Source organism: Trichosurus vulpecula, chromosome 7, assembly GCF_011100635.1.
Source record: "Trichosurus vulpecula isolate mTriVul1 chromosome 7, mTriVul1.pri, whole genome shotgun sequence".
NCBI lineage: Eukaryota > Metazoa > Chordata > Mammalia > Diprotodontia > Phalangeridae > Trichosurus > Trichosurus vulpecula.
The window spans coordinates 170,287,214-170,404,604 of record NC_050579.1 but is presented as its reverse complement, the minus strand read 5'-3'; the positions used below and the strand labels follow the sequence as shown (position 1 = coordinate 170,404,604).

The following is a 117,391-nucleotide window of genomic DNA, read 5'->3' as shown; positions in this document are numbered from 1 at the left end:
CGCCTAGCGAGAGGTCCCCTTAAGAAAGGAGGGAGCATCTTGCCGGGTCAATCGGGCTGCTGCTGCAGCGCCTACCACCAGCTCCGGGCTGGGCTCGGACGCTTTACACGAAATGGGCTTTGTAATTAATAAATAAAAATGGCTTGACTACCCGGTGCTTTAATTTGAGCAACCCAGCTTGCTGTGCAGCGCTCAGTTTGGGAAACTTCTTGTTCTGCCCCTCTTAGCAGAGGCAGTCTGCAACAGTGGAAAAAACTGGATCTGGAATTAGAGAACTTGGGTGTGAATTCCAACTCTGTGACTGTGAGCAAGTCGCTTAACCTCTCTGAACCTCAGCTGCTTTTTTTGTAAAATGAGAGGGGCACTAGGTGGCCTTTAAGAACCTGTCTTTAAATCTGCAATCCCAGGTCTAGTTCGGTTCACTGAAAAAAGAAGCTGCCTCTAGTATATTTTGGATTCGCTGAATATCTGGAATCCAAAAGAAAAAAACTTTGGAGAACCACAAGTATCTGAAGGGAAATTCATTATTCCATTTGGAGATTGCTTATATTCATTGGCAAGAATATCTATTTTAATCTTTACATTATAATATACTGCACTCTGAAAAGTGAAATCCATCGAAATAGTGAAAACAAATTCATTATTCCATTTGGAGATTGCTTATATTCATTGGCAAGAATATCTATTTTAATCTTTACATTATAATATACTGCACTCTGAAAAGTGAAATCCATCGAAATAGTGAAAACAAATTCATTATTCCATTTGGAGATTGCTTATATTCATTGGCAAGAATATCTATTTTAATCTTTACATTATAATATACTGCACTCTGAAAAGTGAAATCCGTCGAAATAGTGAAAACAAACATGAAATGAACTACGTCCAAAACATCCAAACCTGCTTGAGTAGTGCACCTGCTCCTAAAAATGTCTTTTTCAGTTCCTTCTTCTTGTACCAAAGATATTCTAATCTATAATGTAAGGTTTTTTTAATTATGTGACACAAAGAAGAAAATAATAATCTCGACGTGAAATGAGGCATGAATTATATTTTCGGATATTCTCCCAGAGCATTAGGTAGAAACAAAGTTATAAGCCAATGGGGAGAAGGGGGAGAGGTGGTGGCACCTGGTGGTAAAAACCTGTAAGTCCTGTTAACAAAGAATCTGAAGCTAGTGGATTGCATAAGCTTGGGCGTTCTAAACTATATTAGGACTAAAATAATCCCGATCTGCACCAAATCCAGAATGATTATAGTAAGCTCCCAGGAGCAAGGGGCCACCAAGCTCCTTAAGAAGGGGCAAACTGGCCCAGGTCAGAAACAGGGCAATCAGAACATCTGTACTGATCATTAGTGGGATTGGACTTGTGAGTTCCCACTTCACTTACAGCAAGATATGGAGACAATCTCAAAAAAGAATTATGATATAAATGGTTTTGCACATTTTGAACTGAGCTGAGAAGAACCTGGGCCAAAGAGTAGAGACAAGTGTTTGCTCCTATTATGACAATTTCCTAAACTATCTATAGTAATAGCAGCCATTACCTATGGTGATTAGGCTAACCCTTATAGCATCTCTCCTACTTTACTTTATTCTACTACAGAGTACAAATGTGAAATTCAAAACCAGGCAAGTTAAGTGATTTTCCCCAAGCCACAAAAAAAATGGTAAGTGTTAAATATAGTTTTTGAGCACAGGTCCTTTTCTTTCTCAACCAGTACTCTTACTACTATACTCCTTACTTTCCACATAAGAAAATTGAAGCCCAGAAAGGTTGTGACTTGCCCAAGTCACTATATAAGTAGCAAGTAATAGAAATGGGATTTTTAACCCAGGTGCTCTGATTTTGAAATCAGTGCCCTTTTCCATTGAACCACATTGCCTCTGCTACCATATTCCCTCTTGCCAAGTCATATAGGCTTGGAGAGCTAGAATGTGTGCAGGCATACTTCCTTTAAAGGGACCTCTGCTTTTGACTTTGGCATGAAGAGAGAGAGAGAAGGGAAAGCCTTCCTGGTGCTTTCATGCTTGTCACACCATGTGGTAAAGGAGCAGCAGTACAGGGAGTATTTTGCTCTGCTAGCTTCTCTCTAGGTTTTTGGGACACCAGTTACTCCTAGTTATTGTATCTTTCTGACTGCTTCTCAGTTTCCTTCACTGGATCTTCATGAAGACCATGCCTTTCAACCATAGGTGTCCCAGTGGGTGCTGTCCTGGACCTACTTTTCCCTCTATATTACTTCTCTTGGTGATCTCGTCAGCTATCATGGATTTAATTGTGATTTCCACGCTAATGATTCTTGACTCTACCTATCCTACCCTAATCTTTCTGCTGAGTTCCAATCCCATATCTCCATCTGCCTTTCAGACATCTCAAACTGAATGTCCAGTAGACATCTTAAACTCAACATGTCCAAAACTGAATTCATGATCTTTTCCCCTAAACCCTCTCCTCTCCTACCTTCTGTATTACTGTGGAGGGCAACACCATCCTCCCAGTCCCTAAGGCTAGCAACATAGATGTTATCCTTGACACCTCACTATCTCTCACCCCTGTATCCAAACTTTTGTTAAGCCCTGTCAATTTCACCTTCACATCTCTCGAATCCACCCCCTTCTCTCCTCTGACACTGCTGCCACTCTGGGGAAGGCCCTCGTTACTTCATGCTATAATCTTAGATACCCTGCTTCAAGCCTCTCCGTACTCCAGTCCATCCTCCATTCAACAAAAAAAATGAACTTTTCTTAAATTGAAGATCCAACCATGTCACCCTCTACCGAATAGACTCCACTGGTTCCCTATCTCCTCCAAGAGCAAATACAAAACCCTGCATTTGGCTTTCAAAAACCTTTATAACTGGGGGCAGCTAGGTAGCGCAGTGAGTAGAGCACTGGCCCTGGAGTAAGGAGGACCTGAGTTCAAATCTAGCCTCAGATACTTGACACACTTCCTGGCTGTGTGACCTTGGGCAAGTCACTGAACCCCAATTGCCCTGCCTTCCCTCCTCAAAAAACAAACAAAAACCTTTATAACCTAGCCCCTAGTCTTCTTCCCACCAAATACTCTTCAGTCCAGTTACACTGACATCCTTGCTGTTTCATGAACAAGATACTCCATCTCTCTGCTCCAGGCACTTTCTTTACTTGTCTTCCAGTTCCTGGAACCTCCCTATTTCCACCTCCTAGAGGGACTATATAGCACTCCATTAAGCCTGAGGGAAAGAGCTCAAGATCTTGCTGGGGCCAGTTCTGTCCCCTCAAAAGTCACTTACAGTTGCAACCTAGGCTACTGAACTGTGAATTGCCCTGTGTGTGAGGACGTTGAGATACTTTGAAATCCAGCTCCCCAGGAGGGGAGGGGAGGGAGTCAGACAATGAAAAATAGGAGGAAAGAAGGGAGAAAGAAACTGAAATTACCAAAGATTTCAAGAGGAAAACTCAAAGTCCTTGAATATAAGCAGAAAAATCAACAGGGAAAACATTAACAGCAGAAAGATCCAGAACTAGTAAATAAGTCTAAGTATCTTTGAATAAATACTGTAAAACAAAAGAAAATGATCCAATACTTGATGAGACAGAGAACCTTGTGGAATTTGAAAACGTGGAACCACAATAGGCATTTCTGAGGGTTTAAAAGAGAAATGAGAATTATAACAACAGCATTTGTATATAGTAATATATATTATATATATATTATAATATACAACAGTATCAGAGTATTATGAGAGAGACCAGTTAAGAGACTTCTTTTATTATTTGTACAAAGTGGGTGGAAGGTAGAAGTCAGGTGGGGGTAACAGTATAGAGGCAGGTCTGGGGTGCCATGGACAGAACCTGGTGATACCCCAAGTACAGGTGAATCCATATTTATTTTGTGGGGAACTATATTACAAAGTGGGAGGGTGAATGAAAGTGGGGAAAAGTGAGGGAGTTATCTTGTCTAGTTTCCTTTCTGTTCAATTGTGTGTCTAGTCCAATTTCTGTCTTATAAGGAAACTTTATTCAATTATGAGAATTGTGAGAAAACCTTGTTGCATTGTTTGACCCCAGTTCTTTGTGGCTGGGAAGCTGAACCATCTCTACCTGTTCCTTAGAGACCCTTAGAACCTAGGTTATGTTGACCAGCAACCCAGTCAGATCCAAAGATTGATGCAAGGAGTTTTCTCACAGTTATACTCTCAAGCAACCCATATATTTTATCTGAAAACTGGCCCCATACTGATCAATCAATTAATGTTTTCTTGTTCTTTTGATTGAATACAGATACTTGCAGGAAAATGGAACACCTCTTCTTCTGATTTCAGGGAATTATACCTGTTCACTCATCCCCCTCCCAACTTGGAAAGTCCTAATCTTTCCTCCAATTAGAAATCAGATTACCCTGCTCTCATTAGATTTGACTTAAGAAGGAAATAACATGCACACTCAATTGTGTATCTTACCCTACAGGAAAGTAGGGGGGAAGGGTATAAGAGAGAAGGGATGATAGAAGAGAGGGCAGTGGGGGAGGAGGTAATCATAAGCAAACACTTTTGAAAAGGGCCAGGATCAAGGGGATAAAATTTAATAAAGGGGGGACAGGATAGGACGGAGGGAAATACAGTTAGTCTTTCACAATATGACTGTTATGGAAGTGTTTTGCATAATGATACATGTGTGGCCTATGTTGAATTGCTTGCCTTCTCAAGGAGGGTGGGTGGGGAAAGAAGAAGGGAGAAAATTTGGAACTCGAAAGTTCTAAAGACAAATGCTCAAAAAAAAAAGTTGTTACCTTCTTTACTTTGGTAGTGGAAGAGGGTTCCACTGATGAATGTTCCTACAGGTGAATAGAGATGGTATGTGAAGGGAAATGGAAACCCTGTGTTAAATGTGGTCAGGAGGATTTGGTGCTTGATAAGACCACTTGACCTAGTTGAGAGGGAGGGAGCTGGAACTTCTGGGGTCTACTAGCACCTGGGAGGGGGATAGTATTTATCCAGAGAAGAGAGTTTGATGAAAATATAAAAAAGAAGGTAACCAGATATATACAAATATAAATCAGTAGTAGATATGAATCAGTATATATAAATCAGTAGTAGACTACATGGAGGAAGGGGGTGGGGAAGAGTTGTGTCCTCCAATGGGGCAGTGTCCTCTCTGACATCTGCAATAATTGGCACTGTTCTGGGAGTAAAGCTTAATAAAAGGGAAATCCTAAGGGAAAGCTCTACAAGGTAGCAGCAGAGACTGTCTAAAGGGGATGTCTAGAATGGATACCTTGGAAATTTTGATACCAATCCAAGCACTGTGCTAAGTGCTGGGGATACAAAGAGGCAAAAGAGTCCCTGACCTCAAAGAGTTTACAATCTAACAAGGGAGACAAAATGCAAATATATACAAAGCAACCTATATACAGGATAAATAGGAAATAATTAGCAAATGGAAGGCACTGGGATTAAGAGGAGTTGGAAAAGACTTCTTGTAGAATGTGAGATTTTAGTTGGGAATTAAAGGAAGCCAAGGAATTCAGTAATTAGAGCAGAGGAGGGAGAGCATTCCCCGCATGGGGGACAACTAGAGAAAATACCTGGAGCTGAGAAATGGAGTGTCTTGTTGGTGGGACAACCAGGAAGCTAGTGTCACTAGATTGTATAGTACATGCCAGGGAGTGAGGTGTAAGAAGACTAAAGAGGTAGGAGGAGGCTAGGTTATGAAGGGATTTGACTACCAAACAACATTTTGTATTTGCTCCTGGAGGCAATAGGAAGCCACTGGAGTTTATTGAGTTGGGAAGCTGACATGATCAGATCTGAGCTTTAGATGGATTAGAGTAGGGAGAGACTTGAGACAGGCAGAACCACTAGCAAGCTATTGCAATAATCCAGGGATGAGGTGGTAGAGGGCCTTCACCAGTGTGGTGGCAGTATCAGAGAAGAGAGCACAATTGAGAGATGTTACAAAGGTGAAACTGAAATGCCTTGACCACAGACTGGATAGAAGGGTTAGAGATAATGAGATGAGGATGACTATTGGGTTGTGAGTCTGGGGGAATGGAAGGAAAATGTTGCCCTCTACATTTATAGGGGGAAACATAATGAGTATTATTTTGGACATATTAAGTTTAAGATATCTACTGGACCTCCAGTTCAAGATGTTAAAAACAGTTACAGATTGGAGATTGAAGGTCAGCAGAAAGATTTGAGATGCATCAGCAATGGTAATTAAATCCATGGGAGCTGATGAGATCACCATGTGAAGTGGAATAGAGGGAGAAGAGAAGAGGGTCCAGAACAGAACTCTGAGGGACCCTTAGATAATCATAGAGATCAGGAACCAGAGGATGAAAGTGTAGAGTAGGAGAAAGAAAAGATGAATAATGAAGAAATTGAGAGAAATTCTCTCTGAAAAGGGGTGCAAAATGAATTTTAAACAACTAGGACTAGTTGAAGGGGAAAACAGGATAAAAAGGGGAAATCTACTTTAATGAGAAGGGAAAAAAGGGGAGAAGAATCAAGTAACCTGATAAAAGATGGAAAGAAAAAGGAATTAATAAACACAACCCTAAAGGGAAAGTGGTAACTAATGGGAGGATGGGATCTGGGTGATGGAAAGAGAGTCATTGAGAAAAGAGCTTTTAAGGAGGAAGGAAGGGAGGAAGGAAAGAAAGACAGACAGAAAGAAAGAAAGAAAGAAAGAAAGAAAGAAAGAAAGAAAGAAAGAAAGAAAGAAAGAAAGAAAGAGAAAGAAAGAAAGGAAGGAAGGAAGAAAGGAAGGAAGATAAAGTAATAGAAGGAACATGATTACAGGAAAAGAGGGATAAAAATCATAACCTGAAAAAAATATTAGAGATAAATTGAGGAGAATATGAACATAATTCTTGTAACTTTAAATGTGAGTGAATTAAACAATAAAATAAAATAAAAAATAGTGATGGAATAGATTCAAAAAACCCTATAATTTGTTGCTTACAAGAAACATTTATAAAATAAAACTGGGAGGATGGAGAAAAAAAATGTACTATGCATCAGGTGATTCCAAAAAGCAGGAGTTGCAATCATACTACTTGACAAAGCAAAAACAATTTTGAAAAATATAAAAATTTAAATGAAGAAACTACATTATTGTGAAAGGAACCACAGATAATAAACTAATATCAGTAATAAACACACACTCTAAATGCCTTAGCATCCAAATTCATTAAGGATATATTATTGAGCTACAGGAAGACATAAATAGTAACACAATAGTGATAGGAGACTCTAATATCCTTTTAGTTTTAGATAACTCTAAGAGAAAGATAAACAAAAGGGAAAATATTGATTTGAAGAAAGTGATATAGAAACTAGAGTTAAAGGCTTATGGCATCTTCGAAATGGGCTGACAAAGTAATACAGGTATTTTTGTTGTTGCTCAGTTGTTTTCAGTCATGTCTGACTCTTTGTGGTGCCATTTGAGGTTTTCTGGGCAAAGATACTGGAGTGGGTTCCCTCTCCAGCTTATTTTACAGATGTGGAAACTGAGGCAAACAGGTTTAAGTGATTTGCTCAGAGTCACACAGCTCATAAATGTCTGAGCCAGATTTGAACTCAGGAAGATAACTCCAGGCCTAGTGCTCTGTTGCACGTTGCTTTATTGAACTTCACAGATATTACATTTTTTTTTTACCAATTGGAAGTTTGTAGCAAACTCATATTGAGGCAAATCTATCAGTGCTATTTTTCCAATAGCATGTGCTCACATTGTTCTGCGTCACATTTTTGTAATTCTCACAATATTTCAAATTTTTTCATTGTTATTATATCTGTTATGGTGATCTGTGATCTTTGATATTACTACTGTAGTTGTTTTGGGGCACCACAACCCTCACCTGTATAAGACAGTGAACTTAATTGATAAATATTATAAATATCATATAATGACTGCTCCACCAACTGGCAGTTCCTCTCTCTTTCCCTCTCCTCTGGCCTCTTTGTTCCCTGAGATACAATAATACTGAAATTAGGCCAATTAATAACCCTACAGTGGCCTTTAAGTATTCAAGTGAAAGGAAGAGTCAATTGATACAGCAAACTTCATTGTTCTCTTATTTTAAGAAATTGCCACCCCAACCTTCAGCACCCATCAATCAGCAACCATCAACATCAAGGCAAGACTCTCCAGCAGCCAAAAGATTACAACTAGCTGAACATTCAAAGGATGATTAGCATTTTTCAGCAATAAAGGATATTTTAATTAAGGTATGTACATTGATTTTATTAGACACAATACTATCGCACACTTAATAGACTATGGCATAGTGTAAACATAACTTTTATGTGCACTGGGAAACCAAAATATTTGTGTGACTTGCTTTATTGCAATATTCACTTTATTATAGTGGTCTGAAACAGAACCTGCCATATTTCCAAGGTATGCTTGTATACATTGTTTTCAGTACCATATGGAACTTTTACAAAAATTGACCATATATTAGGGCACAGAAATATTGCAAACAAATGTAAAAAGTCGAAAATAGTTAACATACTACTTATAAACAATAATGAAATAAAAATAATTATTGAGTTAAAGACCATAAAGAAAAGACAGAGACCCAAATGGAAACTTAACAATGAAATCTTACATAGTGAATGGATCAAAAACAAATCATAGACACCATAATTATGTGAAAAAATGATGATGAAAAATACACCAAAATTTCTGGAGTATAGCTAAAGCAATGCCCAGGGAGAAAATCATATATCTACATTAACAAAATAGAAAAATAGAGGACTAATGAACTGACTATGCACTTTAAAAATTAGAAAGCCAACAATAAACAAGTAAAAAATAAGCACGAAAAAGGGGAATTTAAAATTAGAGGTGAAATTGATAAATTGGAAACAAAAAACCCCCATTGAAATGAAAAATAAAACTAAAAAACTAGTTCTTTTAAAAAACTAATAAAATTGATAAACTTTAGTTAATTTGATTAAAAGAGGATATAAAATCAAATCAATAAAACAGAAAATGATCAAGATGAAATCACAAAGAAACCCAAAAGAAATAAAAAGAATAATCAGAATATTTATACATAGTTATATGGTAACAAAACTGAGACTACCAAAGAAATAGGGAAATAACTTCAAAAATATATAATACCCATCAGAAGGCCAGATAGAGATCTTAAATAACCTGATTTCAGGAAAGAAAATGGGTCTAGCTATAAAGGAACTACCAAAGAAAAACCTCCTGATCCTCAGGAATTCTATCAAACTTTAAAAATTCGATCACAGGAGAATTCTATCAAACTTTTAAAGAACAATTAGTATCAATACTTCACAAATCATTCTGAAAACCTGAGAAAACACCTTACCAGAGTCTTTTCATGAAATATAGTCCCAACACCTAAAATAGGGAGGGAGAATAGAATTTCTAGATCTCAAACTGTATTATAAAGCAGTAGTCATGTCCATGCCCTTTGAATCAGACCCCATTGCTGGGCTTATACCCCAAGGAATCTATGAATAAGAAAAAAAGTCTGCCTATACACCAAAATATTTGTAACAGTACTTTTTTGTGATAGCAAAGAATTGGAAACAAAGTAGATGCCCATCAACTGGGGAATGGATAAACAAATCACAGTACTTGAATGTAATAGAATATTACTGTGCTGCAGGGAATGACGTATATGATAAATATAGAGAAGCATGGAAAGACCTACATGAACTGATGCAGAGTAAAGTAAGCAGAGCCAAGAAAACAATACACACAATAACTGTAACAGCGTAAGTGGAAAGAACAGCCTCACACCAAAAATATCAGTGGGGAGCAAGGAGCAGGCCAATTCCTCAACTTTGACTAGTGAGAAAGGTTGGAGGAACAGGAGAATGAATAAAGTGCAACTAATGATGAAAAGGGTGGCTAGGGAGGCTGTGTCATTAGGAGGGAGCCAAGTCTCAGTGAGAGTCAGAAGATGGAGGAAGTATGAAAGGAAAAGATTTAAGATGAAAGCAAGTTTATTCCCTATGGAGCAGGTATTTCAGAGAGCAAGGGGGATGGTAATATTAGAATGGGACATTAGAGTGAGTTGGGCTGAGGTGGGGTGGGAATAACATAGTAGGCTGTGGGGATAGAGAATAAGTTTTGAGTACGAATACCTGAGTTGGGGAGGGTATTACCAAATGGGAGTTTATTAATCATTGAGGAATGAATTCAGGTAGGTTATTAACATCCCAGGGTTTTGTTCTCAAAATGATGACCTCCCAGGGTATTAGCTCAAGAAATAAGACCGGTGCAGGAGCAGATGGAATGGCATTTCTCTCCTTTCCCCTGACAAGAGTCCAGGTCAGGCCAGGCCAGGCCAGAAGACTGGCAGAGGAGGCAGGATATAATGGTGTCTCTCTCCTTACACCACAATCAGAAAGCGAGGCCAGAAAGATACGAAACCTTACTTACTAGAAAGAGACCAGGTGAGAAGTCCAGCACACAATGGAATGGTGTGTGGTGTGTGTGTGTGTGTGTGTGTGTGTGCTTGGACATGTGCGTGCAGGACTGCATGCACGCCTAGGTGTGTGTAACCCTCCCCTGCAAAAAGGAAGAAGCCTATTGTCTTATACTCTATCCTTCCTTTGCCCTACCCTCACCCACTCTTTACAAAGATGAAGGTGATGACAGGAGTATGCTCAGCACTGGTGATCTGTAGTCTCCTAGTCTACACCTACACCCCTCACCTAGACTCTAAAATCCTTTTAACTATTTCCTACCACCACCTTCCTCCCAAAACCCTACCCCATTATCCATCATTCAAGACTGGAGTTTTTTTGTGTGTGTGGTTTTTTGTTTTTGTTTTTGTCTTTGCTTTTTGCTAAATCTCCATTCCCTGCTGTTTCCCTATTGAGTTGAATGTATTTCGACATCAAACTGTGTGTCCTTTAATCTGTTTAGTTGAAAATGAGGTTCAAGTGTTCTCTGGCCCCATTCCTTCCTTAACATTTTACTTGTGCACCCAGATTTCTTGAGCTAGTGCGTTTCTCCTCTCCTTTTCGTCTCTATTTTATTTTCCTTCTTGTCTTTCAAGACCATCAGAAACATAATAAAACCCACTTTGACCCTTTGTCTTTATTTTTTTAAACTTTGTTTTAATACTTTTTATTGTTTCATGGGATCATTAACTTCTGTTTGGCCCATTCTAATTTTCAGGCGTTCTATTACTAGAATAAGGTTTTGTATCTTTTATACTAAGCTGTTAATTCCCTTTCCAAGTCTTTCCTCTAGTACTTTTATTTATTTTTAAATTCTTTCCTCTAGTGTTCCTATTTCACATTTATAATATGATTTTTTAAACTTATACTTAATTTTGCTCAAGAATTCTATTTGACCTTGTGGCCAATCTCAAAGACTCTTTAAATCTTTGCTTATAGAAGCTGTGGAGTTATTCTCTTCTGGGTTTTTATCTTGGGTACCATGTTCCCTTATGTCCCTTTATTGTGAATGTCTTTCATTGTTAACTCATTCTTCCAGTCTTATTTCCAGAACTGAGATTTGTGTTCACTTTGGACACATCCAGGCATTGTTTGGTTCTGGTCTATATTCTCTGGGATCCAGCTGCTGCTTTCTCTGGGTATTAAGTACTTTGTTTTTGAAGGATCTCAGTGGTGGCTCAGGCCACAGAGAATACCCCAAGTGGTCTGATCTAGGCCAAAGTCTGATCACTGATCTGGTTTGAATTCTGCAGGCTGCCAAATCTAGTTTGGGTCTGGGCAACAAAACTATAGTTTTGTTTAGAGCTCCTGTAGACAGCTGCTTACCTCAGCTCCTGTGAATTATCCAGAAGGCTCTGCAGGTTCAGATTAGGTTCAGTTAGAAATGCAGGATGCCTTTGGTCCAAGTTCCCTGACCTCTTTCCTTAGCCATTATCCCTAGTTTGGATCTATGGGTTGAATATGAGATCCTGCTATGGAGTCAGTGTGATAGAGCTCTAGGTTTTCTAGTGTTTCTATTGCCTGCCCAGTATACAGCCTTAGGCCTAGCTTTGCTGGATCCTGACCCCCTCTGTTTGCCCTTTTATACACCTCTAAGCTCAATCCACACTGGATCCTTGACCTGTTTCTGGAATCAGAATGGCACAGATGCAGGCTGGCTTCTGTTCCTGCTCCTTGTGTGGCACATAGCCTCAGTCCCTATCCAGTCTGGAATTGTGAGCCTACTCCTTGCCCTAGAACTAGGCCCTAGTCATAGTCCCAGCTAGATCCCTGATCCTACTCTAAGGTCAGAAGGTCACAACTGCCAGCTCTTTTCTGTCCCTGCACCTTTCTGGATACACAGCCTCAGGCCCTAGGACAATCTGTGTAATGAAAAGCTCTGAGTGAACCATCTTGGCTGAACCTCTTTCCTCTCCTCCTGGTGCCTGAAGGTCTCTTTCTGTCTCCCTGTACTAACCTGACTGGAAAAAAAAAACAAAAAAACTCATTATGGTTTTTTCCTTGGGTTTCCCAATCACTGCTCTGTCTAGTCTTCTTTGTTGATTTTAGTTGGAAAAGTGGGAGAAAGCTGGGCTGTACATTTTCTTATACCCTGTGATCTTTCACAGTCTTCCTTTTTTTTTTGTAATTCAATTTTATTTTCTGTTCTGAATTCTCTACCTTCTAACTTTCCTCCCCCACTGGATGAGAAAAGCAAAGAAACCAAAACCTCACAGTCCTATAATTTCAATACCTTTTAAGGAAAAGAACCAGCCTGGCCCACGTGGCAGAGGATACTGGCAGATATCTTCTAAGACGCTATACCCCTTAGTGACAAAGTCCTAAACATAGTCAAGAGCACAGGTGTTACATATGAGGCCTCCCCAGTGCCCCAATCAGAATAAAATATAATTTGGAAATATTTTAACAAAATAAATAAAAATACAATAAAATCTAGATAACATTACATTTTGAAATAAGTCAATATGCAGCCAGCAGAGAAACAGAGCTCAGACTCCAATAGCGTCAGTGCCTCTTGCAGCCCTCCTGCCCTCAGCATTGCTCAGGCATTGGCAAAAGAAGGTGGTGTCATAGGGAATCAATGTTCAGCTTACAACAGAGGAGAATGGATTTCAGGCTACAACAGTGGTAATGTCTGCAGCAGCGCTCCTGCCTGAGGCCAGGGGCTAGTGAAAATGTTCTCAGGCCCCAGAATGGGGGAAGGAGAGCAGTGCATAGGCCCTGGCATAGCCGGGCAATGTTAGTCCTGACACCAGGGAAAGCTAGAATCCTCCATCCTGGGTCCTAGAGACTAACCTTTCTGACTCCACCATCCCCTCCCCCATCCTTCACCTTCAGAGCCTAAATGCTGCTTCCTATTTACCAGGGTTGTGCTGCCTTTTGCTAGTGACATCCACCAGAGCATTCAAAAAAATTTGTGCTCTGCCCAAAGAAATACAAATTTTGATCACTGAAACCTAGCAAGGTATCTTGGAGTTCACGGGGCTAGATTTTTTTCTCCTTCCTGCTTATTTGTTTTTTCATTTTAAAAAAAAATGATCTTGGACAATTAACTCCTTTGCCCCATGTAGTTTCACTTATGATTTCTTGAAATACAGAAATGGAAAAAATCAGTCTTTGGTAAAGTGCATTGGGATTCAAATGGAGCTACTAGACCATGTCTTAAACCCACATCACCCTGGCTCTCACTGATTGACCAGTAATAGGTCCCAGCCCAAGCCTCACTTGGTCACTTTGAAGGCTCAGAGTGAGTGTAAATAGCAATTGTTTCTGTTCTTGCCAGAAACTCTGAGGGTCTTCGTCTCCCAGATTGATTTTTTTTTAGTAGGTAAAAAAGGCTATTTTTTGTCTCATTCTTTACCTAGCCTTAATCATAGATTGGATGTTGCCTCAGCCAAACTGAGACCCAGGAAACACCTTAACTTAAAAAGGCCAAGGTCTCCCACTGCATTCAGGGCCATCTCCGGTCATTCTGATCTATATCTTGCCCCTGGACCCAGATGGCTCTGGAGGAGAGAGTGAGGCTGGTGACTTGGCACAGCCCTACCTCACTTAAATCCAATTCACTTGCAAGTCAAGACATCACCTTCCTGATATTATTGGTCCTCTTCGAGAATGAAGGACAAACAACAAACTAAAGGGACAACATACTGATCTCTCACTTTCTTATTAAATGGCTGAAAGTTAGGCAAGGACAGCTATGAAATGTAGAGGGTAGGGAACCCACTGTGTGCACTTGGCACCTCTGTTTCTTTTGTGTTTATTCTTTCCTGATCTATGTGAATACATATTCTGAGGAGGGAAGTCCTAAGTGACTGTGTAAGTTAAGGTGATCTATCAGAACCATCAGAAATCTCAATACACAAAAATATCAGAGTCTACCAGAGGTGGTATCAACAGCTAACAAGAAAGTGCCTGCCGATGTAGACAGTCACCCACGGATGGCAGCATTTCATGGATTCCGGCCTTTAGTGATGTAGAGAAGTGTTAGCTATGGACTCCAGAAAGACATCTGTCCCCTGAGTCTAGCGGAGAGACACTCCAAAAGGGAACCCCTCTACAAAGGGAAAACTGCTAGAAACCATGAACAGTGAGCGACCAGTCTGCCACATGTTCTCTACAAGTGTATCTTACTATTTTGTATTTTGAGCCCACTCTCCATAGCAACCTTATGTGGGGTAGAGGTGGGGAGCGATGAGGAGGAGGAGGAGAGCGTGCTCTTGGTTTTAGGAAGAATGTTTTTGTAACTGTTCTTGGCATACTTTCTCAATAAAAGCTGTACAAAGTACGAAGCTGTGAATTAGCTTTGTAAAAGCTAATAGGCGAACTGATTCTGACTGATAGTGAGTACGTTAGTGGGGGGTCAGGAGCTATAATACGAGAAATTTCAGCTATTTAAGGTTATCTCTAGAGGGAGAAGCAGCCATCCGCTGAATTGGTGAGTTCAAGTTGGGAGAGAACCCAGAAGCATGAATCATTGCTAATTATTTTCCATTTTCTTTTAAAGTTGTTGCCTTTGTTTCCCTTCTGCAAGATTTTCTTCCATTTCTGTATTTTTCTATCCCAAATTTTTTGTTTTCCCGCCGTCTCTCTACTTTTTGAGAGATTCTCCATCAAGAAGTACTAAGTAATGTAGTTGTTGTTTGGATGTTTCAGTCATGTCCAACTCTTCATGATCCCGTTTGGGGTTTTCTTGGAAAAGATACTGGAGTGGCTTCCCATTTCCTTCTCCAGCTCATTTTACTGATGAAGTGAGGCAAACAGGGTTAAGTGACCTACCCAGGGTCAACAGCTAGTGAGGCTGGATTTAAACTCAGGAAGATGGGACTTCTTGACTCCAGGCCCAGGATAGGTGTGCTACCTAGCTGCCCCTAAATTATGTACACTGTTATTTATATTTCTTAATTCTGTATTGAGAGATCTGATTTCCAACCCAATTTCTTCTGTTAAATATTTTCTCTTTCAAATCATTGTTTTTGTCATTGTGCATGATCTTGAGGTAGAAAGGCATAACTTTTTTTGTTTGGAAAATGTTGGTTCATTTTTGTTCATAATATAATTTTTTGTGTGTATTTTAGGCATTTACTCATTTCTTTGTTATAGGTTTTTCTGCTTTCAGCCACGGCATTTACTTTTTTCCCTTGGATTTTTTGTCTTTTAGCTTTTCTCATACTGCCAGTCATTCTTTTTTGGTTTACACTGCTTCCCCTCTGGTGAGGGGATTATCACCCCATGTCTAGATTATTGCAATAGCCTGCTGATGAGTCTGTCTGCCTCGAGTCTCTCCCCATTTCAATCCATCCTCTATTCAGCCACTAAAGGCATTTTCCAAAAATGCAGGTCTTACCATATCATTCCTTCCCCCTCACCCATAAACTGCAGTGACTCTTATCACCTCCAAGATCAAAAAGCATTCAAAGCCCTTTATAACCTAACCCCCTGTAGTAGCAATTTAGATTTGAAGATCTTTCCCACCCACTAATAGGCCATGTGACCTGCTTACCTCGAAGCTTAAGCTACATGTGGTGGGAGGAGCTTCCTGACAGAAAAAGGAAGTTATGTCACAGGAAATGCACAGAGAGAGAGAGAGAGAGAGAGAGAGAGAGAGAGAGAGAGAGAGAGAGAGTGTAAGTTGTAAGTTATGGCTACTAAAACTGAGTGTCTTCGGGGAAACCCCAGCAGGAGATTGGAGAGGTTTTGGGATGGCCAGGCTCCAGGCTGTTACATGGTGTTTTAAGTTCCTTCCTGTTATGATAAAGTGGGCTGACTGGCTGTGGGAGCCGAACATTTGGTTATGCAATATGGTTTTCTGGTGTCTGAATGTTATACTTTTACCTTCTTTATGGAGTTGCTCATACTTTGCGATACAGAACTACACAGGTATATTCATGATTATTGTTGATGTTGTGTTTATTGCCTTATTGTTACACCTCCTCCTACCTTCAGAGTCTTTTTACACTTTACTCACTGCCATATATTCTTCTACCCAGACACCAGCCTCTTTACTGTTCCATGTATAAAACACTCCGTTTCTCAGTTTTGGACATTTTCTTTGGCTGTCTCATGTCTGGAATGCTCTCCCTCAATTCCACCTACTGGCTTTCTTGAAATCCCAACCAAAATCCCATCTTGTACAGGACGCCTTTCCTAGTCCCTCTTAATTCTAGTATCTTCTGTTAATTATTTCTTATTTATCCTGTATATAGCTTGTTTGTATAGATTTGTTTGCATGCTGTCCACCCCATTACACTGTGAGCTCCTTATGGGTGGGGGATTGTCTTTTGCCTCTTTTTGCATCCCTAATGCTTAGCATGGTTCCTGGTACGTAATAGGTGCTTAATGTTGATTTCTCTTTTCCATTGATACTTTCTTCTTCCATTTTGGGGGAACACAAGAATGTGACCAATGTCCCCAGAGTAATGCAGGGGGCAAGAATTGGCTGATCTGGTTTCTGGTCTTTTATTTGGACAGATAAGCCTTTTCTCCTGCCCTGTTGGGAACTGATTCTTTCTTTGGTCAGAATCTGTCTTCTATCCCTTGGAGGGAGAAGGGAAACGGGAGGTTCAGTCTATTACTGCTAGGAAGTGATCAAGAAACCCCACAATTTGTCCCTGAAGCATTAGCTTGTGAGATGTTATTTATGCTTGGCTTATGGAGAGGATTGGAGGGTGTTGATGCCGAGTAGAATCTCTTAAACATTTAAGTCCTCTGATGTTATTTCACAAGGTTTTCATCATTTATAAGAGTCCTTAACCTTGTGGATTCAGTTATAGTTACTCTATATCTAGTGCATTTCTTTAAGATTGGAAGAAAACAATTACTCCACCATTTTGTCAATCATGAGATTCCATAACAGATTCCAATTTGGGCTCCCTGCTGCTAGTCTCTCCCATCTCCAACATATCCTCCACATAGCTCCTGTAGAAATGGACAAAATATTGATCTCATTTGCTATCACGCCACCTGGACCAGAAGTCAAGCCTTGGAAGACTTAACCCTTTTATCCATGAAATTCCTATTGTGGAAATCTGATATCCTGACTGTAAGTTGCCTTAGTCACCCACATCTAGGCCTTCTTCACTCCCCAGCCATCTCCTTGCCAGCTGCCATGCTGATACCCTCTGCTTTCTCCCTGACTCTCCCCATTTATTCTTGAAGCATAAGCAACCGAAACCCATCATTGCCTCTGCTAAGGGAATGTCAGGTCTCCTGCTCTAAGTCTCCATTCACCATCTCTAAAACTTTCTAAAACAAAATATGGCTCCTTGACTATTTCTCCCCTTTATTTGTCTCCTATTAGAGTGCAAGATCCTTGAAGGTAGGGACTTTCCCTTTTTTTGTGCCCCATAGTTCTTAAAACAGTGGTTGGTACTTAGTGCTTTTTTTCCTTTTTATTCATCTGGCTATTTAAAGCCTTTCATCATCCAACCTATTTTCTAGGCTTACTACACAATACTCTCCTTCACACTTGTGTTCAAGGTGAATTGGCCTGTTGTTCTTATGATACTCTATCTCTTTTATTAATGCTTTTCTCTAGGCCATGTGTCTGCAATGCACTCCCTCCTAATATGCCTCCCAACATCCCTAGTTTTCAAATCTCAGGTCAAGTGCCACCCAGCTGCTAGTGTCCTCCTATTGGAAATTACATTTCCCCCAATTGAATGTACCACCCCCCAGTCCCACAAGGACTGCTTTGGTTTTGCTTTCCAAGCGCTTACCAATATCCCTCTTTTCACCTGCTTAATAATGCTTATTCAGTGAATCCAGATTCAAAAGGATCTTACATAATCCAAGAATTTGTTGGCAACTGACACCCTCTAGCCTCGTGGAGAGTATTAGAAATGGATTCACCTCCACCTACAGCCTATTAATACAGTAATGTTTCTCAATGGGTTATTTCCCGTAAGAGAAAAAGTGTAAGACATCCTTGGAGAGGTGGTTCCTAAACAATCATATGGACTAGACATAGATTCATAAATGAATTCTTCCAAGTAGAGCTTGCCATAGGAAGCTGCTTTGGTAAGAGGGTGAAACTGACGTACAATCTCAGGAAGAGGGGCTTGTTGGATTTTGGTAGGTTTGGTATTTAAATGGAAGCTTTTGGGCTTGTGTCTTCTGCCACTTTCTGAAGGTTTATGAAAGAAACGTTTAAATAAATCAAGACATTTTTCCCTGCAGGGCAGAAAACCCTCCAGTAGATTGCTCTAAAGTTAAATCCTCTTTTACAACTATATTAGTCAATAAATATTTGTTAAGAATCTACTATGTGCCATTACTATGACAAGCACTAGGACTATAAACAAAGATAAAAGACAGTCCTTGCTCTTAAGGACCTTACAGTCTGCTGGAAGAGACAATATGCGAACAACCATGTACAAACAAGATATACCCAAGATAAATTGAAGATAACAAAGGCACTACCATTAGGGAGGATTGTGAAAAGCTTCTTGAAGATTTTAGCCAAGATTTGAAGTCAGGGAAACCAGGAGCCTGAGAAGAGAGTTCTAGGCATAGGGGAGAGCCAGCAAAAATGTCCAGCGTCTGGAGATCAGTGTGAAGAATGTCACTGGATAGCAGAGTATGTGGTGGAAGAGGGGGTGTAAGGACTAAGAAGTCTGAAAAGTTAGAAAGGGGGTCAGCTTATTGAGAACTTTAAAATCCAAACATTGGATTTTATATTTGATCCTGGATACAATAAAAAGCCAATGAAGGTGGTGCAGTGGATAGAGTGCTGGGCCTGGAGTCAGGAAGACATCTTCCTGAGTTCAAATCTGGCTTCAAACACTTACTAGCTGTGTGACCCAGGGCAATTCACTTAACTCAGCTTCCTTATTTGTAAAAATGAGCTGGAGAAGAAAATGGCAAACTACTCCAGTATCTCTGCCAAGAAAACCCCACATGGGGTCACGACATTGAGTAGGGGGATGACAGTTTCCTGAACTTAACTATTTCTACTTCCTATTCACGTGGTCTGTAGGATACTCTAATGATAAAAATGTTATTGGCTCCACTGAACTTTACCTAAAGCTTGCTCCTTTATTTCCTGCACTTTCTCACATGAATGGTAGTAAGGATCTTCTCTCGCCAGGTTACAACGATACCTGCATAAGGTTAAATGTCCTGGTGTTAGGATTACTATTTCTTATTATTTGGTACCCATGTTTTGTGAATTTGTAGACTTCTGAGACTATGGGTTGAGTGATTCCTTTCTTGGATGTTGACTCTGTTAAATTTCTGGGTATTTTAACTGCTATTTCTTCCCACATTGCAGCTACTCCATGTGGTATCTAGTTTAGTGGATGGATATACATAAGGAGTATTCTCCTTTCAGTTTAAAGGCTTTTTGATTACTTTGTAAGACTCCAAGACAAATTCTTAGTAGCCTTTGTTAGGAGTACTCAATTCCTGTCCAGGAGGCTGTCATTTTGAATATTTTAGTCTGTGGTCTAAAAATCAAAATTTTCAAAGTGTTTAACCAAAGGTTCACTTCTCAAATCTACTTTTCTCTTTTGTATTGTCTTTTGATAGGCAGCAGTGATAAATTTATCCCCTCTCTTAAAGTCTAAAATTTTTGCCCAAGACTTCATCTTTGCCAATGATTTCTAGGTTCCTTCTTGAAGTTTCATCTGCATTCATGTGAATCAATAAATGTGGGTAGTAATCATCTATGTCTGACAAATCTTGGGAGGTTTTCTTTTGGGAGGACAAATTTTTTTTTTTTTGGTTCCACGTTTTCAGTGCTCCTTCTCTGTGACATTTTTTCCATTCTTCAGCTTCCTGATATATAACTTGATTCACCTCTACTTCTCTGGCTCCTTTTTCTTGGTTTTCACACCCAAGAGCTTTTATACTTTATTATTCTGGATAACAGAGTCCATACTCCTCAAGCCCATTTACAATCTTTTCTAGGAGGGATACCAGTCTGCACCTTAAACATCAGTAATATTTGATTATGGCAGAAATACAAACATTTTTGCGCAACTTCATATGTATAGTGGTATCATATTGCTTGTTTTCTGCATGGGCGGGGGGGGGGAACCTAGAGTAAGGCAAAGAATTTGGAACTCAAAAACTTTTAAAATGAATGTTAAATTAAAAATCCCCCACAAACATTATACTCAAGATTAGTTATTGCAAAATTCTATATATTCTTATTGCCTACTCAAAATGAGATATCAAGTTCTTTCAATTTTCTTTATCATCTCTACCACCCTAATACATGGCTAGCCTCTTTAGCACCTACAGCTTGAATCCAAGCTCTTTTCCCATTACATTTTCAGTGTAGTCTTTGGGACAGGCTCTCTCTTGCTTTCGACATCACTCCTTATGTCTCTGCAACCCTCTACAACCACTCTTTCTGGAATTTGCTAGGAATGCTTTCCTAGAAACTCCCACTTCTTGTGAAACTTCACCAACTGTAGCCTCGCCGGCTACAATACGAGGTGGAAAAACCAATTAGCTGTGTCTTGTTGAAACTGTGCCCCTTGCTATAAAATGCCTACCATGGGACTGACAATCACATTTGGGGAAGAAAATTGAGCTTATTATAAATTAGGTGTCATGTAAGAAAGGTGCCTTTCAAAGGATCACTGATTGCTTTTTCCCTTTCTTCCATGGTCTCCAGATCACTGTAGTCAAGGCTCCAGACTATCTATCCCAGCTCCCTCTGGATTCTGTGTATATCTTCATCTCACTGGTGACCAGGATCTTGCCCCCTTTTCAAATTTCAAACATGCTGAAGGGCTCAGCCATTCCCACCAACTGCCAACTAACTGCTACTCACAGGGCAATCGAAATAGTCAGCTAAGGAAGAAGTGAGGCACCTTGAGGGAGTGAGAGGAGGCAGCATAAACCAGACAAGTTAAACTACCATCACCCCTCAGATCTTGATAGAGACAGCTCAGGATTCTGAACCCAAAAGCCTTGAGAAAAGCAAAGCTTCCAGTATTGAGGCCTCAGCCATCACTCTGGGAAGCAAACCCTGTGCAGATAGAGTCTAGCAACTTTGCTACTGTAGGTGCCACAGTCTCATCTATTGAAGACCCAGAAAAGAAAGTTCTTGCCATCAAAGTCCTTGGAACTGTTAAATGATTCAACATCAGAAATTGCTATCATTTTATCAGTGCAAATGGCATTAAATAAGCATTACCATCTGCTTTACTGCTGCACCCTAAAGACCATGGGACCTTTCCATCTCACATGCGGGTGATACATTTGCCCTCTCACTAGAATGTGAGCTCCTTGAGAATGGGGGCTGTCTTTTACATTTATATCTCCAGTACTTTGCACATATTAAGTGCTTAATAAAGCTTCATTCACTTACTCAATCTTCATAGCCTTTGTTGTCTCATTTTAAGCCACATGCCTTCTCTTGTATATTAAAATGCACCCATATTAAAGGTCTGTTCCTTTGCATAAATGGATTATTTTTATTCTTCTGCTCAAATCCCTTTAAGTCTCAGTCATAGACTTGAGTTGTTCATGAGTCCTCCATCTGCTGAAGACCTTCTGCTCTTCTCCTCAGGTTCTTCTTCAGGCTGTCTATTTTTTCAGCTCTAGCCTTTTACCCTTTCTCAGGTTTCTCTCCTTGAATTCTTTCTGTATTAGACATTTTCTCTTTAATTTCTCAGGTCCTCCTGAACTTCTTTTCTCACATCCAGTCTCTGGCTTTCTTTACAATTTCAAAACCCTCCAAATCACTCTGGATTAGTGGCCTTTCTTCTACGTAATCATTGCTAAAACGAAGTACAATGAATGGAATATATAGCAATGATGGGCTGAAAGTAAGATAATGAAATCTAATATGGATAAAAATGAAATAGTGAATTTAGGTTTAAAAAAATTCATTGCACCAATATAGGATGGGGAGGACCTGGATTAACAATTTATGTGTGAAGGACCTGATAATTTTAACTGATGACAAACATGAAAAATTCATGTATTTTTATATAGCAATATCAGAAGCATAATGTCAAGCTGAAAGGAAGTAACAGTTACCTTGAACTCATCAAACCATATCTAGGTGATGAGAGCCACATCTCAGTACCACATTTTTGGAAAGACATTGGCAAACCTGGAAACCACTGTATGGGTAAAGGAACTGAGAATGGGTAATCCTGAAAAGAGAAGATTTAGGAGTTTTTCTAACAATTACAGCTATTAAAAATGGAACTGGCTATCGGGGTTGAATGCTTTATCATTATAAAGACTTCAACATTAGATGATCATTAGTTAGGGCTGTAGTAGGGGGGCACTTGTACCAAAAGGGAAATTGAACTAAATAACCTCTAAGGTTTCTTCTAGCTCCAAGATTTTATGAAACAATCAAACACTTTGTGAAAATCCGAAAATGGACATTATTTCGAGCGTAGTCTAACTATTCCCATAGTATTTCCAGAATTACACATAATGAGTAGATATGAGGGTTTGTGATCATAGTAGAGAGGAAAATATCCATAGTGATGAAATCAGAGATCCTCCAAAGTAGTAAAAGCATACTTAATAACAAATATTTAACACTGATAGTCAAAAATGTTGCCAACAATCTTCTTTGCAAAGCCAATTATGTTACATCAGTCTTAACACACACATCAAATAAACTAATATTTATTAAGCATTAACATGTTTCCCCCAACAAAATCAACATGTTAAACCAGATGCATGATTATCTTTTATAAAACATTGTAGAATGTTTTAAATTACAGGTGTAATGAAACATATGGATTTATGACCAATCTAAAATATTTTTGAAAATTAAAAATATATTCTCATCTCATCTGTCTGTTGTATTATAAATACATTTCCTCTTGGTAACTTTACATTAACAATAAACATTTCAAATAACTAAAAATACAATCAACTTGATAATGCACTAAATATTAAACTGAAGGCTCAGTTTTATTGCACATAAAATATAAATTTTTCTAAGGTTATTCTATAAGAGATCATGCAGAAAAAATAATTTGCGTGAAAGAGGACTTAGAAATAGGCAGAACACTTTTAATGATACTAAAATAAACCCAGACATTAGCTAAATTTTTACTTTTCACATTAAGCTACATTTACTTCTTCAGGAAGCTATATTCAGCATGTATGTATTTGAGTCCTGATGTCCATAATCACAGGTAGGATGCAAGCTATTAAATATACAACCAAACAGTTGTTTGCAAATCCAAATTCATTGAAAACTAACCCTTTCTGCAGATGGTTTATCATTACTCATCTCCTAACTCACCACCACCCCTTCTAATCATCTAAAAAATAAAAAGTCTAAAGAAAGCATCTCTTAAGCGTTATTTTACATGGTAAAAACTTGAGTACAGTAAGCAAAACCATTTTCTCTAGCAAACACATGTAACTGACAGTCATAATTTTACCACTGAAATGTAAAAAAAATTAGGGAGAAAAGTATAGTTAAGCATATGTTATAAACTAATTTCCAACCACAATTACTGAGGCTTTCATTCAGCTAAGGGAAGAATTCTAGACCATGGCAATTAAGTTGGGTATCTATAAAATTTTCAATTACTTGTTCTACCTTTTTTTAAAAAAAAATCCTTATCATAATGGCTGCTCACTTAAGTATCCCTGAAGGTATGTATCTTTCCATTAATAAGACCGCATTGAATAAACTTTGGCAATAGTCAAAACAAAAGTTATATTTAAAAATGTACTATGTATAAGTAGAATAAATACATGCTTTCTCTACAGCAAAAACCAATACCAGCATATTATACTCTTAGTCAAATAGTATCTTTTCTATTCAGAAGATGAACATTCTGGACTGTGCATAATAAGAGAGCTCCTAAACTCAAGGTCATATGAGACTAAAGATTTCATAATTAGTATAAAAGCTAAGGAAATTAAAAGTGAACCACAATTCTTCCACGTTATTTCTGGAATAATAAATAAACCCAATCTGGCTTTTGCATACTAAAACATCAACTTAAGTGAACTATAAAAAAAAGCTAGTGCAGCTTTCAGAACACTGAGGTAAAATGTCAAACCCAGAATACACTGATAAACATGCAGCAGGGCTAAATGGAAAGATCACTGGGAATTCAAGTCATGAGAATTAGGTTCTGGTTCCAGCTCCACCACTATGAGAACAGTAACCCAGAACCAATCAATTAAAATCAGTTAATCTCTTCATCTTAACTTCCTTATCTGTAAAATAAGTAGACTAGACTACACCAGAAATCAATAACCTTTTAAGGGAAAAGAGCCATTTTTGTTATTTTTTAGAAAATAACTTCATGTACAGTTTTAAAACATTTTAAAATAAAAGATGGGCACCAGAAAACTCCTAAAACTTCTTTCTCTTAGCATATTTGTATAAATTTCTTAAAGTAGCTGTCAAAGGCAGAGAGAACCTGGCTCTGAGGAGATGAGGTATAAGACAGGAGGAAGTACAGGCAGTAGGCAAAAAACAAGCTCTACTACCCCGCTCCTACGCTGAATGAGAGCCTAAATGAGGAGAATAGCTCCAAATGGGGTAACCCCTCCTTTTAGGACACTATGCTTCCATCCTTGGAATATGAAATCTCTGACGGTTTTGGATCAGCAATCCATTGTTCTAATAATTAAGGCTTTTGCCTGTTAATGAGAGGATTCAAGACACTAAAAGCTGCATAAAAGTAAAGATCTACGGTGGGCTCTTGGCAACCCCTGGATCAGATCACTAAAGCTTCCTTTAGCTCTAAAATTCTAAGACTATAAAACTTATTCAATAGTAATCAAATCAATGCTTGAGAAGCTGTTTGATGAATTAATCACTAGTGCTAAGTAGGAGCTGAAAATTTTCTATTCTCTGTACTTACTTTGCTTCATCTGGCTGGGAAGAATTCTTCACTTCCCTTAATTTTTGACCTTCCTGAGATAATCCAGTACTATCTCAAGCTTCATTTGTGTAAGTAAGCAGATAAAAAGTAAGGAAAGGCTGGCTCTGGTTTCCTTTAAAAACTCAACCTATCTAACAACCTACCTTTTCAACAGAAATTCTTTAGTCCTTTGCCTCTGAGAAATGTGCAACTGCTATGGCCTGGTAGGTTTAGAAACAGAGATAACTGATACTTAGCATCATCAAAAAGAAATAGCTAGATTAGTACACAAGTAGTGTACTGAAAATAATTAAGCTAAAAAAAAACTACACACTTCCTTAGCATCTCGTTGGATTAGGATGTATCCTATTAGATCATAGTTTTGATAATTATACACGCAGACTCCCCACCCCAAATCTTAGCATGAGTATTGTATATCTCTCAAATGACTAAAAATTCAGAATATAAAGATGCAATTGAAATGTGAATGTCAATGCTTTACAAGAAAAAAATAAACAAATTGCTAGAAGTGTGTACTATTCAAGCCCCATATTTTGTATTCTATCAAAAGCTTAAAAACTAATCACAAACGTTAGTAGTCAATAAGTTACTAAAAGGTCCACTTCATATTTTTATGTCAGAGGGTCATGGTTTAAGGAGGTAGCAACATTCAACCAATGCACTGCCACTTTTTTACTCCTATTTCCAAACATTTCCTAGCTTTCTTCTCAAAAAGAGAATGTACTGGAAGACAAACATTTACCAGATTCCCTGGATAGCAACAGCTATTAATTCCTATGCATTTGATCAGGGTACTCTGAACCTATATAACTGGGGTCAATGACATACCATTAAAGTGGTGGTATGCAATGGGAACTTAGAAAATCACTTTAGCTTACTTCTATTAGCCAATGTAAAGTTTTGAGTTGTCATGTGCTATGTATTTTTTTGTGACAAACTATTTTCTTGGATAGTAATGCCTTCTATTCATTGAATTTTTCAAAGTGATATTGTGAAATCAAACTTTTATAGTTAACTGCTGATTATAGGCTCATTTGTAATAAATAAAATTGTATGCAATATTACTATGGCTAGAAAAAAAGTATCCTGAGTACCTTTGGAAAAAAAAAAACCTAACTCTGAGAAGTAATTTTAATACTTTTCAGGTCAAGAATACAATTTAGTTTTACTTGTACTTTCATTTTTTGACAAAGCCACTATTTATATTTATTAAAAAAAAGCACTATTTTCATGGTAGTCACAAGGTCAAAGAAAAAACTATTCCCAAAATACTTGTATATAAGAAACAAACAGAAAAGCTAACATCATATTTAAATTAAAATTAACCGAACCTGAATGTATATGATATGCTGAATACAGAAAGGAATTAAGACCTCAGAACTCCTCTCCCAAAAGCTAAAGTCAATATTTACTAAAATATAAGACTATAAAACTTTATAATTTCTTGTAAGAGAATGTTATAAAGAATACAATCCTGATAACTTTAAAATGTAATCTAGCAATTTTCCCATGGTACTAAATGAACTGACATCTACTGGGAACCCGTTACAAGTTGCCTTACATAAATTTTACTTGGTGATCCATGTGTAGGATGTTTTTCAAACTCTATTACATGTTGGCTGAGAACATAAACTTGGACAATTTTCCCCTATACTTCCAGTTTTCAAAATACACCAAAACAGTAAGCTAATTACTTTTTAATAAACCTACTAAAAAAAGTTGAAACTACATACAAGATTTGGCAAAAAGGAATGCGTCTAACTTCATGTCATATCGTGTTATGTTAGGTTTTACTGTTAGTAGTTATGTTTTAGGGGATAGTAACTTGAAAAAAAAATCTAAATCTATATAATAATGAGACAAATTCTAATACCATTTAATTATACCACCCAGAACTCAAGGGCTGCAGTTCCCAAGATATAAATGACATTTTTTTGACATAACCTTAGGAAAAACAAGTATTATGCATTTGATTTAAGGAGATGGAACATTACAAGTTTTGAGGAAATAAAACTTGTTTTAAAAGGGAATAACCAAAAAACTCTTTTAAAGTTCAGGACTATCTAAGGGATGCAATAGATTATATGAAAGAAAAAACATAATAAAGGCACACTACATATTCAGTTTGTCCCTGCAGCATTTAAATAAAGGTGGTCTAAATAATCATTAACTTTTAGAAACAATAATCACTATAATATCCTTTCATAAAAAAGAAGGTAAGCCTGTGCATTAAGTGCTCTGGATTCTGGAACCATTTGCACATGAGTATCACTAACATGCACCCATTGTCCTGCTGATGCTCCCGTTGTTTCTTTTAAACCTATAATACAAAAATAAGTAACATTAAAAATTTTTAAATTTTTTTTTCTAATTGTGGCATTTAGTTCAAAGAATAGTTCTAATTTTGAAATAAGACATCTATAAAGGGGTTTAGAGTCTGTTTTTTATATATATATGTAGAAGAGGCAAAGAGGATATGTTGTCTTGATAGTTTTGGTAAAAACACAAAACCTTAAGAAAAACACATGATTTTAAAGTGCACTAAACAACATTTTAAACTACCTCTACTCTAATATCTGAAGCCTTCTTGTTTATAATTAAAAAAAACTGTAAAGTTTACAATAGGAATCCACCATTGTAAGGAGTAACTTCTGGTGTATAAGCTACTGTCCTATATTCTGAAAATTATGACTGGATATTATATTATTTTACACATTTGCTAAAGCTTTTAAAATTCAAAGCTGACCAAATTTGGAGTATGACACAATGTTTCAGGGATATAATAATTTAAGTTCCTTCTGTTCCTAATCCAACAGGCCATAGTCTAAAACCATTAGTTGGGAAATATCCCTTTACTTTCAGTTGTGTCATGCCTAGACTGTTATTGAAATAGAAGTCTATCTTCTCTTTCTTAAAATTTCTTAAGGTACTACTACAATTTCCCTTACCAAGTCAAGAAACTTTTCCTAATATTTAACTTTGTCTCTTTTTTGTTCCTGCCAAAAGTGTTTTATTTTGATTACTGTAATAGCACTAGATAACAGCCCAGTGCACCTATCTCTATATCTCTATATACTGTTAGATGTTGCTACATATAAACAAGTTCCTTCCTGGGTAAAGCACCTTCCAAGTTGCACTCTTTTAAGACATTATGATAAAAATAATAAGATGGTTATTTATGTAACAAGATAGACATATTACATACTCCTAAAAGATTTGTATCATCAAGTCCAGTATTATTTTAGACCAAGAAATATTCCTCTAATTGCCAAGAAAATTCAAGTAGAAGGGTACTGTTCATTATTTCTAATGAAGACCATTTAGGTTAAAAATTTACCTCTTTAGAAAAGTAATTTTTACTTGGTAGTTAAATGAAGAAATTAAATTTCAATTTATTTGATACACATATGAAGCAGTAATTTTAATATCTGAAGGATCTAACAAGCAATTAAGTATGACATACCATGGATATTTTTATTTGCAACAATGTGGTCCAATGGTTTCTTGGAAGTTGTTCTGACTTTCACATAGGCTGTATAATGGCCTCCTCTCATTGAGCCACTATGTTCCACTATTCCATAAAGACCATAGAGAACTCTCTCTCCACTGGTTACATTCTTTTTTTCAAAGAAACAACAAAAAAATTACAAATTAGTATTTTGTAGGAGTAAAGGATCCTGAGGGAAATTCTAAAGGATAATTAGTTAAATTCATATTAAGTCACTAAATATAATTATAAAATTTGGCCATTGCAGAACTTTAACACATGGAAAACGGGGATCAAATCTACTTAACAGAACTAGCAAGAAACCTAAGATTAGCACGTAAAATTTATTGTCTGGAAAATCCCGAGTCTTTAGGCTATTTTATCATCTAATAGCTTTGCCCTTTTAGGAAGTACAAGGAACATACTAAGATCAGACCAACAGTCTTAAGAGTATTTCACTCAATAGACAATCCTATCTTCCTTCAATAATTCCTACTTCCTGTCTGTGGAAACTTTATAGGCAATCATTAATGCACCCAAGTATCAAAGATTCATCAATCACCTTAGAGGACAAGATCATTAAATTCAAGTCCATTCTTTAATACACCTTTTTTGTGGACTTCTGACACTGAAAGTTTTAAGATCATCATATGATACAAAGGAAAGAAGGTCAAAAACTTATTTCGACAACAATTGGGTGGCTTGATTGCTCATGGACCTTCATTAATGTCCTTTGCTTTCAGAGATGCTTTGAATATTTATGTATTACAGATAATAATTACTCAAGGACAAAAGGAGGGAGGACAGCAAATACAATATTCCTGATATGTTGATTTAATTAAGTAGCTGTGTATTTGTTTCAGAGAATGAATACTTTAAAAAAAAAGTATATAAATATACAGTATAGAGTGTACTTGATAGTTATTGTAAATAAAAACAGTTCATCATATACTATACCTTGCAGGTAACAGAACAAAAGGGTGCTAAATCTAGCACAAGTGGAAAATCCACGTGTCTGTTTACTTTTCGTAGACTCAAACCAGCCTTCAAGAAAAAAAAAAGTGTAAAAAATGTTGAAGTCCATAGAATTCATTTGATTTTGCAGACTTTGCCACCTCAACTCAGTTGCTTTCTTACCATATAACTTCCCTCAGCATCTGGGGTCTTCTCACCTTGGACCATTCCTCTGACAGGCTGGCCCCCTTCTCCCACTGGTGAGTTCCTTTTAGATACCATTCTGGAGATAAGCCCAAGCCAGGCATGTTTCATTACCCTCTTAAGTGTTCTAATTCTGTCTCTTCTATTCTCCTACATTGGTAACTACCTCTACTGCCCCACTTTTCAGCCCCCTTTTATGTACGGTCATCCCCACTAGAATTGAAAGCTCCTTGAGGGCACCTTCTGTCTTTTTTCTAGTATTTGTATTCCCCCAGCTAAATACAGTGCCTGGCCCATAGTAAGGGCTTAATAAATGCTTGTTGCAGACGTTAAGCATAGTACTTTATAACATAAAACCCAAAAGGTGAAAAGAAGTAAAATTATACAAAACTTAATTTCTAAAGATTTTGAAAAATATATAAAAGGTGACATGGAGAAGTGGATAAAGGCCTGATCTCAATGTCAGAAAGATTGGTTCCAGTTACAACTCTGACAACTGGCTCAGTGACCATGAGCAAGTCTTTAATGTCTGTTTCCCAGGCAATTCTCAAGACTAAGAGGTGTGCAATTGTTATATATTAGCATAGGGAGCTTCCTCACTGGGAGGCTCCCTTCAAGGAAATCACAGAGCCAGACCAAAAACTAGAAAAGTAAAAAATTAAAGGTGACTAATAAACATTCAGAAACGGCATTTGACTAACTTAATGCCTATATTCAAAGGTGCTACGGCAAAGATAATTATGTAGATTAGTGGCAGTTTTTTTAAAAAATGAGTATTAATAAACATGTAATTTCACCACTTCTAAAAAAATTTAAATACATAGTATTATGGAGTAAAAACAACATTGGAATTTTAATCAGGAGACCCAGGGTTCTAGTTTACACATGTGACCTTGGGCAAGTTTATAAACGCCTAAGTTTCCTCTTCTGTAAAGTAGTTGGAATACTTCACAAGATGATTTATTAAGCCCCCTTTTTAGATGCAAAATTCTCTAATTATTTAATGTTTGCTTACTATAAATACGGAAAAAGACTCTAAAGTTACGTGCCCACTATAATCAGGACCTGAAAGAAATAAGAATGGGCCTACATAATGACCTCTACCTCTTATTTTCATATTAGGCTTCCATAGGAAGGCCCTAGGGGGAAAAACAACTATATTGGGACCCAGAATTTGCCTCCAGGTGGTGGTGGTGGTGTTTTCTTAAACAGAAAAGCACTAACAATAACCAGACCTTAAGACAGATGTTTATTTTTGACTTATGTTTTCAAAGACAGCTTTTGTCCTCAGCTACTCCTGTTAACCATTTCTCATAATTATAGGGAACTTCAATTTTTTGGGTTTGTACTTGGGAGTTTCTGGGGGGAAGCGAAAGAGGCTTTTACATGTGAATTTTAAAATGTACACTATTTTTAATGAAAAATTTTATTTAAAATATTTTAAAACAAATTTTTGTTATAAAAAAGATAAACATTCTCTGTCACTCAAGTATATGATTCCATTGGTTTTATTGTAGAATCTCTGGTACTATCCCACAGGATTTGAGGTTCCACTAAAAAATGCTGAACATTCACTATTTCACTCATCCAATTGCAAATATTTATTTTTCAAAGCACTGTGCTAGGTATTATGGGAAAGATAATAAGAATGAGCTGCCTTTATGGAATTTACAATCTGTAGGATGCACAAGGCAAATGACACTATTAAAGTTCAATACAGAAGACATGAAATGGTTGGTGATGTTACAAAGTCTAGATTATGACCATACGCTACTTATCAGTTTAATGTTTATATCTGTAGTAGAACTAATTGCAGTGATGTGGACTTTTACCTGATGGAATCTTTTAAGATGGAGAATAAGAATTGCTGGAACAGCAGAAATGAGCAACTGTTTCCTGGCATTGGTATACACGCCTTCTGGTTTCTTTTCTGCACAAAAGATAATTTTAAAAATATATCTGTAAAATTGTATTAAACCATATAACATATAATTACCCACTACTGCACTGGTTGTATAGTTTGATAAATTATCAAAAACTTTAAATATGAACTGGAAAGATCTATAAAAATACAACTGTAAGAACCAAAAGAGGTAAGACTCATAATGACCAAAATGTAAATTAAGAAAACAATGAAAGACAACTGAATTCAGGTCAAATACAATAGCCTGTCTTAGTCCCAGATTAACTGGGTTAAAACACACTTCCTTTCTTTTTAAGAAATGATGAACTCTAAGAAAAGAAAGTAAAATGCTGTCAACAAAAATTGCTGTATTAGATAACTTCACTTAACTTCTTTACAGAAGGAAACTATGGGAGTATTGTTGCTTTTGAAATGAGTGATATCAAAATAAAATGTATAAGTTAGAAAAAAATGTCAGTGCAAGAAAAGAATTAAGTAGCATGAGCAACAAACACTTAAAAATCAAGTTCTACAAACTTCCACAAAGTTTCACTGTGACTCAAGTGAAAACTTTCCTTATATAACATTTTATGAACATGACATACGTTGACCTTTAAATTTCTCTTAAAACATCTAGAAATAACAAAAGTATCACTCATGTAACACATTTTCAGAAATGTAGTATTTGTTATTGAACAAATACCCTGAACTCCATTGTCTCTTGAAAATTCCACCTTTTCTGTGCTATTCAGTATGAAATTAAATACATCTGCACAAAACTTCAAATCAATCTATCAGTTAATTGTAGTACCCAAAAAGGTCGGGGAAAATTTTACCATGCCTACAGTCTTAAGGTCCTAGACAACCTCTTAAATAGACCAAGCACAAAGATCAAAGGATCCTGTGCTAGGTTCAAACAACTAGTACCAGGATCATCAAACTATAACTTAAGGTCTTTATTTAATTTAGTCCTTTATTTAAAATCCTTTTATTTTAAAAAACAAAGTTTCATTGTATTTGGAGGGAGAGGTGGGAGCAGCAATCAGGGTTAAGTGACTTGCCCAGGGTCACATAGCTTGTCAAGTGTCTGAGGCCATATTTAAACTCGGTCCTCCTGACTCCATGGCCCTGTTCTTTCCACTCCGCCACCTAGCTACCCCCATTGTAGTTAAAATATATGATACATTCTGAGACCTTGAACATTCAACTGTGACCCATATAGCTTGATTTATCACAAACTATCTAAATGTTAATGGTATGCTACCCAGAATTCTCTGTCTTCAAAACACTTGTATATCCTAGCACTTAGCACAGTACCTGGCACATATTTGGTACTTTAAAAATACATGTTTACAAAAAATATTAAGAAGCACATTTTGCTTTCAGAAAAACCTGTAAAGACTTACATGCGCTGATGCAAAATGAAGTGGGCAGAACCAGGAGACTATTGTACACAATATTATAGGATGATCAACTGTGAATGATTTAGCTATTCTCAGCAATTCAATGATCCAAGACAATTTCAAAGGACTCATGAAAAAAATGCTACCACCCACCTCTAGAGAAAGAGGCAGATCAAAGCATACTTTTTCTTTGCTTTCTTTTTCTTTTGTTCTGTTTTCTTTTACAACACAACTCATATGGTAATGTTTTGCATGACCACACATGTATAACCTATATCAAATTGCTTGCTTTCTCACTGGGGGAAAGGGAAGGGAGGGAGAGATGGAATTCAGAACTCAAAATTTAAAAAAAAATTAATGTTAAAAAATTTTACATGTAAGTGGGAAAAAAATTGAAAATTAAAAAAATTTGAACTGAAAATGTTTCTTGTTGAGATTTCCGCGTTATTACACAGTAGGGATCATGGCTGAACAGAACCTGATAAGGTTTGTCAACAGAGAAATTATAAGGAAGTTATAGTGGAAACTTATTTTTGTGTTCAGGTTTTATAAGCACAATTTTTTTTTGTTTTGTTTTTTAGGAAGGGGGAAGGCAGAGCAATTGAGGTTAAGTGACTTGCCCAAGGTCACACAGCTAGTAAGTGTATCAAGTGTCTGAGGCTGGAATTGAACTCAGGTCCTCCTGACTCCAGGGCCGGTGCTCTACTCACTGTGCCACCTAGCTGCCCCATAAACACAAATGTTTAAAGGATGTTTTGGTATATGAGTTAATGCGGTGTACATTTCAACCTAGATTTCACTAGAGCAGCTACACATTGGGGTCTGATACTGAATAATCCAAGTTTATAAATTTTTTTTTTTATCAATTCAGACATATATGCTTAGACTCTACAAAGATTGATTCATGTTAACTAAACTCCTAAGAGATTTATTTAGAAGAATGACCAATTCCAGTTATCCTATTCTGCCATATCCTCTTATCAATAATATACTGCCATGTGCATGGGGCATCTCCAAATTCTTGGTGAGCTGATCCAACCAGGAAATTAGTAGGGTCATCCAATCAGAAAATTTAGACAGTTATTTCTAAAAATATAATTAGTGATGGCTATATAGAATCATAATACTGTCTCTTTTGTTCAGGGATGAAAGCACACTATTTTTAATTTTCAAATCCTCTTATTCAATCTTTGCTCAATGATTACTAAAGTATCTGGTTACTACTTAATTTGACTTGTACTTTTAAGATTTGTTGTGATTTATGAATTTAAAACTTATCATACATTGGTTTATGTCTTCTAGGGTCGTAAGACCATAGGATTTAGAAGTGGAAGATCATCCAGTCCCACATCTTCATTTTGCAGATGAGAACAATGAAGCCCAAAGGCAGAAAATTACTTGTCAACAAGACAGTAAGTGGCTGCGCCAGGATTTAAATCTGGGTCTTCTGACTCCAAATACAGTGTTCTTTCCATTCATTACACCATATTAGTTGCCTTCCTGAGATCTGGGAGGCACCTTAAGGTAAGCATTTATATATTTCATATCTTAACTACACTATAGTTATCTTCCCAGAAGCAGACAACTGACTCTATCAGCTATATATGGATTCTTATCTTTTAATATGTGTTGTATTTTCTGACTTGGTCTACAGGTCTTAGGGTTCATCTTATTTGGGGAAAGTAACTCAGTCAATTCACTTCAAACATTATTAACAATTGCGGCTTCTAATCTAAGGTGCTGGGATGACGAACATAAAAAATTACATAGCTCTTTCCTTCAAGGAGTTTATTATCTAGTACAGGGATGAGACAAAAATGCCAGGAAGTAATCAGATCAAGAGTTTACCTGCAGAACTGATTTTCTTTGGGTACATCTGTTTCTTTTCGGTACAATTCTCACATAAGAGCTTGTTATTTCCCATTAGTAACTCCACAGATGTAAACTGGTAGAGACAGGACTGAATTGAACATTCTTTGGAAGAAGTTGTATAGCTCTGAGAAAGGGTTTGGAAAGCATTTTGGGGGCCACGGGACAACGTATACTTCTCCACTGAACATAGTGAACTGCTTGAAAAATTGAATGGCTGATGTTCATTGTTAAGCTCTGTACCTCTAGTTACAGTGTCACTTAGGCTGAATTTGGCAATGGCTTCAGTGATCATTTTCTTACCACTCTCACTAGCATTTGCAAATGGAAGTTCAGGGACTACTGATGAACGGGGAGGAACACCTTCATGCAAAAAAGATAAACTACTGGGTCTAACAGAAATGGTTTGCTTTGAAGCACTTTCAAATTCTGAAGCCTCACTGTCAGCATCAACGCTGCTTTCAGAATGGCTGACTTCTTTCTCACTTCCATCAGTCTGACTTGCATTTGCTGTAGTCTCAGACACCCTACTTGTGTCTCTTATGGACAAAATTGAAGAATCCCCATTTATTTCAAGGTTTCCATTTTTCTGATGCATGATAACAGGAATTTTCTCTTCTTCCCCAGATGATGATTTTCTTACAAGTCTTCTTTCATAATTTAGCTGATTCTATAAATTGATATGATGTTTTCAGAGAAAGAAAGGAAAAATGGACTTAAAAATTAGGTTCCAGTACTTTCTAAAATTACCTGCTAACATCTTATTATTCTCCAACAAATACCATTTGCAGCAAATGAAATTTCTAAATTGGAATTCCTTGATTTTAGAAGCTCAATATTATTATTTTAAGATAGATAAGAACTTACCAAGCACCAGTCAACAAAATGTTGCTATATAAAGATTAATTCCAATCCAAAATTATAAACAAAAAAGTACATCACAAATCCTGCAATTATGTAAAATGCTGACTACCTGACAGAATTCAGGGAGGAGTCTGTATCTGTTCCAAGTTTTGCTAATGAATTACTAATGTGGCCCCGAATATGAAAAACAATTTTGTTTATTTTGGCAGTTAGTGACAAGGATAAAAGAAGCAAAATCTACCTCAAAATCCAAAATGAGTTTAACCAAAGGCTTAAACTAGTCAAGCTGACTTTTTTCAGGTCTACTCTATGACTATGTATTGTGAGATACAAAAAACAAACAAAAAAATCTTACACTGAAAGAAAAGATGAAAAAAATCTACAAATTGAACAAATCATTTTAACTTGGCTGTTTCAGTGAAGTGCTTTTTCCACTGCAGTGTTGCACTCATAATTGTCTAACTCCTCTTTAAGTTTATGCCTTTTAGTTAGCAGATACATCTAGAAAGACTTTTCAATAGATTAAATATAGTAACAATAAACTGAAGCTAAGGATTACTTTTTTTCATGGAAAAGGGGAAAATAAATTGGGAAGAAACCCAACAGCTGTGGTAAATGTTCAGTCTAGGCCTCAATCTGTTTATTTCTCTATCTGTTGCCCTGTGCTAATAATTTTTTGCTTTACACCATTTTCCAATAATAATTTTGCATTTGTACAGTTTTCCCTTCCTATTTTTACATTTATTTTCCATCATGGCTGTATTTCTTCCTTTCTTTTCATCAGCTGCCTGCTTGCTTTTTCTTCCCTGCCCTCTCCCTCCTCCAGCATTTACATTTTTACTTTGGCCTCTTTTATTCTTGTGTTTAAATTGCAAAAAAACCCAACTAACCAAACAAACAAACAAAAACCTTGGCAAATAACTAAGATGTCTGAAACCAACAAGTATTTGAAATCTATGAACTAAAAAAAAAAAAAGCCAACAAGAAATTTAATTCTTTGCCTATTTTCAGGTGGATTTTTTTTTTAGGCATTCCAGACAAGGTATCATCAACTATCAGTCCAGACATAATAAAAATAAAATATTCTTTCTTAACAGAATTTGTAAATACAGATTTGGAAGAAATAGTTATAGGTCAACTCAAATACTGAGGCATATTTAAATGATTAAATTAAAATAAATTAAATATTCCTTAAAATATTAATGATAGTTTGTAATTATACCAGACATTCTTGCAGAAATACCTTGAGAAAATTAGTGACAGGAAAAAAATCTAAGTGCTCTGAGTCTGCCTTTCTAAAACAGATTCCCCAGAGATTAATGGATATTTCTTCACTATCTTATTTTAAATCTGTTAACGTATACTAGTTAATTTTATGTCAACTATCACCATATGTGATGACAGACTACCAACCACGAGAAGACAAAAATGTGACTTCATAGATTTTCTTTTTCTGGTCTAGACTTGGGATTTCATTAGCACAGGCAATTCCTAGGGAGGAGAGTCTCTCTACCAATGCAAAATGACAACTGATCTTAAACTTAGAGAGTATTAGAGAGTTACCTGTTTGACAAAGAATTTAAGGAACTCACCCTGAGACACAGAGAGAGGAAGTATGTGTTAGAGGTGGGATGTGAATCCAAGCAGTCTATCCACCAGACCATTTTACCTACCTCCTTCGAAATTGACAGAGGCACTGAGGTTCAGAGCACAATCTCTCATGAGAGGCAAGCACTAAAAACTCAGTAAGCCACAGTCAAAAAAGGCAAAACTAATTCTTATGGGATGATGTAATTTAACCAGATTTCTGAGTTTTTGTAGAGAAGATTTTCCATTGGGTTATATATATTTGCTGAGTTCTTCTTTGTTTTACTTCTTCACTACTGGTTAAATTCTAGTCAATTTTCCTAAAAGCTTTGGGTTAAGAGGTAACCATTTAGAAATTAGTCTTTTCTCCTTCTTTTAACTTTGTGAGGTTTTATTAGAATTGCATTTTATCTTTCTTGATTTAACTAAGAATGATCTCTTTGTGTTATTTTATTTGCTTTTTGTTTTTCTATCATACAGTGATGGATCAGGTACTAGAAGGGACCTCATAGGCCACTTAGTCCAACTCTACTCTTTCATTTTACATTCGAAGAAACTGAAGCCTAAGATAGTTAAATGACTTATCCGAGGTCACAAGTAGCAAACAAAAAAGGTTGTATCTAAATCTCAATCCTCTGACTCCAGAGCCAGTGCTCTTTCTACTGTACAACAAGAAACTTTCAAAAAAGAATCTGTTTCTTCTACTTACAGGAACTTCAATTAAATGTGTTAACTTTATACTTTAATCTGGTTAGACATATTTTAAAACCTATGTATACATATACAGATTAAAGGTATGTACACCTACTGAAATTTTACAGTATCAGGCATAGTAGTAACAATATGCCAAAAATATAATCACCTGATCAACATTACAAGATAACATTTATAAATACAAAATGCTAATTAAAATGTTTTGTTCAATTTTTTATTTCATAAAGATAATACTTTAAGAGCTTTATTTTTAGAATTACTAAAAATAATTAAGCGCGTGAGATAACTCAAGGAGGGAAAGGGATATTGAGGATAACAATGATGTTATACAAAAGAAATCAATTAAAACTTATTCAAAGGGAATAAGCAAGAAACTTCAGCTCTTTTTGCTTTGGTGCCTCCAAAAGGCCAATTAATAATGGAATCATTATCTAGAAAAAAACATTTTTTTGATCCTGAGGTAGTTCCCATGTATTACAGAATCAGACTATATTGTGCTAAAATTTATATGAACCATATTAAGAGGTTAGAACTACGCTTTACAAGCTCTTAGGCCACATAAGGCTCAGCAGAACATAGAAGCATGTTTCCTTATATTGGTTTAATTTCTACAAAATTTCATATTCACCAAATAGCACTGCCTATTTTAGCCAACACCACATCACCTGTAATTTAATCATGAATACAACCCGGAGGGCTAAGAAATAGCACTAGTTATCAGGATATTAATTTATATGTAGCAATTATGTAACATATCTAAAAGGCACAGAACTTTCCTAAATTACTATTACATTCATTATATTTCACCTACTACAAAATATCAATGATGATTTTGGTTAGAAGGTGACTTATTAAAAGTTTTTTTTTTTTAATTTAAGAAAAAAAGACAACTTTCAGGTCCATGCAAGTTAGATTCAACAGAAGTGGGGAAGGAGAGGGACGAGAAGGGACCCAAGATTTCATCAGTATAGGGAACTCCTAGGTCTGCAAACTCCTTTCAACGATATGAGCTCATTGGTAACTGCTCATCTTAATGAGATGCTTGAGGAGACTGAGAGGCTAAGTGACTTGCCCAGGGTCATACAGGCAACATGGGACAAAAGCAAGACCCAAGCCTTAACGAAGCCTGCACAGCACAGACAAAGTGCTTTACCAGAAAACTGGCATGAGATACAATGCTGTGTATCCCATCTTTAGTCTTGATGAGTATAGTGCCATGAAATTATGAGTAAATAAATTCAAGTAGTATGCATGCACACTAAAATTAATAAAATAACTAAATATTATGTACCTTATTTGGGCAGATTTTAAATGAACAAAAAATAAATCTACATACTAAATGCACATAATCTTAGCTTACCTTATCTTTAGTTAAGGAGTGTTTCCTAGTACTTTTTAGATGATTATTCATTGTAGTAGCAGAAGTACAATTGTACTGATTAAGGTCTGCCTCTTGTAAACTCTTACATTTATTCATTCTTCCCAATGGAACAGGTTTTGACACCTAGGTAGATCCACATATAAAGAAACTCTATAGCAAATAACTTTTAAAAATACCCATTTTATTCTTATATTCATTTGAAACATAAAATTATCCCTTCTCCTTTATACTAACCCCAACAACTTAAATAACAAGCATAATGGTTATTAGTTATTAGGTATTAGTTATTAGATAAATACTAAATTTTTAAAAAATTCCACTTTATTACTTTCTTTTCAAACTAAAATGTTTCTTAAAAAATCTTTAATAATTTTCTTTTTTCTTACCCTTTCTTCTATTATAGGAAGTGAAAGATCAATGAAAGGCTCTTTCATGGCTGAGATCTTTGAGAAAAGAAAAGCAAGAGAAGACTAAGCAAAGTATAAATATAGTAAAATTCTTTAATAATTATTGTGAAGTTTTTGTTTTTAAAGAAATATAACTTAAAAAATTATGCCATCAAAACTACAGAAACTAATGAAAATTTAAAAAAAATTTCTTTGTATATAATAGTTCAGAATATTGAATCAGCAACAATATAAAAAAACTTTTTCAAATGATGTAAAGAGTTTGAATGTATGGTGCCATAATGTTTTAATAATATCTGAAGTTATCTCAAAGGAAATAACATTTATTAAAAATTGATTATCTGGGAAAATTCAAATCAAATCAAATCAAAATCAAATCAAAAGTGCTGCAAAGAGAGAAATGTTTAGATCAAAGAAAATGTAGCAAAAAAGAGTTATTTAAGAAAAATTGTTTTTTTCTTCAAGAATACTCATAAAATATAGTCTAAAATTTTAGAATGATACCATGATGACAAATAATAGACTTAAATGTAACAGGATAGAATATGATATAACATAATATAATACATAATACTTTTTAAAAAGTGGGTACAGAAAGAACACATTGGAAACATTTTTGGCCTATTCTGCCATTATAAATCTATACCAATTCAACCCTCTAATTTTTCAAAATTCCACAATGACAATAAAATACTTTATCAATAGGTTCAGATATTAAAATAAGAATTATCAGGCAATAGGAAGCCTGTGAAATGATTTAATCAGAATTACCCAGGTTAAAAAACTAAGTATGGCATTTGAAATGAAAATAAATATCAAATCCAGTAACATAATTTAATGGGAAAAAAATCAGTAAGTTGGATCAAAACTTATTTTTGTGTCATTAATAAGTGCTTGTTGGTTAACAGAATTCTATACTTCAATAGAAGGAAAATAACAGCAAATCATATTTTAAAATTAATATTTTGCTGTAATATTAATACTTTAAATTAATATTTTATTTTAGGTTATTACAATTGTACCAGACCTATTTTCATGCAATATTTTTCCCACTCCAGTCTAACAAGTAAGTTAACATGAGTTTCTTACCCTTACAGGCTTGTTTTGAGGATCAAATGGAAATAACATATAAAAGCACAGTGGGGAAAAAGGAAGTGTTTATATGGGTCTAAAATGATTTTTATATTCATGCTCTAGAAAACAAGTATCTAGGAATGGAGAGTACATTTTATTTTTTTCCCACTTAATAATATTTTATTTTTTCCAATTACATGTGAAGGTAGTTTTCAACATTCACTATCAATTCATTTATTTATTTATTTACTTGTTTAGGAGGCAATTTAGGCTAAACTGACTTGCCCAGGGTCACACAACTATTAAGTGTCTGAGGCTGGATTTGAACTCAGGTCCTTCTGACTTCTGGGCCAGTGCTCTATACACTATGCCACCTAGCTGCCCCTGAGTATCACATTTTAGACGGGACTAAGCTATTATGAAATAATTCTTCATTAATACATTCTGTCAAGTTACACTTAAAATAAAACAATCATAAAACCAATATGTAATTGTGATCTATCATTGCACATTGAATTGCATTCCAAAATACCTACATTTTCACATTCCTCACACATGACTGTGCTAGTCAATTCGCCAACAAAGATCCTATCTATGAAGTTCATCTTCACTCCCTCTCTTCCATACGCTGCAAAAATAGTGCTTTTTAAATTTGTAAACATATGTAACATCAATAATAAAAACAAAACATTTGATTTCATTCAAACATAATCAGAACAGTGTATATATTTACTTTATATACTAAACATATGATATCCTTCCTCCTCCCATATTTGCTCCCTCCCCTCAATTTTGAGAGAATCCTAAACCTCTGAAGCGTTAGTTACAACAGATGAAAAGTCATAAACTGTATTTAATTAAACTTGTTTGCTCAAAATAAATAGTAGCATCAATAACAATTCAAATTTAACTGCTATTCCCAAACTTTCTGAATTTCTTCTCTATTTACCAGTTTAAGTATTAAGATGCCCAATACAATTAGTATTTTATTAGGCACTAAAATATGCAATTGACTGTTACTATTTTGTATTTACTTAGCAACAAAGAGAATACACTTAAAAAATTATAATAGGCATACTTCTTTACCTATCTTTCTACTCTTCCAGGACCCGTACCATCACATTTCACATAAACCTTTAAATCAATGTTATATCATGGAAATAAATTTCTTTTAGTATAATTCTTTAAAATCAGGAAGAAACTCTAAGGCGGATGAAGAGAGTTTATGTTTGCTACATGAGAACCTATCCAAAAACAGATGTCCCATGCATGAATGTATTTATGCAGACAGACATACAGAGACATACAAAGAGACAGACACCTAAAGAGATAAACTGACAGAGACAGAGAAAGAGACAATGAGAAACAGACATACAAAGACATACAGGTTGACAGAGAAATAGACTTGGTCTAACTCTGCAATTTCATTACTGTAAGCGACTTCTGGTGTGGAGATTCCTTCCAATAACAGATTAGCAACTTTCTTGAGCTTCTAGTCTTACAAAGCTGTTTGGGACACTGGGAGATCAACTGATAGGCCAAAGAAGTACATAGCCAGGACTTGTCAGAGGCAGAAAGGGAACTCAGGTAGTCCCAACTACAAGGACAGACCTCTCTGTCTACTACACCAGAGGTGTTAAATTGGAAAGGCTACAAGGAAGTGACACACTTCTCCACTGTATCCTGAACCAGATTAAAATGCAATTGGGAAATATTTAATAAAATGAATAAAAATACAATACAATAGAGACAATGTTAATTTGTTGTTTTCTAAGTCAATATGCAACTTGCAGGGATCCCCTTCTATTTGAGTTTGACAGCACTACATTCATTACACTATACTGCCTCTCAAATATATACTAAAGTTAATAAAATTAGGCGTGCTATAATAAATCTTTAATACATGGGAAATGATAATGATCTAAATTGAACCTAAAAAACTTCAAGTCATCTTATTTAGTAAACAAACCAATGCTCAAGAAAGAAGTAATAAATGTTTGGAGAACATCCAAGTTATCAACAGTGGGTGATTCATAAACTACCATCTGAATCAAATTACTTGAGTAATGTCCTCAAAACTTGTTTAATTCATTATCACCAGATTTCAAATGTGAGGAAGATGATATTATAAGTTCGTAAAGGCACAACATGAAAGATTACAGAGAGAAAATTTTGCTTGAGAACACAAAGAACTTTTGGTTAAAACTGGGTTAAGAGAAAAATTAGTCTGAATTATTCTATTCATACACTAGATGGCACTACTTTAACACAACTCAGCTAATACAGTAATTTAGTCTTTACAATAATCATTTTAAAAGAAAATGTAAAAAAAATTCTGAGGAATGCACTGTTTTAAGTTAAAGCTATAGATTATATAAATGTGACAGTAAAAGTCAACATACCTTTGATTTTTTTTCTGGTTTCCTCATCTGCAGTTTTAGTAGTTGGATTATTAAATGCTTTTAGAATGCCAGTTTGTATTCTCTGTAAAATAAATCCAGTAAGTATTTTAAGATGAAAAAATGTAAGCTTTGAATTTCTTGAAACAGACACAATTTAGTTTGTTGTACTACAGAGTTTGTTCTTCTGAATAAAAATATATTTATCCACAGAGGCATCACTGTATGTCAAATCTGTGAAGAGATTTGTAAGCTCTCTAACCTTTCACCCATCTACAGTAAATGGAGACTCAAAAGATAAGTCATAACCTAGAAGGATTAACTTATGATCTCTAAAGTGAATCTTTAGCTCTAAATTCCATGAAGCCCAATTTCTAATGGTGTATTCATTTCTTCATGCCCCCAAAACACCATTTTATAAGTTTGCTTGTAGTTTAAAAATGTCAAGGTAGTTCCAAAAGGCAAGGAGCTCATTCTCTTCTTAATTTAAAAGTTTGGGGCTCATAATTTCAAAGTGATTTATCATTCTTCAACCATGGCTACAAAAAGTAGTATATGTAGATGACGAAAAAAATTTAAACAATTCAATTTGAGACAAGTTATTTTATAATTTTTTCACTTCAATTCCTAGCTATATAAATTCTTCTAAAACAATCTTCACAGTATTATGCTAATTGGCACTAGCAAAGACCAGGATATTAATTGTCTACATCAAGAAAGAACAATTAAAAATTTCACTAATCGGGGTTTAGTGTACACTTAACAATCATGAATAATCATTTGTTGGGGTTGAGATAATACTGTCTACTTAAAGCCACTACTGGCTATCAAATAAACAATAATGTTTACATTTCCATACATCTCATATTTTCCACACTCATATTTCAATTTCAGGTACTAAAAACTGTTCAAGCTATATGTAGAGATGAATTTCTAAAAGGGTTTCTAGGAACTCAGGTGACAGAATAAAGTCCTTATCTCAAGCAGGTGAGTTAGAACATTTGAGCTTCCGGAGAAACTCTCAGGATGAGGCATTTGGCTGGCCTGGGGACAAAGGAGCTCTTAAACTGACCAAGAACTTCCCTAGCTGAATGAGGTCCACAAGACTCTTACATCTCTTCCCATCATCTCCCTCCCAGCGATAGCCTGTCCCCTTAAGCCCTTTGTTAGTCTGTGATTCTTTTCCAAGCTGGCACTTGGGTCAAGGCCCAGCAGCCCCACCAGTTACATAATTACAGCTCTGCTAATTCCTAGAACAGATATTAATGTGAAAGTACTGGCAGGGATTGACTTCGTGTGAAATACAAGATGTGTGAAATTCAAAATTACTTTTATACTTGAAAATCATTTTTACTTAATCTACCTCTATCCTGACACTCCAAGTTACTGCCCCAGAATCCTGGTCTGACTGGTTCATTTCTATTATTTTATCTAGCCTGGCTGGAACCAGACTCATCTTGATATTCCCCAGCCAGCCTCTAGCCTTCACCTATGACAGGCACTCCAACCTCCTTTCCTGGCACCCTGGGCTTTTGATGGATGAGCATTCATCATTTGTAGCTTAGACCTGAGCCACCATGCTTCTCCCCAATCATACTTACGCTTCTATGCTCCTGACCACCACTCTTCTTTATGTATTGTTTTCCCTTCTTTATGTATTGTTTCCCCTATTATAACGTAAGCTCTTTGAAGGAAAGGCTGTTTTGCTTACTTATATTTGTATCCCCTGCATTTAGCAGTAGGTGATCAATAAGTGCTTTTCTAACCCATTTTCCTCCACTAATGAATGCAGTAGCTAGCAATTCACAACTAGTCCTGGGAAATTCAGGTTCATCTTTTCTCATACAGTAGCTATTTAATAGACTGAAGGATTTCTACTTATTGTGAAGCTGAGTTTCATTTATGAATTGCAGTCAATGGCCTACAACAGCAAATCTCACATAAACGTCAGTTACTAGTTTGCTAAGAAGTATTTTGAAGATCATAATATTTTTAGCTTATTTAAACATAATTCTGAATACGTATTATTATACTACCTGGGGAAGTCTTTATGTCACTGAAATTTTCAACATGCTAAAAACCTAACCAATATGGGATGTTTAAATTTGAAATTCACAACAATTTAATTTGGAATACTGCACGTATTAAAAAATAAAAAAATTTGTTTTACATTTTTTTTTGCAGGGGGGAAGGCAGGGCAATTGGGGTTAAGTGACTTGCCCAAGGTCACACAGCTAGTACGTGTGTCAAGTGTCTGAGGGCTGATCTGAACTCAGGTCCTCCTGACTCCAGGGCTGGTGCTCTACTCACTGCACCATCTAGCTGCCCCAGTTAAGAATATTTTTACAATTCAAACTACTCATTAGTTTTTCCACCTGTCCATTATCTAAATTATCTTGAACTAGTTAAGATCTTATAATCTGACCAAGATATTTAGCAATAATAACGAAAGGTTTGAAATAATTTCAAATTAAATAATATGTTCACCTCTTCAGCTTCTGACTTAACTTGCAAACTAATGCTCCCTAGCCTTGATCCTAGGTAATTTGCTAATTTGAATGTTATAAAAATGTTCGTAGGCCTAGAAGCAACCCTCTTTGTTGGGATTTGTGCTTTTGAAAGTTAAAAAAAGACACAAGAGTATTCCTAACAACTGTAACACATTAATCAGTTAGCAGCAGGATCAAACGACTTTAAAGCCCTGCATTTAAACAGTTTCTCAAGCATCAGAATAACTGCTAAGTATAATTTCAATTGAGTAACTGACAGTTCCTGATTTTAAAATATTCCTCATTTGTAGTAATATATTTTCAGAAAATATAGAAATATTGAGAAAATGTTGAAAGCAATGACAGTAAAGAAATTACATCTGTAATCAAAAAACAAAAGAAAATTAGAAATCTTTATTGAAAGAAAATTTTAACTCTAACAATTTCAAATATAAAACATTAAAAATAATTGTAGTAGCTGATATTTTTCAATAAACTTCGATACATTCTAATCTAATTCTAACTTTAACAGAGCCACTTTTAAAGCCATAAATTATTTCTCTCAATTATACGGCTTACATGTCACTGGGGTTTTTAGTATTATTGAGCCAAAGAGAAGGCTCTACATGAACACATGAATTAGACTGTTCCATGCAATTGTTCTTCAAAAAACTGTTCCTACAATGCAGGCGCATTCTCTTTAACTTTGCATTCAACAGGATTGCTCTCCTAAACTTTACATTCACTAGAAAACATTTTATGAAAATAGCCTGAAAGAAGGTCAGTAGCTGTAATTATTTCTAAAGGATTCTGGTGGCAGACATATTGCTGTAGGCTTTCTTCAATCAAAAAACACATGGTAGTGACACTCTACAACAATAGCACGATTAACAGCTGTGGAGTTCCCAGGCTAGACAATGCTGCTACTGCTTGGGTACTCACTGTATTTGACTGGCACAACTGTCATTGCTCACAAGGCTGAATAGGTCCTCAGACTTGACACTCTAATTTTGTCACACTACCTAAATTAGGAAAAAAAAGCTTTTCCTAGTAATCTTGCTGAGCTGTTTGAGATGATAAAGTCATGCACACACCATTCGTATGTTCATCGTTACAACAAAAGCGGAACTGTTTAATTGCAGGAGATAGCACCAAACTTCATTAGCCCAGTAGCACAAATAAGTATCTATATATTTATATTTGTGTTATAGATAGGTATTAAAAATTCAAAGTAAATCAGCTATTATAATTTAAGTTGGATTAAAGTGCCTGGCCACATAAAGTAAATGCGCACTTACAAAACCAAGGACTGCAGTTCCTTCTGTCAGTCTGTCTTAATTAGCTTTATTTTAACTGACAATTTTATTATCTATGGGGAATTAGGCCTCGCATTACTTTGACTATCTAGTATGTGACTTTCACAATTTCTTCTTCCAATGCTACAGTTACAACAATTTCAAAATATAGTACAGTATTATAGTTAATTATTTTACCCTGTGACAGACTTCATGCTTTGTCAGATAATTTTTAAGAATTGCTGTTGCTAACTTCTGTGTAATAAATGTTAAAAATAATAAAGGTCTACACTAACCACAGTACAGTTTAAAAATCTAATACATTCATTAAGATTGTAAGCTGGCTGAGAAAAAAACTATAGTTGCATATTTGGAAAACACAGTGAGAATCAACTTGAAGACCTACTTACTGCTGTACATTTCACTTTGAAATATGTGAATAATGATAGTACTAGATGATGTTTATCTAATGCTTTAAGATTTGCAAAAGCATTTTACGCACATTTCCTCATTTGAGCCTCACAACAACAGACCAGGTAGCTCACTACAGGTGTTATCATCTCCATTTGGTAGAAGAGGTAACTAAGGTTTGGATAAGATGAGATCCTGAGCTTAGATTTGAACCCAGTTCTCCTGGCTTCAAATTTAATACTCTATTACACTATGCTGCCTCTCGATAATGATTCATATTTATGCCACATCTTAAAAGTTTTCAACTTCACATCAACATTATAAGATAAAAATTAAACTTATTTTATAAATATTTTTATTTTATCAAATTTTCCTATTAAAATATCAAATATTTTACCAAATATTCTTATTTTATAAAGAACATGGAGGCTCACAGAGGTTAAGTGACCTGTCCAAGGTCAATCTGTTAGTACTTTGCATGGGTCAGGGCCTTGACTCCAATTCTATTATTTTTCCACTTATTATGTGAATTACCATTTCTAACTATAGTTTAACATGCCAAAGCATATTAAGTAATACAAAACTTAATAAGGATTTTTTTTATGTTGGGAACAGAAAATTCATAGTAAAATCCTACTAAATATCTTAGTTTATCAGAACATTTAAATAAATAGTTAACATCCAACCAACTAGATGAATGTTAACAACCCATTTAAATAAGAGAAATGTATCTAACAATGATAGAATTGTTATAGAATCCCACCAATTCAAATAGGAATCCCACTCTATATCATTCAATTCAACCATAAGCACCTAAACTATGTGCAACTGAGTTAATTAATAGAAATAAAAATATCCAAGTCTACCCTCAAGTAGTTTATGATCTAATGGTGAAAGGTCAAAAAGAGATAAGAAAACACAGGGTGTTCCTAAAGTCGGGACACATGGGCAAAAATGCATATTTTCAAGAAATGAAATGAATGAAGTTTTCAACAACATTTTATTTAATTGGAATATTAACAAACAACATCTTCAATATGATTTCCTTCCATCATTTGTGATGCAAAGGTTGATGCGCTTTGCAAGATTCACGTGAACTCGATGCAATAACTCCACATTGCTGTCAATCTTAGCACATTCACTCTATGCGTTCAATCAAGTGTGTTGCATCCATGATTTTCATTGAGTACACCTTATCCTTTAGCACACCCAAGAAAAAGAAGTCAAGGGGGCTAAGGTCTGTTAATATTCCAAATATTTCAAAATATGTATTTTTGCCTATGTGTCCAGACTTTAGGGACACCCTGTACCGTACAATACAGGAGAGAATGTGATATATACCAAGAAGAAATACAAAACAATGCATATTAAGAATAAGTAGAGAGTACTTTTCACTAAGGTGACATCAGGGCAGGTTTCATGGAGGAACTAGCACCTCTGCTAAGCATTGAAGAAAAGGATTTTAATACGCAGAAAGGTGAAGTGAGTTTGTTTCAGTGTAGTAAGTCCTGTGTAAATGCAGGATGTATTTGGGGGCGGGGTGGGGGAGCTAGTAGTTCAGTATGGCTGGAATGCTAGGGCACTCAAAGTTTTGAGTCTGATTGACCAGGGAGGATATGACACCATCAATGTTGTGTTGTTGTTGTTCAACTGTTTCAGTTTGACTCTTCATGACCCCATCTGGGGTTTTCTTGGAAAAGATATTGGAGTGGTTTGACATTTCCTTCTCCAGCTCATTTTACAAATGAGGAAGCTGAGGCAGAATTAAGCACAGGGTCACACAGGTAGTAAGTGTCTGAAGCCAGATCTGAACTCTAGAAGATGAGTCTTCCTGACTCCAGGACTGGACTCTATCAACTGCACCAGCTAGCTGCCTTGACACCACCAACAGAAACAGGTAAACTAGAAGGACAGGTTGTATTTAGTTACACAGGCAGAATCTTATAACTGGCTAAATGATGTCACAGCAGGATTTTGTAACTTCATGACATGGTTTAGCTAAAATATATTAACAACATATGATATATGATATGATACTATACAATATGATATAACCTAACGCAACGTAACATAATATAATATAAATTAACACTGGTTGGGACAATCTCATGAAGTACGTATGAAAACTGTTAGAAAATTCTAATCCTACTTGGTTTTCCTCTAATGAAAAAATTGGGAGCAATAAAGATAGAGAACTGTACTACTTCAGTTTGCAACAGTAGAAATATAAGAGTGTAAGGTTTAAGGTATATTGATTTTTTTTCTTTGAAAGATGCAGCTATTTCGCAGCATATTACTTTTTAGCTTAAAAAGAGGATTAATTCTTATGGTTATTTTGTAAAAAATTCATTCTATATGAACAAATAGGAAAAAAAATGAAATGTAGGTTCTTTTAATATGCAAGTTATGAGAAATCAATGGACTGCTTATGGCCAAAGTTATATAGTTGTGCTAGAGTGGAAGAAAAATGACCTTGAAGAAGGAAATTAAAAGAACCATTTATAAACTTGAGCTCTTTTGAAATTAAATTCTAGAATGATACTACATCTCTGCACATCACTGTCTACATTATGGAAAATAGGCATATTGATATTTTTAAAATATATATGCATATATGTAACATTTAAAATAATAACCAGAAGAAATTTCACCTTTGTTTCTTCTATCCTCACTGCATCCAGTAAATAATGGAGAAGTTCCTGACTGTCCTGCTGTTGGAAACCTTTAAATCGTGGAGCCCTGTGATTTAAAAAAGAAAAAAAAGAAGGTAGGGAGAAGAGAAAGAACAATGATACACAGAATTTTGTGAGTATTATATATAAACACTTGAAAATAACAATACCACAAAATAAAGGCTTCAAGAAATATAACAATTTTCACATATTGACTCAAACTTTTCCTTGGTGTCACATAAAGTTAGATGTGAGACATACAAATATTGCAATAAATAAGAAACCATAAAGACACATTAACAAAAAATAGATAATGTTCAATTTTATAGTATCTAGAGAGAACTATGATTCTGTGCTTACTATACTACAGACTTCAAAACGGCAAAGCTAGTACTTTATTTAAGCTATGTTTCTTATCCAGCACTTGGTATGGTGCTCTGAACAACAGGTCATAATAGAGGTTTGCAGAATGGAAATAGTTTCCATATTATCTCTAGCATAATGAAAAATATTTTCTTTAAAACTACTAACACAGTGGATGACCTCCCTATAACATTTGTCTAGAAAGGTGCTTTAGCTTACTGAAGTTGACTGAAAGGACCTAAAAAGCAGTCTTAAAGCATAGGCTTCCTCAGAAGACAGTATTTTCAAGAGGCTCCATTGTTAAAATGTGGAAGTTAATTGTTTCCCAAGACAATTCAGGAATTAAACCCACAGATATTCTAAATACAGTTGCAATAATAAAGAATTTGCATAAGTACTTAAAAATAAGATCTTGACAGAATATCTAGAATTATTTGCCCATCTAGACTTAAAAAGGATTATCTAGTTCTAGAGCCTGAAATATAGGAACAACTGGGTTTTTTAAGAAGCTAATTCTTTTTTTTTTTTTAATGCAATCAATGACTTGCCCTGGCTCACAAAGCCAGTAAGTGCCAAGTGTCTGAGGCTGGATTTAAACTCAGATCCTCCTGATTGAAGGGCCAGTACTCTATCCACTGTGCCATCTAGTGCCCTTTAAAAAGCTAATTCTAAAGGTTTCTATTGTTTAAATTTAAAAAGTAAGTAGTCAACAAGCATTTACTATGTGCCAAGCACTATTATAAACACTGGGAATATAAATATAAGCAAAAAGAAGACAGTCCCTGTCCTCAAGGACCTTACATTTTAATGGGGGAAGACAATCAGTTAATCAAACATTTCTTAAGTGTCTACTATATAATACCTGTCACTATGCCAAGTGTTGGGGATACAGAAAAGAGGCAAAAGACGGTCCCTTCTCTCAAGGAGCTTACAGTCTAATGGGGGAATCAACATGCACACAAATGTATACAAAGTGAGCTATATACAGGATAAATAGGAAATAATGGAGGAAAGGCACTGGGGAAGATGTCCTAATGAAGGTGGGATTTTAGTTGGAAGTTAAAGTCAGGGAGGTCAGTAGTCAAGGGTGTAGGAAGAACATTCCAGGTATGGGAGACAGCCAGAGAGAATGCCTGGAGCTTAGAGATGGAGAGGGTCTTGTTCATGGAACAGCCAGGAGGGCAGTCACTGGATTGAAGAGTATGGGGAGTAAGGTGCATGAAAATTAGAAAGACAGGAGGGGGCTAGGTTATGAAGGCCTTTGAATACTAAACATAGTGTTTTATATTTGTTCCTGGAGGCAACAGGAAGCCACTGGAGTTTAGTGAGTGAGGTATGGGGTGGGGTTGGGGGTTGGGCATGTGTGTGACATGGCTCTAATTTTTCTTTTGGAGGGGGGAAGGGCAATTAGGTTTAAGTGACTTGCCCATGGTCACACAGCTAGTAAGTGTCAATCGTCTGAGGCCGGATTTGAACTCAGGTCTTCCTGACTCCAGAGCCGGTACTCTATTCACTGCACCACCTAGCTGCCCCAGGGCGTGTGTGTGACATGAATGGGCCTGCTTTTTAGGAAAATTACATCAGCGGTCAAATAGAGGATGGATTGGGGTGGGGAGAGTTGAGGCAAGCAGATCCCAACAGCAGGCTATTGAAATAATTTAGGTGTGAGTTGATGAGGGCCTGTACCAGAAGGGTGGCAGTGTCAGAGGAGAGAAGATATTGTAAAAGTGAAATCAAAAGGCCTTGACGACAGCTTGGATATGGGGCTGGGCTATGACAGGTAGTGAGGAATCAAGGATGACTCCCAGGTCATAAGCCTGAGGGACTGGAAAGATGGTGTTACCCTCTAAGGCGATAGGGAATGTGGGAGAAGGGTTTGGGGGAAAGAAAATGAGTTCCATTTTGGACATACAGAGAGTTTAAGATGTCTACCAGAGATTATGAGATCACTAAGTGAAGTAGTATAGCAGGAGAAGAGAAGGGAACCTAGGACAGAAGTCTGTGGGATACCCACAGTTAGAGGGTGTGATCTACCAGGATGAGCCAGCAAAGGAGAAAGAGTAGTCAGGCAGTCACACTGGCAGGAGGAAAATCGGGGGGTGGGGGGAGAAGAGAGAGTGAGAGAGAGAGAGAATGAATATGACTCTAGGAGGAAAGAGTGATCAAAGGTGTCAAAGGCTGCAGAGAGGTCAAGGAGAATTAGAAATGAGAAGAGGTCACTGGATTTGGCAAGTAAGAGATCATTGGTAACTTTGGAGAAAGAAGATTCGGTGGAATGGTAAGCTTGGAAGCCAGATTGTAAGGGGTTAAGAGAGTGAGAGGAGAGAAGGTGGGGGCAACTATTGTAGACAACCTTTTCGAGGAGTTTAGCTACAAAATGCAGAAGAGATACAAGATGATACCATGGTTAGAAGGGTCAAGTGAGGGTTTTTTCCAGGATAGGGAAGACATGAGCATATGTGTAGGCAGTAGGAAATGAGCCAGTAGCGAGAAATATTGAAAGTAAACGAAAAAGTGGGGATGACAGAGGGAGCAATCTGCTGGAAGAGATGGGATGGAACATGATCACTTGAACAAGCAGAAAGGTTAGTCTTATTGAGGAGTAAGGCCACTTCATTATGTGCAACAGGGGTTAAGTGGCAGAAGGCACCCACACTGCAGAAGATGAGGAAAAGGGGAAAAGAGGGAGTTCATGGTGAACAGTCTCAATTTTTCTGTAAAATATGAGGCAAGGTTCTTAACCTAGAGAATGGAGGGGAAGGGGAATCGTTGTAGGTTTGAGGAGGGATGAAAAAGTTTGGAAGAGTGGTTGTGGGGAGTAGGATAGTGAATTGATAAAGAAGATATAGTGGGATTGCCTAGCAGCAGTGAGGGCCCAACAGAGGTTATGTAACATAAATTTGTAGTGGATCCAGTACAAATGGTGAGGTGATTTTCTCCACCTTCATTAAATCAAAACAACCCAGGTTTTACCTCAGACTGAGCATACTGGAAAAGATGACAAAACACTTGAAAGGTTAAAAACAGATATAAACTGGTTAACTAGCAATACTGGTTAAGTTGTGAAATGGTCCAGCTATTCTGGAAAGCAATTTGGAATCATTCTTAAAAAGTGACTATAAAATATATATACTTTGACTAAAGATCCCACTCCAATATACATACTCCAGGGAGGTAAACAAACAGAAAAGGTTCCATATGTGTCAAAATCTTCATTGTAACACTTTGTAGTGGTAAAGAATTGGAAACAAAGTAGATACTCATCAAGTGGTAAATGACCAAATAAATTGTGGTGCATGCATATAATGGGATATTACTGCCCTGTTAGAGAAACATGTACAGTGACTGTATACAATGTCAAAGTACTGTCATCCTTCCAGTCTTTCAGGCTCTCAACCTAGATATTATGCTCAACTCCTCATTCTCTCCCCTTTCCCCCAACCAAATGCCATGTCTCACAGTTTCTATCTTTCTAACACTATCTGTTGTGTATGCTCCATTCTCTCCTCTGACAACGCCACCACCCTTGGTGTAGGATACCTGACATATCGAAGTAGGCTGCTCCCTGTTCCTCCTATCTCAAGTCCCTCCCCACTCAGCTATCAAAATGATCTTCTGAAAGTACAGGTCTAACTATGCCATACCATTTAATAAACTCCACTGGCTCCCTTTTGCCTCCAGGGTTAAACATAAAATCCTCTCTTTGGTTTATAAAACCCTTTCTAACCTACCAGTCTTCTTAATAATCCCTAACTCACTCCCACATATTCTGTGATCTAGTGACACTGGCCTCCTTGTTGTTCTTTGCATAGAACACCCCATCTCCTGACTCCAGGCATTTTCACTGGCCGTCTCTCACACTTAGAACTCTCTCCTTCATCCTTACATTGTGGCTGCCTTCAGGTCTTGGATATAGTCGCACCTCCTTTAAAAAGTCATTTCCAATTCTCCTTAATCTTAGTGTCTTCCCTTTGAAATTATCTTTATGTATCTTGTTTCTACATAGGCATTTGTATGTTGTCTCCCCCATTAGCGTGATCCTTGAGAGCAGAGACTGTTTTCTGCCTTTCTTTGTATTCTCAGGGCTTAGTACATAGTAGGAACTTAAAAAATGCCTGTTGACTGACTAAACCATTGCAAAAAGAAAGAGAAGATAACAACAACAACAAATTGAATACTGTAATTATAATGATCCAGAGAGTCGAGGACTAAGGGGATGGATGGCACATAGCAGACTTGGCTGGTGTTTTGTATGGTTTTGCTGCACTGCTTTTTCTGCTTTCTTTTTTTATTCCTTGTCTAGAAAATAAGGTGAAATAAAAATGAAAGGTGACATTAAAAAAAAAGTCAAAGGGACTAGACTATCTTTTTATATCATGATTCGAACAAATTCTTTTAGCTATTATCTTCTTGTGGCCATTACAAAATTCAACCTGCTCTTATACTTTATTGCTGGCACCATACAACAGGTTTCTGTACATTGGGACTAGCTTCCATATGTCATCACATCTGTGAATGGTCACCACAACTTACCATCTTAGAGCCCTCCACTTTTGCCAGAAGCATATTTTAGATAAGACAAGTACATCTTTTGGCTGTCAGATTTGTATGATCAATGTGATCTATTTTTTCTTTATTTATATAATTGTTATTTTTTCCTGATAATACTGCTTTGTTTTCCAAATAAAACTACAGAGTTTGGGGGTGGGGGGCGGTGAGATATGGGGAAAGGGTGAGAGAATATAGCTAGGAATGAAAGCTCACTAGGATTACTTTTATAAATGAGAGCTGCCCTCAATTTTTGGGTAATGGTGCTTTGGTACTGTATGAGAATTTCTCAAAGTATGTGGAATGTCACATTTCAAAAAAAAAAGCTATAATTCACATTTATGTATCATTTTATAGGTGACTGAACGTTATTTTAGAAAGCATTAAGATAATGTAGACAAACTAGTTTTGTATTTAGAAAGTGACATTTCTACCATCACAACATCTCTTGAGTACGTTCCCTTCTCCCCACTTCTGTAACAACCACTGTAGATCAGGCCTTTATCTTCTCCACTACTGTATCAGCTTTCTAACTGGTCTCCCGATCTCGTCTCTTCCTACTCCTAATCCATCCACCCAAACGGCTGCTGAAGTGATTTTCCTAAGACACAGTTCTGACCATGTCACACCACCTACTAATTAAATACCAATGATTCCCTTCAGGATATGCTGATTTTGTTTGGCATTAAACCCCACAACCCAGCCCCTTCCTACATTTTTAATATTCTTATACTTTTCTCCTTTCCATTCACTCTGTGGTCTGATCACTCTGGCCTACTTGCTTTTTCTTTGCACATGAAACTATGTTCTGTCTCCAGTGCCTTTGCACTTGCTGTCCTCCAAGTCTAGAATGTTCTCACTCTTCATCTCTGCCTTTTAGAATCCCTTGCTTCCTTCAAGATTCAATTCTAATGCCACCTCCTTAGAGCACGCCTTTCCTGGTTCCTCCAGCTTCTAGTGCCTTTTCCTCTAAAATTATCTTCTCTCACCCACCTGAAAGTAAGGAACTATTTTTTTGCCCTTTTTTTGTATCCCCAGCTCTTGGTACAATGCCTGGAACACAGTGCTTAATAAATGTTTATTAATAAATTGGTTTTAAATACAGATCTGACCAGGTCTTTCTTCAACTCAATCAATTCCAGTGACTTTCTCTCAACTCTAGGATAAAATAGGAATTCTCCTTCTGTTTCACTTTTAAAGTCTTATACAACCTGGCCCCAATTTCTTTCTAGCTTCACTGGACAAACTCCTTCTGCATTCTGCGATCTGGCCAAACTGGCCTTCTCTCTGCTCCTCAGACAATTTATCTCCAGTTTTTCTCTCTCAGCTTTATCGCCCAAGTCTGGAATGCGATCACTTCTCATTTCTGCCTCATGGACTCTCTTCCTTCCTCCAAAATGTAACTCCAAAAACACCACCTTTTATATGAAACTTTTCTTGAAGCCAGTTATTAATGCCCTCCTTCTCTAATTACCTTGAATTTATTCTGTAAATACTTACATATGCACATACTGTCTCCCCTGATAGAATGTAAGATCCTTGAGAGTAGAAATGGTTTCATTTTTTTTTTCTTTGCATCTCCAGCATCTAGCTTAGCGCCTGGCAAAAAAGCAGACACTTAAATTCTTGTTGACTGATAAGTGAATGTATGCAGATGACCTTCAAGTCTTTATGTCCAGTTCTAGTCTTCCTCCTGAAATTTAGCTGTACTTCTCTAAATGCTTATTAAATATTTCAGATTGAAAGTCCTGTAGGCGTCTAAAATTCAACAAGTGCAAAACTGAATTCTGCCCTCAAACCCAGAATCCTTAAATTTCCTTATTTCTGTTGAGGGCACCACAACCCTTCTAGTTGCCCAGATTTGCAACCATCCTATTATGCTCCAATTTTCACTCTCCTTCACCTAAATATTAATCAGTTGTCCTCTTCTACCTCTTACAAAAACCTTCATATTCTCTGTACTCACACAGCCATTACCCTCATTCTTTATCATCTCTCATATAGATTATAGCTATGGCCTCCTACTTGGTCTCCCTCTCTCAAATCTCCCTCTACTCCAATCCATCTTCTACACAGCTAGCTGTTAAGGTTAATGTTTTTGAAGTAAAGGTTTCACAATGTTCCCCACTCAATATACTATTTCAATGGTTCCCTATTACCTCTAGGATAAAATACTAATTCTTCTGTTTACCCTTCAAAGCCTTTACAACTTGGCTCCAATAGATCTTTCAAACACCTTCCTATTGCAATCTACAATTCACCAAACTGGTCTTCTTGTTATTCCTCACACACCACACTTCAGCCAACACTCCTATCATCTCCATGCCTTTGCAATGGTTCTAATGCACATGTACCTACCTCAGTGTTACCCTTTAATATCCTCTGTTTCCTTCAAAGCTGTTTAAAGAAATACCCACTCAATCGATTCTTCCCTGTTTCCTGTAGGCAACTTCAATCAGTTGCTAATACCATGCCCCTGAAAATAACTTTGTAAATACCTGCATTTATTTCTCTGCATAAATGTTGTTTTCCCCTAATAGAACACAGGTAGTGTTTCATTTTTGCCTTTTGCCCAGCACTTTGCACAGGGTCTAGTACATACATGCATGGCTCACTGAATTGTTCTTGAATGACTGAAGTTTGTTCAAGATTTGTTCAGTTCAACAGCTGTAAGCAATAATTTGAGATATAGTAAATATTATATGGATTTCATTTATAATGGTATTTCTAAGACAGTAAAACAAACCAACTCTATAGAACTTATGCATCTCAATTCTCCTCAATCTCAACCTTTTGACATCTGAAGCTAAAAGTTTTTTTGTGTGTGCATTTCCCAGTTTCTAAGGCTTATACTATCCCTTTTTACGCAGAATAAACCTTTGCCAAAGAGGAGTCCCTTGTCTTTTCGAAGGTCAACCTCCTTACATGTACACTTGAATTCATCCCTTCCCATCTTGTCCAGCAGATTTCACTTTCAATCATCTCCCCTATCTCTCTCAAATCTTCAACTTCTCCCTCCCTAATGCCCTCAAAAATGCCCAAGTGCCCTCCATCTAAAAAAAAAACAAAACAAAAAACCCTCAGTAGAACCAACTATCCTTTCATACAGCTACCATCTTAGTTCAGACTCTTATCAACTCTTGCCTAGATTACTGCAATGCCTTCTAATAGTATTTAATTTTTTTCCCAGTTATGTATCAAGACAATTTTTAGCATTCACTTTCACAAGATTTTGAGTTCCCAAATTCTTCTCCCTCCTTCCCCTCTTCCTAAAATGGTGGGCAATCTGATATAGGTTACACATGTGTTATCATGCAAAACACATTTCCATATTAGTCAGTTGTGAAAGAAGAAACAGATCAAAAGGCAAAAAAAAAAAAATCACGAAAAAGAATAAAAAGGTATGTTTTGATCTGCATTCAGAGTCCATCAGTTCTTTATCTGGATGTAGATAGCATTTTCCATCCTGGGTCCTACGTAATTGTCTTGGATTATTGTGTTGTTGACAAGAGCTAACTCATTCATAGTTGATTATCATAGAACATTGTTGAAGTTTTCCTGGTTCTGTCCATTTTACTTTGCATCAGTTTGTACAAGTCTTTCAAGGATTTTCTGAAATCTGCCTGTTCATCATTTCTTATTGCACAATAGTATGCCATTACATTCATACACCACAGCTTGTCCAGCCATTCCCCAAATGATGAACATCCCTTCAATTTCCCGTATTTTGCCACTATGACAAGGGCTGCTATAAATATTTTTGCACATGTAGGTTCTTTTCCCTTTTTTATGATCTCTTTGAGATACAGACCTAGTAGTGGTATTGTTGGATCAAAGGGTATGCATTGTTTGGTTGCCCTTTGGGCACAGTTCCAAATTGCTCTCCAGAATGGTTGGATCAATTCACAACAGTGCATCAGTGTCCCAATTTTCCCACATCCTCTCCAACATTTATCATTTTCCTTTTTTTGTCAAATTAGCCAATCTGATAGGTGAGGTGGTATCTGAAGAGTTGTTTGTACTTGCATTTCTCTAATCAAAAGTGAGTTAGAGCACTTCTCATATGACTAGAGATAGCTTTGATTTCTTTATCTGAAAACTGCCTGTTCATATCCTTTGACCATTTGTCAACTGAGGAAAGGCTTATATTCTTATAAATCTGACTCAGTTCTCTATATATTTGAGAAATGAGACTTTATCAGAGACATTTGTTTCTCAGCTTTCTGCTTTCCTTCTAATCTTGTCTGCACTGCTTTTGAGGGTTTTTTTGTGCATAAGTTTTTAAATTTAATATAAACAAAATTATCTATTTTGCATTTCATAACAATAGGGCAGAAAGGTGAGGAGAGGGAGGGAGAGAAAATCTGGAACCCCAAAACTTGTGGAATTGAATGTTGTAAACTGAAAACAAAAAATAAATTTATTTTAAAAAGAGAAAAAAATTACTTCATTTCTCTTCTTTCATGTACCAGTTCTCCAAAGAACAAGACGTAAGTCTTACTTCTGTGGTTTTACTGCATATTTTTTTGTAAACCTCCATACTACCTCATCTAATGCTTTGCATGACTTAGGGCCTAAATAAATGTTTACACATATATTCTCTTTCTAAGCCAACATCATTCTTTAGGTTGTATTCATGATGTTCTTCAAGTTAATATCTCCACTCCCTAACATGTTGAGATATTTATCTACTTCAAACTTTAACCTATTCATATCCCTATAAAGTGTGAATAACACAATTAAGATGCTTCATTCAAGAACAGAAAGCTTGGAACCATTTAAGTCTTTAAAAAACTTCACTGCCAGAAATAATGTGTATATGACATGCATTTATATTTGAATTTATGTTGAATACTTTTTTAGGAAAATGAGTTACTATAACATTTGAAAAAAATTTTACTGGCCATTGATTGGCAGCATCATAAAGTAGAAAGCCTGTTAAACTTGGAGCCACAGGACTTGTGTGTGAAACTCAGCTTTGATACTCATTAGCTGTGTGATTTCATCTAACAATTCATTTAACCTACATGGGCCTCAGTTTCTTCACCTGTAAACCTTAATAAAAGGATTTGTTCTGTAAAACTTGGACTCAATCAAAAGGCTGCACCCAAGGACCTAAAAGGGCCTAAAAGGCCTCAAGGTCACTGGTTCCCCACCCCTGGTAGCACTTAGCACAGTGCCTGGAATAAAAGGCTGCACCCAAGGACCTAAAAGGGCCTAAAAGGCCTCAAGGTCACTGGTTCCCCACCCCTGGTAGCACTTAGCACAGTGCCTGGAATATAAAAGGCACTTAATAAATGCTTAATGACTGAATGACAACTCTATCCTTCATACAGAGTTAAAGTCAATCAAGTGTAATAAAATACACATGTATTCCTTTAGTATGGAAAATTTGGTCAGTCATAAAGACTCCATGTAAGTCAAAAGTCTGTGGTCTTAATATCCAGAATAGTGGAAAACAAACAGAAGGGCCCTGTTAGCAATGCTCACAATCTGGCCCAACAAACGCTTGACAGCTGCAACACTAACAAAATTAACAGTGGATGAATTAGTACCAGACAATAAACAGTTGTTATGAGAAGAATCACCCTTTTCTTTTTCCTTTTCAAAAAAGTTCCTTTATATTTCTTATCCATTTATGTAATTCAGCATATGCTACACAGAGGTACTTTAGAAACATGTCAAAAAAGAAGTGCTACATACAGGACAAAAAGAGGTCACTGAGATGACAGGAATTGTGCTACTGATGATACGCAGGGTACCACAAAAGTCTCGGTGGAGTTCTAAGCTTTAGTAACTTACCTAGCTCTAGTAGCTTAAAACAACACTGGGACTTCTGGGGCATCCTGTATAAAATCCAACATATAAATGTTTAAGCTTAAGGGGAAGAGATATGAACTTCTTTGTCTTGTCACCAATTAAGTATACTACTGCTTACCATTTTGAATTCTGCTATTTGACCTTTTTTCATCCAAAGTATTTAACATGCTTAATTTTGGCTGATTCAGAAATCCAAGCAGAAAAATTCTATAGACAGCAATATAAAAATCAAGTGGTCTTCTTGTGTTTGAAATGGTCTGTTAAACACTTACATTGATTCTTTTCCATTTTTATTATTATAAAAAATATTGAAATAATCAGTGTTCAAGATTGCTGAGGAAACTGACAGCTCTGTAACTGCAAAATCACCTAGTTTCTACTCCATGAAGAATTCAAGGTAATAATGACTCCTATATTCAATGAGATACTCTATGATCTTTGTTTTGCATCTATGACACCATTTGAGCTAGAGATGAGAACTTCTTTTCACCTAGGTAAATAAGTATACTGTCATAATCCAAGAAAATAAGGCAATTTTGATTTCCTATTGCTCGTGGATTCTCTGGTAGCAAACGTAGGTGAAAATACCCATCCCTCTACAACAAACAAAACAGCTACAGCATTTATCACCTAGCAAATATTACTACAGTTTGTTATAACCTTACAACTTTATATGTTATTACAATGCAAGCTGAGGTTACATTAGAAGCCCCAAGTTTCAACCGGTATAAACACTCTTTCACAAGCAAAAATAAAATACATATATACACATTTAAAAGGAATTTTTCTGCACTTTCATCCAAACAACTACTAATTTAGCAAGTATATAATAATAAAAATTTACATTTACATAATGCTTTAAAATTGACAAAAATTCATTTTCTATACATTACTTCACTTGATGATCATATCAACCTTATGAATCAGAGAGTACAGGTATTATTACCTCCATTTTTCAAAGGAGGATACTAAAGTAAATAAATGATCCAGCTCATACAGCTACTAAGTGGCAGGGCTGGAATTCAAATCTAAATCTTCCAGTCATTTCACAGCATGTTGCTTCCTACAGTGTACCAAGCGTCTGTGGGATATGAAGGATAAGATATGGTCTACTTCTTTCAAAAATTATTGTTGTTTTTGTTTTTTTATACCACAGATGCACTTTATGCCCTAATAAAAGAATTATTTCATTGTTAAAAATAAAGAGATAATTAAGTAAAAGTAACAGATGTAAATATCTAAAAAGCAGGGCATACAACATTCTGTTATTTGAAGTCACCAACCTTTCTCTCCAAACATATAGGAAGTATGTTTCATCATCTATTCTCCATGATATCAATCTTTCAAGGAAATTTTTAAATACACACACACACACATATGTATATATGACTGGCACATAGGAATGGCAGGACAATGTCATATCTTCCAACTTGAATTAGATTAACCATTAACCAGTGGGTTTAGAGAAAGATTTTAGAGAATTATACAGAAGGTTCAAAGAAGAAAAGAGCACAGCTGTATTGGTTAAGTGATGGGTGGAAGCCCTTTTAAGCTAAGAGCTCTTCTTCCTATGTTTCTCACCCCAACTCCTTTCATAAAAGTGTACGAATAGTAGAAAGGCCAAGCACAAGGTGGAATAAGTACAGTCAGTTGTGAAGCAATTATTAAGTGTCCATTATATGCCAGGTGCTGCGTAAGTGCTGAGGATACATCAAAAGGCAAACTTTCAAAGAAGTGCACAGTTTAATAGGGGAGACAAGTACACAACAATATACAAACAAGATCTATAGAGGATAAATTGGAGATAATCAGAGAAGAAAGGCACTAGTATTAAGGGGGATCAGGAATGACACCTTGTAGAAAGCGGGATTTTAGTTAGGACTTGAAGGATGCCAGGAAGTCAGAAATGGAGATGAGAAAGCATGGGGGCATGGGGTGATAGCTAGTGAAAATGTCTGGACATAGGAAATGGAGTGTCATATGTGACAAACACCAAGGAGGACAGTATCACTGGATAGCAGGGAAGGAGTAAGGTATAAGAAGAGTGGAAAGGTAGGAAGTACTAAGGTATTTGAAGATCCCTTGCGTCAGTTCCCACTTCTAAAATCAGGTCCTGCCTGGTGTTTCAGACTTTGCTTTTAAAATTAATGAAATAGCAAAATTCAAATGTGAACAACTGAGAGGAATGAAGTGGGATGGGAGATTTATCTGGAAATCCGCTGGAGCACTGCTTTACTTTTTTTTAAAAAATAAGTTTTTGTATCCACATAAATCATTGGCATTTCTACATATTACTAACAAAGCCCAACAGTAAGAGACAGAGAAATTCCATTTAAAGTTACTGTAGACATAAAATAGTTGGGAGTCTACCTCCCAAATGAACTACGTGAACACAGTTACAAAACACTACGAAAAATTATTTTATAGAGCTAGAAAGAACAATAACAAAATTCATCTGGAAGACCAAAAGGTCCAGAATATCGAGGGATTTAATGAAAAGAAGAGCAAGGGAAGGTGGCCTAGCTGTACCAGATCTTAAATTGTATTATAACGGAGCAATCATCAAAACTACTTGGTACTGGCTAAGAAACAGAGTGGTGGATCACTGGCATAGGTTAGGTACACAAGACACAATAGCCAATGACTACAGTAATCTATTATTTGATAAATCCAAAGACTATAGCTTCTCAGGTAAGAACTCACTATTTAACAAAAACTGCCAGGAAAACTGGAAAACAATATGGCAGAAACTAGGCACAGACCAACATCTTACACCCTATACCAAGATAAAGTCAAAAATGGGTACATGATTTAGATATAAAGACTGATACTATAAGCAAAGTAGAAGAGCAGGGAATAGTTTACCTATCAGAACTATGGAGAAGGGAAAAATTTATGACCAAACAAGAGATAATAGTCAAAGAATATGAATAGGCAGTTTTCAAAGGAAGAAATTAAAGCTATCTATACTCATATGAAAAAATGCTCTAAGTCACTATTGATTAGAGAAATGCAAATCAAAACAACTCTGAGGTACCACATCACATACGTTAGATTGGCTAACATGACAAAACAGAAAAATGATGAATGTTGAAGAAGATGTGGAAAAACTGCCAACACTAATGCACTGTTGGTGGAGTTGTGAACTGATTCAACTCCTCCAGAGAGCAATTTGGAACTATGCCCAAAGGGCTATAAAACTGTGCATATCCTTTGACCCAGCAATACCACTTCTATGTCTGTATCCCAAAGAAATCATAAAAACAGGCAAAGGACCCAGGTGTACAAAAATAATTATAGCAGCTCTTTTGGTAGTGGCAAAGAATTGGAAATTGAGGGGATGCCCATCAACTGGGGAATGACTGAACAAGCGTGGTATAAGAATGTAATGGAATACTATTGCGCTATAAGAAATGATGAACAGGCAGACTTCAGAAAAACCTGGAAAGACTGATGCTGAGTGAAATGAGCAGAGCCAGGAGAACGTTGTACACAGTAACAGCCATAGTGTACGATGACTGATTTTGATAGACTCAGCTCTTCTCAGAAATGCAAGGACCTAAAACAATTCCAAAGGACTCATGATGGAAAATGCCATCCACACTCATAGAAAGAACTATGGAGTCGAAGTGCAGAGTGAAGCAGACTATTTTCTTTTTTGTTTTGTTTTTCTTTCTCATGGTTTCCCGAATTTGTTGTAATTCTTCTATGCAACATGACTAATGGGAAAATGTGTTTAATAGGAATATGTAGAGCCCATATCATATTGCATGCCATTTTGGGGAGGGGGGAGGAAAAGGAAGGGAAGAAAATTTAAAACTCAAAATCTTATGGAAGTGAATGTTGAAAACTAAAAATAAATCATTAAAAAAATAAGTTTTTGTTGATGTCTTCTGTTTCTTTTATCATCACAGTTATCCCAAGTATCCTTCCTATCTCCCCTCTGAGAGAGCCATCCCATATAATAATAATTAATAATATAATAATTTTTTGAAAGGAAAAAAAAACCAGCAAAACCTGATTAATGTACTGAAAAAAGTCCCAAAACACATACAATGTGTAATACCTCTAGACCTCCCACCTCCACAAAGGGGTGGGTTGGGTGTGTCTTCAAATATCTCTCTATTCCAGTCCTGCCTGACTGTTATAATTGTTACATTCCTTTATCATCTTTTTCATTTAAATTATACTGTGTATGTTTTCTTGGCTCTGCTTAATTCATTCAGCATCAGTTCATATAGCTCTTTCATTTAGAATTTACTGTGGAATGCGGTGTAAAGAAGGAGTTTTTTCTCTTCAGTAATTTGTTTTCCACTTTATCAAGCCATGAGTTATTCATGTTTTTCCCTTGTCTAATCAGTTTCATTAATCTATTTTTTAACCAAAACCAGATGGTTTTGACAACTGCTGATTTATAATATAGTCTGCAGTGTGGAAGTGCTATTCCCCTCTCCATCCGTACTTTTTTTTCATAATTTCCCTTGATATTCTAGATCTTTTGTTTTTTCCAAATGAATTGTGTTGTTTCATCCAATCCTATAAAGTATCCCCTTAGTAATTTGATTGGTATAGCATTAAAAGTGTAGATTAACCTTGGAAGAATTGTCATTTTTATATTAGCATGGCCCACCTAGGAGCATGAATAGTCCTCCTGCTATTTTAAAGTGTTCTTTATTTCTTTTAGAAGCACTCTGTAATTGAATCTACATAAGTCTTTTATGTGCTTTGGTAGGTCAATCTCCAGATATTTTATGCATTTTTGTAATTATTAATAATGATATTTCTCTATTTTTTCTTATGTTTAATGGCCTACACCAGCATGGTTTCTACATGCGTGGAAAGAAGGGGATGTATATGAGAGTTAGAAATGACTTTTGGGAATAAATAGTATATGTGAGTGAGTATAAGTGAGAAGTTGAGCATGACACTTAGATTGTGAGACTGATATGATGAGAAAGGTGATGTTTCTCTCAACAGGAAAATTTAGAAGAGGAAAAGGTTTGAGGATAAATATGAGATCAATTTTGATGTGTTGAGTTTGAAATGTTTATTGGCTGTCCAGTCTGATTTCCAAAGGACCAGTGGTGATATAAGACTGGAACTCAGGAAGGACGTGAAAACTGGACGTAGGAAAAGAGGATGCTCAACAATGTCAACAGGGGCCAGATATATCAAAAAGGGTAAGACTGACAAAATCCAAAAAATCTAAATCCATTTAAAGTGTCAAATTAACTTGATTTGGGATAAAATACAACCCCATAAACAAAGTTTGGCTCTAAAATTTTAAACTTTTTGTGTATTTATGTAATTAATCCAATTTCATGTTTTAATCATTTTTATTCTAAAGAGTAAAATAATTACTAGAAAAGTTCAAATAACTTCCTGTAAATGATCTGTATTCTTAAAGTCACAGGAGTTCTTTTAGTGTATTCTTTTGTGCCTCAGTTTCCTTATCTATAATATGAAGGAGCTGAATTAGACTATATTTATGGTTCCTTCTACCTCTAAAATGCTATGATTCCATAATTTTAAAGCATCAACATTACATCAACATTATGGTATGAGGGAGTCACTCAAATTAAATAACTTGAGTTTTGAAACCAGAACAAATATTTACTTTAAAGGTAAGTGTACCTACTTCTGACACAGCTGGTTAAAGAGAACTTTAGGAGAAAGTGGTCCTTTTCCAGGCTCCTTCATGCTGTGAAGGAACAGGAACATAGCTGAAGTCAGAGTTCCAGGACTTGACAGGCTCACCACTAGTGGATCCTGTAATAAGAAATTTAATTTTCTATCAGTAATATGAGTATCTCATAATGAACATACTAAAAAAACCTTGAAGTTACACTGGTTTGTTTAAGCTGTTTGGTTTAATTTAAACTACTACATTAAAAATTGTGCTAAGACTTTGAGAACACTCTGTATTTGTTGATGAATAATTTTCTCAGCTAGGTAGCACAGTGGATAGAGTGCCAGGTCTAGTCATTCAAATCTGGCCCTCAGACACTTACTAGCTGTGTGACCCTGGGCAAGTCACTTAATCCTGTTTGCCTCAGGTCCTCATCTGTAAAATGAGCAAATCATTCCAGTTTCTATGCCATGAAAACCACAAACCGGGTCACAGAGCTGGACACGACTGAAAAACTACTGATTTTCTCAGTTAATTGTTTCTAGTATAGGCTGAACTTGTTCCAAGGCCAGGACATCATTTGAGGTATTAAGGGGTAGGGTGGAGAGGAGAGGGAAAGCAAGAAAAAAATTTGGTTCAATTTTTCAATGCAACTTTTATGATTATTAAAGGCATTATCCATATATAGAGTCAAAAAATCCACAAGCTAATATTAGAAAAGGCAAGTTATGCTTCTTTATGCTTCTTATGTCAAAAAGGCTTGCTATCTGAGTGATAACAATATAAACTGACAGCTACTTCTAAGATTCTTGAAAACAAATTCTAATATGTAGGTCATAGTTCATTCCTCCATACATATAAAAACTTCAGAAATCCATGGGAGAAAAACCCTTAACCCATAAATTTGAAAGTAAAAGTAAGCACACCATTTTCAATAAGGGTTATTTAAATGGAGGGCAAGGCTGGGGGTGGGGAAGGAGAGAGACTGTACTTCCACAGAAGTAAAATACTGGAATACAAACTTCATTTCAAAGAACAGTGGTAACGGGTTTTTTTGTTGTCGTTCAGTCGTTTCAGTTGTGTCTGACTCTCTATGGCTCCATTGGGGGTTTCTTGGCAAAGATAATGGAATGGTTTTCCATTTCCTTCTCCAGTTCAGGAGGTAAACAGGATTAAGTGACTTGCCCAGGGTCATATAGGTAGTAATTTGCTCTAGGCATGGAAAGAGCAATCCACCACTGAATCATACGTATATTTTTGAAAATTACTTGCGTTTACATAGAAAAAGTAAATTTTTCAAGTATTTATCACAGTGTGCTAGGTGACATTAACCTGAGATGTTGTGCTTATCTGGTCTCAGAAAAACCCAGAAAAACATTAGCCTAATATTAACAAGTACTGTACTTAGAGGGGTTGTGGAAGAAGGGAAAAGGGAGTGAGGCAGAATTATACAAAGAATATTGCCTTCCCAAGGTGACACTACTGTCAAGAACAACACTCATTTGTAAGTTATGCAATGTTTTGTTTAAAAGAATGTCATGTTATTTATATGCATACACATGTAAACACACATACTTCACATGTGTGGTAGCGATCCATAAGACGTTATTTTCTAATTTCATGATATGTTTGAGTTTTACCATCCCAAATTGGATATGCTTTTATAGAAGTTTGGGGTATTTTCTGTGTTTTGTTTTACAAAAATATTTTTCTCAACAACAAAAAATATATTTTAAGCTCAAACTGGTTCTTTTATCAAGAAATAATTTCTAGCCATTGTCACCTATTCCAGGTATGGAATTTTGAAGGTGGCTCATTCTCATACAATTATGGTTTACATAGATATGTTTACTTACCAACTGAGGGTCGGAAGTATGAAAAATTTTTAACTTTGTCCCCTTTTCCTTGACCTCATACATCAGTTCATTGAGCATGTGAGTCTGTGCCAAGTTCTAAAAGAAAACAGAATTAAAGTCTTCTCCCTTAACAAACATGTCACTAACTTATATATAACATGATTTCTTCACTTATAATTTTGACTGAGAACTACTGCCTAGGTAACTAGCTGAACAAAAAGTATTATTTTAGCAATAACCAGAAAAAGTAACCAAACTCCAATATGAAGTTGATTTTAGCCAATAATATTTTCCCAAATTTAAATATTCAGTGCATCTAAAAACCTCATGTGAAAAAAAATCTTGAGGATTCTATTACATCTTTATGTCTATGGCAATTTATATAATGTCCTTCCTGTTAAATGTTTTCACTCAGCTATATCTGAGCTAAGAATACTGAAGGAACATGTCCTCACCACATTAACAACAAAATTCATTTATTCAAGAAAGGATCTATTAAGATGAAACTAAAAACAGGGTTGACATGTTTCAGAATTTGAAAATGGCAGTAGTCTTGGCTACTCTTATGTGAAAAGTTTGTACCTGTTAACATACATTTATGATGAATATTCATTTTGTTGTGGCTGGTTGAGCTTAGTTTCTTTTTCTTTCCCTTTTCATGAACAGACCATTTCCCAAAGGCGATCAAAACTTAAAATAATTCTAAAGTATTTAAAATCAAATTTAAAAAATATAATCCTTAATGTTGATATCCTACCTGCATGACAGCATTGAAAAAACAAGTGTTCCCCAAATTATTAATTCCTTTCACAGAAGCTGGTAAACTGCTAATTTGGCATTTTCCTTTCCATATTTCACCTGCTTCACATTTTTCTTCACAAAGCCTTATTACTTTGGAAAATGAACCTACAAGTATAAACAAACCCCACAAATTATTTAAGATGTATGTAGTCAAATTAGAAAAATTATTAACTTGAATGTGGAGCTCATAAGAAGGAAGCTAAACAAAGCCTTTTATGGGCATGGTGATAAATCTATGAAAAAATAACTCACACGAAGGAAACTGTTAAACTATATAACACTGTACATGAACAAGGGTAAAATTAGGTGGCACCTCAGCACAAGACCTTGCACACAGTAAGCACTTAAATGTTTGCTAACTTGATTAACTTAATGCTTTCACTGGTTGATTGGTATACTTTTTCCCTATCTGTCCTTCTGCAATACCTAGAATTAAACTTTTTATTTTTAAAAATTGTTTATTTTTATAAACATTTATGATCTCTTCCCACATTGCTTCTCCCACTGAAAATTTTCTAAAAAGAACACCTCTGCCCCAAACTTAATATGCATAGTCCAACAAAACAAATGCCTACATTGGCCATGTCTAAAAATGCGTATCGTTCTGCATACATGCAGAAGTCTATCACTTGTCTGGCAGGAGGTAGGTGATACATTTCATCTTCATTCCTCTGGACTGGCAGATCCATGCAAGGATCAGAGTTCTAAAGTCTTTCAAAACTGTTTTTTTTTCAATGTTGTCAACAATTATTTTCTTAGTTCTGCTCAACTATGCATCAGTTCATAGAGATCTGCCCATATCTGCCCAGAGGGAACCTCTTAAGGGGTCCATCTCGTACTTTCTTTTGGCACAATAATATTCAATCACACTCATAGTCTAGCCATTCCCCAAACAAGGAATGTAAATTTTGTTGTAATGTTCACTTTGTTGAAAGACAAATTGTGATTTCAAAAACACATTTCCAAATTGGCCAAGACCAAGAACAGAGAAAAAGTGCAGTTGTCTGAAAAATTATAAACAAGTGAAAAATTTAAAGGACAATTTTCTTGAAATTTGAGGTGATTTGCTGTGAGCCCCTTCTTTCAAGCCATCTCCTCTCTGCTTTCACTCCTCTCACTCTTTTCTGAACCCCTTACAATCTGCCTTCCAACCTCATCATTCCTCTGGTACTGCTCTCTCCAAGTTTTCTATGATCTCTTAGTTGCCAAATCCCATGGCTTTTTCTCAATCCCCATTCTCTTTGACCTCTCTGCAGCCCTTGACATTGTTGATCACTGTCTCTTCAATCCTCTCTTCTCTCTAGGTTTTTGAGACACCACTCAACTGGTTCTTCTATCTATCCAACCACTCCTCTGTTTCCTTTGCTCTATCTTCCCTCCAGATTCTCCAGACCGCCAAACTTAAGTGTCCCATAGACTTCTGTTCTGAGCCCTCTTCCCTTCTCCCTCAATACTACCTCACTTGGTGATCTCCTTAGCTCCTATATATTTAATTACCATCTCTACTCTGATAAGCCTGAAATCTACCTATCACCTCACTTGGTGATCTCCTTAGCTCCTATATATTTAATTACCATCTCTACTCTGATAAGCCTCAAATCTACCTATCTTACCTGAATTTTTCTGTTGACCTCCAATTTCACATCTCCAACTACCTCTAAACATCATAAATTAGATGTGACATCTTAAAATCAACACATCCAAAATGCAATTCATTATCTTTTCCCCTAAACCCTCTCCTCTCTCTTCTATTACTGTCAAGGGCAACACCATCCTCCCAGTCTCTCAGGCTACCAACCCAGAAGTCATTCTCATCTTCTCAACTATCTCTCACCCTCCATATCCAATCTGTTGCCAAGGTCTGCTGATTTTACCTTTGCAACATCTCTTGAACATACCCCCTTCTTTCCTCTGACACTGCCGCCACTGTGGTGCAAACTTTCCTCATCACCTCATGCCTGGACTACTGCCAATAGCCTGCTGGTTAGACATCTGCCTCAAGTCTCTCTCCACTCTAATCCATCCTCCACAGGTCTACATGTCACTCCGCCCCCCCACTCAAGAAATTCCAGTGGTTCCTTATTACCTCCATGATCAATGACAAAATCCTGTTTAGCATTCAAAGCACTTCATATCTTTCCAATCTTCTTATGCCTTACTCCCTGCCATGAATCCTTTCATCCAGGAGCACTAGCTACCTTGCTGTTTCGTGAATAAAATATTCCATGTTTCTCTGCTCCAAGCATTTCCTCTGGCCATCGTCCAGGCCTGGAATGTTCTCTCTCGCCATCTCTGCCTATTGGCTTCCCAGATTTCTTTAAGTTTCAACTAAAATCCCGTCTTCTTTTTTTTTTAAATTTTAAACAAGAAGTTTATTTAAACAACAAGATGTCTGACTTGAAGGGAAAACTATCTAGGATCAATTTCTTTATAGTAATTTATCCCTACTGAGAGACAGAGATTGCCCTACATGTAACAGCTATGTACAAAAAAGTTATAAAATTGTCCTTGGTTTTACAATGATAAAAGAAGAACATTGAAATTATCCAATCAAACAAGGTATGCAAGGATTTTTTTGTGGGTTTTTTTTTGTTGTTGTTGTTAAACAGTGAGAGCAAAATAACTTACTGGAATATAAAGACAGAAGTTGAATGAGCATGCCACTAATGGAGAAAAGGGGTATTTTCACAGAACCAGTTTGTTTTTTCCCCTCCCCATCTCCATTTGATGTTGATCAAAACATACCATAGGCCATTTAGTTAAAAAAAAAATACGCATTATGCCTGTGCACATACACCAGTTACTTTATGTACAATAAAAAGGAACGGGGAAAGGGAATCAAAGAAGAGAGAAAACTATACTGCAGTAGTCAGGATGTGGATGAACCAAATCTTGGTTTCTAATTGTGAATGTATTGTTTTCCTTGGGAGCACAGTTCTGGAGAAGAGCTGTAGATTCTTTTTAGTAAGCGCCTCCTGTCTGCTGCTGGAATACATCAATTGTATCTTCATCCTCCATTTCCAACTGTGCAGATGTGTCTGTTTCATTGATTGGTTGCCCATCAAATCAGAATCTGATCTGCCTCATTGACAAACCCTGTTGTTCACAATAGGCTTTCATTAGTTTACTAAGTGGTGTGTGCCTCTTAATCTTAAATTGCACCACTGAACCATCTTGCCCTGCCACCTTCAAATTAATGTGGTGGTTGTTTTCAGTCTTGACTCCTTCCTTCGGCTTTTCGTTGGCCATGGCGAGTCCTGCAGTCTCCTCAGCCAGCTGCTGCTTCACAAAAGAGGCACCAGGATGGTCCGCTCCAAGGGAACGGGGGGAGAAGCAGCAGTGGCAGGAGGAGGAGGAGGAGGAAGATGATGGTGATGATGGTGAGGAAGAGAGCTAAAATCCCATCTTCTACAGGAAGCCTTTCCTTAAGTCTTCTCTCATAATTCGAGTGACTGCCCTCTCTTAATTATTTCCTATTTATCCTGTATACAGCTTGTTTTTATATATTGCTTTGTTGTCTCTCCAGTTAGACTATGAGCACCTGGAGAGCAGGGACTGTAATTTTTCTTTTTGTACCCACAGAACTTAGCACAGTGCCTGGCATATAGTAGAATCTTATACAAAATTAGATTCCGCCTCCCCACAGCCTTTGAACCAAAAAAATAAAATTGCCTGATTTGGTAGGTGGCTAGCATTTGTTATAAATGTCTGTCCAATAAGTGTTTCATGATTTAATTTTTATAAAGTCATGCTTAGTTCTTCATAAGTGCTAGCAAAGTATGCCTTTCTATCTCTCACATTTTTAATACCTCACTGAATGAACTGTTGGAGAATAATATCTATTTTCTAATACAGAAATTGAAATAAAATGTACTGATTAAGACATTGTCTATATTTCTTGTCACTTAAAAACTTTATTGACACATGTGGAAATAATTAAAAGCATAAAACACCTGAATAGAGTATTTTCCAAGTTAAAGATCAAATACAAATAAATCTGCACATTGATCATAAATATAAACTTTTCATAAACACAGTTATTTGCAGTTATGTCCCTTAGCTGATATTTTTAAACTATGCTACCACAACCTAACAGTTTAAATATCACCAAATACATAATTACAAATTAACAATGATGAAGTAGCTGAGTGGTGGTGGGGATATGTTATTATTCATTTTAGGAATTTTTCAAGAAAGTTCTGTCAACTTTCCATTTCATCCATGAAAAGAAATCTTTAAAATTAAAATATGCAAATAATTTGTAGATTAGTGTACTATAGTTGTGTACATATGAGTGTTCAAAAACATCTGGGATAGCATCTTAAACAATGTTCACCAGACCATCTGGACAAAACTGTAGGCAAAAAAAAAGCATAAACATATGGAAAAGCAGATTTTTCCTTTCCCTTTAGCAGTATGGGATGACAAATGTCAAACCGAAATAAGTGCACGCTTCACTGTTCAATGCTTTGCAGCACCACCTGGCTCTCCATGCACAGCCACCATATATGGACAGCATTGCCACAGTGGACCTTATCTTCAGGGCAAACTCAATAAAAGCATTTTATTTTATGGTTAAGTAGCAACTTCACACAAGTAACAAGAATCTATTTGCTGAATTTCATATTTAAATTTATAGGAAGAGAAAATACACAAGCCCGAATTAAGCTGTAAGACTTGAAATTTTATTTTTTATTTGATATCACATATTGCATAAAGCTTTTTTGTGAATGAAATATATTTGTTTTTTTTACAACTGCCTTATCTTGAAAAGGATTCTTAGCAGCTTTATATTTTCAAAATAAAACTGCTAGAGTACCTACCAAAATGACTTCACTTAAGTCTATGAGTATTTGACACATTTTTCAAATAAATTATATTACATAGCACACTATTTACATTTCAAGACTTATGTTGTTTTACAACTGAAGCAATAGCAATTAATATATAACAGACAGTATAGAACTATAAGCCTTCAAATGAATAAAGTCTTAAAAGTCTCCTGGGTAGAAACCAACTCTGCTTGAACATTTGAAGTTCTATTCAACTAGTCTCTAGATCACTTTATGCAATATTTAGGATACATAGCAACTGTTATGAACTTGGCATAAAAATTATTGGTTTATCAGAACATAGCTGAGGTAGCTTTAAAGCAGGTTTTCTTTAATAAAAAACAATCATTTATGTCATTATCATTTACAACAAAAAGTACAAACCATTCTCATTAAAGCATGCTGTAACTTTTTTTATTGTAAAAAATCTAGTATCTTAACTATACCTCTTAAAAGAGAAAATTATTTAATTCTTCAATTTAAATAGTCACAGCAACAGTTTTTTCTATTTCTGGCATTTTTCAAACTATCAACAATATAATTTAAAAGAAATGACTGTCCTGCTCAACCATACTCAATTTTTATCTTTTATTTCTTTGGCACCATTCCTATTTTTGGCTTGAAATACAAAAGTCCAAAATATATGTCCATATTTTTATAGATACAAAGATATAGCTGTCTCTATAAAGCTATATATATGTACATGAATACATCATAAACAATTAAAATCAGAAATAAGTACTTATATTACTTATATTCTTGAATAATACTAAGATAATATACTTATATTCAGTTTAATTATAAGATTGTAAAAAAATTTTTAAAAATTAATCTTCAAAATATTCTTATTTACTTTGAACTTAAATAGACAAAAAAAAAAGAATATTTCCATGTACACAGAATACAAAAAGAGAATTCAGTATAAAACCATGAATTTCCATTTCACACTACTGACTTTTTTTGGGGAAAAACTATGTAAATAAATACCATATATTGTTTTCAAAGTTACTCTGCTTTTCTGTGCTTCCTTCTACATTTTCTTTTGTTCTCTGCTGTGCACTCATTATTTTTTTACTCCCTCCTACCCCGCTCCAGAGAAGGCTACCATTAGACACAAATATGTATATGTATGTTTGTATGTGTGTGTGTGTACACACACACACACACACACACACACACACATTTATCAGTTCATTCTCTGGATATGGATAGCCTCTTCCTTCATAGGTCCTTTGTAGTTGATTTAAGTATTTATAATACTCAAAATGACTTAAGTCATTCAAAGTTGTTCTTAGAACAATACTGGTGTTACCATGTACCATGTTCTTTTGGTTCTGCTCATTTCACTCTTCATTATTTCATTCAAGTCTTTTCCATGTTTTTCTAAGATCAATCAGCTCATCTCTTACAGCATATTTCATAAATAATATCATCACAACCATATACCACAACTTGCTCAGCCACTCCCCAACTGACAGGGGATATACTCAAAATACTCTTCTAAAAATACTTCTCAAAATTTTAAGATTATTAACTATAGTTAAGAGATGGTAAATAGCATCACAGGTCTGTAGGTGGAAGGAATTTCTGATGTTATCTAGTTTAAGTTCCTCATTTTATAAATGAGGGAACTGGGGCTCATATATTTAACCTATCAAATCAGCAAGAATTTATTTAACTGTCCCCTCTATCCTCAATTATCATAATAATATGAACTCTCTTTTTGATGAGAGAAGAAGCACAGTGTAATGAAAATAGCATTAAGAGCAGAACTAAATTAGAATCCTGGTTTTGACACTTACTAGGTATGAGCAGGGACAAGAAAGCTCATGGTGATTTGCCCTATATCTGCCTCACAATGCTGTTGTAAAGAAAGAACTTTGAAAACTGTAGAACATTATATAAAAGTGAACTATTATTTTAAAAATAATTCTGGCTATTGGACAGAAATTTCATATGAATATTCACAAAACAATTCACTTTCTTAAGGCTTTTAGGGTGGAGAAAAAACCCTTCTAAGTTAAGACAAACAAGAATGAATTATATTTATAATAAAATACATGTGAAATGCTATATAAAATGCCAATATCAACTATTGTATCTGTAATTAGGAAAATTATATAGGTATATGTAACTTCTTGGCTTTTACTTTTTCAGCCTATATTATTTTTGTAGTTAATCTTAAGAAAAAAGTATACAGACATTAGACTTTGAATTGATTAGGACTAAAAAAGTTTGGTCAGATAAAGATCAGACCACTGTAAAGTACTCTTACTATACACATTGTAAAAATGCTCTTACATTGTAAGTACTATACTCTTACTATATACATTGTAAAAACCTCAGTATTATAAGGATATCAAACTGTCTAAAGTACCTGAAAAGCACCTGCAATTATTTTGTGAACCACTGTGTCTCTGCCTTAGTTTTGTTAAGGCAATTCACAAAGCAATCCTATCACACTTTATGTGATGTAGCCACATTCAATTAACCAGAACCCTGTAACATTTTAAAAGCAGGGCAAATTCCCTTTACCCACATACACATACACTTAATTGCCCAGACATCACTTTAGAATGAGTAATGCTACTTCTGCCATCAGTGATCCTGTGCAAATCTCCTTACCGCTGTGGACCTCAATTTCTTCCTCTTCAAAGGAGGAGGCTAGCCAGCTGACCTTCAGAATGCCTTTTAGCTCTAAATTTATGATCTCATTTTGCACAAAACAGGCTCACTCAGTTTCTTCTAAATATAAGGCATGTCTAAAATTCATTTTATCTAAACAAAAATTTTCAACAATAAGGTGCCCCTCTAGTATAACTATACTATTGTAGTAAATAAATGGGTTTCTCTAAATTAGATTTAAATTCAAGATAGCAAACTTTAGATCATCTTGTTAAAGGTAATGTAAGATTTATTTGCATTTTTAAAAATGCAAGAGCCAAAAAGTAAAGTTAGTATTTGTTTATTTACTGGAAAATAACAATATATTGAAAACATGATTACCTCAATACAATTCCTTAGCATAATGTTCATGTGATGCTCACAGAGGAGCCTAAATGACACATGAAGTCATCCTTGATATAAATCTGAGTATAATATAAATATCATTTTTGCCTCATCTTTCTTCTCATAGAAATTTCTGAGTGACTTTCCCAAGAAAGAATTTTTATTTTTTGTATACATTTCACATTATATCCCCAGCTAGATTTTTTTCTTTAAAAGATAAGCTGGGTACAACAAATTCTAGGATCAGATGTGAAATCCACACAGCTGCAAGCATTCTTTTGGGAACCTAGCACTGGGGCTCATCTCAATTGCTTAATGCAATTACCTAAATCAGTCATGTAGTACTAATGTAATTTGTACATATTTTCAGCCAAAGAGAAGTTGAGTCTTTATGAGAAACTGAGTAAGAAGCAGGAATCTTGGCTGCCACGCTATTCTACCACACTAGTACCAAATAGCAAACATTTCATTTTTGCTTTTTCTAAAAATCCACTAATTTTAGCAACCATCATGCACTAAAATACTTGTTTTGAAAATATGCAATTTAACACAAAGGATGATAATAGATACATGCCTATAAACTTTATAATGCATTTTCTGAAGGCTATGTCATTAATGCTGACGAACATACACATGACATTTTTTCACCATGAAAACTGACTAGTAATAACTAATAAGTAATAACTAGTACTCCATTTATTTTGAGGTCAATGACATGGCAAAAAAAAAAATCCCAACAAAATAGTGAAAAGACAGTATTAAATATTGCTAGGAATTACTAAGGAAATCAAGTTGAAAAATTCAAATTGTCATTACATTTTCTTCTCTTATGACAAATATATTTATAAAAAGAAACTTAAAATACACAAATTAACTATAAAGGACATATGAAGACAGCACTATGGCATCCAGAGAAAGAACTGATAAACAGAAATATGTATAGAATAATTTTACATATATATTTATGTATTTATATCCAATGGTAGCCATCTCTAGGGCAGGGGAAGGGAAAGTAAAGAAAAAAGAAATTTACATGATAATTCTGTTACATATTTGAAATGAACAGCAAGTCGTGGCTAGTAGATTTGTGGTTTCATGTACAATCATCTTTTTTTACTGTACTTTGTTATGGAAATAACTTATTCCACGGATTAAAAGTTAAAAAAAAATTTAACAACATTCCAATTTAGAAAAAACTAGCAAAAAAGAAACAACAAAATTATCATCTAAGTTTTCACCTATTATCTATTTTAAATTAAGATTTAATTAGTATTAAAGAGACAAGAGGCAGCATAACATTGTAGAAGAACTGATACATCAGGGTCAGAAAACTGTTTCAAGTCCTTTTTCTGACACACCAGCGGAGGGGATTTCTTCAACCAATAAAATTACTGGTTCCAGACCAGACTAAGACTTATAAGAACAAGAAAATTCTTTTAAACAAAGCTACTAAGCAGCACTTTACTGGAGTTCTTAGTGGCAGAAATCTGGAATCAAAGAAGTTCCTTTTCCCACTGCTGAGAAGGGTGTGATACTGGGTGATTATAGAGGCAAGGTATGACAGAGTAGATAAAACTAGGAGTCAGAAAACCTAGGCATTCCTACTCAGAAGTTTATAGCACTATACTGCTATTACAAAGTGTCATATTTTTATGACATCATATTGCTGATACTCCATAAAGTATTATTCTAAACTAACACTGTGGCATGGAGGTGACCTTGGGTTCTCAAAGGCAACCCTGGTGGAATACAAGATTTGTCAGGTCTTATAGCAAGCAAGATTTTGAGTATAGGCCATATGATAGACCCTATGTCTGCCATTTGAAGTCTAGCCTAATTAACTTTGGAGATGCTTTCCTCTAGAATGGCTACAAGAGCTCCCACAAGCCATTTACTACACAAACTATGAGAATATACATGCTGTAAATATCACTGACCCCTACTTTTTGAGACCATGCATGGAACTCAATGGCCACTGAGGCCCAATTCTCAAATTCTTTGATTCTCTGATCTTCCACTGGAGAGTATTAAAATAAAAATAGCAATGGAAGTTACTTGAAATAATCTAAGACTTTTACTTCAAGCTTGTTTTCAAAAAGGTTATCCTTAATATACAAAAATGTGTTGAAATAGTACTTGAATTTCTATCAAGTAATTATTGAGTACCTACTACATGCTTGGCATTATATGAGTAACAGAAGTATTAGACACAGATCCTGCCTTTGAGAACTTTACAATCACAATAGAAAGATACGACGTATGCACATATAAAGTAGTTACAAATAATGCAAAAGGTTATTAAATGCCAATATGAGAAATATTGGCACTATTACTAAAGTTCTGTGAAGGAAAAAGTAAGGGCATAGTCCCTGCTGCTACCACTGATAAGGAAGTCTCAAGCTGAATCTTCATTGGTAGGATTTGCAAAGACAAAAGAGAGGAGGGCATGCCAAGCAGAAGGAAAATAATTAACAAAAGAAGAGCTATAGGAATAAGTCTACAATCTTTGGGACAGTAATGGTGGTAACTCTGGCTACAATGTTATCATGTTGGAGAATAAAGAAAGATTAGGTGGGACATGCAGCTTGGGAATCACACGATTATTTTCTTAAGTTCTTATATTATTTCTAATTGCAAGCTACACAAAACCTTATACTAGCAATTCAGGTTCTTTTCATCTTTGCACTTTGTTACTTCAATGGATATATGATTAGACAAAAGTGGGCATTCTTTTCAGTGGGGAAAAATCTATCCAAATCTCAACCCATTCGTGCCTTTTCATCATTCCATGTCTTCCTATGACTGTATCATTGGAGGTGGTGAGGAGGTGGTCACAATATGCTCCTAACATGTGGGTACCAACACAGCACACAAGCTGTCCATTTATTATTATCTCTCATTCCCATTATATTGCCAGACTACCTCTTTCACTTCATATACATACTACTTCACTCAAATATGTTGTAGCCTAGTTTACCTTATGTCTCTCCATTACTTTTTGAGTTCAAAATTTAGCAGTAGCCTTTTCATTACACTATCCCATAAGATGTTCACAGTCAAAAGGAAAGTTGTGTCCCATCTCTCTGTGGATTCAAATGAAAACTAGCAATAGCATTAGGTAAAACCCAAAGAGCAGACATTCGAGAAGGTAGAAGCTGAATTGTAAGAATTATAAGAATTGTCAATATGGTGACATGTATATTCATCTTATCTCAAGTGCAAAGACCTTAACATACCCACCCCAAATAAGAAATAAATGGCACTATCCTGCCATTTTGGAAGCTATTTGCTAAGATACAGAAATTTTTGCTGAATAGAATAATCTTATAATTTTGTTTTCATGCATTGATATGCACTTAATATTTCAAATAAAAAAGAGAAAATGTGGTATTCCAAGATTGACAGCCATATGGTGTCACCTGAAGAATGCTGGTATTAAATAGATGGGATTTTGTTTCAGGAAATACTGTAGGTTGGGGTCACTAGAAGTATGGGACAACCTTCCAAATGCAACCTAGCTCTGTTGTGCTGCAATGGAAATTTTTATACAAAAAGGGCTATCCAAAAGAAGAATGAACTACCATAGGCAGTGGGTTCTCCCACTAAGGTGCAAAGACTAAATAATCTCGTCAGATATGTTGTAGGTAAATTCTTGCTCGGGTATGAGTTAGACTAGATGGCATAAGAGCCCTCTGATTCTTATATTGCATGATTCTTCCTCTTATTCAATTCTGAGTTTAGGTCAACACCCACCTAAGGCGTCTATCCAAGATATATATACTGATGGACAAGTTCTATGGGTTGTGTACATTCAAATGCATGTCACACTCAAGACCAGTGGTCTCTCGAGTGGTAAGTACATGTCTTAAGATAATGGCAGCACTGATACTTCTCTTGGTCCTAGTATGAACTCTTTATCAATTATATTACAAAGAAAAAATTATGACCCATTAAACCCCAACAAATTGGCAAAAAAAAAATGGCATGATCAAGAAGATTCAAAATATGGGTTTACAGACTACTGTTGGTGCTGACTTGTGTGTCCTAAGATATTATTAGCTAATGACGACATTAAGCCATCATGATTACCAAGACCTTACAAACAAAGGTCCCAGAACATGAAGACAAAATGGTATACGTTTTTCAGTGACATTAAAATCATGCAATGTTCAATCCAGCATTCTACAAAATACCACTAAACTTCACACACCACTGGAAAAGAATTTTCTCTTCAAGCTTCAACAAAACTGGCTCAAACAATTCAAGAAAAACAATATAAGAAGAAATGAAATGTATTCCTTTGTTAGTAAACTGTCAAAAGACAGAAAACTGCTTGAGATTTGAAGAAACAAATATGAGAACAATTTAATTGAGTGTTGGCCATTAACCTGGCTAAATAAATTGTGGTACATGAATATTATGGGATGTTACTGTGCTATGAAACAACAAACAAAGAAACATGGGAAAACATACATGATTTGATATGCATTATCGTAAGTGGAAACAAAAAAAATGCCATATACACAGTGACCACAAACTGAAAGAGCAGCCTGACTCATCTTCCTGAATTCAAATCGACCCTCAGTCACTGAACCCTGTTTGTGTCAGTTACCTCATTGGTAAAATGAGCTGGAGAAGGAAATGGCAAACCGCTCCAGTGTATTTGCCAAGAAAAACCTCACACGGGGTCACAAAGAGGCAAACATGACTGAAACATAACTGACCAACAAAAAATAACGCAAAAAGAGCAACTACATAACATTCAAAACAAAAAATCTTACAAAATTATAAAAAGCATGGCTCCAAATGAGGGATGTGAGAAGCATCCCTACCCCGTCCCTTTGCAGAGCTGGGTTCACAGGTATGGAACACTGAACATATTCTCAGATTTTTTTTGCAGAATCCATTAATTTTATTGACTTTTTTCCCTTCTTGAAAAATATTATTTATCACATTAGATGGCTTTCTGGGATCACACATGATTTAGCAGACACCACTACATAGGAGCCGAGAACTTCGACTATAATATATATATAATATACATATATAATATATATATTATATAATATATAAGACAAAAAACACAGGCTTACAGGGAAGAATAACTTACCCAGCAAAACTAAATATAATGTTTGGGAGAATATGCACCTTTAAATGATATAAAATATTTCTAAGCATCCCTTACAAAAAGACCTGAGCTGCATAGAAACATAAAAACAATAAACACAAATGAACAATGATAAAGGAACTTGACATTCACGATACTTGTGTCCCCTCTGAATCCTATCAATAACATCAAGAGTCTAAGTAGACAAGGCTGGGAATAGTTCTTGTTATGTCTTGATGATCTTAAATGGAAGAGGAATACACCGGAATGGGGGAGGGGAGGAAGAAAAGAATGTTAGGGAAAATTATCTTATGTAATTAGGGTGAGCAACTAAACAGCTCTACAAATGAGGAAGGCATGATGATATCTGACACTTCAATCTCACCCTTACTTGAACTAGTCAAAAGAAGGAACACACATGTGTATGTGTACACACATATACAGAAATACATTTCATTCCATTGGTAAATAAGAGGAAAATGGAAAAGGGTAGATCTCAGGAAGAATTAGGAGGGTAGATTTAAGGGAGGGACTAGTTTTAAGCAAAACAAACTAACTAAAAATGTAAAAAATATCTGTACGTCTTTTTGAGGAGATAAAAAAACGGAAATCTGAAGGGAAGGGGTGCCAATAAATTGGGGAGTGGTATGGTATATACCTTGTGACGGAATACTATTGTGCTGTAAGAAATGATGAACAGGCAGATTTTAGAAAAACCTGGAAAAGTTTACATGAATCGATGCTAAGTAAAGTGAGCAGAATCAGAAGAACACAGTTAACAGCAACATTGTGCAGTGATCAACTATGATAGACTTAACTCTTCTCAGCAATACAATTATCCAAGAAAATTCCAAAAGACTAATGATAGAAAATGCTATCCACATCCAGAGAAAGAACTATGGATTCTTCTTTCACAACATGACTAATGTGGAAATATGATTAATGATTGCACAAGTATAACTTATATCAGATTGCTTGCTATCTCAGTGAGAAGGGTGGAATGGAGAAAAAATTGGAACTCAAAATCTCATAAAAATCAATGCTGAAAACTAGTTTACATTTAATTGGAAAAAAAATAAAGTACTATTAAGTGGAAAAAAGAAAAAAAGAACGAACAGAGGAAGGAAAAGAAATGAAATGATGGAGAGGATTTCTGAGAAACCTGGGAAGACTTGTGTGAAGTGAACAGAAACAGGAGAACAATTTATACAATGACTGCAATAAGGTAAAGACAAATAACTCTGAAAGAATTAGGAACTCTTATCCAAGTAACAATTAACCACAAATCCAAGTAATTGTGATGCTACCCACACAGCCTATGTCACATAGACTGGTAGAGGTGTAAAGGACTCAGGAGTGCTGTTGTTACAAGAAAGGTTTAATAGTGGGTAGAAAGATGAACTAAAGAGAAATACCTAGTGGTTTTAAAAAGGCAACAACTATTTTTAAAAATCATTTCCTGGGGAGGGGAGGGAAGGGGGTGGAGCCAAGATGGCAGCAGGAAAGCAGGGACTTGCTTAAGCTCCCCACCCAAATCCCTCCAAACACTTGTAAAAAATGGCTCTGAACAAATTCTAGAGCTGCAGAACCCATGAAATAGTAGAGGGAGAGCCTGGATGGTCGTGGGGAAGGGTCTATCGCACGGTACTGAGAGCGGAGGGCACCCCAGCGTGGGGGGGACAGACCAGACCCGGAGTCAGCCAGCTAGAAGAGGCCTTAGGGCCATGAAACAGCGAGCTGTGGCAGTTACCAGACTTCCCAACCCACAAACGCCAAACAGCAGGATAGGGGGAAACTGCAGGATCGAGGTCAGAGTGGTCCAGCCGCCAGCTCTGGGGGTGGAGGAGGTCATGTAGAGGTGGCAGTAGCAGCAGCAGGAAGCTCCTGAGGCTGCCTCCAGAGTGCCAGTGCCAGCAGCTTCCTGACTCCCTGGCTCACACATTGGGAGGAATCTAGCAGCAGATCAGAGAGGGAATGCAAGGAGCGCTTTGTGGACACAAAGACAGATTCTCTTGCTGTTCCTTCCTTGGATCTGAATTGAAGGTCTGGTTGGCAGTTCTTGGGGGAGGAGGAGCGCTGCTGTGACAGAGCCTGGGGTGACGGTGGAGTAGAAGTAGCTCTGAAAACAGCACTGCTTGCACCCTAAAGCTTGGGACAAAGTACTCTCTACTCCTCAAGCAGTCATATCCTGACAAAAAGCTCAAGGGTCAAGTAGTTGGCTGGGAACATGAACAGGCAGCGAAAACGAACTTGGACTCAAATTCAAACTCTAGATTCCTTTTCTGGTGACAAAGAAGATCAAATCATACAGCCAGAAGAAGTGAACAAAGTCAAGGAGCCTACATCAAAAGCCTCCAGGAAAGATATGAATTGGTCTCAGGTCATGTAAGCGCTCAAAAAGGATTTGGAAAAGTAAGTAAGAGAAGTAGAGGAAAAATTGGGAAGAGAAATGAGAGTGATGCAAGAAAATCATGAAAAACAAGTCAGCGACTTGCTAAAGGAGACCCCCAAAAATACTGAAGAAAATAACGCCTTAAAAATAGACTAACCCAAATGGTAAAAGAGCTCCAAAAAGCCAATGAGGAGAAGAATGCCTTGAAAGGCAGAATTAGCCAAATGGAAAAGGAGGTCCAAAAGACCACTGAAGAAAATATCACCTTAAAAATGAAACTGGAGCAAGTGGAAGCTAGTGACTTTAGGAGAAATCAAGATATTATAAAACAGAACCAAAGGAATGAAAAAATAGAAGACAATGTGAAATATCTCATTGGAAAAACCACTAACCTGGAAAATAGATCCAGGAGGGATAATTAAAAATTATTGGACTACCTGCAAGCCATGATCAAAAAAAGAGCCTAGACATCATCTTTCAAGAAATTATCAGGGAAAACTGCCCTGATATTCTAGAACCAGAGGGTAAAATAGAAGTTGAAAGAATCCACAGATCGCCTCCTCAAAAAGATCCCAAAAAGAAAACTCCTAGGAATATTGTCACCAAATTCTAGAGTTTCCAGGTCAAGGAGAAAATACTGCAAGCAGCTAGAAAGAAATAATTTGAATACTGGGGAAACACAATTAGGATAACACAAGATCTAGCAGCTTCTATGTTAAAGGATCGAAGGGCTTGGAATATGATATTCCAGAGGTCAAAGGAGCTAGGATTAAAACCAAGAATCACCTACCCAGCAAAGCTGAGTATCATGCTCCAAGGTAAAATATGGATTTTCAATAAAATAGAGGACTTTCAAGCTTTCTCAATGAAAAGACCAGAGCTGAACAGAAAATCTGACTTTCAAACACAAGAATCAAGAGAAGCATGAAAAGGTAAACAAGAAAGAGAATTCATAAGGAACTTACTAAAGTTGAACTGTTATGTTTACATTCCTACATGGAAAGATGATGTGTGTAATTCAGGAGACCTTTCTCAGTATTAGGGGAGTTGAAGGGAATATATACAGAGGGCACAGGATGAATTGAATATGAAGGGATGATATCTAAAAAAATGAAATAAATTTAAGGGGTGAGGGAGGAATATATTGAGAGAGGGAGAAAGGGAGAGATAGAATGGGGTAAATTATCTCACATAAAAGTGGCAAGAAAAAGCAGTTCTGTTGGAAGGGAAGAGGGGGCAGGTGAGGGGGAATGAATGAATCTTACTCTCATCGGATTCAACTTGAGGAGGGAATAATATACACACTCAACTGGGTATCTTACTCCACAGGAAAGTGAGGGGAAGGGGATAAAAAAAGGGGGATGATAGAAGGGAGGGCAGATAGGGGAAGGAGGTAATCAAAAGCAAACACATTAGAAAAGGGAAAGGGTCAAGGGAGAAAATTGAATAAAAGGGGACAGGATAGGATGGAAGGAAATACAGTTAGCCTTTCACAACATGAGCACTGTGGGAATGTTTTGCATAATGATATACGTATGATCTATGTTGAATTGCCTGCCTTCCTTGGGAGGGTGGGAAGGGAAGAGGGGAGAGAATTTGGAACGCAAAGTTTTAAAAGCGATGCTTAAAAAAATTTTTTAAAAAAATTTTTTTGCATGCAGCTGGGAAACAAGATATACAGGGAATGGGGCATGAAATCTATCCTGCCCTACAAGAAAGTAAGGGGAAAGGGGATGGGGGGGGTGGGGAAATGGGGTGAAAGAGGGGAGGGCTGACTGGGGAATGAGGCAATAAGAATATATGCCATCTTGGAACGGGGGGAGGGTAGAAATGGGGAGAAAACTTGTAACTCAAAATCTTGTGGAAATCAATGTTGAAAACTAAAATATTAAATAAAATATATACAGAAAAAAAAAATCATTTCCTAGCCAGCTATAGGAAACGCAGCCATTATTTTACAGTATCATTTTATAGGTTCTATTATCACCTAGATTAAGTAGATCAATGTTACATCACATTTGCTCTCCACATTCTTTGAAATTTTCATAAACACTGGTAACTTATATTAGCTACCCTTTCAGTGCTCTAGGTAACTCTCCAAGACTATAAGTTGCTGATGAAGTGTGGACCTGCATTGGTAAAGGGAATTTCCTCGTTCAGGGTTCTCTTCCATAAGGTACCCTCTAAGTCTAAATCTACAACTCTACGATGCTTTATCAATGAAATCACACGTCCTATCTATCCGTACACATACGAGAAAATAAGACGAAACTACATTTTAGGAATGTATAACAGTGACAATATTCATGCCCAGAAGCATACACCTAACAATGTCTATACATCATTAATACATACTAATGAAACCCTACTATATTATTTTGAAGTCCCACTATTGTTATCCAGCCAAAAGTAGAATCAAGTTGTAATACCTTCAAAATAGTGTCACCTCCAACACAGACCTCCCTTGTGTACACTCGACTTAAACATTATTAGCTGAATGCTATAGTGAAACTTCAAGACGAGGTGTCAAACTGAGTGCAACTTGAACCATGTTAAAATGTAAATGGGAAACAGGTGATGTAAATTTGTGGCTAAGTCAGTATATGTATGGCCTGCAAGGATCCATTTGTTTTTGAGTTTGGCATGACTACAGTAGGGTACAGATTAGCAAAAGTAAGGAAGGGAAAGTACTAAATAGGGGGAAGATTCCAACACTTGGAAAACCTTGGGCTTTATTATTTTTTTCCAAAGGTGAATGAGAAAATATTACTAACTACTGGCCTATCTTCCAATCTCTTCAAAACCTTCATGGGAATAATCTGCAGTAAAAACATCTTTTATGAAGATCAGTGAAGGGAAAAGGCAAGTTTTAAAAATTTTACTCTATAGCAGAATGAGTTTTTACACAGACAAAAACTGTCTGACAAAGGAAGAAAATATAAGATCCTAATGAGACTACTGGTTGATGACTATAACAAATCACTTTATTATGTAGAGCAAAACACTACCCTTAAAGGATCCTCCCCAAACCAACAAAGTATTCCTAAACTTTTTCAATATGTTTTTATTTTTGTAAAGTAATTCAATGTGAGGAAAATAACTTGTTACTTTCAATATTTTGTAGCTTTGAAATAAACACCTAATTTCATTTTCTTATGGAGTTAACTTGGTTATGTTAAAAATCATACAAGCCATGAAATACAGCACAACAGAAATAATTGTATTTGATTATCCTCTGATTAAATACAATTACAAAATGATGAGAACAGATGATCAGCTCCCTATTCTCAGGATGAGGGTAATGAGGACCACAAATGCATTTAAGCAAAAGACAACTTGATTGTTTCTGTTAAAGGAGGGAGAACTCTATAAGGATGGAGAATAAGGGATATGGTGAAATGACCATGGTGAAGAAAAAAACAAATATAAGGCATTAAATGCACAATTTTTTTTAAAGCAACATCAGAACTCACTGAGAAAATTTGGGGGTGAGATGTTAAAAGATAATCAGGGTTCAGAGAATCAATTTACCAAGGAATACTAAATACAAAAATACATTTACAGGGATTCAAAAAAGAAAGATGAGGAGGCATATGCTCCAACTTCTTTGCAGTGGTAGGGGACCACTGTGTATGACTTTAAGACTTTTTTAATACAATGGCTAATTTTGATCAACTTTCTCCCCTTCTTTTTTATTGTTCATTATAAAGAATAATTTATCAAGATGGGAATGTTGTAATATTCTGAGAAATGTAAGTGATATAAAAACAAAAGATAGCAATAAAAATATATTTAGTAAAAAAAAAATCCATAAAAAGTCTTCACAGAAATAAAAAACCTGATTTAAAAAAATATACATTATTCAGCTAATCACCTGCAGTACAAATTAGTTAAGTCATTTACTTTCCAAGATGGAAGCTTTAGCATAATCCACACAATTCAGCCCTGCTACTCAATGAGCCAAAAGCTACCCTCTTAAGCCCAACAGTCAGCTCTACTCGGCTTGGCTCTTCCCCAGAGTTTCTACTCCAGATTCAAGTCTCTGTTAGGTGCTCATCTTGAGCTTTTATAATCTAAGTTTTAGTCACTTAGGAATACATCTCTACTTATAATACTACCGTGGAACATTCCGTATAATACTGTTGCCCTAATATTATGTTTTTTTTGTGAAACTAACATCTTGTAGAGTTCCTGGGAACAACTCTTAATAAATGTTGTTGAATGAAACTGAAACAATAACAATTGCATTATGTGGGTTAAGCCTGTGTTCAATCCTTTATTATTACTGCTCATGTAATTGTGTCCAAGGTGTCATTTACATGTACAAATTACCAAACACATGTTACTGTCACAAGTCCCTGTGATAACTTATATAACTTACTTGCTTCTGTTTTAGAAACATGCTTCTGTAGAAAATCAACTATTTGAGCCAAAACCTTTTTATTACGATGTATTGATAATTCTTCATCACATTCATAACACCTGAAATATTAAAAAAACATAAAATTTAAATGCAGCTGATAAAAATACCTCAGTGTTTTTGCACAGCTGATGCAATTTGAAAATGAAAATAGATAATAAAATTACTTTTTAAAATGAAAATTCATTTTAAAGTCTTCCAAAGTGAATTGCTGATTTGATTATGCTTTCAAATGTTCAATCCTAGTAGTGGTGTGGGAGAAAGAGCACTAAATTTAAAGTTAGGAGGCATGGGATCAAATCATGGATCAGCCATTTCTAGCTATCTGACTATGGGCAAAATCACTTACTCTCTCTAAGCTTCAGTTTTTCTAATTTATAAAATGGAAATATAAATATCTCACAGGGGTTGTTGAGGAAATCAAAATTAAAAATAGATGTAAAGTTCTTTGTAAACCACAAGTATTTATTATTACCCTGATCTAACCTTAGTATTCAAAGCAAAAGCACCTACTGGGTGGTGTGGAATACTAGAAAGATTAGTGGATTTGAAGTCAGAACATATAACAACTCCTGGCTCCAGTACTTACTATATGTATGTCTTCAACATTTCCAGGCCTCATTTTTCTCCCCTTTAAAATGGGACAGTAGAAACTGGCCTAGATGACCTCTAAAGTCCCTTGTGATTCTAAATCCTATGGTTCTATAATACCAATGCAGGCTCATTCTATAAACCAATATAAGGCTCATTATTGTCCTTCAGGCCTAATAAAAGTACTCAATGAGCTTTACTTACCATATAATCCATGTGCTAAGACTGATGATGATACAATGGGGTTCAGTGCGGGAAGTCTGGAAGTGTTTCAAAGAATGCTGGTCTTCTGAGTTTTGACTACATCCCTAAAGATGAACAGAATTCCATTTTCTTATGTGAATTAAAAGCCTTGATTTCAAATCAATTTTACTTTCTATTACATGTAAATTTAAGTAAGATAATTATTTTTCTTTTATAAAGTAGGAAACTGCTTCAGAAAATTTCTTATAAACTTTATTTCTTATCTAGACTCATTTTACTGTATTAAATGCCTACTATGTGCCAAGCATTGTGCTAAGTGCTTTACAAATATTATCTCATTTGATCTGAAGCCCAATTAAAATCTCTAAATGTAAATGGCCAGTGACTTAGAACTCATGTTCCAAACTTCATCTCTTATAAACTCCTTAACTATGGAGTCTCATCACAAAGGTAAACAGAGTGAAGCAAATAAATGCCAAATGATACATTTTCAGAGATCAGTATTTAAGAGAATGAATTGGAAAAAGCTGATTCCATCTACTAGAGTAAATGAAGTTGAATGAACAAAGCTAAGAGGAAGATTTCCTCTAGAAAAACAAATAAAGCCTGATTCTTATACTGCTCCAGATCCAATCCTGGGGAGGGCCTCTCTGTGATGGTATTAACATAATCATAAGAACACTTCCTCACCCATGGATAAGCTTTTAAAAATCACATCTTCCATTTCATATTGCAAAATGCTTTTCTAGAGACAAAGAATTTATTTGGGAGCCTTTTGTCTACATAAACATTAAACAAAGCTTGAGTCCTCTAAAACTAGTGACAGGCCCTAAATGCCACATGATTATCTATTCAAATTAACTTCCCATATATGTAACACTTTTCTCACCTGAAAACCACACTTGAGGCACAACCAAATATCAGGTTCTACTGACTCTCCATCACAAAGCCTTCTTTCCTTTAAACATTCTGAACAAACTGACCACAAATTCTGAGCTACTGCTTTCTTCACATGGTGGACGCTAACAGCTTGACTTACATGCTGACAAGTTAAACCTGCTAAAAAGAAACATATTATTTACTGGACATGAATATTTAAAAATATCTTTTCCAAAGGCAGACCTTTGAGTAATTTTTAAAAAATGAAATCTCTACAACAAACAAAAGTTGATTAAATTAAAATATCTAGATTGTATTTGCTAATATTTAAAGACTGAAACAATGAAATACCTTTTTCCCCACTCAAAACGCATATTTAAAATATCATTGCAAAGAATTTTGTATAACAAATCTACTGATTTTATTATGGGGCAGGACAGAATAAAGTGAGCAATAACTTAATACGGTATAAGAATTTTATTCTCTACAAAAACTATTTCTAACTAAATGCTTTCTTTGATTCTTATTCTCTGATCTGACTCTGTAACCCCATTTGGGGTTTTCTTGTCAAAGATACTGGAGTGGTTTGCCATTTCCACCTTATTTTACAGATAAGGAAACTAAGGCAAACAGGGGTGAGTGACTTGCCCAGGGTCACACAGCAAGCAAGTGTGTAAGGCCAGATTTGAACTCTTCTTGACTCCAGGCCCAACACTGAGTCACCTAGCAGTCCTCTCTGATCCTTAGCCACATAAAAAGTCACTTCAGAACCCAACCACAAATGGATAATATATTAAATAGACTCTTCCCAAGTCTTGATGTTATCAAATAGCAATCAAATTTTGGTTTTCCTATGAAAGTCCCTCATTTAGTATCCCAACAACAAAATTCCTAAACTATTCACTAATATTAAACAAAAGGTCCTAGCACTTAGAAGAGGAGTTTTATGCAAATGACTTCCCTTCTTCCCCAAGTAGCACAAAGTATTTTTTTTTTTACTTATTCACTAAAGAGAAGCTAAGTATTTCAACCTCCAACCAATGAAAGGGAGGGAACCAGAGAAAGCAACAACCAGATAAGGCCCAGATACAAGACCAGGAAAACTAGTAGTAAGGAAGAAATTCTTTAGGAGTAAGAGTTGATGGGGGAGAGAATATGTACAAAATTCTTGAGAGTAAATATATAAGGTAATGGACAAGACAGCCTGTCCAACCCAACCAGTTTCCCAAGGTTTTTTTTTTTGTCTTTTAATTGCAATCATTTGCATAGCATATGCTAAGATATGCAAGAAAATGGCTGTCAAGACCCTAGATTCATCTATTTTATAAGCATTAGGTCCACACCTCAACCCCAATCCCCAAGTTTGACAGCCTGAATACTAAAAATTTTTAAACAACATATTTATTATAATCCAATACCCTGAAACAAACTAGAGGACTGGCAGAAATTTGTTATTCTGGGATTATAAAAATATTTTAAATATAAGCAATTCAATTAATTCAACAAACACTGCTAGGTGCTTCGAATACAAAGACAAAACCAAAACAGCCTGGGACCTCCAGGAATTTGCATACTACTGGTAGGGCGGGGAGGGGAATGGAATTTATCATTTACATAAGCATATAAGGTGATTTAAGGAAATAAAGAGTACTAACATATAGAAGAGGATAATCAAAGAAAGTTTTCATTTGAAATGGCATCAGAAATGAACCTTAAAGGAAGAAAAGGATTCCCAAAGATAGAGATGAGAACTGTATGCCTCTTAAACCCTAGGGCCTAGGCAAATCCACCTGTACAAAGATACAAAGTGGGAAAGTGAAAGACAAGTTTGAGAAACAGGTAGCTAGTCTGGCTGTACAATAGATGTTATAAAAGGAATACTATAAAATGGGGATGGATAGGTAAGATGGAAAGCCTTAAATGCTAGGCTGAGGAGTTTATATTTTATGTGGCAGTATGTGAAGCACAGACTAGAGAAGCAAAAGACTAGGAGCAGAGAGACCAATTAAGGAGCCCAGGAAAAGAAGTGATCAGGGCTGGAACTAAGGTAGTGACCATGATGAGGTGGTGGAACCTGCACCCCTAAAAGGAAAAGCCCATGTCTTTGAAAGCAACCCGGTCCCTGAATTTTCTCACACATTTCAGCAGCCCAGATCACTGGAGGCTAGCCCAAGGCATCTGGCCCATCCCAGCCCACCCAGATACAATGGAACATCCTTCTGAGAGGTGATGGACACAAGGTGCAGAGAATATTCTTTTTGAACACAGCCACTCTGTAGACTGGTTTTGCTTGCTATATTTATTTGTTACAAGGAGTTTTTCCTTTCTTTATCAAGTTATTTGGGGGAAAGGGGCGCTGATAAGAGATCTTATTGATTGCTACAGTGAGACCCTCCCAAAAAAGAGGGCCAGTGTAGCACTTCTAAAAATGCAGAGAAAAGAACAGAAGGCAGTTCAGAAAGAAGCACAGACAAGCAGGGCAGTTTTGACAATGTAAAATTCTGAAAGTTTTCTATTCATAGGTAAAACAGCTCATAGGAAACAGTTTTTATATTTTAGTGAAATGGAAAAAAATGTTTTGTGTATTATAAAATGTCTAGTGTTCTGGGGATAGTGGTAATAATCACATAATTTTCTAGGTACACATTAATGCTACCTATTGTCCAAGCCTAATCAAAATTAAGTTTTTATCCTTATTTCCTGAATACAGTGCAATAATTTGTTAAAACAAAGTTGATCAATTTTCAAGTACAAATATTAAGCAACCATCCATTACAATTTAAGGTTTTAGCTTTAAAAGTAATAAACACGAGGGGTAGCTAGGTGGTGCAGTGAGTAGAGCACCAGCCCTGGAGTCAGGAGGACCTGAGTTCAAATCAGACCTCAGACACTTGACACATGTACTAGCTGTGTGACCTTGGGCAAGTCACTTAACCCCAATTGCCCTGCCAAAAAAACACTTAAAAAAAAAAGTAATAAACATGAGTAATCTTTTCCTCCTTCCCTCAAACCTTCTTTTGGTCCCAAATGTCATAATTTACCAGCAATGTCATCTGAAGAGTCTTCATCCAGAGGAGTATTAGGCCTTCTGTTTCTTTTGGTTTTTTCAGAAACAGTCCTGGATGGATCTTTCACCCGCATCTGTTACTTGCTGAGAAGGGGAGAAAAAAGTAAGTTATTCCACATTCAACATGTCTTCTCATCTATAAAAAAGAGTTAAAAAATTTGAGATGTATAAAATAAGACTAATATCCTATCAGGCATTAGAGTCAGGCCTCAATAGGACTTGACTCTACAAATTAAGTACTTTTCATAACCAATATTGAGACATTAGATATTCTACCCTAATTGAGGAAAAAAATGCATATCTTAAGCATCTATAACCATGAAAGTCTTCAAAATATTATCTGTATGTATGCTCTAACTTGACATATTCCACTCTGCAGGTAAGGAGTTTACAGGCTGTTCTGTTTTAATTCTATTTTCCTAAAATGAAAGCTGTAAAAAAGGTAGAATTTTAGAGATTTTAAAAACTCCTTAGAACATTTTAAAACTTCCTGGAAATTCCCCATGAACAGTTCTTATATCTTTTTGATCAAAGTGTTTTATGTCAGGTATCTTCCAGTATATAAAAAATTTGGATTTATTTTATTTTTAAAAACCAAAAATGAGCCATGCAAATTATTTTTGTCTATAATTCTTATTATTCATTTAAAGACATGTATTGCTCTTTTATATCCTATAGTAATTTTTCTTCTACATTGCTTCATTTTATATTTCCTAAATATATAGTATAATCCTTTCACTATTAGAAAATCAAGCTTCTAGAATAATAGCTACTTATAATCAATCTCTATAAAAAATCTCCTTCGATATCTCATTGTGATATTGTGGTAAACTTCATTGATGAAGGCTGGGTCAGCACAGCAAAAGATAAGGAGGCATATTCAGAAAAGAACAGACACTAGAAAGTAATCTTTTTGGCCATTAGCAACCTCACAAATAGACGTCAATTTATAACTATAAACAAAAATTCCATGGTTCCAAAAATCCTAGAGATGCTAGCAGGGGTGGGGAACCTTCAGCCTGGAGTCCACATATGGCCTTCTAGGTCCTTGGGTGTGACCTTCTGACTGAGTCTAAGACTTACAGAACAAATCCTTTTCTTAAGGGGACTTGTCCTATGAAGTTTGGATTCAATAAAATTTGGCCCCACTTGAAGACCTAAAGGGCCACATGTGGCCTGGAGGCCACAGGTTTCCTACTCCTGTTAGAGTCTTCATTTTTCATTAAAAAAGTATAAATGTTTTGTTTTTTACAATTCAGAAATGTCTTTATTCTTAATCGTCCTGATTTCCAGTCAAGATGAGTGGAGAACAGCCTAATGTATATATGTACATTCCAGATAAAATAAAACTGAGCACTAGACCAAATATAGATGAAGAAATAAACAAAATACACCATAATAAATGCTTTCACCCAGTTCAGTGTTGGCAAAAGGGGACACCTAGGACTTCAGTCAACTAAAGAAGAGGTCCAGTCAGAAGAGGCTGGGAAGCAAGCTCATTGCTGGGAGGCCTTCCAGCTTCAATTTCAGCTCAGACAGACTCTAAATGCTCCAGCCAGGAAGCTCCACTGCAGAGGACAGTGAGTAGGAAGAGAGTATAGTACACTACCTAAAAGCCCTAGGGCTGTCAGACTTCAGTAAAGTTCTGACCCTCAGCCTGAACTTGGGACTCTCAAAAGTTTGTAGCATGCTGATATGAGTTGCCCTGATGACCCTGAAGAGCTTAGCACAATTTCAGAAAGATACAGGTGAGCCTGGCACCCGCCAGCACTTTCTGCTGATAGGCAGCAACAAAGATCATCAGGACCAAAGGGCCCAGTATTCCATTGACTTGTACAGGCACAGCTAGAGACAAGAAGTTACAATTCAGGACACAAAGCTGGAATTATAACTATGCAGAAGATACCAACAATCAAAAAATTTTATCTAACTTGGAATATCCGGAACATAAGCCTAATAAGAAAGAATAACTCCACAGCCACTATGAAGAGAACCTCAGAACTATATTTCAAAATCATAAATGAAAATAGCCTAGACCTATTATAAATAAAAATGTAAAAAATCCACCAGTAACCTCCTGAAAGAAATCTCAAAATTAAAATTCCCAAAATCCAGAGTTTTCAGGTCAAAGAAAAAAATACAGAAAGAGTTCAAATACTAAGGAACCACAGCACAGTCAGAGTCACAAAAGATTTGACAGCTACCAAGTAAAGACCACAGATTTTGGAATGTGATCATACAAAGGGGGAAAAAGGCTTACCCAGAACAATTGAGTATAATTCTACAGAGGGGAAAAAAAAATGACTTTAACGACATAGAGGATTTCTTGTGGTTGTGGTTTGTCCTTCATTCTCAAAGAAGATCATGACATCAGGGAGATGATGGCATGACTTGCAATAGACTTCGATTTGAGTGAGGGAAGGCTGTGCAAAGTCACCAGCCTTCCTTTTTTCTCCAGAGCCATCTAGGTCCAGTGGCCAGATATTGATCAGAATGACTGGAGATGGCCCAGAGAGGATTTCTAAACATTTCTGAAGAAAAAACCAGAGCTGAACAGAAGCTTAGAAGTGCAAACAGTAGTTAAGAGAAACCACAGAAAGAAAAATACATTAGAGTAGACATTCTAATAAGGAGAGAAGAAACAAGTGTCCCCTCAGTACCCTAAGGTCTTCAAGAATCTTAAAGGGACTTAAATAAGAGGGCCTGTGAGTGGTTTCATTCTGTCTTGAAAGTAGGTTTCTGAGCAATAACACTGAGTTGTTTCTATTAAGACAGTAAATGGACTTTTAGCCCATGCAACAAATTCCCTAGAAACTAGAATGGTGCAGATAGAAGCCAATGACTCCACGAAACAAGAATTATTAAAAATAAAGTCAAAAGACTTTCAAAAGAAGAAAATGTAACATACTGTATAGTAAAAACAAAAACATAAAACAAAACATAAAACTGACCTAATAAGCAGATCAAGGAGAAAATATTTAAGAATCATTGGAGGCCGTGACCAAAACAAGAGCTTAGACATTACATTTTAAGAAGTCTTATGTCTTAGACCCTGAAAACAGTGTAGAAACAAAAAAGATTCACCTCCTGAAAGAAACTCCCAAATCAAAACTCTCAGGAACATCAGAGCCAAAATCCAGAATTTCAAGGTCAAAGAAAAAAATACTGCAAGTAGCCATAAAGAATTAATTCAAGCACCAAAGAGCCACACACAGTCAGGATCACAGAAAACTTAGCAGCCTCCACTATGAAAGAGCGAGCTTAGAACACAATATTCCAAAAGGCAGAGGAAAAAGACTTATAGGTGAGAATAATTTACTCAGCAAAACTTAGTATAATATTAGAGGGGCAAAATGGACCTTTAATGAAACAGAGGATTCCATGCATTCCAGAAGACCAGAGCTGTGTAGAAACTTTGACATTAAAACACATAAAGAGAAACATGAAAAGGTAAATAGCAATGAACAATGTTAAAGGACTAAAGGATAAACTGCTTATATTCAAATATAGGGAGATGATTATGAGTCACTTCTAAATCCTATTATCAGGGGTCATAAAGTGTAACTAAACAAGGTTTGGGGGAGCACTGGCCCTGGAGTCAGGAGGACCTGAGTTCAAATCCGACCTCAGATACCTGACACATGTACTAGCTGTGTGACCTTGGGCAAGTCACTTAACCCCAATTGCCCTGCCCCCCCCCCCCAAAAAGGTTTGGGAGTGGTTCAGTTATATCTTTATGATCTTTAGGGGGAAAGAAGAATACAATAGGAGGGAGGAAAGGAAGGTTATCTCACATAATCTATCTCACATAATCAGAGTGTACAAGCAGACATCTATACAAAGAGGAGGAGATATGGGGGGGGGGGGGGGCGGTGGCTGACATTTAAACCTCACTCTCACCTGAACTCATTACAGGAGAGAAGAATAGAAAATGCATAAAGAGTTGGGTAGAGAAATACATTTTATTGAATGGAGAAATAGGAGGGAAAGAGAAAGGGGAATTAAGAGGAAGGGTAAATTAAAGGAGGGATTTTTCCTAAGCAAACAAACTCTAAGGCACTGAACAAAAAAATTTATAGCTCTTTTTGAGGCAAAGAATGGAAATTCAGAAGGGTGCTCATAAATGGGAATGGAGGGACAAGTTATGGTATATAAATATGATGGGATAGTATTCTGCTCTAAGAGTGGTGTCAAACTCAAAAAGAAACTCATCCCTCATACTGACTTACAACCAACACTTGATTTTCCAACATGTCATGCTGGCTCTCGCATTGTCCTCTAATATAGAAAGGGTCTCATGCTTTTTAGTTGTATGGAATTGTTTTATCTCTATCATTAAAAGTTTTGACTATTTTGTTCTTTTGTGCTGTGTGCTTTTTTACAATTTACTGTCTTCTCCCTCACTATCAAGAACGTCTTTTCTTACTGCTGTCAGTGTGTCTCCATCTTACTGCACTTCGCCTACCCTTTTAATGTGCTACTTTTAATCTGAGGGCTAAGAGACCAGATAACTGAGCTTGTTACAACTGTCTTGAAAGTAGTTTTCTGAACAAGGGCTACTGGGTTGCTTCTATTAAGATCATGGATTTAGTAATCTCTATTTTTGCTATTCAAAAGCATAAATTTCAGGTTTCTGAGTTTTTAAGCAACATTCTAGATAGCTGAAACTACTACTACTAAGTGCTTCCCTTGTTAACACTTCAACAATTTTCTTCAATCTTTCCTTGTCATCTTCCCATTAACACTTGTTTATGGAACTGCCAGGAAGCCAGTATCACTGGATTCAAGAGTACATGGTGGGGGAGTAAGATATAAGACTGGAAAGGTAGAAGGTAGGAGGGAGCTACCCTCCTAAGCCAAACAGAGAGCATTTTGTATTTGATCCCAGAGGCAACAGGGAGCCACTGGAATTTAATGAGTAGCAGGGGCGAAATAGCCAGACCTGTACTTTAGGAAAATCACTTTGGTGGTGGAAAGGAGGATGGATTGGAGTAGAGAAAGAGATAGCCTCACTCGAAGGTTACTGCAATAGTCCAGGCATGTGGTGATGAGGGCCAGCACCATTGTGATGATAGGATCAAGGCAGGAGAGAGGAAGCAGTACCTCCTGAAAGAGGTGAGAGATAGTGAAATAATAACTAGGTTGTGAGAGCCTGTGGGACTAGAAGGATGGTGATGCCCTCTATAATAACAGAGAAGGTAGGAGGGGGAAGGGTTTAGGGAGAAAGATAATAAATTCTGTTTTGGACATACTGAGTTTAAGATGTTTGAAAGGCAGCTGGAGATGTAAGCTGGAGGTCAGGCAAGATAGGTAGATTTGAGAATCATCAGCATAAAGATGATAATTAAATTCATGGGAGCCGCTGAATCACTGAAGTATAGAAGATGACACAGAATAGAATCCTGTGGGATACCTACTGTTAGAGGGTGTGATGTGGATGAGGATCCAGAAAAGGAGACAGAGGAGTGGTCAGATAGGGGAGAGAGCGGTGTCCCAAAACCAAGAAAGTATCATGAAGAAATGAGTGACCAATAGTGTCAAAGTCTACAGAAAGATCTAGAAGAATGAGAAAGGGCCTGAGGAAGGGCCATTGGATTTAGCAATTAAGAAATCACTGGATGGGCAGCTGATACAGCTGATAGAGCACTGCCCCTAGAATTAGGAGGATCTGAATTCAAAGTCTACAGAGAAATCTAGATTGAGAAAGGGCCACTGGATCTGGAAATTAAGAAATCACTGAAAGGGCAGCTAGATGAAGCAGTGGATAGAGCACTGGCTGTGGAGTCAGGAGGACCTAAGTTCAAATCCAATCTCAGACACTTACTAGTTGTGTGTGACCCTGGGCAAGTCACTGCTTGCCTTCCAAAAAAGGGAGGAGGGATCACTGGTAATGCTGGAGAGAACAGCTTCAGTAAAATGATAAGGCTGGAAAATGGATTGTAAGGGGTTAAAAGGAGAGGAAGAGGAGACAAATCAAGGCACCAATTGTAGATAACCTTTTCAAGGAGTTTAGCTACAAAGGGTAGAAGAGATACGGGATGGTAGTTATTGGTGATGGAAGAATCAAGTGAAGAATTTTTTCAGAATAGGGAGATATCCGTATATTTGTAGGCAGTAGGTTAGCAGCCAAGGGACAGGAAGAGATTGAAAATAAGTGACAGAATGGGGATGATAGAAGCACAAATCTGTTAGAGGCATTCAGATGGAATGAGATCTCTCAGGAAGGCAGAGGGGTTAGCCTCAGTAAGAGTAAGACTACCTCTTCATATGACACAAGGGTGAAGAAGAGAGTGGCAGAAAGCACGAGTGATACAAGATTAGGAATAAAGAAGAGGAAGCTCAGGGAGGATGGTCAAGGTTCTCACCTGAGAGAGTGGGGGAAGGAGGAGCCATGCAAGGTTTAAGGAAGAATGAAAAGGATTAGAAGAGTAAAGTAGAGAGTTAAGAGAGAGAAGCAGAGAGGGCCCACCTTGAGGTTTCATAACATAAATTTGTAATGGAGCCAGTCAGAACAATAGTGTGATTTTTTCCACCTTCATCCAGCAGCATGTGTGTAGGAGAGAAGGCAGTGGATGATGTGAGCAATCTGAGGATAAAGTTTGGCAGAGAACAATTGGCAATATGATTATGAGGCTGGAGACTCAAGAGGAGAGTGTAGTGTTGAATTGGTTCACTAAGAGGTCAAGACGGGGAAAAGAAGACACTGGCTAGTGAAGGGGTAATGGCCTGGGAAAGAACTGAGGTGTACAGAGATAGAAGGCCACGGCGTGAACAAAAAGCAGGGTCCTGTAAAGGAAGGCAGAGAGCTGAGAAGCTAACAAATTATGGTCAGATGAGGGAATTTGGGAATTCTTGAACATGAAGGTGGTACGTTTGTGGATGATGCCAAGTTCAAGATTGTTATGTGAAAGGACATAAAAACATACCTATAAGGTACTAAATAAATGTTATGAAAGGGCCAAGAAAAGAGGAATTATTATTGACTCAGGGAATGTTAGAGGTAAAGATAAGGTATAGAAGAGCTGGGCTCAAGAAAGGCACAAGAAAAGGTACACAGGCAGAACAGCATAGTGAAAGAACAAGGTTGTCTAGTTTGGTTAGAGTATAGCACATACAGACAAGAATCTGAAATCAGCAATCCAAAAACACACTGAAATTAACTCTCTCTGCTCTCTTTCTCTATGTGTGTGCGTCTCATTTCCTTCTCTTCCTCTCCCTCTCTGATCCTGCTGCTTGGCATGGCATGCCAAGACTCCCCCCCAAAAAAAAACACTTAAAGCTTATTATTATTATTTTTTAATGTAGCAAGGATGCTGGTATCCACCTCATGGGGCATGATCCTCATTACATTATCACATGGAAATGTACATATTTGAAGGCAGAGAAGAGATCCAGTAGAGACTGAGAAATCCCGGGTGAAAGAGATAGACAATGGTTCTCAAAGGAAAGTCTCAGAACTCTTGGGGTTTCCCAAGACCTTTTCAATCAGTCTGTGAGGCCAAAACTATTTTTATAATAATACTAAGATGTTATCTGCTTGTTAATATACTCCCCTCTTTTCCAAGTATATATGTGTGAGGCTAAATTTTTTTTATATACTTTAAGTAAAACATCACAACAGATCAAATATAGAGATGTTAGATATGAAAATCTAACTATATTCTATTAAGCCAGATACTACACAGATTGGCCAAAATATGCAAAATAATGCTACTATTCTCATTTTTGTTTTGGAAAATATAGCTATTTTTCCACAAAAATGTTATGTTAACATATAATAGGCTTATGAGTGTTATTTTAAATGGATTATAAAACCAAAAAAATCCTTCAAGACAAAGCAGAAGAACAAAGGCTCAGAGACCACTACCACCTCCAAGGATGAGAGATCTCTGCCCTACTCCACTCATGTTTGTCTTTTGCAGTGCGTGCTAGGGGGCAACGCCCTTCTTGCCTTCCTCTATTTCCTGTTTCTGGGCAAATTGGCATTAAATAAAAATCTCTTTACAAAGAGGTCTTCAGAAAGGTCCACTTACCAAAAGTGAGAACTGTCTGTATACAGTGTTCAACAAGCATAAGTCCAAGACACCATGCTAAAAAACATTCCCATCTTGCAAGGAGTTCATATTCTTCTAGAAGGATTCAGTATTTACCGGTTTTTTTTTTTCCCAGAGGAGGGAAGGCAGGGCAACTGGGGTTAAGTGACTTGCCCAAGGCCACACAGCTACTGTGTGTCAAGTGTCTGAGGCTGAATTTGAACTCAGGTCCTCCTGACTCTAGAGCTGGTGCTCTACTCACTGCGCCACCTAGTTGCCCCCCAGTATTTACAGTTAATACAATGTAATTTGTGAGAAAATTCACTAACAACTAGGAAGATCAAGATTAATTCCTCAGAAGAGTTTAAGATTCTAAGAGGCAAGAGCATTTAGTCATGAGGGATAGTCCTTGGAAGAGAGTATTCTAAGGTAAGACTAAAAAGGCAGGACATTCAGTAAAGTACCAGAATCCCAAGCTTAAGCATTAGGATTTAAAGAAGCAATGTGGTACACAGGGAAGATTGCTGGATTTAGAGACAGATGACCTGAGCATTTACTACCTGGGTAAGTGACTTTACCAGTCTAGGTCTCAGTAAAATTGAAGGGATTGGTCTGGATAGCATCTAAAATCCCTTCTAGCTTCAAATTATGATCCCATGAAAAAGGTGAGTAGAAAGGGAGTCACTAAAGAGAGTCCCATGATGAGTTCTATGCATAAGAAAGATTAATCTGGTAGTGATGTGAAAGAGGATTTTTTTGGGGGGGCGGGGAGGGGACTGGGTAGAAAGACTTGTTAGAATGAAATAGCAAAAGACAATCGTTAATAATATATTATATGAGAATGCTACCAGTGGGAATAGGCTATAGATTCCAAGATAGGTCAGTGGTAGAACTAAAATGAATGGGGAGAAAGGAGAAAAACGGGAAATTAAGGAGTTTCCAAAACTGAATTGTCAAGTACCAGTGGTGCAAACAAAAGTTTAGTCAGAGGTTTTGTGGAAAAGTTAATAATTCTGTTTCAAATATATTGTGTTTGGAGAACCCACAGGGCATTCAGGCGATAATGTCTTGCAGGTTAACAGAACATACAGTTCTGAAGCTCAGCGGACAGATATGGGTGGATAGAGATTTTCAGAGTCCTTTCTATAGAGGTAATAGTTGAAAAAGATGGAATAATACAACAGAGAAAGAGAAGAGCGCTGATGACAGCACCATGAAGAACACCAAAATTAGGAGGCTGATAAGAATTAGACACTCCGGCATTTTATTTGCAAGAGGATCCAAGCATCTGAGAATAAGTGTGCTGCTGAAATTTAAATAGACCATGTAGAATTATTTCTCCCCTACAATCTTCCAGTTAAGCAATGTGAACAAACATAAAAATTTCAACCAGTCACCCAATTTATTTATTCAGAAAAAGCTTGATTCCCACATAGCTTTTCTTTTCCCCCCAGTTTGCCCTTTAGGTTAAACACTTAGGAAATTCCCATCGAATTTTTAGTAAAGTTCCAAATACTGAACACATGCATTCTGTTAGTTTTTACCTATAATTTCTCTCCCTGAATTTTTTACTTAGTTTTTACCTTTAACTTCCTTATCTATATTTTCCCCAAAAGACAACAGATTCTCAGGTTCCACACCAACAAGTAAAAAAAAGTGAGCCTGTGCAGACTGATTGCTTACACGTGCTTCTTAAAAGAGGTCATAAAAAGCAAAACTAAAAGACACTTGTAACATGAGTCTTTCACTATGACAAGGGGGTTCTTAACATTTTTATGTCACGCATCTCTCTGACATTCTGATGTAGTCTTAATACGACCGTAGTTTGTAGTTTACGTTCGTAGAAGGAAAAGCTACATTTCAATTAGAGACTAATGAAAACACATATTTTTTTTAATACAAGTTCAAAGAGTCCCTTAAATCTTTCCATGGACGCCTCTCAGGAGCCCAGGATAAGGAATCTTTGCTCTATATATTTTGTAGGAAGCCATCAAAGGAACTCTGGCAGCTCCAAGCCCGCCCGCCCCGGACCCCGAGCAGAGCGCCCCCCTCGGAGGTTTGGGTTCAATGAATGGCCCGCGGCCTCTTCCTAGGCAAGCCGGGAGCAGGGCTGGCGGCGGAGGCCTCGTCTCCCATCCCCATGGGCGGCGCGGTCCTGCCTAGTCCGGTGGCCGCGCCAACGTCTTTGGACCGCGACCCCGGAGCAGTCGGAGCCTGGTAGGTACCGGCCGGGCCTGGGGCCCTCTCTCCCCAGCTCGGGGTCAGGCCTCAGGGCCCGCCGTGCCCTATTTCTTTCGCCTGGGCTGCTGCACCACCCCCAGATGAGGCCAACTAGAGACCGGGAAAGTGTCGGGCGTCCGAAACATGGACACTCTACGACCGCCTAACGAACTTACCAGAGCCGGCTGAGCCCGCTACAGCTGAGCCCTTCAAGCCGCCGCTGCCTCCTCGAAACACGAGACCGGGACGACGTCGACGTCGCCACGCCGGGGCTGGATTGGACAGGAGCGGGGGCGGGGCGAGGAAGGGGAGGAGATACTGCTTGCCCCGCCCCTGCACCCTCCAATCCCGTGGGATTTTGTTTCCTTGGGAAGGTGAATCTCTCTGGGCTCTTGGGGACCCTATGGAAGCCGAGGAGGGAAGCGTTCCTTCAGCACAGGAGAACGGAACCTTTACTGAATCGCATTAATCTTCCTGGTGGATGGAGCAGTTTATTTTACAGTCTGCCTCTGGCCTACTTCTCCAGGGTCCCTTTTTCACCTCTCCCCTTCTTGCTTTCTATAGTCCCGCCAAACTGGAGTAGATTATTCTGGGAACTTGGCATTCCATCTCCAGCCTCTGTACCTTTACCCAGGCTGTTGTTGATCCCCATACTTGGAACATACTTGAAGAGGAAGAGGAGAGAGGGAAGGAGGGAGGGGGAAACTTGTATATATACATACTGTCAATCCTTTCAGATTATTTGAACCCCAATAATATCTAAAGCCTCCAAACTGCTTTTGCTCTGTTCTAAAAATCCCCTTTTCCTGCTTCAGCAACTTCAAAGACTAGGAGTATCTTTATTGTCTGTGGTGACAGAAAGTCTGCAGCCAGAGCTGTGGGCTAGAGACATTTCCATCTCTAAGTGACCCTACCTTGTCAATTGCCTTGTTTACCTAAGAACTTCCTTTCTTTGATATGGAGATCATAAACTGCAGCTGAGGTTCCTTACTTAAACACTTGTCTGTCTTCCTCCAGTCAATCAGATTCCATGATCATGTTCCACTAGCTTCAAGGGAATAAAGCTATACGAATTTTTGTATCACCTAGCCTGTTGTCTCCTTTAACCAAACTTCTCTAGGTCGACAGTTATGGTGCCGTGGACTTTGGATGGAATTGATGGAACCGGGAGAAAGAACTGCAGCCCAACCTTGCCAATGCTTCAGGCGCCTTAGGATTCATTTTTCCTGGAATTTTGGCCTTGACAAGGTCAGGGTACGTTCTCCCTATTCCCAGCTTCCAAAAAAGGACTCCCACTAGTTTGAAGTCCGAAAATTCCCTTTAAGCTAGCTTTGAGGGCAGGGACCAATAAATCGCTTTGGATTAATTTGGTTCCCTTTGTAAATCGATCTTTGAAAATGAGTTGGGAATGTTTTTCACCTTGGGTTTGCTGAGATGACTGAGCGAGAACAAAAGGCAGAAACCTCTTCCCTTAAGGCTTGCAAAGCTGTTTTCCTCATCTCCCCAGTATTGGCTAATTCCCTCCACCTCACTGTCCCCTCTTTTCCAACAGCTCCAGCCTAGGTGTCCTCTACTCTTTCTGCCCTATTCCTCGTCTCCTTCCTGCCTCTGTTCCCTTAAAGGATTTGATTTGGAGGATAAATGCACTCTGTCCTTACTCCTCACCTTTCCCTTACCTGCCCTAGCCCTAAGGAGGATGGATAACTTTGTTGTGCTGCCGTTGCCTCCTCCATCTCCCCCTTTGTCTCCCCTTCCCAAGGGCTCTATTTTTGAGAAGGACAACTACACTCTGGATATAGGATATGGAGAGTCAGAAAAATCAGGAATACCAAGGCTTCCCCAAAGACCATAGGGGTGCTAATAGCCAATTCATGAAAGCCTCTGATTCCCTCTCTTTGTCGTTAAACTATGAGCTCAGTTTGTTTTGTCCTGTTAATTGTCAGTTTGTCTGTTAGTATGTGTGCGAGTGTGTGTGTGCTGTGAAACGAGTCTATTACTTTGTAAAATTTGAAATACAGGCAGCCAGAGATTTCAAAGGCTGCAGCTAGGGAAACAAAGACTCTTTTCCTTGTAATTTCTGGTCTGGTCAACCTGGAATTACAGTGGACATAGAGCTGAAACATTTTAGCAGATTCTGGGATTTAATCATTAAAAAGTTTGGAAACTGATAAGTGGGAATTTTGGGAGAGAGAACTCCTGAGACTATAGATCACTCCAGGAACTCTCACTCATGCTAAAACACCTCCTCCCAATCCTGATCACTCATTCCCCACTCCCTCCCCAGAGTTAAGAGGGTGTCTTCATGTGGGAATTTTAAACAGCTGTAAGGGTTCTTGTTAATCTCTCATCCCCAAATCAGATTATGAGACCGAGAATGTTGGAGAATTGTAGAGAAAACTTAAGTCACTCTTCCCCACCTGGCAAAAGGAGAGGAGGCTCAGAAATTCGCAGGCTGGCAGTAGCTTTGTGCCCCTGGGCACTTTGTAACCCATCCGTTTTGGCAAAGCTTGAAAATGTCACCCAGGTCCTATACATTCCACCCACTCTGTCCCCAGCAGCTGCAAACCGCCCTAGGCTCAGTAATTTCTGCAGTTGTGGGGGAAAGGTGAGGTAGATGGATTGGAACCGTGGTTAGCATTTCCTAAGCTCTGTCTCCAAAAATTGTCTTCACTGAGAAACCAGCCTCTGCTCTCTGCTCTAGGTAAACTTCATACTTCTCTGTCCCAGTTACAAAACTGTATTCTATTTCTGTTTGACCCATTTCCTGACTTGTAAAGGGAAAATAATAATGGTGGTTGTTATGGGATCAAAATGATATAATGATTCTAAAAAGCTTAACATAACTTCTGGTATATGTAAGACACAACATTATTATTATTATCTCTCTCTAATTTAATGTAATTGTTAACTTTTGAAGTGGTTTTTGAACATGGAAAGTAATAAGTTGAATAATTTCTACATGTGATAATCTGGAAATGCAATTGATGTCATCTGAAGCTTATTGTTTCTGTATTTCTAAAATTATATTTCTAAAATTCTCTTAGATTGTGAAGTTTGAGAAGACCATTATGTGATAGAAATGACATAGCAATTTAATATGATTTTGATATATGTGAATTGGGTTCTTTTAAAGGATGTGATGAAAATTTGCCTTATTTAAAAGGAAGTTCAGTTAGAATTGTTTTTTGCTATAAATCAAGTATTTATACAAAGGCCTTGTTGGGTCCTCTTGTAACTTCTGCCAATTCAGGATACATTGTAAACTGTTCAAAAAAATGTGATTTTATAGATAATAATCTTTTACAATGCTAGGAGTATTGGGTCTTAGAAATTAAAATGTTACCACTATTGATTATGAATCCAGATTTGATTTGCTCATCCAACTAAGTTATGGTCACCTGATTGATTGATTGATTCATTTCAAGTTGTAAATCCATGATAATTGCTTGTGGTGTGGTTATATTTCTAAATTTTCTTGTATTGTGCAATTTGGTTAACATTGCATTACCTATGTTAGAAAAACAATTCCTCTTATTATCTAGATGTTGTTAGATTAAGAATTATACTTAATTAAGAAATTGAGGTTGTTAACTGAAACAAGGACTGTTGGCACCATCTAGTCATGAATTCTTATCAGTCTTGCGTAAAGTGTTCTGTATAGAGGAATTCCTATGGAGAAAGTTTTTAAAGTTCTGGTAAACTTCGTTATTGCGATAAGGCTAATTTAATTGGGTATGTAATTTATAGAAACTAAGTGTTCTCCCCATTACAACACATTTTTGACTAAGAAACTTTGTGATATACAGAAATTCTGTAATAACAAGGAATTTAGTTGTCATAATACTTTGGGAATAAGTGTATTTTACATCAACTTAGTTTTAATGAATTCCAGTGTTTAAAGGTCTTTGCTTTAAGGAGTGAGTATTCCTCTTAACATCAGGATAAAATATTAAACCGTTTTTAAAGAAGGGAAAATACTTTTAGAAAAGGATGTTTTGAAAAGAAATCTCTTGTGCAATTTTTAGGAGGCCTACTCTGAATTTGTAATCATTTCATGGCCTAAGCAAGAGTTAAAATTAGTGTTTGAACTTATCATATGTAAAAGATCCAATTCCTGAAGTGTCCCTTTCCTCTAGAATGATTGGGGGAAAAAAAGGTTGAGAAACAAAGATATGTATCTATTCAGTAGTGAGATCGGAAGTCAGGAACCTCTTTTGTTTAAGGCAGATAAGCAGGTTTAGGGACAAATGGGAGCTATCCTCCTACCCCCCCCCACAGTTGTTATGTTGAGAGAATCTGAGGAAGTATTTTAGAAGACAGAAAAGTTGTGAAACTTAATTTAGATTAATGTTCAATCAAATTTTTGGATGGCCCTATCTGAAGGACAACAGCAGACATTTGCTATTTAAGACTTTATGGGACTACAATTTAATACATTGTCCCTCTTTTCTTTCATAGCAAATTTATATTATCAAGAAGTTTTGTAAGCACAATGTTAAATCTATTAGGTAGTAGATGGATATTGGAATATCTCTGAGTTACTATGATGGGATGCAAAAAATGAATAGCTTACAATTTTTTACCTATATTCTCCAAATAAAAATAATTAATATAGAGATAACATCCTCCAAAAGGAGGAAATGATTAGACAAAGTAATAAGACAAAGATGAAATAATTAGACAAATAAGACAAAGATGTAATGTGATAGATGTCTAATTCAATAGGAAAGTAAAATTTTGAGAAAAGTAACAGGATTAGATTGATTCCTCTAAGAATTATATACAGATGCATATTATTGGTTTCCAAAAATTATTATGCTTTGGTAAATAGATCTTAAATTTGGATTTTTGCACAAAAATTGTGTGAGATAGTGGTAGAAGTAAAATTATTTCTCCTTTATTAAGGTATTTGTCTGATAATTTTAAAAGGTAGATGAGCTCATTTTATGGTTGGACCTCCACATTTTAAAAGATTCTTATACCAGGTACAAGACTTAGGTAAGGATAGAAACAGCAGATGATATGTAAACTGAAATTTTCTGAAGTTTCAAAAATGGAAAACCAAATTTAAGTGATTGTACTAAGTTATATTAAGTAAGAATTATCTGGGAATAATCAAATGATTGGGTAAATTGGTACTCTTGTATAGTCATATGAAAGATAATATTCTTTCTAAATATTAATGGGAATAATTTTGACAAAGGGAAAAAGGAAGTCTGTGAAATAAAGATACAAATGTAAGGTTGAATCATTATCCCATAGACTAAGGCTAGGATTTAAAATTACTTTGTATCTATGTGGAATAAGGTCCTTAAATGTTTCAAAGTGATATAAGAACAATTGGGTATTAATACAAATTGTACAATTAATTGCCGGAATTAAATCAGAAACATTTTACCTATCATATTTATGTGGTCCAATTTTTGAAATGCATGCAAGCTATTTAAAACTAGCCTTAAGGATGTTCCTTAAGCAATGTGAGATTATAGTCATATCTTAAACTGATTATTGGAACTTGCTACTCAAAGACTTAATGGGACTGTTAACTGACTGTTTTTCTGAGTCTAACTCCAGGAAGGCTGACCCAAGACGCCAGGGGCGGGGGGCAGGCAGGCATGAACTACACATATGATTTCATGGTAAAGTTGAGAGGGCAACTGTTCAGCATGTGCTGAGGTGGGACCCTCATGACTTTATCCCCTTAACTGAAACCTGGCAGACTAAGCCTGGCTCAATGCAGCTTGCAGTTTGACAACTTCTGCCTGGAGTTGACAGGAAACTGGGGAAAATATGATCCCCTTACTCTAAGTCTTTAATCTCTTAGTGGCAAATTTCTATAATCAGAAGGTTTTGTAAGTACAGTAACAAATCTATTAAAATAATTGATTATGCAACATCTTAGGTTACTATAGGACTGGAACTAGTGTTCCTGTATAAGTTAGGGTCTTCATTCTTGGTAATTGTGTGGAGACAATTAGGCCAAGGACTTGTGAGAATATTATTTTGTTAATATCATGCCTGTCTAAAGCTTTGTTACAATTAATAATGTTAAAAGAAGAATGGTTTGTGGTTTATTTTGTAAATGGCATCGAAGAAACATGGCATGACTAAAAGTTTATGATGTTATATGTACTGTGTTACTGGGATACAAGAAATTCAATGTTAGTTAACATTGTTAATAGTGATGCATTGCTTTGTATGGTTCATATTTAAGTTTTCTTGGTTGTCTAATGTGTAAATGTAACATGGACATGTAAGTCCTCTAAGTAGTTTAATCTGTATCTGACTTTAATGTAACAATGCAATTATGTGAATTGTGGGAAAAACTTTATTGTACTGTTTGAACCTAGCCCTGTGTGGCTGGGATACTGAACCATTTGTTGCACTGTTTGAACTTAGCTCTGTGTGGCTAGGAAACTGAAGCATTTCTATGTGCCTTTAGTCAACAACCTATGTTGTGCAGTTTCCTCTCAATTATCAAATCATGTGGTTTTTGGGAGCCTCAGTTAGGTAAAGATTGCTTCTGCTCCCAGCCGGACATCTGAGCCCACAGGAAAACTTGCCCTCTGGTTTCCAAAGGGGCCTGAAGGAGATGACATCAGATGTTGACAGCTCCCTCAAGAGTCTGGATCAGGTCTGTGAGAAACAAAGCTCCCTCCCCATCTGAAAAAGCCTCTCCCCTGGGGTCGGCAGCTTACTCAGATTCCCTCCTACTTTCTGCTGCTGGGGTGCTTCCTATACTTGTTTTCTCCTGTTACTAGGGGTCCGACTAGAGCTGACCTTGGCCTGAAAATGTTCCACTGCCTTAGTTAACAAAATAATACTGTCCATGGTTGTTTTTCCCTCTGTCTGAGGGGCCCACTCCAGACGCAGAGATTAGCTCATCTCCCTGGTCAGCAAAGGAAGAATTTTTAGAACTTCCTTTCCCATTTCCTGAAGAAGAGTCATACCTCTCTTGGTCTACAGGTGTCACTTCTGCTCACCTTTGACCAAAAGGAGTGTGATACCTGAAGCAGCCAGCTATTGATAGAAAAACCCTGCCCCCAGCCCCTAACTGCAAACCCCAGTCTGCATTAGAAAAAAACAGACTGAGTTCCTGCGGTTCGTGTCCTGGGCCCCTAAGACTTTTCCAAGGAATATAAGCTAATTACCAGGAAAAGCCTAACGATCATCCTTTGTCTAACTGAGTGGGCTCAGAGATGTCTCTATCTTATGTCAACACACTTAGAGCATCCCTTGCACTGTCCATGGCCATTAAGGGTGAAAACCTTGGCCCTAGACATTATCTTGAATTATATGACTTCTGCCTTATCTTGAGCCTTCCTTGTTGTGGGAGTTATGGCAAGATGGACACAGGGATCCTGGGTTGTAATTTTAGTTGACACTTTGTCAGCTATCTGGTATGTTGTATCTACAATCTATTAAGGAGGTTCCTTTTATCATGGTCATAAAAGATACAGGCGTGCCGAGTCTGCAAAATGACATTTTAAGACATAATTAACCACTGAACCCCGTATTCTCTATATAAACTACCCTTTCTGCTTCAAACGTGGCCATTCATTTGGGAAGACCCCAATGGCCGCCGGCTAAATAAATTCTCCACTTAAAACTTATACTCTGTGGTGTGTCTCACTCGCTTCTGGTATAACAGGAGGAAATGTCAGTCCTTTCAGATTATTTGAACCCCAATAATATCTGAAAACCTCCAAACTGCTTTTGCTCTATTCTAAAAATCCCCTTTTCCTGCCTCAGCAATTTCAAAGACTAGGAATATCTTTATTGTCTGTGGTGACAGAAAGTCTGCAGCCAGAGCTGTGGGCTAAAGACATTTGCATCTCTAAGTGACCCTACCTTGTCAATTGCCTTGTTTACCTAAGAACTTCCTTTCTTTGATATGGAGATCATAAACTGCAGCTGAGGTTCCTTACTTAAACACTTGTCTGTCTTCCTCCAGTCAATCAGATTCCATGATCATGTTCCACTAGCTTCAAGGGAATAAAGCTATATGAATTTTTGTATCACCTAGCCTGTTGTCTCCTTTAACCAAACTTCTCTAGGTTGATAATACACAATAAATACAAGATAATTTGAAGGAGAGGCACTACCAACCGAGGGATTGGGAAAGTCATCATGTGGAAGGTGAGGTTTGAGCTGAGTTTTGAAGGAAACTAAAAGTGCTAAGATTCCAGTTGATACTAGGAGAATCATGCAACAATATACTTGGCAATTCAATGACTTGAACTTAGTGACTCTTGAATATATACAAGTCAACTTTGATCGAAAACCCTCCAATGATGGGGAGCCCAGAACTTCCCACTGCATTACATTAAACTTTTTAACAGCTTTTATAGATATGAAATTTTTTTCCTTATCTAAGTCCTTCTCTTCTTGCCCCTCAAAGTTGAAACAAGAGTTTAAAATTCCCAGCTTTCTTTTTCTACTCTAAATTCTTTGTCTATTTACAATGCTGATGCCTTGGTCAAATTATAAGCAATCAATAACAGACTATAAATTAAATCAGAATATTGGAATGCCCTTCCTTTTCCACTCTGTTTATCTAAGTCCTACACTGCCTTCAAAAATCCAGTTCAAGACCCACCTTTTCCAAGAAGCCTTTCAAGATAAGCCCTCCACTATCATTTCTTCTATCCTCTTTTACCACATATCCCCTCACCTTTGCTAAGGACTTCCCCTCCAATTTCTTTTCTTTTAAGAGATTATTTCAAAATTAGTTATATCAAAAATGTTTGTCTTATTCTGCATCTTGATTCCATAACCTCTCTGTCAGGAGGTAGGTAGTATGCTTTATGTTCAGTTCTCTGGAATTCTGGTTGGTTTTTACATTGATTAGAGTTCTTAAATCTTTCAGAGTTTGCCTTTTCAATGTTACGGTTATTGTATGAATTTTTCTGATTCTACTCACTTCACTTTTCATCAGTTCTACAATTGTTTCCAGGTGTCTCTGAAATTATATCCCTCATCATTTCTTACAGTGATGAATGAAAAACCTGAGAGACAGACTTTCTGGGTAATGAATAACCTATTAATTAGGCTAGCTAATAACAAATTGATGGTTGTTAGATAACAAAAGACCCCCAATAGAGACACTGACAGCTAGAAATACCTTTGTAAAAGAGAATGCCCCTAACAGGTGAAAATCAACCCTAATTGGTGGATATTTAATGAGATTGTGTGCTAGGTGTCTTCAGCTTTTCCTGCTGAGAGTTTGGATTGATCATGAGAATCAGCCACCTCCAGCAATCTGGACAGGGGAATCCATCTCCACTCATACCACTCTGTGGTTGATGTTCTTCATGAGATGGGTCACCCTAAATTCTGATGGAAAATTACAAGGACAGGGCTGTTTTCTTTGGGGCAAGAACTTACCCAGACTGCATTCTGTTTATACTGTCATCACTCTTCTCTTGCTCCACCAACCTTGTTGAGAGGGGTCCAGCCTAAGATTGAAGAGCCTGTTACGTAAGGGTTAGGAGTAAACTCATCAATCAGCCATGTCCTTCAGAGACTGACTGACTTTGGACTGGGCCCTAAATAAAGAAATAAAAAAAGAAAAGGCCTGGATCCCAATTTAATAATTGAATATTAACATAACAGCAAAACAGTAGTTTCTATAGTATTATAGTTGTTTTTGTCCTTCATTCTCGAAGAGGACCATATCAGGGAATTGATGCCATGACATGCAAGTGAATTGGATTTTAAGTGAGGGAGAGCTGTGCAAAATCACCAGCCTCACTTTCACCTCCAAAGCCATCTGGGTCCAGTGGCTAGGTATGGATCAGGACAACTGGAGATGGCCCAGGATGCAGTGGGGGACTTTGGCCTTTAACAGGTCTGTGTTTGACTGAGGCAGGGCGTATTCAATGATTAAGGCTTAATAAAATGAGGCAAAGAATGGCCTCTTTTAAAAAAAAGTAGACCTTAGAGGGGAAGACTCTGAGAGTTTCTGGCCAAAACAGAAACAATTGTTGTTTACATTCATTCTGAGACAATCAAGGCCCAAACAGTGACCAGGTAGGGCTTGGTCTGGGACCAGAGTGATTTGGGATTAAGGTTAGTCTTTAAGAGAAAAAAACCAAACCAACACCAAAAAAAGTTTCAGAGATTAAAATTTACATTCCTTTTGGGCAGAGCACCAGCAGGTAAAGATGTGATACCTTATGTGGAGAGAGTAGGAAGAAAGAGAGAGAGAGAGAGAGAGAGACAGAACAATGCATTGGTAACTAAGGTGAGACTTTCTTACTGTTTTAGAATGATAAATTAAGTCTCTTTGATTGAGCCTTGCTAGGTGCAAAGCCCTAAGGCCAAACCCCTAATTACTAGGTGCTAAGCCTATGTGGGCCTAAAGCTCTCAGGGTCCTAAGGGGAGTTGCTAAGACCAGAGCCAATAGTAGGAGCCTAAGTTATGGTTGCTCAGGTGATGTTTCATGACGTTCAAAGACTGTATAAAAAGAGAGAACAGAGCTATTTGCTTGAGGCTCTCATTCCTGGATGCACGGGACTCTGGGCAGCTGCTCTAAGAGACTCTTGGATCATCCAGATGTTGACACCTTCTTGGTAACTATGAATTGTATTTGATCTGTTTATAATGTATGTTTGTAATTTGTTTGTCTTTGCTCTGAAGTTCAGGGTGTTGTCTTTTTCCCCTGAACTAAGTGAATGATATATGTATATGTTGGATCAAAGTAAGATTGTTAACCCCTTAACGTTACTTTCCTTGGTAAAGCAGATCAAAAGAACCTGTGGTGGCAGTGTTTTTTGTCGTTGGGCTTACCTTGGTCTTTCACTCCCACAACAGCTGCTAGCCGAATTGTTGCAACAAATGACAGAGAGAGAGAGAGTGAGCAAACCACATTCATTTACCATAATTTGTTTAGCCATTCTTGGTTTGCTCAATACCTCCTTAGTTTCAAATCCTTTGCCACTCTAAAAAGTGCTACTCCCGTATTTTGTACATAGTCCTTTAAATTTTCTTTGAAATTTTCAGGGGTGTACGCCCAATAGGATTGTCACTAGATCAGAGGGCATGTATGCACAGTTTAATGACTTTTGAAACATAGTTCCAAATTGCTTCCCAGAATAACTGAGCAATTCACAGCTCTACCAATAGTGCATTAGTGGGATATATGCATATAACAGAGAGATGCATCAGGGATTGGAGTAAATGTGCTGATGGGCTAATAGGGGTCATCCCAGAGTTTCCCTAGGAAACTTTTGGGAACTCTAGGGACAGGTATGGCAATGCTGAAGGGTTCTGTGCTTTGAGATGATCAAGAAGTCCCCTTATTAGCTACTGAGCAAGAAGAGCAAATGGCAGTTGGAGATGTGAAATTGGAGGTCAGCAAAGGTTAGAGCAGAATAGGTAGATTTGAGAAGTCATCATCATAGAGATGATAATTTAATCTGTAGGAACTGATGAGATCACTAAGTGAAGTAGTACAGAGGGAGAAGAGAAGAGGACCCAGGACATAATCCTGTGGGGCACCTGTAGTTAGAGGGCATGATCTGGATGCGGATCCACAAAGGAGACAGGGAAGAAGCTGTCAAATAAGTAGGAATAGAACCAGGAGAAAGGAAACAGAGAAAAGGGAAGAGAGTGATTAACAGTATTGAGCTAAATCAGGAGAGAACAAGTTGAGAAAAGGCCATTGGATTTGTCTATTAAGAGATCATTAATAACTTTGGAGAGAGCAGTTTTTGGTGGAATGATGAGGCTGGAAACTGGATAGTAAGGGGTTTAGTAGAGAATGAGAAGAGAGAAAGTGGAGGCACCATTGGAAATGTTCTTTTTAAGGAGCTTATCCATGAGGGACAGAAGAGATCTAGGGTTATAGATAGGATAGAAGGATCAAGTGAGGGTTTTTTGTGCATGGGGACAAAGCAGAGAGCATCATCTGTGGCCACAACAACTGCAATAGCCCTGAGGAGCCCAACTATATCCTTGAACCCAGGAATCTCAATAGAATCTGGATAACCCTGAAACTAGAAAAGTGAATGCATTGCCTGAGAAGCTTCAGCAAATCCCTTGCTGCATGCGGCAGAAAGTGAGAAGTGAAGGGAAACCAAGACAGCACTCAAACTTATTTTTCCTCATCACCTACATCTTGGAAATCATTGTGGCCCTCCCCCATACACTTGGTGTTTGAGTGAAATAAAAGGAGGAAATTACAGGAATTCCAGGAGCTTGTAACATGTAGGAAATATGGGGGAATGTTTGTATTTTGCTAATGAAAATATTCCTTTATAAAAGCTAATCTGTTAAATGGCTAAATGGAATTGGGATGCTTAGACTCCTAAAACTGGGGAGATACAATTGGTGGGGGCTTTAGGGTACCAGACAACCCTGGGGGGAGGGATGAAGTATAACAAACCTGGCCTTCAGGCAAGGAGGGCCAAAGCTACCATCTTACAAAGGAAAAAGACCATAGCTAAGCAGTGAGAGATCATCAGAAGCCAGTGGATAATGGTGGTGGCTGCTTCTGTTTGTTGAGAACAATGGCGAAATGTCTACTTCCCTGTGTCTTCAATTAAGCACTCTCACTGAACCTAAACCCCATTCCTTTTCTCTTAAAAAAGTCAATCTTGACTGTGAGTTCTAAAAAAGAAACCAGTTTCTCTAAAATATCATTCAGGCTGTGTCTATATACACATATACGTGTGTGTGTGTGTGTGTGTGTGTCTGTCTGTCTGTCTGTCTGTCTGTCTGTCTGTCCATGGGGAAAGGGTAGGATTAAAAAAACAAATGGTAGAATTGGAGACTAAGGTTACCATGCAGCAAAGAGAGGGCGAAGTGGATTCTCTTTCCAATTTCTGGGGTTACCAACTGGGAACTCAAGCTGAACCAAAGAGATTTTTATTGATAGATAATATTATACTCACTCAAAGCAGAGAAAAGATTACAATAAGCTGGACGATAAAGGAACCCAGGTACAAAATTGGGTCGATAGTAATCTGGTGGGTGAAGGTTAAGGAACTGGCATCCATTCCCTTACAGCTATGTAGACCATTGGCATCAGTTTTCTTGGAGCTGTGGATTCGGGCAACTACTTCCCTTTTGTTGTTTTAAGGCAGGTTCAAAGAAAGAGTGGAAGTGTTGACTAAGGGAGTCACTCCCACAAGTATCTGGGCAGGGCGTGGGTGGGTGGGGAGAAGCTTCGAAGTCTTTGTCCTCCCCACAGGAGGGTGAGTCAGACAGTGGGAGGTGTT

At 36.8% G+C, this 117,391-nt stretch overlaps 1 protein-coding gene and 1 pseudogene across 2 annotated transcripts; both read right to left on the bottom strand.

The window, feature by feature from the left end:
* Nucleotides 1-24,075: 24,075 nt before the first annotated feature.
* Nucleotides 24,076-104,409, bottom strand: USP45 (ubiquitin specific peptidase 45). Of its 2 annotated transcripts, none has more exons than XM_036766645.1 (18): nt 104,344-104,409; nt 93,889-93,998; nt 90,858-91,027; nt 89,969-90,072; nt 89,135-89,235; nt 69,370-69,518; nt 68,613-68,708; nt 66,766-66,896; nt 50,376-50,463; nt 43,533-43,614; nt 41,667-41,758; nt 40,036-40,092; nt 39,629-39,772; nt 35,083-35,773; nt 31,761-31,858; nt 29,728-29,814; nt 28,747-28,900; nt 24,076-27,603 (listed from the first exon to the last, which is right to left on the bottom strand). In XM_036766645.1, exons 2-18 carry the CDS (start codon nt 93,986-93,988, stop codon nt 27,473-27,475), a joined length of 2,475 nt encoding a protein of 824 aa, XP_036622540.1. In that variant the 5' UTR covers nt 93,989-93,998; nt 104,344-104,409; the 3' UTR covers nt 24,076-27,472. The 2 variants fall into 2 exon arrangements, with proteins under 2 accessions (XP_036622540.1, XP_036622541.1); XM_036766646.1 differs by having other exon boundaries at nt 90,858-91,024.
* LOC118856361 lies at nt 72,369-79,802 on the bottom strand (annotated as a pseudogene).
* Nucleotides 104,410-117,391: the final 12,982 nt, after the last annotated feature.

Bases quoted from the DNA above. Each gene is read 5' to 3' on its own strand.
- USP45 (XM_036766645.1), bottom strand. From the start codon at position 93,988: ATGCGGGTGAAAGATCCATCCAGGACTGTTTCTGAAAAAACCAAAAGA. The intron at 69,519-89,134 runs GTAAGTTATATA...TTATACTTGTAG, and splicing joins TGTTTCTAAAACAGAAGCAA to GTTCATTTTCCAAAGTAATA. The intron at 39,773-40,035 runs GTAAGAAAAAAG...GGATCTACCTAG, and splicing joins TTCCTATAATAGAAGAAAGG to GTGTCAAAACCTGTTCCATT.